Source organism: Tetrao urogallus, assembly GCF_951394365.1.
Source record: "Tetrao urogallus genome assembly, chromosome: 6".
NCBI lineage: Eukaryota > Metazoa > Chordata > Aves > Galliformes > Phasianidae > Tetrao > Tetrao urogallus.
The window spans coordinates 36,135,165-36,242,262 of NC_136819.1; the positions used below are offsets into that span (position 1 = coordinate 36,135,165).

The window sequence follows — 107,098 nt, forward strand, 5'->3', positions numbered from 1 at the left end:
AGCTCTGATCCACATACAGTGAAGACTTCTACTTAATCATGACTACTTTATGTTAGGATGTGCATTTCAGTTGTACAGAATATCCCAGCATGCTGGAGTGATACAGTATCGTATAAAACCCTGCAGCCACAACAGAATTGAATTAAACCAAGACAGTACCTGTGGGACAAGCCTATGGGAGCCTAGGCAGAGCAATGGTCATATTAGTCTACTGGTGATTCATTAGGTGATGCTCTTCCCTTTGTGATGTTTCTGTAGCAATGCCCTAAAGGTGCAGGGGCCCTACTCTGACTTTCACATGAATCATAAAACATCTCAGCTGCCTAAGATATGACTGTGTGTGACACATGTAATCTTTGTGATGAGCTAAGGTAAATAAGATCAAGTAAGTTTCAGTTTGTTCACTAAGGCTCCTTGTTAAATCTATACAACATTGGCAGCTTCAGTCCCCTCCTAGGGCTCTAGCAAATTTAAACCCCCTTCTTTTGGGTCACCTGCTGTTCACATTTAGTTCTGAATCTAAAAAACACCAGCTTTGCCTGAAGTGCTGCCAGCAATTAGTTCATTCTGGGGTACAAGGCTATCACACAGGGCTCTGCAGGAGGATAACTGCATGCCCCAAAGGTGAAGGCTGGCTAAATGATACGTAGAGAATTGGGGAATGTCCACAATAAATTTTATAGTTTAAATGAGAGAAATATGAAAACTATGAAACATTTCTGATACATTGTTTTAAAGTTATTAATGGAATATTAGAAAATTGCCTGATGTGTTCTAATTTTTACATATTTTTATTTTGAATGAAGTGCCAAATATTGGGGCTTAATTTGTTAACAGTAAAAGTGAGATACTACTTGCTTAACATTAAGTTTTAGATATATTCAAGACATTGAACAGGTAAACTAGACAACTGCCAGAAAAACAACATAGGTCTGAGCCAAATAATGGTCCAGATTTTAGTATATATTTTAAAAGAATAAAAGATAAAGAGGGATATAAAAATGGGATAAAAATGTCTACCCATTGATAAATGGTGATAGACTCATTTGATGTGTTCACTTGATAATATACTTTCCTGTTCCGTTCAGAGATAGGTACAATAGAGATAGATCTCATCTTGCCGAGCTTCCTGAATGCAGTTTGTGTGACACCAAGTGAGAAAGTATTAATTAATGTGAAAATCAAGACTAACATTTGAACTGTAAAGTATACGAGAAACTAACTGAAGACTTCTGTCAAGAAAAAGGGAAATTACTAGCAGAGCTTCCTAGATTCACTCTGGGAACATTTTTATTTAATCTTCTCATTAATGACCTTGACATAAAAAATAGAAAGTAAATGAATGAGCATATGAAATTAGCTGACAGCACAAAACTGGAAGATACTACAGATGCAGAGGAGAACTGGAATATCACACAGGAAGATTTGTATGATTTGAAGAACTGCAGGAAGAGAAACAGGGCAGAATTTCAAGGTAAATAATGTTAAGTGATGAACTTAGGACCAAAAGAAATGTATAAATGCATGAGGATAGAGCAAAGGAGGCGAAAGAAGTAGGTATGTCAGTCAATGTATATCAGATGTGAATGGAAGAAGATGGAGGATCCTAAGATGCAGAGAAAGGAATATGTTAGTATCTTTATGACATGTAGTGATAAGACCTGGTCCAACAAGTTCAGGACAGATCAACTCAAAGTGGACAAGCTGCCAAGAGGTGCTGCTAGGACAATTAGAGGAATGAAGAAGGCTGTCTTATAAGATCTTGGTATGAACAAATAAAGTTAAGGGAAAGGCAAAGCTATTCAGATGAAAGAATAATGCATGCACAACATAAGATGTCCAAGAATATATTTAGGCTGCAATTAAAGTAAGGCTTCAAATTATGAAAGCATGGTTCTGGCACACTCTCTCTGTCACAGTAGTAGAAAAATATAACTAATGTTAAGGTGAACTTAATATATTTGGAGGAAAAAAACAACAAGAATGGGCAAGGGAGGCAACATGGCTTGATAGCTGGCAATAGCAGGTGGCTAGAATGTAAGCCACATGGGATGCCATCAGATCCTCCATCTCTTGTCAGCCCAATGCATCACAGAAAACAGATATGCAAACTTTCACTTGCAAACATGGAGTCCTGTGTCATCTCTGATCACTGCAGTTTGGAGGTATGTTGTCAGAGTCTTGCAGACATTTCAGGTGCTAGGGTACAATTTATGGCCAGAATACAGCCAAGGAAGTCTGTCTCCCTTTGTCTGTTTTGGCTTTATGCTTCTGCATTAGGCCAAGGAAACCCTATGTGGGAAGAAGTAAATAAAATAGCTTTGGTCTGTTCAGTAAGTCCGCTCTGCAAGCCCTGGCAACACAGGTGCTGCTGTCTTTGAAGCAGGAATTGGTTTTCATAGGAGTAACTTACTGAGAAATCTCTCTTATTTCCTGGATGTGAGTCTGGGGAAGTGTTTCTTTGACATGTCATCATCAGAACTTAAGGTGATAGAAACACACTTCTGATCAAAGACAATGATGAAAAGGCAATTTCTGGAGGAAGCAAGTTAAAGACATTGTGATATTATGCCATAAAAATAAATAGAGAATTCTTCTGACAACTGAACCTTATTCTTCAAAAAAAAATCCATCAGGCTTATAAGTGAGAAGTACTGCACAAACGAGTTACAAGAATAAGGTATATGTTCAATCTGGTGATGTTTATATTTAGTAAGATCTGAATCTGCAAAGTACAAAGTGAGATGGACACAGTGATGCATCACTACCATGGAGACACCACATCACCACGTCTGAGTTCTAGACAGCTGCTTTGTGATCACTAGTGAGAGACTTCTTCATTTAAAACATTTGTACCGTCCTTGACACAGACGCCAAGCAAACAAGATTCTAATAACCAACTGGTGTCCTTCCAAATGGAAAGTTCTGCTTCTTGAGGTATGAGAGTGATCATGTGTTGAAGAGCTTGAGAGGGTGATCTGTATACCTTAGCAATGCCAGAAAATAAGCCTTAGCCCATCCTTAAGGGCTCAGTCAGGGAGTGCCCAGCTCCAGGCTTACAGGTGGGTCCTGGATTTGGAGCTGTTTTCTGAGCTTACAGTCACAGAAATGAGGCAGCCTTTTGTGCACACGGGCAAAACATCACAATAGGCACAAAGTGGCCATGTGACTGCAGCATTTATTATTGATGTAATGCATTAAAACGCAAGTACTACAAGATTAAATTAATAACATATTCAGAACAACCATTTGCTTAAAATAATTATAGATGTGTGTATTATGTATATGGAAATCATCACATTTCAGGCTGGAATATACTATCTCCATCGCCTAGAACTACAAGGTGTGATGCATGCTCTGAAATGCACATAATGCTGGTACCTTATTAACCTTAATCTGCTGTACATCCAGAGCATTTCACTGCTGCCATTGCATCACAGCAGATACATCTAATGATTCCACACACTGAAGAACTTGGCAACAAGCATTTCTGAAACCTCCACTAATTTTAATGGGAGCTACCCCTAATTATGCCTGGATTACATCAGTCCTGACCAAAAAAAACCAGTATAGTATAGTATAGTATAGTATAGTATAGTATAGCTTAGTATATGTGCACCTTCTGAATTCCACATAATATCAGGTGAGATAATTTACCTACAACTTATTTTCTAAGTAGTCTACAGTAAACCCATTTACTCCTCTACTCAAAACACAGCCAGATAAAATTCACCCAGAATGCCAAAAAAGCTGAAGATGGATGGAGTTTATCTCATTCGAATACTGAATGAACAAAGCAAAAAAACAAGCTGTCAAGAAATGCTGGCCCTTGGACATCAAAAGCTGCATGACACATTCCCCATGCAGAGTGCTTGGGAGGACTGTGGCATGGCAGGAGTCCCAGCCCCCACAGTGCTCCTAGTCAGCACTTCAGAATCTGTGGAATTTGGTTAATTCATATCACTGATCTTCATGGTGAGAGAGTGGCCAAGGCACAGCAAAATGCAGTGAAAGGAGGAAACTAGGGCTGGAGCCAGGCACGTGCAATTTTGACATCACACAACTCCAAGTTTTATGCTTAAATTAAACTTTAAAAGCTTTTAAAGGGTTTATACATCTTCTGCAGCATTATCAGCAGCTGAGATGTGCTGGGCTGAATCTCATCACTTCTCTGTCCAGTCTACAGTACTCAGAGTACTGCAGAATAGGCAGGGTGTATATATATATACTTATATATATATGTATACACACACACATATATAATTTAATATATATAATATAAAATATATAAATATATGAAATTATACAAATATAATATTATATATATATATGCATGCTGAGAAACCAAGACACAAGTGATCACTGGGCAATCAAGGCTCTTACCTGGGATTTGCCAGGCAGATACAGTACGAGGACATCAGAACTATTTGCCTTTTTCCACAGACCCAAACATAACACTGGTCTAAGTTAAGTATATTGGGAATGTACATAAAAGCTGTGTGATATTTGAAAAAGAATGTCCAATTCTTGCTGGAAGAATTGGGTGTACTGTACAAGATGCTTGCAGTACACTGGCCCAGCACTGCCTGGAACTGAGCAGCCTGCAGCAGCTTCCCAGAGCACAAAGTATAGCTCCTCCAGAGTTAACCCTCATACTGTGTCGTGAACTGTACAGTCCAAGGCAAGTCTCAGAAACATCTCAGACATTTCAGGCATTAGTCCTAGCTAAAAAAGCATAAACCTGACCTTTTCTGCAATGAACGAGAGGTGTGAATTCCTGAATTCACTGTGTGGTGCAGTAAGGATAAGAGCCAGGAGAAATGCAGGGGAACGCACAGCCTGGCTTGTGCAGGAAGCCTCTTCTCCTCAGACACGTCATTAACTTGCCTTTGCTGTGTTGTCGAAGAGCACCCTCAGATGGCCTTCCTAAATATAATCCTTTTACCCAAACTTTTCTTTTTAAGATCAGGAAAAGGAAATAAATCCTCTCTGTGTTGCTGCCAGTTTTTCATGCTTATAACTGCACAGAAAAACTTGAGATGAATTAAGCATAATGAAAGTTTTCAAAAAACAAAGCAGATGAAAATATGCTAATATAAGCTCTGGTAACAAAAGGTTACCTCCACAAACATGTATGTGCATACATATATAACCACGTTGGTAATACATTCATAGTAAGCTGGTGATACACTCGTGGCAGTTTTCTATGTATTTTATAAAAGAGATTTTCTTGATATAGCTATGCAGTCTTAACAAATTGCATGCAATTGACTCTCATATTTCTGTGTTGATATACACTGCAAAACACTGTTTCTACACTGTACTTCTATCTGTTTCTACAACTTCAGTATTCAATGGGAGATACATTCCTGCATCCATAGCACCTCTCCATGCTGTGAGCACACAGTGCTTTTGTGAAAGCTAATGGCTGAAAACGTTTTTTTTTAATGATTGAAGAAAAGGATAGTTCAGGCTGAACTGTCTGGCACTGAGAAAAGCATAAAATAACCCAATATAGCAGCTCTCTATCTAAATGGTCAAGCCTGCATTTCAAAGTTAAACCCTGTGACTATAGAGGAACTGTTCAAATATCTTGAGACACTATTCTAAAGTATTTGCCACATTTTGATAAACTGAAGTTAAGTTAGCTCTTTGAACAATTTATAAGGTGACATGCTTTTAACATGAGAAACCAGCCACTGGATCAAAAGTGGGATTTTTTTCCTGTTTACTGTGTGCTTTTAATACACAACAGTAATGCAGGGGAGCAGGAGAGAACCGGAGATAGCAGGGAACAAAATGAGAGGTGATGAACAGGTAAAACTGATGTACCAAGAGAAATGGGAGGAGTGGGGTGAGAAAGCAGGTGAGAAATTTCTGAACATAGGCCAAGGGTGTGGGGGAATGCTCTGGAGAAGAAGGGACACAGGAAGCAGTCAAGGGGAGGAGGAGGGCTCAATTTGATCATTTTCCTCTTTAAATAAATGAAAGACTCAATGGGACATTTGCACGTGTTCAAAGTGGAAACAAAGTGTTATTATCTACCAAAATGACAAATTCTCAATGATTCGAGAATCAAATTGGAGAGACAAATTCAAATGATCCGAGAAAATTTTCTTATTCCTCTTGCAGACAGCATGACTTGTAAGGTTACTATTATTATTTTGGTTTAAACTTCCATGGTCACAGATACTGTAGCATCAGTGTTCTGTGCACTCTTTCACACCACACCTGAGAGATGGGAAAATAAGCCTGACAACACAGCAGTCCCCCAAAATAGAATAAGTGAAATGGCTGCTTCTATAATCAACCTTAGTTTTCAGCTACTTACAAGATGTTGAAGAGCTGTAACTCAACATGTTATAAATCTCTCTCTTCTAAAAAAACAACAACAACAAAAAAGTGAAAACATCAAAATACTCATTACAGATATAAATGCTCTATTCTATGTTTCTCTGGAGAGCTCCAAGTTTACAACAACACAAAATGAACTCAGACTAATATCACAAAGTAATTTGACTAATCGTCTCTCACAGATGCTGGCACCAGATCTGTGAGATGGTCTATCCTTATTTCAGCATTAAACACTACAATAATAATTTCATTCCCACTGAACACTCTTGAATACTCTCAAACCCATGTGTCCTTTTTTTTTTTAATTGTGATTCTATCCCTGTAGAAAGAGGAAGCTCCATAAATCTGAGTCAAACTGTTTGCTCTTTCTTACAGGAGACTGCATAAACTACAATCTTACGTTCAGCTCACATCAAAGATATTCTGTTGAATAGGAACAACAGACACTGGTTTATAGAAGTCTGCAGAAATTGCTCAACTTGAAAAACATAAACCTGAGGCTCATCATACTCTGCTTCTTTATTTATTTCTAACTTCCTGCATATTTATTTCCAACTTGTCCATGGGAAGATATTAAGAAACACAATACTTTGCCTATATATTTTCCTTTATCCCACAGACCAGTGATTTAAATTGACTTTAACAAAAAAAATTGCAATTTATACCCTAAGAATCATTGTTTGTGGCATCTTATATTAAAAGAATGAAAAACCCACAAACACTTCAACTACTATGCCTGCACAAGGAAAAATAAAAAGGATTGCACTCCAGCACACACTCTCTCTGTTGAAATTGGGGTGATGACACACAAATACAGTGACAATTTAAATTAAAAACAAAACAAAAAAAAAGAACAATGGAAAGGGATCAGTACATTTCCTTTAAACAATACAGTGCAGTCTGTATGAGAATGAAACACAATATAGTGTGGGAAACAACAACAAAACCAAGCAACTACAAAAACAGAAAGAATAGATCTTAACGAGCAACTTACAGCATAAAAATACTTGTTAGCAGAGAAAACTATAAGCTTTAAAAAGTGACATCATTCCTTCCCAAATATGTCTTTTGATAATTCAAGATTTGCATTTCCACTCAAAATATCTTCATATTCATAATATAAAATGTGAGTTACAATAATACTGTGTTCTTGTCCATTAACCACTGAATGTGATCCAAGCACTATATTAAGAAGAATCTGAGAGGATTTGTATTTGCACACTATGTAAGATGCTGATGTAAAGAGAAACAATGTCTTTCCACAGTTTACTATTACAGTAGCAAATCTGCTTATTAACACCATTTAAAAAAAAATAAAGCTGTTAAAGTGAAATTCTAAAATGCTATTAGTTTTAAATATACTTTGTATATTTTCATAGTACTGTTATTAATTTGTGCACAAGATGACTGCAGCTAAACACATATACTTCTTGACTCTGGTGTGCATAATTTTTTTTAATATTTATTTAATCATTTATTTTGTTAAATATCTCAGTTTTGCCTTTCAACTATTAGCAGCAGTAGCAACAGAAATCCTACAGTCCTGGAAGATGTACCCAGTTGTCAATTGCTCTGACTTCTAAAGTATAGTAGTACAGCATTGTAAAATACACAAGAAAAAGAAAGCCTAGAATGTACATAGTCCCATGATGTTAGCAAGGTCATTGAATGTTCTAGGTTGGAAGGGACCTTAACGACCACCTTTTTCCAACCCAGTGCCACAGGAAGAGTTGCAGCCACTAGATCAGGCTGCCCAGTATCCCATCCAGCCCGGCCTTGAATGCTGCTAGTGTTGGGGCATCCACAGCTTCTCTAGACAGCCTGTGCCAGTGACTCACCACACTCTCAGTAAACATCCTAACATCTAATGCAATTCCCTCTTTTAGTTTAAAACCATTACCCCTTGTCCTGTCACTATCTGCTCATGCAAGAAGTTTGTCCACTTCCAGTCTGTAAGCTCCCTTCAAGTACTGGAAGGCCACAATGAGATTCCCCTGAGCCTTCTGTTCAGCAAGCTAAGCAAGCCCATCTCCCTCAACCTTTCTTCGTAGGAGAGGTGCTTCAGCCCTCTGACCATCTTCGTGGCCCTCTTCTGGACCTGCTCCAACAGCTCTGCATTTCTCCTGTGCTGGGAGCCCAAGGTTGGACACAGTACTGCAGATGGGACCTCACAAGGGCAGAGTAGAGCGGGACAATCACCACCCTCTCTCTGCTGGCCACCCCCCTTTTGATGCAGCCCAGAGTACCACTGGCCTTCCAAGCTGCAATGGATCTTCTGGGTCATGCCCAGCTTTTTGTCCATCAGGAGCCCCGAGTTCTTCCCCACAGAGTTGATCTCAATGGGTTCTTCTCCCAGTCTGTACTCATGTCTGGGATTGCCCTTATCCAAGTGCAACACCTTGCACTTGGCCTTGTGTGAGGCCTTGTGACATCACTGTATTCTCTTGGGCCCACTCCTTGAGTGTGTCCAGGTTGCTCTGGAAGGCATCCCTTCCTTCTGCCTTATCAACTGCACCGCCTAGCCTCATATAATTAGCAAATTTGTTGAGGATACGCTCAATCCCATTGCCTAGGTCATTGATAAAAGGTGCTGAAAAGCACTGATCCCAAGAAAGGCCCCTGGGGGACATAACTAATGACCAGCCTCTGCCTAGACACAGATCTGCCAACTACAACCCACTGGCTGTGTCCATCCAACCAATTCTTTATCCACCAAATAGCTTTCAAATCCATTTCTTTCCAACTTAGGAATAAGGATGTGGTGTAGAACCATGTCAACAGCCTTGCAGAAGTCCAGGTAGATGACACCAGTTGTTCTTCCTTTGTTCACCAATGCCATCACTCCACTGTAGAAAGCTGCCAGATTGATCAGACATGATCTGTCCTTGGTGAAGCTAAGCTGGCAGTCTCAGATCACCTCCTTGTTTCATCTGTGCCTTAACATAGCTCCATGGTCTTGACATGAGGCTCATCAGCCCGTAGTTCCCTGTGTCTTTTGTTCTCCCTTTCTTGAAAATGGCAGTGATATTTTCCCTTTTCCAGTCACCAGGGATTACACCTGACAGATGTCACAGTGACAGAGCAAAGTGCCAGCTACTCACACTACAGCTCCTTTCCAGAGCCTACCAGAACACATGCACAATTCAAGTTTGACAAGATAACATTCTGTATCTGCTACAACAGCCACAGCAGTTGAAAACTGTGACCACATTTCAGTGCTGTGTTTTAGCCATATGCTGCATAATGCTATGATATTCCCTAACAGTAAAAATGGGAAGAAAAAAAAAATTAATAGCTGAAATGGATGACTATAATACCAGAAGACAAAAGCTGTAATTGCATCCTGTCCATTACGTTCAGAGTGAAAAAGGAGATTAAAGGTTAGACATTTATACCACTGCAAACTCAATGCATCCCAGCACTGATAATATATCCAGCTATGCAAGAAAGCAAACCAACTGCTGTGAACCAGTACTCCAACACATTCCAAACCCACCATGAAGATATGTGGCAGACGCTCAGCTCGGAGCCCACTGAAAGACAGGTTCAAGTTTTAAGTTATTCTCCTTGCAAAACTGGCACCAGGTTATTGCATTAAAATTGTTTTACATTACTACTTATTTCGACAATGTCAACTTCTAAATGCTGTGTGCAATGTTTTGTGAGTACTATGCTGGCAGCAGTGAACTAGGCACTTAAAATCATATCATAGTTGAAGTGATTGAATTAAAATAATAACAATGAGAATAAAGCAACTATGAGAATTATTGAAAGGTTATATATCTAAATATAGCTAGTTCCAAAGATGCTTCAAATTACTTCATCTCTTGAAGTAAATCTATACAAGTGGCTAGAATCAAAGCCAGGTTTTGACAGAACAGGTTAAAAAAAAAAAAAAAAAAAAAGGAGGAAAAAAAATAAAGGAAGTGTTTATCAGTGTGACCATGGTAGCTGTTCCACCCAGCATTACCAGCAAACAAGGCATTCAGCCAGCTGGTAAAGTCTTTACCTAAATAGAAATAAGACATTCTGTTCAGCTTCCACATGCTGTCTGAGCTGGGCTGCTGCACGCCAACCTGAATGGGGTGACACTGCTGCCAGGACCAAGCAGCAGCTAAAGGTGGGCAGGAAGAGACGTAGGAAGAGACACATTTAGTGGCCACGTAGGCTAATGCCATGCATTTGTTTCCTATGGGTGTTCTACAAGATGCCTTTCCACTTTAGTCACACAGAATAAATACTGTTTAGGAATTCTGGTTACTCAGAAGGAAAGTTCTGGGAACTGATTTTCCAGTATGGATGCAGAGAAATAATGCAGCATTACAAAGGGAATTCAGAAATGCAAAAGAATAAAAGCCTTCAAGTGACAGATTCTGCATCAGGGTAGTCAACAAAGAGCTAAAACTTTGCACTTCATTAAAGAAATTTTGCAGGCAACAAATGCTGTGGACTGGGAAGTGTTTCATGGCTAAGTTGTGCTTAAATAACAGGGCTAAGGAGTCTAAAATATGACTGCGAATTATATTTGTCACCTGCAATCACCTAATTAAGAGCTATTTTCATTCTAATGCCCAGTGTCATAGCTTAATTATTGCATTTGGCAGAATCAACAAAATACATGTTTTAAAGGGAATGCTCAAATGCACCATCTATAAATTAGCACAGACCAAAATCTCAATTATGCATGGCCTCATATTTGCAGGGCTAAAATAAATTTTACTTTGATACGGAGTTTATGTTCATATGTCATGGCTTAGAAGCATTGAGGAATCAGTCTATTTCGGCAAAGCAAACAATAACATAAGTCAGCTTTTACAGTTGAAAGCTTATGTTGAAATTAAAAGGAAAAAACAATCCTCTGCTGTAACACACGTGTTTTGTTTTTTTTTTCTTTAGCTATCCATGTCTCTAAGAAAAACTGTTTGTTCTAAATCTTCCTCTGCTTCTCTGTACCTTGTTTGCTACATGCACTTTCAATTTTCTGTTGAAACAGCTAAAATGAAAGAAAAGCTTCGTTCTCGCATCAGCCTTAATAGAAGGTCAGAGATGAAAGCCATGCTGCCAGTAAAAGGAAGCAGACGCAAATAAGGCTCTCTAAACCGGTTCTCAAAATCACATCTCTTTTTCAAGCCCATGTATACCCTGCAGCTGTGCTCGCCAGAGAGTAACTGATGCTTTTAACTTTCTGCATAATAGAAAAGCTTTTGAGCAGCATAATATTACAGCATTTGCTTTTTCTAAATCAGATCTGTACAATCACAGGCAAGTGAGGAAAAATAGGTACTAAAAGGTACAAGCGGAGATTGTTTGTACAGCTTTACAGAAGATGGTGGGCAGATGGCAGGGATTTGCAGTGACACAGCTGTTTTTAAAAATAAAGAAGTGGGAGAGGAGAGGCATGATTGCAGCCACACACGTTCCTGAGCCTGGTCACACAAGAATAAAAAATTAACCTAACACTGGGAAACAGCTTGCGTGGGTTTTTTCCTTATCATTTGAATTGACACTCAGAAACTTTTAAAGACAATTAGCACCTTCAATTCCTTCTCCAATCATTAGTTTTCTAAGAAACTATTAAGCCAATCTGACAGTAGAAATGCTAACCCACAATGGGGCACTGAAAAGGCAGCGTCAAAATTACTTTCAGCACAGTGCAGCAAATTTTTGCTGTAAGTGTTACGATATAGAAAGACAGTTATAACATGAAATAAACACTGTGAGTGATGTTATCAGTTGGAATATTGCAGCTATCAAAGGCTTTGACTTTTCACTGCAGTAATTTTTTAGATAGTATTGGCAGAAGTCAGCAGTACAGTAAACAGCAGTATATGTGAGTTAAATAGAACATCCAACAACAGGTATGAGAATAGGTAAAAAAAAAATCTTCCATTTCTAACTAAGCAGTAATGTATATAAAATTAATTATGAATCTAAGAGAACTTTCACTCACCATTAATGCTTATTTTCATATATATCCCCTAAACAACCACAACAGAAAGCTTGTGTCAGGTAAGTGCTAAAAAAATTGCTAAATCACTGAGTAAAATTAAGTCTTTACCAGGTAATCTCATGAAGCTGCTTCTCAACTAGTTATTGAGATTTGTTCACAAGATTGACTCCTCTCCATTTAAGCTACTCCTAGATATAAGAAAATTTCCATTAACAGTAGAGATACCACTGTCAATTTTCATCACTGTGTGTGTGCTTCACAGTCACCTCTTCTATATTTCAATAACCCACTTTCTCTAAAGTATTAAAACAGACTTGTCAGCACAGAGTTTTTACTAACTTCAAAAACAAACAAAAAAATTTTCTGAAGATACAACCCAAGATCCAATACAGAGGAAAAGGCTATTCAGCATCTATCCACCAAGTATTTCTTTACACTTACGTTTTGCTACAGCTGGTTGCTGTACTGAGTGGGCTGCAGGTGAAATCCGTTACAAAAATGCCTGGTACAACGCATTTACTCCACAATGTGCCCTTCTTCATTGCTTGAATTACTCCCAATCCAAAGACAACAGCTAAACCAATTAGCGTAGCCTAGAACACAAAACTCACTCACATCTGGTGACATTTAAATTAATTTTATTTATACCAGGTTTTCAAAATCAGAAATATTTTAAAGAAATTCAATACTTAAAGACAGGTGCTACATTGATGATCCTTCATCCACCATTAGCGCCATGTTTTCACTCTACAATCGTTAACTCTCCACCACAAACTAAGGGGAACTTACAAGTTTATGAAAATAGGCAGACATGAAAATTTGGTTTATACTGGAATTGGCATAAGAGACTAAAACTTGTTATCAGCTTGTGGCAATTTGACTGCTGCTGTAGTATGCTGCGGGTTCGGAGGGAATTACACAGCAGAGAGAGACTCTTCTGCTCAGAGAAATGGACTCTGGGTTTTTACTGACCATACTCAAAGCCTGCTTAAGGAGCTGACTGGGAATGATTCTTACACTGAAGTCCTTATAAATTTAAATTTTGCATTTCCAAAATAGCCACAATCACAAACATCACCTACTCACCCCAGTTGGGGGCTTGATTTCCTTTGTCAGAGAAATCAGGCCTGTATGTCTATACCTTTTCCAGGATTTACCAAATCAAAACAAAACAACCGCTGGTTTTGAACTATCTCTTAGAAGAAAAATGCCATTTCTGCGCATGCTACGCTCATGAAAATTTTATTTAATGTTTATCAATAAAGTAACTGAAGCCAAGATACCCAAAAGTCATGTCTACATCGAGATACACAGAAGATATTCAACTTGAGAGGATTTTTCTCTACTCCTCGATCACAATGAGGCCCTCACCATTTTGCATAATGACAGAAAACAACAGCTGACAAACCATTTTGGAGCAGATGCCAGCTGTCTCTCATCTGTTTTATAATTCAAGCAGTAACAGTTCTGTAGCACTTTATTGTTTGTTTCTTTTTTTTAAAAAAAAGCAAGCCATGTGAATTGGACCTCGCATCCCTCAGTCATTTCAAGAACTAACTGAAGGCAGGCTGATCCTTTCTGATCCAAAACTTGGTTTGGTAGCTTTGAATCTTACATAAATACAGTTTGTGCTTCAATTTTAGATCTACTTGGACTGAGTGTATATACATATAAGCTAGTTTAAAAAAAATAATAATAATAATATTCAGTTCAGAAGCCACAGACATCTTTCCAGACTGTTTGCAGGAGAGACAAACATTAAATTTAAACACAGTACTGCTTAAAAAAAAAACCAACAAAAAACAAACAACAACAACAAAAAAAACCAACAAAACTTTACTGTCTAGAATGAGATTCAAATTGTTTATTAAAATTTAACATTTTCAGTTTTGGCTTTTTTTTTCTAAAGAAACCACTTACACCTTGTGAAAATCAGTTAAAATGATTATTTCATTATGCTGAACTCAAGTCAAACATAAAGAACGAAGTAGATTTTTACATTAAACTGGGCTTTGCACGCAATGTGAGTAATCAGAAATAAAAGACTAATTTGAGGAATAAAAAGGTGTTGCTTTTTAAGTAGACAACATGCATACCATCAGTTACTTCTCAGCCTTAAAAGATTCCTGAAAGGAGAATTTTGTAGAACAAAACCAAGACTCATTGATACACTTAGTAAGTCAGTGGTTGTCATGCCTTTTTAGTTAAATTCTAGTCGAGTTTAGCCTATGGAGAACAGCCAACACAATGAGGCGTGCAAGTCGTAAGGACAGCCAGAAGCCTGAAATAAAGTCTTAAAGTTCTACAGGACAAGAAAGCCTAAACACAGTATCTTTATTTATTCAAACTTTAAAAAAAAAAAAGAAGTTGATGATTATCTGCTTCTTGTTACAAAAAGGGGGCTATGAATTGAAAGTCAAGGGCCAATATCTAAGAGCTCCTCAGTTCTACTCCACCAACTTTTTAAAATAAGGTAATGATAAAGAGCATTCTTTCTAGCAGCACGTACATTTCAGCTGTGACTGGCTGCCTAACAGAGTGCCTTTACGCATACCAGCAGAATCATGTCCAGTTTTGCCATTTGTGGATAACGATGACAAGATACAAAAGCATGTGTTTGCCATAAATAGCTCTGGCTAGCGGAGGATTGCTCACACAGAGCAGATCAAATTCTCTATAAGGAGAGCATTATCTGGCTCTCAGCCAAAACATGTCCCCAGTGCAAGCCTCAGTAGTGGCAAACACTTTCCAGTTCTATTTACATAGAAGTTAACAAGCAGAACAGTTCATCGAGGATACTTCTTGTACCGAGTCAGTGCTAACTGTAATAACGCTTAAGAAGCAAAAACTTCACCAACCTGTATCCCACATTACACATAACCGTCTTTACATATCATCTGATCAAAACAGAGAGCTGCAAGATACCATGTAAGGTTTTACTCCGACATGTAGAACTTTAAGAGCATTCAGGTACGAAACACACTGCATGGTTAATTCCTCAGTACTTGTAAGTTTCTGACACAAGTGTTTCACGGAATCTAATAGTCTCTAGCAGCAGCAGCTGCTTTTACGGTAAACTAGGAATAGGTCCTTTACCAAACGATCGGAATAGCGCCACGAAGTATTGTAAAGCCGTGCCTAAATCATGATTAGGAATGAAAAACTTGCACTAGTTATGATGAGATTAATGATTGTTTATCTTTACAATACTTTCCACAGAAGTTATTTGAAATATGCTTAAATTAAACATACTTAAAAACTATATTTTCCAATGAAAACAAGGCAACATTCTGTAATAAGCCACAAGTTTTATTGCAACGTGGCCAGTTTTTGATCTCAAAAACAATGTTCCATTTAAGGCTCTTTTTAATACAGAAATTGCCATCGTGACCAATGTTTTACAAAACTTTAGTGTTTCAAGACTCACATGGTAAACAGATAACCTCTACTCCTGTTCAGTAGTGTACATTCAATGGAAAACAAAAGGCATCGTAACAGCTACTTCATTTATAAAGATATGCATGTAACAGGAATGAAACTGAGGTACTACAATAATTTGATGACACAGTTACAGCAACTGAATTGGCATTCCTTTGGGGGGGAGGGGCGGGTCAAACATATTACAAAAAAGTGCTTTAAATGCATAGTGTTGTGTGCTGCCATGTCACAAAAATAGGCTTGTCAAGGCAGGTGAGGTGTATGAATGCACAAGAGCCTCATGGAACTGCAATCAAGTGCAACTGTAAGTAATACTGTATAGAGCCTACCATCCCACCAGTGGACAATACTTTCAAGGCATTCAATTAGCTTACCCTTTGCTGTCTGCTAGACTATTCACATTAACTATCACATTCATTGTACATGTGGCAAGGAATGCATGCAGCGTCAGTTTTGGCTAAGAGTATGACGTGAAAGCATTCCTTGGATCCTACATAAAACTACCAGGATTAAACAGTCTAATGGCAATCACTGGTAGACTGCTTAACAATGACATCTCCTTCAGGGGCAGAAGGGAAGGGACTTATTTTTGAGAAGGGAATGAGAAAGGGAGACTAATACTATTCCAATTGAACGAGCTGCAGAAATGGAAGCTCCTTAGATCCAGATGGCACTTGTCTGTCTTTTTATAAGGGTTTTCCTTCAAGTGAAACTACCACGTTGCCTCCCAGTTTCTCTCCGAGTGTTGAACGGTCCTTAATATCATCCAAACCATTTACTTGCCACTCATGTTTAATACCTGAAAGACAGATGGATAACGGGGTATTTGTGAGAACCTCAGCGTCTGAACAGTATTGGGACTCACAACCAAGACACTTTTAGGTCCATACCTGTAAATTTCTTTTTAATGGCATCTTTAGAGCTTGCGTAGATCATCTTGCTTTTTAAAGGTGCACTTTCAGGAGCCCTTTAAAGGAGGAAAAACAGTTATTCAACCAACCAGTGTTAAGTCATGCATATTTGAATTTAACTGCAAGCTTTGCTTCTACACACCAGAATATAAATACCAGGTCTTCCTTCTTAGATTCCTTTGTCTCATATGTGGCATCGTACAAAGCGTATCGGCAATCATTCAATGGTAGCAACTTCACAAAGGCTGTATAGGGGTCCTCCACAGTATCTCCAATGTCACCGACCAGTATCTGCTTTGCCTCCTCTACAATTATTTGCTTTTTGTCATCACTTAAGCAGAAGAGAACAGCTTTCTTCCTTTTTTTAATCTCTTCTGGGGTTGAAGATTTTCTTACTTTCATGTCATTAAAAACCTTTATGACTTCATCATTCACTGTTACTCCAGAAGCCTGTAAAATGAGATCAAAGGAATAATTTAAACAGCAAAAATTAACATTCGCTAAGCAACACAACAGCCCACAGCAACAGATAAAGAACTCCACCTGCCCCTGTAGCAGTAAAAACACTGTGCTCAATCTGAGCGCACTGCGAGGTTGGTCGTGTTTGCAGGACTGGTGCAGAGGACATAAAGGAGGTGAAAACATTGTCCACACAGCATCGCTTTAATTCCAGGCGGTGCTTCTAGACAACCGCACACCCGCACTGCTCCCACACTTTTCCATTACCTGATTGTGCACCCAGGGGCGGGGAGGGAGCTGGACGCGGGACTTTGTAGATTGGGGCCAGGGTGGGTTTCTGTGATGGAACAAACGCTACGGCGGTGGTTTGCAGCCAGCACTGTCATGACTCTCATTTTGCTGGGTGATGTAAGGCTCCACAAGCAGGAGAGATGCTTTCTGCATTGTGTCAGCCCCGACACCGCGCTTTAACAACTCCCCAATTCTATTTCGCACCGCCAGTGTTCTCCAATCGCTATTTCTTCCCGAGCAAAGCGGGGTTACAACGCGTGCGGCTCCTGTAACGCTACCAAGCCGTCAGACCCTAAACCCATAGCAGTAAGAAAACAAAACGCTGACGGGGCGAGCGGGCAGCTCACGGTGAAAAACAAACCCGCGGAACAGTCACTCCCGAGCCAGAAAGCACATCCGCAGCGTCCTTGCATTCAGAGCAACCCCTGCATCTGGGCCCGAGCACTGGGTGCGGGCAGGTGCACGGGGCGGCGGCTTTGTCCCGAGGAGCCGTGCCCGCCGCCGCGCTTTGTTCGCCGCCCGCCCGGCCGCAGCGCGTCGCATCCCCGCCCGGCCCCGCCACCGCGGCCCCGCCGCGATCCCGCTCGGCCCGGCCAGGCCCCGTCGGCTGCAGCAGCGCCCCGGAGCCGGCGGGACACAGCCCTCCGGGAGCTCCCTCCCCGCGGCCCGCCCGGCCTCGGCGCGCAGGCACACGGACGCACGAACGGACGCCGCCTGGACGGCCGCGGGAAAAGTCGCCCCCGCCGCCGGCCCTCGGTCCCGCCGCCCGCTGCCGCCCCGGGGCCGCTCCCACCGCCCCTTCCCCCCGCACCGGGCTAAAATTAGACTAAAATGGCCGCCGGAGGCCGCGGAGTCTGAGCGCGCTGCGCCGGGCCCGCTCGGCCTCTCGGCCCCGGGGCCGCCTCCCCGCCCGGTCGCGCCGCACCGCCCTTACCATGGCGCCGGGTCCGGGGCGGCGGCGGCTGCCTGCGGTGCGGGGCTGCTGCGCGCAGGAGAGCGCTGCGCTGCGCTGGGGGCGAGGCGGGCGGGGACTCGGGCCGGGCGGGGGATGAGCCGCGGCGGCCGGGGAGGGCCGGTCACATGGGCAGCTCCGCCACCACGTGCCATCGGCCCGGCCCGGCCCGGCCCGCCCCGCCCGGCTCTCGGCGCCCTCAGCCGGGGCCCGCCGGGCCGCCCCCCGCGGGGAAGGGCCCAGAGGCGGCGGGAGGAAGCCGTGCTTCCCCTTCTAGCCCGACTGCCCGCGCCTCCGTTTACTCGCGCGCCTCCGCCCCCGTCCGCAGCCCCGCGCGCTGCCTGGCCGGCCCCCTGTGCTGGCGAGGCCCGGCCGAGTGGGCGGCCCGGTGAGGCAGTCTGGACGCGGCCTTCTCTCGCCGCCTGGCTCCCCCCGGGGCCCGCCCTGCCGCCAGTTCGCTGCCGTAATGTGGACATCAAGTACCGAGGCGTATGGCCGCGCCGCCCGGCAGGGTCACGGTGGCGGCCGGGCTCCTGGAGGCTGAGCGCAGCCGCTGCCCCGCACTGCGGCTCGCTCCGAGCGGCCGCTCTCAGCGCAGGTACTCTGTGCCGCTCGGCAGTCACTGTCCCTCGCATCGTTGCCGTGCCCGACGTGGCCCGCGGTTGGGCTCTGTGCACGCCACGCAAGGGGCATGTGTTACTGATGCCGTTTGCCGTCTCCTTATTCCACTCTGAATGGGAGTTGTGCTGCAGCTGTGGCTGTCGTCTGTCTGTGAGCACAGATCTGGGTGGCCTGGCACGGGGACAGCACCTCCTGGCAGCACAGAGAGGTGTCTGAAAGAACCGCTGATACGGCGGGGCAGGGCGCAGCGTGCAAGGGTGAAGGAGTAGTATTAAAAGATAGGAAGGTGGCTTCTAGGAAAACAAGAAGGAACGGCCCTCCTGGGAGCGTGCCACTTGTCTGTGTTGGGTCAGGCAGGGGTCAGGCATGGCACACCAGACATGGACCTTTGTGTCTCCAGCACAGCAAGGTGAGGGGATGATGCGGCTCTTAACCCATGAGCTGTTGTGTGGCAGCCCAGTGCTCTTGGGCAGGCAGGATCCACCCAGCAGTGCGCATGAGCACCCCGCTCCCCAAAGCACCTGAGCTGCTAATGGTGTCTCAGTGCACCAAACTGGTATATGTATGTGTACAGATGGGTATGTTCATACAATGCTGTGTGATGTGTAGGTTTCCCCCCCCCTTTCTCCACTACCACATGCCATCATGTTGACATGATGTGTCACATCCTGCCCTCTCTGATTTCAGAGTTCAGACCTGAATTGAACTCAGTGAGATCCAAAATGTGGCCCATCAGCCTTAAGGCCACTACCCTAGAGATGCACTATGGCTCCAGCCCCTCACATCCATGCAGTCCCTGCCAACACAGAGCCAAAGACAGCAGCTCTGCTGCCACTTTGTTCCAGCCGACACTCCTTTGTTTGTGCTGCCAGCAGCGTCGGACCCAGGAAGAGGGCTGGTACTGCATAATTGCATTTTGTGTAATCCATAACACAATTCAGTTTTCAAATACAACACATGCATCATACAAGTAATTAGGTAGGATAGGTGAAAATTTATGGGAAATAACAGCACATCTCCTAAAATGGATAATTCTCCAGATGCAGTTTTATGGTTGACTTACAACAATGTAAGTCCAATGAGACCATCTCTTCAGCCCCATTTTAGGATGTCTCCCGCACACCTTTTCAGGCTTTGGTGAACTCCAGCTGCTCAGCATGGCTTGGTGAATCACAAACCCATTTGAGACACCGTAGTGTGTCAGTATTCGTGGCACGTGCCCTTCTGTGTCCTTGCTCCCAATGCCAGGAGGCCACCGGGAAAACAGCAGGAAGGGATTCATAGCATTTGAAAATGGATTTAGTCAGGCACGTATGCAGCACATCCTGCATTGCCACTAAATCCCAACACTGCTGTGGCCTCAGCTGGCCACTCCTACACTTGTACAAACCCACCAAAGTTCCCCAGTCTTATGCCTCCACAGGACACCTTCCCCACTTGAACAGAGCCCCACTATCCCACACTGAGGCACAGACAGCAAGGGGTGGAAGTCACCGGTCCCAAAGCCACACAGCTGGGCTGAGGTTCCAAGGATGACAAGTCAAAATCAGGCATGACTCACCTCCTGCTCACTGCCATGGAAACTGAATAATGAGGCACAGTGCTCATTGTTCTGCTCACCTCATCAGGTGCCTAACTTAGGCCTCCAGGCTGGTGGGTGCTGCCCCAGGGCCCTGACTATACCTGGAAGTCACCAGAGTGCTGAAAGGGATTAAAGAGGGGGTATTCTGCGACTTTATAGAAATCTATGATAAACAAGTTTATGCCTTCATAGAAATCAATGAGAGATAAACAAGTTAACAGTCACAGAGATCAGAAGTAGACAGATGGGCTTCTCATTTTCAAGAAAATGAGTGTTGTACTCCTGATAACAGCCAGCAGAACAGAAACTTGTGATGGAGTCCAGTGGTGACCTTGGGAGGCTACAGAAATGACTGATAACCAGCCAAAAACAATAATAACAAGAAGGAAAAAAACCACGTATTGCAGGAGCACATTGGGACAAAGCTGCTATTCCTCTGGTCCCCATGTCTGGTCTGGCAGCATGCAGGAAGCATCAGGTTTCACTGCCCAGGTGCCACAAGGCCTACATCCCACCAGGCCCCACCGAAATAGCCCTGCAATGCAGTGACATGCTGTGCTGAGCACACGCCTCTGTGGAAACCTCCATGTCCCCCTCACCCTCTGTGGACAGAGGCGGTGACTCATGGTGAAGCAGAAGGCACTGCTCATTTGGGTTCCGCTCCTGGGTGCTCATTGGCATGAAATAATCATAATGAAAAGAGCTGCCTTCTGCATTCAGGCTCTCTTAAATCAGAGCCCTTTGCTTTTGCGCTCTCTGCTCCTCTTGTGTCACTGAGCTCAGCAGTGCCATTCCAGCCAATTTCCTGCAGAGGTGAGGCCAGCACTGGGCCTCGTCCATGTCCCTGCCATCACCTGGGCTGCTCCTTGGCCCCATAACTCAACTTCTGAGCTTGTCTGAGTTAAATCTGGTAGAAGGATAGAGGTCACAAAAGTAATTAAGATCCTTAATTAAGTGATTAAGCTTCATAAAATAATTCATTTGAGATAGAAGAAAGTGGGGCTATATGCCTACAGGTTCAGCTCAGAGACCTGTTGAGTTCTGCTGTCAGACTTCAGATCCCTTCGGATGCTGACAACCCATCTTCATGAAGAGAGCTGTAAACAGAAGGCAGGGAAACTTGTGTGGGTGTTTGCTGAAGTAACAGAAAGTCTCAGCACTCAGTTGAAGTCAGTGCAAAGTTCAGTCCGTTCTGGCGCGCTGGCTGCAGCAGCTGATGGTCTCAGAGGCAGCTGCTCTCTTGGGGCCTAAATCCTGCTGGTGGGTCATGGCCCCAGGCTCCCACTGGCCAGCCAGTGGCCCATAGGCAGGAAAGGACAGATTTAATAAAAATGGGTTGCCCTGTAGTGACATCATTTCATGTCATTACATGTGACAGTGTTTAAATATATCAAAGAAGGAAATGAAAAATCCTCCTTCAAGAGAAACTAATGGCAGAAAAATGGTAAACAAAACCAAAAAAATCACCCAAAATCTAATACAAAGGGAAACTTTGCTCAGCACTATTCATGAATATACACAAGATAAAAAATGATTTCTAAGTAATTACCACATGTTCTACATTCACACAGCCTTGTACATTTACAGTGCTAAGAGAAGTAACTTCTGTTTACCCCAGTAGCCTTCATAAATGCCCACATGCCTGACAAAATGCATTTTTCCCAGGAGTAATTTCTTCCCACATCTCTCTTCCTGCTGCCTCTTGTTCACAGTTGAGACAAATTCACAACACAGTCCCAGGTAAGGAAGGATTTGTTCGATCATTCATTGGCTGTGTATCAATTATTCAACATTGACACCATTACCATCTTTATTTGTTTGTTTGTTTTTAAGAAAACCTTCATTCCGTGGTAAAGATTACTTTTTTTTTTTTTTCCCACTTATACTACTTGTAGCATTTATATTGCAGTGCCTGCAAGCTCTCTATTGCAATTATTAACAAAGTCTCCCCACCCGATGGGCACTGTGTCTCCATTCCCTGAGCTGCTGAGGTCACTCATGAAGCTGTGCCACTCTCAGCAGCAGGGCAGGGGGCTTGGTGCCCCTGCCACACTTTGAGCTGCAGAGTATCCTGCCTCTGTAGCAAGGAAATGCAGCTCGTTGCAACCGTTGCTTATTGAAACTTCAATTTCAAGCAAACAGCGAGGTCAGACTTTCCTTCTCATAGCAACTTCTGATAATACCAGCTCTGGGAAGTTTGCTGCTCTAACAGTGCTGCATTGAATAGGCACATACATATCTGTACACAGAGTGAAGCAGAACCCTGGCTATGTAGTAGACATGGATGTGTGTGCTAAATCCCCTCTAAAGATTGGAAATGTGAAAAGCAGCATCATTTTCTGGAAGACACAGTCAGTGCTGCGCTTCGCAGAATAATGCTTATTGCACTGACATGGCAAGAAAGAGCCAGAGTGACCTTTGGAAAACAAAGTGTATAGATCTGACCCATACGCTGTGTGGTTACACGGGGGAAAAGCTGCCAGACTGCTTTGAAAGTATAGACAGTAATGCGAAGCAAAATATAGATTTTATTTCATTTTTCCTAATCAAATGGAAGTCCAAACGTTCTTCAAGCAGCCAAAAAGCAACAGCGCAATTTGCTGGATGACTGGTCAGCTGGAAAACCTCTTTTGGATAATCCATTCCCTTTCTTGTTCTTGTTTCATATACATAACTTTTTCCTACAAAATGAGCTAATGGCACGGTCACCTAAAATGTTTAAATTTCTCAAGCTGAAAGAATGCCAGCTGTGAAAACTGAAGGAGGAAAAGCCAAATTGTTTTCTGGCACTGCCAGCTCATTTTTGGCTGGAGAACCCTGCTTTGGGTCTGAAGAGCATTGCTCTCTCCCGTTGTGCCAGCAGTAGAAGTGTGCTGCACAGAGAAGTGTAAAGCAAGGGAAGTCCAGGTCTGGAGCCCCCAGAACAAGACAGAGCTGTTGGGGAGGGTCCAGAGGAGAGCCATGAAGATGATCAGGGGACTGGAGCACCTCCCATACAAAGACAGGGAGCTGGGCTTGTTCAGCCTGGAGAAGAGAAGGCTGTGAGGTGACCTCATTGCTGCCTTTCAGTACCTAAAGGGAGCCTACAAACAGGAGGGGAATCAACTCTTTGAAAGGGTAGATAACAGCAGGAAAAGGTGAAATGGTTTGAAGTAGAGGGAGGGAAGATTTCAGTTGGATGTCAGGAGAAAGTTCTTTACAGAGAGAGTGGTGAGGTGCTGGAACACGCTGCCCAGAGAGGTTGTGGATGCCTCGTCCCTAGAGGTGTTTAAGGCCAGATTGGATGGGGCCTTGAGCAGCTTGGTCTGGTATTAAATGGGGATGTTGGTGGCCCTGCCTGTGACAGGGGGTTGGAGATTCATGATCCTTGAGGTCCTTCCAACTCTGGCCATTCTGTGATTCTGTGGAAGTTATGCCGGGATCTGCTCTTTCTGTGCATTTCCCCAGCCCACAGCAGCCATTCTCAGTTGCAGAGGAATCCAGCGGCCCCAGGCTCCTTCCTGTCACTATTCAAGGACACACACATGAGTAACACAGAGGAGATGCCATTAATAATTCTGCTGCTTTCTGTCAGGAGCTTCCAGAGGAGCTGTAAAGTTGGGATGCCTGAGGTTAGCAGGGATGTTAATCAACTCATCGGTCCCAAGAGGTACTTCTCCAGTAGCAATTTCACCCTTCACTAAACTCTTCGGTTTTATGGCTAAAATCCCCCTGCTTTTCCACAACAAGAAAGTTGTCCATCACAACAGGAGCTGTTCAGCAGAATACCGCCATGCGCCTGGCTCATGTGTCTCCTGCTGCTGTAAGGTCTGCCGCCAAGCACATCACTCACTGACATTCTGCAATTTGCACTTCTTCTGCTGTGTCTTACACAGGTCCAGCCCTTATGCTGCCAGTCTTGAACTACTTTTCTCTCCAAGTTTAGGAAATCAAATCCTGCTCTTACACTGGATTTTCTATGGATTTGCCACAGCATGGGAGCAGATTTCTTTTTCATAACAGTGTTCTGTTTTCTTACTTTTCAGTACCGTGGCTCAGCAATTGCTTCTTCACTTGTTTAGCATACAAAACTTAGTATACAAATGTCGTAGTACTTAGACAAAGGAGCTGAAAGGACTTGCTTAGGGTTCTTGTTCAGGACAGACAGAGCAGCTCCTCTCAGCAGAGGAGTTGCTACAACTGGAAGTGGGGGTTTCTTGGCTGGCTTCAGGCTGATTCTTAGAGAACAACTGCCAGCAGCTGGGATGTGGGCAGACATCCCAGCAGATTGCACAGCATAAGCTGGAGCACCTCTGGGAAGAGGCGGCAACAATTTAAGAATCCTTTTTCCTCCCGGACAGAGGCATGCAAACCTTCAAAACATTTGGGCTGGTTAGCACGTAAGGAACACAATGCAAATTTGCTATGCTCCTGTTTACAAAAGGGTCCAAAGGAGGGCCCCAGAGACAACACGGGCTGCTGGTGGGACAGAGGACTCTCTTCCAGTGGCTGGATATGCACAGAGCAGGATGCACACAACCCATACATACTGCAAACACTAATCCCAAGTCTTGCAGCCTGGGCCCAGTTCTGCTGAGCTGAAGATGACATCTCACTTCTGTGTACTTCTCTTCCAGCTGTAGTTGGGGATAAAGCCCTTGAAGTTATCATCACATCCATGACTTGTAGGTTCACCTTAAGGAGACATCATTGCAACACAAAAAACATTCACCAGGAAAGGAATAAATCCAGCCCAGGAGTTGAGGAAGCCATCGCAAAAGTGCCAGGACAGGGGAGATTAAGTTTCATGGCCCGTTGAGATTGGAAGTTGTAAAAGTCCAACAAAAAGCGAGTGATATTTTTCTTCTGTTTTGACATCGTTAAAATTGCTCCAGACCTAGAACTCAGTTTGCAGCATTGCGTCCAGATGTAAGGAAATTATATTGTTTGATGAAAGCTGAATCAAAGGACTGGTTCTTAGGAATCTCTTAAAAACAAAGATGGACACACTATTGAAGCAAGAGAAGCACAAGCTAAGTAACCAAGAGATGCGTGAGGTAACCTACTTGTGTCTGTCCCCAACATTGCAAGACCCCTCACAAAGCATTAAGACCGGTCAATCTTGCATTTGAAAACCAATATGCTTTTGTTTCTCAGAGAGCAATCTAAAAATAAAATATTAACTAAGCATAACATGCTAAATACATGAGCTGAGATCACTTGCTGGTGGATGAGAATGGGCTTTAGGATAGCTGGGGCACAGGAATATTTATAACTGCAGCCGGATCCCTGAACCTGTCGGTCACTGTGAAAGTGTCCTCCTATGACAGCAGGACTCGAGCAGTGCCAGGACTGCAGAGCCCAGCATGTGACTGATGGCAGGATCTAGGCAGGAATGCTCATGAAAAGGAACTATCATGTCCTGATCCCACAGGCAAAGCCACATACAAATTCAGAACCCAAACACCTCAGCATCCTGCATCGCATTTCTGGCGTTTCCCAGGAGCCAAGCCATAGTACGACTGCTCTCTTTAAAGTCCTTTCCTCTCCAGGCTAATTTGTTCTGTAAGGTGCCTGCAGAAGAAAAATAGAAAAACACGTAGGTTATTATTATACGTGCTCTTGTGGGAGTCAATCTAGGAGACAGTTTATAAAGTCTAAATAAACTCGTAAACTAAGAATCGCAAACAACACTCAAGCTTGACTGTATTAAAATCAAGCTATCAAAGTGTGAATACCCTCTGCAACTTTGTTACAAGTCACAAGGGAAATTATACCTCCAGCACCCCATTTTCCATTCCTCCATGTGCTTCAGGCAGTACCCAGCCCTGAGATCCCAGCACTGCACACTGTGGCTGCCGGGCAATTAATGTGTGCTGGCACTGTGCCACTGAGGTTTGAGGATGAAGACAGTACCAGTGCTTCAGAGAACATGCTGTAATGTAATGTCCTCAGAGCAAACTTGGCCCAATTAAACAGCTGGATGCATTCTGCAAACAGTAGGAGGGCAGGGTGCTGTACTCACGGCCGGTAGCACACGTGGCCTTGCTCCAGGCAGCCCTGCTACTCGCTTGCTTGCCTCATAAGTATCAGAAAACCACTTTCTTTCCTTCCACAGAAAAATAATTGCAGAGGTACAAATAAAAAAAAAAAAAAAAAGAAAAAAAAAGAAAAAAAAAAAACCAGCAATTTTCCAGAAAAGAAGCACTACAAAAGCCTAGAGAGAGATATATTAAGGCAGAGAGACAAGCCCAAAGTCAGCATCTGTGTACTTTTTGGAAAGCATAATCTGTCTGTGGCCTTCTGCCACTGAAAACACTTCAGTTACATTTCATGGTGGCATTTAATACTTCAGTGTACTCCAAGTATTACAAAGCATGGGTTTGGAAAAGCATCCATCTGCCAGAACGCGGCTCTGATCATCTACTCACAGGTGCCTCACCCCAAGCAATCAGATTTATCTGAGCACTTACCAAAAGAATAAGAATGGGAAACTTTATTGGTAACTGGAGATTCTCCAAGAGGACTTTTTACTCAGACCTTGTATTGGACATACAATTGAGCACATCAGTAGACATGTGCTGTGGAGGCCCCAGCCCAAGCCCCTGGCAGCAGATTGAGCTACCTTACCTCCATCACAGCCTTCCAGCACTGCTGAAGGTTTCCAGGAGCTCAGCTGCCACCAAATGAATCTGTCAGAGGGCACAGCAGCTGAGGAGATGACTTGCTGACAGAGGCCAAGGCACAACAGCTTTGCTTTGTCGTGCTGCTCACGCACAGCAAAGTATGAGCAGCCAGCATCCGAAGGCAGAGCTCTAAAAACGAGTCTTTTCCTTCTGACCTAGACCTGCTTGTGTGGAAAGGGCAGCTTCCAACAGCAGCAGTAACTGGACACCAGTGATTGTCTCCTGAATCCCTGACCATCTGCAGTGACCAGAAACAGAGAGAGTTACTAAGGAAACACAGAGATTTCCTGGAGGAGACATTATTTGGAGCTGAAACCCAATTCCTCCAAAGGAACTGGTTCCATGGTTATGAAAGATGTACAAAAAGCATCAGAAGAAAGTGCCAAGTGTGGTTACTCACTAATTCCCAGCTCTGTGTTGAAATAAAGGGGCAGGAGGAAGGGAAGAGAGACAGAATCTGCACAGCAGGAAGAGTTGCTGTTAAGTTTTTTGATACCTGCTGGGCTACAATATACTAGTGCTACTGAGAAGGGAAAAGCTTTCACTATGGATTAAGTCAGCATTCCGCTTCTGAAAGCAGCTATAGTTAGGTAAGGCCCCATTTGTTAGAACCTGTAAACCTGAAATGAAGCCATTGAACCTGTTCTTTCCAGCACCTTTGTCAAAATACAGCTTGGAGCTTCTTGCAGGTACTGAATATCCTTTACTAACAGGGTAAAAGCATTGGATGGCAGCCTGAGAAAACATGCTCAGAGCAAGACATGAGTTTGTTCCAGGGGAAAGAAGAGTACAAGGAGCATGAAATTTCAACCCCTCAGTGAAGGAGACGTGAAACAATTCCCCTTTCTCCAAGGAAGCAGGGGGAAATAAACAGTCATAAAAACTTCCTGACAAATCAGAAAAAGTGTAAGCGGAGCATGAAAAAGCAATAACAAAAGCACCATCTGAAGGCAGTCCACTGAGAGAGAAGAGGGATGAACCATACCTGCTTTTCCTGTGTGGCTGAGCACACAGCAGCCACCAGAAGAGGAGTAAGCTCTGTGAGCACCACTGCACCACGGACAGTCAGGTCTGCACTGCACACACAGCACATTCGAATGTTTTATGCACAGCAGCTCAGAGAAGTGGGAATTTTTCCCTGTTTCACCGTAAGTGTAGCAAAGGCCTTAGGTTTGCAAACTCAGGGGAAAATTGCTAACTTTGACTCAAGTATACAAGCAACTCTGACATAAACTGAAGTTATGCTCCCATTCACTTTGCACAAACTCAAAATTCGACTTGTGGTTCTGAGGGGAAGCTATTGATGGAAACAGCCCTGCAGAAAGACCGATAGGAATGAACAGCTGAGAGTAGGTGGGGGACAGTGACAATTTAAATCGCATCTGTCACAGCATGTCCAGCTCCCTGTGCCCCCCAGAGTATTCACATTCAAGTCAAGGGGCACTATTCATGTGGACAAGAACTCACCCAACTGTTTGACCAGCAGGTTGCACAATACCACTGCATCCTCTTGGGACTAGAGGAATGTAGAGACACCCAAGTACAATCACCCAGCCTGTAGACAAGTCTGCTGCTGTTCAGTTCCTTATTGTGTTCAGCTCTTTGGGACAGAAAGGGCCAAAACCTTCATGGAACAAGAAGTGCTTCTTTGATCCAGCAGCAAGAGATACGCCAGCTAGGAAAAAGAAGCAGCTCACGTATGAACTCTAAAGTATTAACAAGCATTTTAAAATGCACTATACTCATACTTCAACCAAACAAAAAACCCCTTCAAATTGGTCAGTCCCCTATCACCATCCATACTGAAGACTCGAGAAAAAGCCTGTTGTTGCCATCTCTAAGGCAAAGTAACCACTACTGGCAGAGAAAACCCAGAAGTGCACAGCAAGTAGTTGTCTACACATACAGGTCTCACTGCTACGAAACAAGTTAGCGCAAACATGGGCAGAAAAGCGGCAGCATCAGCAAACCTCATATTTTGTTCTTTCCCCAACCTCTTCACTCCCACTCCCCAATCTCTGTTCCATACATTTTTCTCTAGCTATGGATGCATGGACTCGAAGTCAAAATTCTGTTAAAAACATTATTACCAAGGATGGTAAGGATGCTTTAAGAGGCTTTACACAATTAGAATAAAGGTTCTAATTAAAGAACCATACAGCTTATATACACTCTTCTTGTATTACTTACACACCAATAAACATTTCAATAGACAGAGACCATGTATCACAGTGGCTGCATCTGCTGAAAATGCTCAGTTGGATACTTGTGCCAAAACCAAGTTCTTTTGCTTTCTTTCCAGCAACCTGTCCAAGTAATTAGCGGTGGCAGAGCAGTTTCCCCCCAAAATAAGTGTCAGAAACTCAAAATACTTTGAAAAATGTGTCATTTTATTTGTACACTTTGAAAGTTGTACATAGAAACTTATAATACAGTCCTGTAAATTTACTCATTGCTAGAAGAACTGCCTGGGAGAGGGAAAGGGATTTATTGATTGATCATCAAGAAGTTAGAGGGGATAAACAAAAAACACAGGCAAAAATTTAAAAAGTTATGGAACTCTTTTGTTGTTGTTGTTGTTGTTTTGTTTTTAATCCCCAGTACAAATTTTATAAATACAAAACAAATTCACAAATTACTTTGAATGCTAAATAAATATCTACTTAATAAACTCGGACTGAATACCTCCAGCCAGCACTGGTACAGTACTTATAAGATATGCTCATTGTACTCATTCATGTGTAGTGTCGAGAAGATATGCTCAAAACAAGTTTTAAACATACACACAGTTTCTTCAACTGCGCTACAGCAGAAGATTTTATCTGAGTTGATAAAGCCCTCAATACCACAGTTCTTACAATATCTAGAGGATGAAAAAAGGTCATTTGGTGCAGGAAAAAAAACCAACGTATTTCTAGAAGATATTTGGACACATGAATGTATTAAAAATGTACAAAACCTCTGTAAACCAGTACTGTATCCAGTACAGCTATCAAAATTATTAGACACTGAATAAAACTGTAGCAAAGGTAATCTTTCCTACGTTCTCCTGAGTGCTTAATATTACATTGAGAATATAGTGCAGGCCACACTTCAAGGTGGTTAAACAGTTGTTATTGCTTTATACAGGTATGATGACTGCATGATTTAACGTTTCATTTCATGAACATAGCAGATTTCCTCAAAATCCTTTGGAAGGCAGAGGTTAGATTCGTGACTTCTTGACCACAGGAGCGGCATGGTCCACATTACCAGATGTGATAGGAAGTCCCAGCTTTTGAGCCTGGATGTGGAAAAAAGCCTGAAGTCTAGTTCCAGCTTTTGCTTCACTTGTGTTACGAGGGTTGTATTCAAAGCAGTTTGAAAACATCAGTTCAATGTCTTCAATAAACTCCGCTAGTAAATAAAAAAGTAAATAAATGAACTTAGTGCATCTCACATCATCAGATAGCAGCATCATTGAGGAGCATGACACCACTCAACAAGTAAAGAGTTCCCAACACAGATGTCTTTACACATGCATCAAGTATGTATCATGTGTTAGCAAAGTGCCATGTAAACATTCTTAAAACTCCATGATAATCCACAGAAAGATTACAAATCTGGCAATAACAAATGAAGCTTTTCCAAATATTTCATTGATGTCACACACTGACATCAAAAGCTTCCGAAATTACCAGCAGTATCTCAGCAGCTCATTTCTTATCCATCGGCACATCACACACTTTGGTAGTTAAAGATGTAACATTTGTTAAATACAGATCAGTAGAAGTTCTTTCAAAAAACCCAAGCAATTTCAGCTTCAAATCCGACACAGCTTTATTTTAGGATGAGAATTCATTTTGCAGAGAGAACAGGGTTCATTACCTCTTTCAATGCGTGATACTTACATGCTAGCTTGTATTCACATTTATTCACCTTTTCACGAATTATATTTAAGGCAATAGGTTTTTTGATGATATCATAATAGTCTGGTACCTTTAAAAAAAAAGTGAAGAATTTTATTCCTACAAAATAAATGGAAGCTTAAATTCTTCTTAATTTGGAAGAAAAAGAAGAAAAAAGTAAATCATGCATTAGCATAAAGCTTTTTGATTTTGAACAAACAGAGGAGTCCAAAGAACCACCTCTCTTTCCTGATCTTAATTTCAGTGTGCAGATATCGCTTTTCCATTTTTTCTGCCATTAAAATTGCAATCACAACAAACATTAGCCAGTAATTCAACACATAAATCTATCCCTCAATACTTTGCAAACAACTGTAAGATCCAAAATTGCATGACCAGATAAAGAGCATGGTATTAATGCTACTCCAATTGGTTGAGAGCAAAAATAATTTCCCGGATTTTAAAACTTTCATTTTCCTGTAACATATTACAATATTAAAAGTCCCTTAACCATGAATAAGGGCCATTTTTGTTCTACTACTGTTTACCTTTTTGCAGTATTCCTCGAAATTTCACTAAGTTATGCTGAAAAAACGGTAGTGAACCTTTCAGTATCAAGCAGGATGCAGTGTGCAAGTACAAGAGATATAGAGTCACTTAGCACAGCAACTGCACGATAAGTGGTAAAGGACAACACGAGCTGCTTAACCCTTAAGGATAGTGATCATTTGGATCACAGATTATGAATGCCAAACAAGCACTGAGGTTAGAGAGCCCTTGATTTTGTTTTACCCACAGAGCACGGGGGGAAGGGGGAGGAACAACAACAGTATCTTCTTAAGAGCACAATATGTTCTGGATTTGACTTTGTTATAAAAACAAATATCCCCCGTGCATCACTGAAAATGTTTTAAAGCCTAGTTCTTTATTACTGCCCAAAACTTCACCATATTGAGTACAACCTACAAATGAACACAAACGGAAGAATCTGTACAGAAACAGAATTAGATGAACAAGTTTTTCATTCCTTTCCCTCTTGGAATGCTGTTTATGTTAAAACAAAAAGAAACGTAATTTTCTCTTTCTGGCTTGCTGGACGCTCATCAGTTGATATACTTTCCACAGTGTCCTAAGCACAGTGAGAAATTAAACCCAATAATTCCAGCATGATGAAGAATATGTAGGACACTCATTAATTTTTCTTCCTGAACTGTCTGAATTATCTTTTAGTGATTTATTCCGGCAAATTAGAAAGCACCAAACTTCAGCATTTTCTTTTCAATATCGGAATTAAATGGAATTCTTCATCCCTCCTTAAGAAGTTTCCTTACATTCACCACTCTTGCACTTCCCAATGCAATTCCACTACTCTAGCAGCCAGACACTTGTCTGGAATTCATTCAAAATCCTCTCCTCTGCTCCTGCATCTTTAATTCACATTTGTAGATCATTCTTTTTGTCCAGATACATTAAGCCTTCCAGCTCCCCACATCTGCAACTCAAGTTTCAATTCTTCATTTACCAGTTACTACTGCTAATTTTAATAAACACTGAGCACTAGCTCCTGCAAAATGACTATAGCTGCTGTCAGCACAGAGTTGCTCCAGAGAGGCTGAAGAGAACTGGCACTTTGTTAAGGTTGAATAGATCCAGCAGTGACAAGAAATTGACAAGCCAGTGCAATCTGCAGAAAAACAGATGTGCTTTGGGAACTTTCATTGAGATACCTTAAGTAAATGCAGCTTTGGAGGCTTGTATCTACTTTACTGTCAAGTCTAAATGAGAAGGAAGTTAAATTAAGAACTCAGCTAAGAAATTACCTTTTTACTGCATTATAATTAATGTCAGAATGAAGTTGTTCCTACCTTGTTATTTTATTGCAGGCCTGTTCTGAAAATATCTTTGCACAAACTGAGCATAAATTAAATTAATAACCATAAAGCTTACCCATAGCAATGCACTGCTTTGTTTGTTTTCTCAAGTCAAACATTTCACTTTTTAAACTCTTGATATCAAGCATACTTAAAATTTAGCACAATATCATGCTATTCCAAAAATTTCTTGCACCAGCTGAGCTGAAGCAAGAGAGTTTTCCTGAACCCCACTGTACTTTCCGCTTGGGCAAAGCTATGAAGTCCAAGTTTTACTGACAGCAAATAAGATTGTCAAATGTTATCATTACTTCTACAGTTCTGTCAGTTACCTGGATTTTGGAAACCAGTTTCATAAAAGGCCAGCTGTCATCATGTCGTACCAGTTCCACAACAAGTTGTTCAAATGCAGAGAGTTCATGGACTCCTCCTTGACGTCCTGAACTTCTCCTGTTCAATGAGGTCTGAGGAGATGATTCTACAGGAAAGAAAAAAACCAAAAACAAACACACCTCGCCAGATGAAAATGAAAGTGTGACAAGTAAAAAATCAAAAGAAAGTGAAACCACATTATCTTGTTGTAAAAAAAAAAAAAAAAAAAAAAAAAAAAGGATTTGGCAGATAAAAAGATGTACTGCAAAACAGAGTTCTCAGTCCCTGCATCACAAGAAATGGAGGTAAGACATACAGATTTTTCCTCTTGCTTGGCTGCCTCATCTTACACCCTACCCACTGTAAGCAGGGGCAGATCCCAAGAACAGCAATGTTACACCAGGAGAGATAAAAAAATATAATCCACATTTAAGTTACAAAATCCTGAAAAGAAATTTAAAGAAAGAAATTTAAATTTAATCCTTAGACTTCTGTCTAGAACAACAGTATACGTTGATTTTCCTTCTGCGCTACTATCGTACTTAGAAAAAAAAAACATTGGTTCTGAAGTGTTCAACAGCAGTTTCTTGTCTGAAAACCTAACAGCTCCTGCTTTGGGACACGTTGGGTACTGAAACCACCAACATAACAGTTCCAGGGCAAAACTTTAACAGTTTGGCTTCAGGAATTAACTAGTTTACAGTCTTGCTATTAACCACTAATGTCTCTTTTTCCTGAATAAAATACTAAGCACCAGGGTGCTTTTCCCGGTTCCTTTTCAATTCATTGCATTAATTTTGAAAGGACTTTTTCCACTGATTTCAATTTTAAAACGATTTGTTAAACACAGAAAAGCCTTCTTACAGGAAAAACAGCGTAAGCCACCTGTTCATAACTTACATTAACAAAAACTCTATTCAGTCAGGTTTTATTTGTTTTCAAGAGTAGTCATGAGGATAGTTACACAGAATAAGCCCAGAAACTCCCAATGGTGAAGGTCAGAAATGGTGTAGAATACAAGGCAGCCACACTGGAGTGCAAGCTGCTTTACACTCTTCAGTCTCACACTACGTCATTTTGGTTTGTAAAAGGTACTGCAGCTTTTCAAGCACTTCTCTGCAATCAAATACCTGGTATTAGCTTAAGAAGCAAGGACACTGTTGGTCCCCTATCAGAAAGATGACATTTGTTATCTTGTAGCAGTTTGTTGTTATATTTGTAAATTCCTAATGTCTGTACCTTACCCACATTTAATAAAAGCATACAAACTCTAAGAAGATATTCACATGGTTTCAGCAATGCATGCAACTTTCAGATTTTCTGTATACCATGCTCGTATTATGTGCAAATATGAAGTTTCAAACATAAGTATCCTCTTGGCAAATGGCATATCTGTTTTTTATATTACCAGACATTTTTTTTAGTGTTCCCCTCTGTCATTGTAAAAGAAGGGAATGTTTTGCTGTGACAAAAATGCCTTCAACCATCATTTCTCACTACCTCTAGTTTTCTTCACTCTATCACACCATTTCAGCAATCAAGTGAACTTTGTTTTCATTCTGGACATTCTAGAGAAAGACATTTCTCTAACCTGTGGATTGTCGTTTCCTGCCTCTTCTCTTGGGCTCACTAACAGGAAGAGAAAGCTTTGGAGGAGCAACTGGGTATTTCCTAACCCGTTCATTAGAGTCTGTAGAATCAACGATTCTAAATCCAAGAGAATCAGGACTATTTTCCAGTGCATTATCAGCATTCTTTCTTCCTCTTCGTCGTCTTCGAGGACTGATTAACTCCACGAATACATCTGCTTGTAATGAACTTTGGCTCTGACGAGTGGTCCGGCTGCTAAGTCTTAAAGTAGGTTTTGTCACTGATGGAGGGGCTGATTTTATTTTCCTTAACCCCCTTCTGGTCACTCTAGAAGATCCTGCTTGCTTAGGTGTATTTTGCTGACTCCTGGAAGCATATCTTCCCTGACGCTGGATGTTCCGACTTGAGAAAGGATTGTTGAGTTTGGCTGCTCTCATTTTTAATGGAAATTTGACCTGTGGTCTTCCATGCTTTGAAGGGCTAAAAAAGAAAAATAAATAAATAAATAATATATTTATCCCAAGACTCCATTCTCCTCTTTTTTCTCAGTTTTCTAATTCAGCATTTAAAAAATTCCCAACAACCCACGGCTAGTACTGAACAGGCTTTCACTAATGCAGTCACCCCACTACCAGTCTTTTAAACACTACTTTGAATTAATTTAATTAAATATTACGTGCAATGCATTAAAGAAATGATCAGAATTTTGATCACCCTTGCAGCTGGTGCGAAGTGAATGTATCACATGGACACTACCTACCATTTTCTTAAACTGGCTATTCATTTCTAACAGTAACTGCAACTACTAGGAGTTTTGAATGTTATTAGCTAGGAAATAAATTGCAGTTCTAAAAAGCTGCAAATACAAGTTAAGCTGTAGTCAGAGTCTGTAACTAATATTCACGCCTTTCCAGCCATTAAAGGAGAACAGAAAGATCTCAGAGACAAATTTAGTTCTCAAGAAGATGCAAGTTGAACTGTATTGAGGTTTTGTTTCAGTCAATTCAAATGACTGTACTGAAGAGACGAAGAGTACTCTTGTATCAAAACTCTCCTTCAGCTTTTTACACCCCTACTGTACATCACATCTATCACATTACAAGAATTAGCACACTGAACTACTTGGGTGCTTTTTAATTTAAAAAAAAAAAAAAAAAAAAAAAAAAAAAAAAAAAAAAAAAAAATTAAAATCAGCTACTGCAGAAATCCTCAGTCCTCTCAATGTGACATTATCTTGGATACTTTGTCTTCCATGATGTTCTCATACCTACTGTATGCATGAAGTCCCCTAAAATTCAAATTGTACTGAAGCACTCCAGATTTTCTCCAGAAAATCTTCAGTTTGAAACTCTCTCCACTGTACATTCAAACAGCAGCCATGCACAACCCCAACTGTGATAGCCATCCCTCACCCACAAAGGTGGAATTTTAATCCAGAAAGTCTCTAAGCCCATTGGAGCTAGGTAGCTTTTTTTTTTTTTTAATTTTTTTTTTTTTTTTTAAACTCCATCAGTAAGGGCCAAATTGACAACTAGCTTCCTTCCTCACTCAGCATTAGATTTTCAAGATTGCTTATTTGAAAAAATTACTTCACCTAACAGTCAAGAGAGTATTCCAGCAGGAAATCACTCTAATGGATGCCTGTTTACCTCATCTCTTCTTCCTCCTGAGATTCATCTTCCTCTTCATGTTCTTCTTCATAATCCTCTTCCTCACTTTGTCTCATTTCATCGTAGCTTGCCTCTTCCTCCCCTTCTATTTGCTCAGCCATCTCTTCATCACTTTCCACAGATGGTCTCTGTCTGGAGGAAAGGCGTCTAGAGCGCTGCTTTGGTCGGCACTCTGGACAAAACCAGTCTCCTTCGGGAATGATCTAGAAACAGAAGAAAAAAGCATTAGCTAGACATCATTAGCTGTAAGAACTATGCCAGTTTTACGTGAAAAGGAAGCACTTATGTTTCCTCCGATACCTTCAGCTTGGGCCTGATACAGTAGGTATGATAGCCTCGATCACAGCCATCACACAGCACCATGCTTTCTGCATCACCTTTCTTTCGACATACTTTACAGCGGGCGTTGAGGATGGACTTTGACCAGATGACACTTCTATCCAGCGTAGACAGGTGAAGGAAGACTTGAGACAAGCTGGTAGAAGAAAGAAGTGACTCTCTCCAGCGATCCAAAACTGTTTTATAGGATCGTCCACCATCACTGGCATCTTCCATTAGAGAAGAAAATAAAACACGTACAGGATCAAGCTTCTTTTTCAAACATTTGGGTTGTTGTAGACTGTGAAGCAAGGCTTAGTATTTCAAACAGATACAGAGTAGTAAATTGAGGTAACAAAACCACCTTTGTCTTATCTTTTCAGTACATAAGTATTTCTTCCTTAGTTTCCCAGCTACCAAAACTCTAGGATTTCACCTTTCAACACCAATTTAACCGTGAACTGCCACTTACATAGGACATAAGACAAAAATCTTTACTTAGATGTCAACCTGGAAACCTAACAATCTGATCCCACTTAAAAGTAAATGGGAAGACACGTCAAATTCCCAAAATGTTTTAATTTAAAGAAACTGCTCAGCATTGAACAGAGACTTTACTGGACAAGAACAAACAAAACAAAAACTCACAAAATACCAACTAACCAACTCCAAAGGCTCTCACACCTTCCCTTGTGGCACAGTCTAGAAGATAGTTTTCAGCCCTCTCCCAGTGCTTCAGTGCCTTTATTCCTATTCTGCACTCTGCCTTCACAGGCATCTGCATGTCAGTATGGTCAGATGCGGTAACTGTTCTGAAGGAAAAATAACTGATTTCTCAGTATTTCATTAGCAATATTACACAAAGGAAGTTGTGATACACACCTAGAGGAAAAACAAGACAGACCTGGGGTCCTATTTAGGTTAGAAATAAATGAGGGGCAGGGGTGAGAAATCAAGTTACTTTTCTTGAAGACGCTTGGTTTTCAATTCAGGCCACTGAAGTGGTCCCACAGAATAGTGAAAGGAGCAGTACAGAACAGTGAAAGGAGCGGTACAGAACAGGAATGAGCAGCTGGGAATTGCAGAAGCAAATAGACTGTTTGAGGAGGTAAAAAAAAAAAAAAAGTATGAATTACACCCCGCAATGCTGCTGCTATGCAGAAAAGAAATTTGAGTATTGAAAGCTATTTCTCATATTCTAAATCAAGAAGAAAAAAGCAGTACTTTTAATTATAGAAATTTCTAAAGATGTCCCTTCTAAAACTGACATTGCAGTTATTACTGTGATCTCCAGCTCATCAACAATGTACTTAAGTAAAAAAAAAAAATGCTACCTTGCCTGCTCTACTAATCACAGTGGGCACAGGAATGGCTTGCAATCTAGCTGTCTGCCAAATGGTTTCTCCTCAGAAACAGGAAAAGAAAAACATCTAGTAACAGATAAAATGAAAGAACAAAAATGAGACTAATTACTTCGCTGGCAAGGCCTTTCTGCCTTCTCGTCTACTGTCTGCCAGGATTTGCCTAATCTTGCATATATTTGCATTAGCAGCAAGCAGCACAAGAGAAACAATGAGCAAAGGCAAAGGATAAACAGGCAGCACAGTTTCATAAATAACATGTAGTCACTTTTGAACTACAAATGCAAATCTGAATTTCTTAGTATTTCTACTTCATCCTCAAGGCTTCCTTTCTCAAATTCATTCTTCCTATACATAGCAGGCAAGCTCCATTTGCAGTAAAGCTCTCAATGTATTATTTAAAATTCAGTAGGAACATTCAAAACTGCTTGTTAGGACACCAGACTAGAATTTGAAACCCAACTCAGTTCTCAATTCTGCCACAGCATGATTCTGGCAAACACAATTCTTCTTGAGTGTATGTACATTTTGGCAAGCACTTCTTTTGCTTCCACTGGCAGCTTGAACATCATCACATCTTCACTGGCAGCTATTTTTAACCTGGATTGGTTCATCAATAGAGTTCATCACACAACACAACAAATACATGCACTGCAAAGCTGCAAAACTTACTACTCTGTTGTATTGCAGAGATCAATTACTGACCACTGCCTGTTTAAACACACCCTGGTGCTGAAAGGAACATGCCAAATGGCACCCACTGCTTCAGTTCCCAACTCGTAAAACACAAGTAACACTTTTTTCTTCCATTTATCATCTTTCTCATTTATATGGCTAACTCAGAGGGAAAAACGGCCTCTTCCTTTGTGTCAGAGCAGCTCTACATTGCTCAGTGGGACACCTCTCAGCAAACTAAGCCGTCCAAGCCTTGCTACAATGCAAATGAAGTTGTTTGACAGATCTATGCATTCATCTATCAATAGCTAATTAAGTTCAGGGAAGGGTTTTCCATCTCAGTATTTTTAGAAAGGATATGCAGTGGCACAATGCTGCAAGGTTTCCAAAAGGGAAGGAAAAAAAAAAGGAAAAATAAGAAGAGGCATTAAAAATGCGGAGGGGGGTGGAAGGATTATGTGAACATAATAAAAAGAAAATACAGTTCCTTATCTCTGGGTGCAGAATTTTGTTTTTTAAACCTTTGATCTGTATTTTAATTACTTTCAATAACATTTATACTTCAGTATTTACATGGCAAGTCCTTCAGTATAAGGAACTGACTACACAAAAGGATGGGAAAAGAAAACTGAAAAATATTCAGTATTTGCTAATTCTTAGCATTACAAGTAAACATTTAAAATTTACCATCTCTCTGACTAGTCTCGTCTTCCACTTTCTTCCTCTTTTTATACCCCCTGTGGCTCCTTTTATTATCTTCTGCTTTACCTAACATTAAAGTCATACAGTTATTTCAAATACTTTTTCTTTTTTTTTAAGTGTGGTCTTTTGTTGTTGGTTTTGTTTTGTTTTTTAATATTAATTCATATTATCCATACTTGCATAATCTAAAAATGTAAATAGAACAGTGGTTACCACATGCATATAAAAGACGACAGAAAGGGTAAAAGAATAATGTGCAAGGAGTAATTGTGTAACTCAGGATTCACTTTGACTCCCACTACTAGCAAATACAGTCTTAAAGCTCTTTAAGTCTATCCCACCTTACCTTTGTGTCCACCTCTGGTAAGAATGGCTATAAAACATCTTACTGCCCAAAAGTTTCTTTCTCAGCAGACAACTTGTCTGGTTTATGCCTTCTAACATCTCAAAAATATAGCTATTTTGTGGCCACGGTTGGCAAAGACCAAGAAAATTAGCTTAACTTGGTCATTTCATTTGGACAGACAAGGTATTTGCATGAAGGCACATTCTTTAGAGCTAAATAATGAAGTTACTCTTCCAAGAAGGGCCATAGTAAGCCCAATCTGATCCAAATGCAAGATATCTTCTTTGACTGTCTTCTCTGAAGAGCAAATAAGACCATTTTCATCAGGAAAAAAAAAAAAAAAAAAAAAAAAAAAAAAAGCTTCCACCTTCTCTGACTCTACACATGACACTCTGCAGGGAAGTAATGAAAGCACAAGAGTAAACATCCATATATACAAATCCTCTTCCAGTTCTTTGCTAGAAGATATCTGATACTGTTATGGTGAGGACAGTTATAAACAGAAAAGGAAACAACTTTGAAAGTAGAGGAAATTAAAATAATCGAACTCTAGAAAAGAATGCAACACGGATGAACAAAAGGAAGCAAAAAGCACAAGTTAAAAAGGACATAAACTGTTCCCAGTATTGATCACCAAGGTGCTTCCATGAATTAGAAATGTATGGAAATCTGTACTGTACATGAAAGATGTTTCAAGCCTGTATTCCTGCACTAGTGCAGAAAGCAGAGGCTTTTCTCTGGATCGCCTCACTGGATGCCAGGGTGACCAAATCACTTTGTTTTTAATTTCAATTTTCACATCTCTGTCACAGGAATGAGACTTCTCTACAAAAAGTATTTTGAAATGTAAGGAAAGGTAACTCATACTAAGAAAAAACAGCAAAATTCAAAACAAAATAACTAATATTTCTTCCCTCAAACATTTTTTTTGAGAAGTGATGTTTCAGAGTTTCCATTAAACAGCTTACATTTCAGGGAAAATAAAAAAGAAATTGCTTTTATTACATTTTTAGTGCATAATTCTGCAGGAGAAGCATATAATGAAACCTGCACTCTCCTCCTTCCCCCCATTTTTCCCCCCCCCCATTATCCCTAAATGCTACCTAGGACTGTACTGAACAAAGAAAACCAAAATTTTCATAGTGTGTAACGAAAGGATTTCTAAATCACCATTCATAATTTAAAAATGATACATTACAATTCAAGTAACGAACTGCTAAGTTTTATCACCAAAGCACAGAAGATTAACAGCTATCTAGCATTTCTGCAAGGCAGAGTGCTGTTTCTGGAGTTTCTAGATCTCCTTTTGCATTGCTATCTTCTGTGTCAGTCTTTTCTCGCTCTTCAACTTGAATATTTGGCATGCACCTCAATTCTAAACTTATCAGAATCAACAGCAAGGCTCTTGGATGCCTGATAAAGACTTAGAACAAAGACAGACCAAAGAGGAGCAGCTGGTCCTTTTATTACTCTGCTGGGTCCCTTTGTCTGCTCTGCACCCTGGAGGCCACCAGGATAAACTTGCCGGTGACAGTGAATTTCACTGCCTGTCTTCAGTATGAGCTGTAAATAGAGTGAAAACTAAAAATTTAAGTAAGGCTTCAATTCCTAATGTAAGCAGAGCAAATCATGTAAAGGGGTGAGGGGCCAGAGAGGAAAAGAAATGACACAGCAAAAGCAATAGCTAAAATAATGAAGACAGAACAAGGTTTGCAGAAATGCAATGGTAATCCTTTCACCAAAAGTGCTCTCCTGCCCTGCTACCAAAGCAGAATTCATGGCACTTGCTTGCCTTGCCATGTTTTTTACTTCAGTAAAAAAAAAACTTAACTTAAAAAAAAAACTTAATTGTTTGCCTAGAAAGATGGCTCTGCGGAGTACTTTGCTGAGTTCCAACTTCTAAAGTTAGAACAACTATTACAAAATGTCCCATTAGAAAAAAAAAAAAAGCATATAGACACTGATCTGCATAAGAGCAAGTAACAAAAAAGCCTACAAAAACCACCTGTTTGTAAACTGAAAATTAATTGCTGTCCTCAGAATACTCCTGGCTACTTCCTAGCCAAGTGCTAGTACTTAGTTCCTAGTACTTTCTATACTAAGAAACAGAACTTGCTCTGGTAACACAAAAAGACATTGTTTCCAAGTAAGGAGTTTAAGCTGAATATAAGAATTTGCAAGTTTTGGTCTACTTTTTCATTTTCCTAAACATATCTGAAATACTGAAAGGTTATATTCAGAAAAGGCAGCATCCAGAATTGATGCCTGACGCTCAGAAATGCCTACATTTGCCAGTCACCTCTCTAGCACAGTTTTCCTTGATCCTTACCAGGTCCACCTTCTAGTCATGTCCAAAATATCTCATTTCACAACATCTTTCATAGAACTGCCTAAAAGTCATAAACTCCATTACGAAATAGTATGTGTTTCAGGTCTCCTTTACTACAGAGCTGTTCAAAGAATCCTCTAAGTAAAGAACTAAAAACTTGCTTCCATTCACACTTATCTCCTATTAGGAGAACATCATTACACAACCAAAAAAATACGAGATGCTTTGCACAAAGGTGAAACAATGAAAAGGGAACCTGACACTGTAGCTTAATGCAAAACTACAAAGCCAGAACAAAGCCTGGGATCCCTTCCTGCTCCCTGAACTACACACGTTATCCCATACATTACAGTTACCTCAAAGCAGAAGAAACCCTCAGGCAGTATGTTAGTATAAACAAATATGAGATTTAAGACATGTAGATGGTGTAAGACTGCTTTCCCTGTATACCTTTTCTACCATACTGTATAAGGTCTCCAAAGGAAAAGAAGATTCCCGAGTTAGAAACAACAGCTGCATCATCCTCATCAAAAGGATGGACAAAAACAACTATCATCATTAGACTACAGCAGAGCTGGAACCCCTGAAAAAAACAATGAGGACTGAAGTAATGGAAGTCTTTAGCAGGGATACTTTTGCCTATTAGTCCTTTCCATTCAACTCAAGATGCTCAATCTATAACCAACAGTCATTTTTTCCCTTCAGTATGGACTGCAGCATATTTGCGGCTATCAGCAAAATGCTATTGCCAAAATACTCAGAGGCAGTTTGGAAACGGAACCCTACAATGCACGACATATTTACAACCCACACACGCAGAGTAAGTGACAAACTCTGGATGTGCTGTAACTAACTGCATCCAGTTCACTCAAAACAAGTTACATCACGTTGGGCTTGAAAAGCCAGGACACACTGAGTTGACCAAGCACTTAATGAAGTAGAAGTAGTCTAATGCTCTACATTTTGATCTCTATCACGCGCGGCATTTTCTTCTTCTGGACACAGTCACACTGAAAACAAAAGTTTGCGGAAGGAAACGCCGTCAGATTTTCTGGCGATAATTCCAGCTCAAACTCACTTTCAGCAGCAACTGATATTAAGACTTGAGGCTCCATGCATGAGCAGCAGAGACACACAAGCAGTTTGGGGTCAGTTTAGATCAACTGTGCCACAGGGCACCAATGTCTAGTGAAAATACAGATTCTGGTGTATGAACATCTTGAACTGTTGCAGCAAAGTCTGTCAGAATCTAAGGACTTTGTATGCAATCACAGCATCTGTGTTACATTGGTAACCCTGCAAAAGCCCTAAAGATGTAAGAACTAAACTAGCTCAGCTGGGGCACAAAGCACAACTCCTCAGTACAACAACAGGAGGCTTGCTGGGATGGCTGCCTCAGGAAGGATGCACATCTCCAAGCAAACCACCAGTCCTGAACTGAAAAAGGATCCAGATAAGGATTCCAAATACTGAAAAACACAGCCACCATACACACTTCATAATCTGTCTTTCACCACTAGAGCACATCAGATGAATTCAAGTCAAGCTACAGTTGCGTTTCGATTTTTCTCCAACTTTTTGTTTCTGAGCATAAATACAGGATTTGAGAATCTGAGAGTTTGTGGTTTGAACTAAGTTTCATAAATATTCTGTTATTGCTAAACCAGGTGCTCTACATAAAACTGGGGCCACGCTGTTTTCACTGAAACAGTATATAAAGGAAGATAGGCTTTTACAACCTAAACACGTAAAATGAACTCATGGTAAAGTTGCATGACATGCTGCTCTCAACAGCAAGGCTGGATTATATCCCCAAAGGAATCTCACTCACTGCTGCCTAAGGGTATGGCTCATCTCCCATACAGCAGTAAGTCAGCTATTTGCATCTTTCACAACACTGCATGTTTCAGAGGGAAGCATTGGGAAAAAACGAAGATGAAAGAACACCTTACACCAAACTGGAGACATAGTTTCAATCCTGAAAGCTTACCAAGAGGTGCTTTGAGAAATCTGCGCTCAATTCCTTGTTCTATCTGAAGCAGTGCAGATGCTAAGCAGTGGACCACATTATTAACTGGCTGAGGAGTACTTGTACTTGTTGATGCAGCACTTGGAGCTTCAGTTTTCAATCCAATGAGCCTAAAATAATAATGTATTAAACACATTTTTAACATACTTTCAACTCAACACCACAGATAGTTGCTTAAGTCTGCATCCACAAGAGATTACATTTTTTTAACCTAATTTGTATGCATAGAATAAGGACATGAATAGATACTGCTCAGATGTGATTAGTCATAACAGTCCTCTGGTTTGCTAATTAGTTTAGCTAATTAAGATAAATCATCCTTATGTAACAAAAATAGCTAAATTTCAAGAAGTGTGGATGCTAAATTTTGTAACAAATCTTTAAGATTTCCAGAGGATTTCATCAGCTATTTTATGATGAACTTCTACAGAGTAGTCTCTCATTTTTTTAAATTTAAGAAAAAGAAATCAGAAATAAAAATCAAAATGCTCAACATCCATAGCAAGTTACTTACACATATTCGTAATATTTTCATTATGCAAAGTATCTTTTTATAAGTTAAGTATGAACAAATGAACTTAGTTTCAATGACAGAGATGAAATCAGAAACTAAGCCTGTATTTCACTTTAAGCATATGCCTTTCCCTCAGGATTTGCAGAAATTTCAGCCTCAGAACACAGAGCACCTAAGATCCTGGCTTCAGCAACTCTGCTGAATGCAACAGAACACAATGCCTTGAAAGGGATGTGCTGTGGATGTAGAGTTCTGCGGGTTTTATTTATAACGCTTTTAATAATAAATAACATTTCTCAATAAGAATAAAGTCATGTTTCCAATAAACAGCCTTCTTTTTTGAAGAAAGACTAAGCAATAATTTCAAAGCATAGTTAATCTTTCCCAGCCACAAGCATTAAGTATAGCGTAGGAGGCCAACTTACACTAATGAAAATAAAACTCAGCTTCTATTTGAGGTTATTAAAAAAAAAAAAAAAAAACACAACTAAACAATAACAGAAAAAACAACCAACTAATAAAGAGCGTCTAGATTGTGCTTTATTCTGACGGATGTGCAATGCTTTTGGTTATCCCTTTTCTTACTTCACACTTAAAAGCTGTTAACTATATTTTGCAGTCACACACATTTAGAGAGCCTGAAAGCAAGCAGAAAAAAGCTGCATACTTATTTGCATTTCACTAGTCATACCCCACAGTCTTAATGAGATGTCACTTGCTCTGGGTGGATTAAAAGCTCAGCATCAAAAGGAATCTGTCGCACGATTCCAGAATCCTGTAGTCTGCATGAATATGCAAGACTTTAACATTAGACTACCAGCAATTCAGAAATTTTGATGGAATCAGTATCAAGTGCCAAAAACAAAGCAACAAGCTTCTGCAGTTGAACAGAGAATCAGCAAATGAAGTAAGTGCCCAGGGTAACTGGGGACAGGCAAATTCCAGTTTCTTGCTGCATTAAAACAGAGGAATATTTCCCCATTGCAATTGTTAGAAAGCAAGCATCTGTAAAATATGCCATTGACACAATGCTGATGACCCTACCTATTTTCTACACAACTGGAGAACTCATTCAAAAGCAGAGTCTTGTTTTAAAATACTATTTCAATTCGCTGGATTAGAACAGGAAAAATCTTAAAGAATCTTAAAACTTAAATTCCAATATTCAATTCCGGATTCAAAATTCTATCCACAAATACTGTTCTCATAAGAAGAACATTTCATTGCAAAATGCACAAGCAAACACTATGTTAGCCTGCATCCAATGAATCTTATTTCCTTGCAATATTTCAATATTTACTTAATAAATATGAAAAAACATCTTAAAGGTTTCTTTAATCTTGATATTAAAGAAATTAATCTTAATTTCTGCAAAGAAAGCAATTTCTGAGACTAAAATATTTACAAATATTCACAGAAAAGTCCTAGCCTCCATTGGTTTACAACAAGCATCAATTCAGTGAAAGTCTCTAATCTTTCCCAGAAGATTGTTTAGAAAAAAAAAAAACATTTTGTAGTTGCAAGACTATGATTTGAGGTTGAAGTTTGTTCTACAGTAGGATTAGCATTATTAACGTTACACGATGATATCACTGTTTTGCTGCAGTGCTAAAGGCAAATTCAGACCATGGCCAGTTGTAATCATGGCTGTATAACTCATGAAGAGGTACACTGTACAGTTCAGCTGACAATCACTACTACCATTGTCCATTTTAAATACTCTAAAGCAGAGTTTTTATTCTGGAAAACAAAACATACTGGCAGAATCGTTTTTCTCTGTATTTTAAGTGATATTGAAATAAATTCATCAGCTGTTGTTAAGAGTTGTCAAAATAAGACACCTGTTAGCAATAGGACAGCATAGTTTACACAACAAAGCAATGCAGAAATAACACACTTTACAACTCAAATCTTAAAATGTATCTGTTGAAAAATACCAAGTTATAGAAATGGAGAGTAAAAAGTCTGAATGTGAAAAATTGGAGTACTGGTAGAAAGATCAAATAGAAGAGCTGTTTAAATTCTAGTTCTTACCGGTCTTTAACAATAAACTTATCTTGGTCATCAGTTTCCATTTCTTCAGATTCTTCATTCACAGTTTTAATTATACCATTTTCTTTATTTTCATCATTTAGAAATTCATACCGCCCATGTTCTAAGGCTGCTCTCCAAGACTGCCTGTCTGTAACCTGAAGCAAACATACAAATCATATGTTTCCAAAGAACAACAAACTTTTAGTGCCAATTACTGTCTACACTTAGTTTAATTACAGTGTCAGTAAAAACCACAGCACACAGGAGTTCTCATTTGAGTTACAGACTTGATGGCACCACTGTGCTCCTAGGTGCTCTACAGTTCAAAAATACCTTAATAGCTCCCAATGTTCCTTGGTAGATCCTGTCTTCAATGTCCAAAAGAAAGTCTCTGAGTCTCATTTCAAGTTGCTTTTCTGCAGATATTTGGGATGCATCATGGGCATTCTGCATCCTTCCCCGTACTGGAGGAGGAGGTCTAATGTCACTTTGAGGTTTGTCTGCAATAATACCAAATAGCTTTCCGTTAGGGGAGTTGGTTCCTTCAAGAAGCCGGCAGTGGAGGGAGCAGAGGCAGCACAAGGCAGAACAAACTCAACGCACAGGCTCAAAACTCCCCTCCTACAGCAACACTTGTCAATGCCAACATCTCCACACTACTCCGGTCAAACAGCATCCTGGTAAGAGAAGATCTAAAAGACCAGCATCTGTGCATCTCAATACATAGGATGAAAAATTATTGCCAAAGACAGAAGAATGACTTTTAAAATTATCTACTGCTTTTGAAAGCACTCAATCATTAACAACTCTGCTAAGAACACAAGAGAAAAAACAAGTCATACTCCCAGTATTTCCTGTATTTGTACTATCCTTACTCCGCTGGATAAGCATAATTCATTTCCTCTTTGTGCATGGATCTTTATCACCACATTTAAAACATACCTGTGCAACTGTCAAGTCACAGAAACTGAGAGAACAAGTTACAGTTCCTTTTAACAAACTAACCTGTAAAATCAAACAGGTAAGATGCCAGGGGAATGGACTATACTGACTGAAAGCACGCAAAGATTCTAAATCAAACTTCATAAATTTGTGTAAGTGGCAAACATCTTTTCAGAGGATTTACCTTAAATTCACTCAATGCAGTGATGAGGAGAAATATGGAAAAACTTTGGGGCATTCGATAAAAAGTGCCTTAAAGCTGCTGTTGAGAAAGTCACAAGGTAAATTTCTACAACACTCAAGTGCACACATCTACACTCTGAAACCCATTACTGTTCTGCTTCCTCTTCTTGTAGTGAGCATTTGCCAAAGGAGAAATGACAAAACAAACAAACAAAATAAAGAACCCCCCACAAAAAAAGAAAACCTCCAGAAAAAAAAAACCACCATCCCATCACAGCATTGATGTTAAACCCACCTAACAACCAATGCAGCTAAAACCACTCTTTCATTATTCCCAAAGGTTTTGGTATGACTCTCAAACATGCTGTTTTTTCCTTGTTCACAATACTCAGGTCAGCACAAGCTTTTTTTATGCATTATCAAAATGTGGAACTGCATATCCCACCTACTCAAAAAAATCAACCAGAAATAATTGCCTCCTTTTGTGAAGTTTTCATCTCCAGTGTCGTATCTCATCTTTCCTTTCACTACACTGGAAATGGGGATATCAGTTGATCAATGCTATGATTTACCTATAATAGATATTAATCTAACCCCAAATTTTAATCTTCTCCCAGTGTTTAAGTCACTAAGCAGACAAAAAAAGAAACCACTGCTTTTTAGCACACATCAATTCTCCATAAGCAAAAAACAAAAAAACAATACAAACATGTTTTCCATAGAGCAAAACAGTGTTGAAAAACAATTTCTGGTTCTCAGGAATTATTTAAAATTAAATAAAACTTAGAAGGTTCTAAAATATTATATAGCAATTCCAACTGTGGAAGTAAGTTAAGACCAGGAACTCTTCCTTTACCTGGAATATGGAATTTTTCCACAGGAAAACTGCTTAGTTGTTCATAAATTCTACTTTTCTCTTGTAAAAGAGTTTCTTTTAAGGCACTCTCCCTATGTCCTCGGGAATTGAGAGCCTCTAGAAGTTGGTCCAGTTGTTCCCGAGAACTGTAAAAGCACCAGCGGTTTGGTTTATATACTGGCCTTGGCACCTCTACAACAACACTGGTGTGTGAATCTTGGTCAACATTGGAGGTAGATTCAGAAGATTTCAAAGACTCTCCAGTTTTACTGAATACCTGAGGTTCGTTTGTGCAAGACTGTACACTATTCTGAAAGGAAGAGGTTCGAGGCAACAACATGTCTTCTGTGAGACCAGAATAGTCCTCTTCTATAAACAATCCAGGAACTGAGGGGAAAATCCAGTAGCGTCGGTACAAACGGTCACGACCTAAGGGAGTAATATTTGTGCAGGCAGTTGCATTCTGTATCTTTTCTAATAGTTCTTTCTCTTTCTTTTGTTGCTCCTGTTTTAAAGCTTCCTCATCTTCAGCAGTAAGAGGTTCACTCTTTCCAGAAGTATCTTCTTGTCTTGTAAATTCTTTAAATCCATTTTGCCCTCTCCTTCCTAAAAGGAAAAGGAAGAGTGATAACCATACCCATAAATTCTTTCTTTAGCTAAAATAAATCAGTGTAGTGTTTTCTTTTGAAATATCTGTTGTTTTTGCAGACTTCTAACAAAAAGAATGAAAACCACATAATAGCCTGTTAGATTAGATTCTTACAAGGTCACTGAGGTATATTACTTGTAACTGTAATTGTTTGTCAGGCAACAACTTCTTGTTTGTTTGGTGGTTGTTTTTTTTTTTGTTATCCAAACAGCAAGCATGGAAGATGAGAAGAAATGGAAGATCACACAGATGACAGATCTATAAGAGGCCAGCTAAGTGCACTATGTTTATGATCTTTTTTTTCTTTATAAATTTACATAAATTCATATTTTCTTAAGTTCATTATAAACAAGAACTTCCCAGTTGCATGTATGCCTGTGTATGAAATGTGCACGCATCCACATAAACGCAGGTCAGAGCATTACCTCTCCTTCCTTTTTTGTTTGGTCCCAGCTCTTCTTCATCCTCGGTCACTGTGTCTATTTCTGGCTCTTTACGTTCAGTTTCCTTGCTCTCTGTACTGGTATCAAGGTCCTCTCGTTCCTCCTCCCTGGTATGATAAAATAATGAAAAAATGTGACCAGCTGACCAACCATATATTAAAAACAGAATGGAAAGAGAATGACACATAGTACAACACTATATCTTCAACATAAATAGTATTTTAATATTAAAAGAACACTCAAAGTAACTCACTGAGTTGAAACTACAAAGCTTCATGTCTGAATACTAAAACCAGCTCTTTGGTATTCACTCTTCCATTTAAAGAGCATTATGGTAATCAGACTCTGACTGAAGATATCTATGTCTGTATGTTACCTCACACAGCACTTTTTACAAAATGTTTATATTTCCCATCATTCAGCAAACAATCAGACTTAGAAAACTACGTAAAGCCACTAGTATGTAACATCTATTATTTACCATCCCCCCATCCCCACAGTTATAGCTTCAGAAACATAGCACAAATCTGACTTTAGCTCATGCTCATCTCTTACAAGCAGATTTATTTAACTATCTTCCTCAAGCCGGTAAAGATACAGTTTTGCATGTATGCTTCCTTGGTTTTCTGCTGTGGTTTCCCCTCCCTCCCCTAGAATCAAATGCAGTTGCATACGCATGAATCTCACCACCTGAAATCATACAAATTTAGTTTCAATATCAGAACAAAAATCTTAGTTTTATGGAAACATATGGGGCAGCGTAGCATTTAAAAGTGCTATTAAATTTGATTCATAAACTGTTATGCAAGGTCAGTATTTTTAGTTCAAATCAAAACAATTATTTTTTTTTTAAATTATAAAAACTACAGTGGCCTCTTAAGAAAGTCTTCATAGTACTGAAATCAGTTAGATACGTAAAAAATACAAATTGGATTTTTTCAAGTTTCTCATCTATAAAGTTGTCAAGCTTTCAACAGACTAATGAGTACAATTAAAGTTAAATTAACTTTATGAAAGCAATTTTATTTTTAATTCTACAATACTAAGTTGAAAAAACATTAGTAATACCACATATCATACCCAACAGATACTTCCACAGCAGGATTTCTTTGCTCTTCTTCCTTCAGCTTTTCTTGTTTCTCTTTCATTTTTAACTCTTGTTCTTTCAACCTCTCTTCCTTCCTCTTACGTATCCTAGCAGTAATAAGAACACAGAAAAATCAATGGCAATTAATCTAGAATCTGATCCTTTACAGACATCATCATCTAAAAATAACATTTACATGGAAAGCATAATACTAAGCATAACATTCACTACTCTCTAGGGTCTCATGAACACAGCCTAAAATATAAGCCGTTTCAGTGCTTCTCATATGCCTTTTGTAACTGTGGAACTAGCCTAATTTGTGTCATAACATTTAGCTTCCTGTATCCTAGTTCTACCTTGCTGCTGCTGCCTCCCGTTCTTTCCGATGCTGTTCTGCCTTCAATTCTCTGAACTCCTGTTTTGCCTGTCGTAGTACATCAACAGAGTCCTCAATGAAATCTCGAGTGGAGACCAAAGTCAGAAGTTTCCCACAGAGAGCATGAAGAATCTTCATCTTTTCTCCTAATAAAATTCAGACAAGCGTTTATATTTCATCACACAACTCATAAACACCCCTCCTCTTTTATAAAGATGCACTGAATTACTTTGACAAAAACTACATGACAAGTAGTCAGATAATCTCTAACATTTATTCTCTTTCATTACCTGGCAACAAATCATACACTGAGGTACTTGAAAGTTTCTTCAAGAGCCCAGGATTACTTAATCGCAGCTCCATGCAAGCATCATCAGTAGCATCAAACCCTCCTCGTTTCTGGTAGCGGTATTTCGCATTGGCTGATGTTACATCAGCACCTGATGCTAGAATGTGAAGTCTGAGAATCTCAGAAAGCGTGCAGCTATCAAGATCCAAGTTTTTCAAATTGCAGCCTACAGTTAAGAAGAACAAACAGTTATTTTACATAGACATTTACACACACATAAATATAAAAAGTATGCTTTAAAATACAGAGTAAAATAAGAACAATAACAAAACAAGAAGTGAAACCCACACATACCCTGATGTAACTGGGGCCATGCAGCTGCCAAAGTTGCAACTGCAGACAGTGCAGATTTTGTGGGGTCTGCATCTTCATCCAAAGCCTCTGTTAAATCTTTAAGAAATAAACACTTTATTCTAGTGCAAGTAAAAACTTGTACTGTGGAAGGGAGGAAAGCAAGCCATTGTTTAAAGTTGCAGACAAAGCGAAGAGGCCCGATATTTACAAATCAATTCCAAATCAGAAGTAATATATCTTTAAATGCAACTAAAAGCTAAGGACATGCATCACATGCTACACGCTGCTCTCCCTATACACGTAAGCTGCTAGAGCAACTGCAATGCACAAGACATGCACAATAGCAACATTAAAAGCAGTGGAAACAAATTAGGATACACACTTGAAAGCAAAAATAGACAATGCAAGAACACCTGTATTTTGCTTCCTCAAATGAACTGTTAATCCCTATTATCATTTAGATAAGACCACCGAAACAAGTCAAACGTTTTGACGCTGGTTATCACTATTCACCCTGCACTTTTAATATGCAACTTAGAGATAAACTGACTGATCTGCACAGATGCCATTACTAAGATATCAACAAGAAACCTACAAGAAGCATCTACACTTAATAAAGAAATAACAAGTTAGCAAACTGACCAAGAAAGCAGGGGAACTGAAAGGCAGAAACAGCAAAGTTCCTGTTTCTTAGAAAAAAGTTTCCTTAGCACTTAGAGGTATTTCTCCAGAGGGTTGACATCTTTCTTTCCAGCACTGCATGCTGTTTGAATAATTTCACTTAATTCACTGTAATCATTAAGCAATTTCAAAATCACCAACTGAACAGAGTCACAATTCCGAACTAAGACTACATAAAAAGCAAATCAAGCAAAACTACTGTGGATTATATCATTTGAGAACTGCCACCTAGACATTACAAAATTAATCTCTTCATTTTCCATTCTCACCTTATCTGTACGCCACCATTTGAAAAAGTACTACACACCAAAGCCCTATACTCTTAGAGTTTCTGCAAAAGAGAGCTAACACTCAGGCTGACTACTACTAGCTTGGTTAGCCAGAATTACAAAGGTGAGAACATCTAATTCTGTTAAAAAAAAGAAGCTGTCTAAGTAGAATTATAAAACTAAAAAAAATAATAAAAATTAAATAATAAAAATTAAATAATAAAAATTAAATAATAAAAATTAAATAATAAAAATTAAATAATAAAAATTAAATAATAAAAATTAAATAATAAAAATTAAATAATAAAAATTAAATAATAAAAATTAAATAATAAAAATTAAATAATAAAAATTAAATAATAAAAATGGCTTTACATTGAAGTAGAATAAACATAACAGACAAACTGCCTTGCCCATAACTCTGCCAAACTAGAAACGAACAACATATTTTTGCAATTGTTACCCTCATGTAGTGAAATTAAAACATGGTAGTTAGATTACTATTTCTAATCAACTAAAGAATCTAATCAGTCATCAACTGTTCTATGATTACCCAATAATGAAACCCCTGATTATATTGCCCTAGCAGTGTTCTCTCTCATTACTTAGACTTGTTAAATTCTTTAAAAGATAACTGCCAAAGTCAACTGTAATTATTATGTAGTCCCAATTTTTAACCCTGCATCTCATCTGTAACTGAATTCAATTAACAACAGCAGCTTCTATTGCTGCAGATAGCATTCCATGTTTTTCAGAAAGATATTTTACAGATCAGACACAAGCAAAAAATACCATGTCTTCACAGGGAGTGCTAAAGGAATCGTCAAATCAAACAGGAAGTGCTCTTCTATTCCCAACTCTAATGACATCACACTAGCAGGAAGGATGAAGTTTCTACTTAATCAAATTTCTCAGTCCACAGAGAAAGGACACAAAGGTAAACAACAGTGTGGCTGTCATCCTTCCCAGCAAGCACTGCATGAAGCCTAAGAATTGCGAGTTGTTTTAGACCTCACAGGAGGTACACATGACAGTTGCATCTTATAATATTTTCAAGGTTCCTAAGTATGACACTTCTTCCTGCCTCCTCATTTACACATTTTTTGAGAGAAGGTCACTAGATAGGGAACAAGCATAACAATGGGGTAGGATCAGCTCCCTAATTCACAGTAAGGCTTTATAAATAGCCAAACTTATACAAATAAGGGAGAAGCACCTTGCAAGGGCATAAACAGAATACTTTCAGTCTGTGTTATTGAAAAACCCCTGGAAAGCACCCTGCGTAGCAACAACAGATCTAAGGCCTATTCTACAGACTGCTGTACTTACAAGAGCATTCACAGACCAGCTGAATCACTGAACAGCCTGAACACAAAAGCAGTCTACTGAAGATGAAGACGTACAAAATGTTGTTCACTGCGTAAGTTTGGAACAAGTTCTGAGGAACTGCATTCGGAGCTCCTGTAGAAACGTGTGCAGCTTCAGCCTTACCCTGAAGCCCAAGGGCAGAGTGACAGTGAGCTTTACTGGAATGCTACAGAAACAAAGTAGCATCTGGTAACTGCAGATATACACTTGTATGACTTGAAGGAGAATGAATATGAAATTCTTCATTACAGTTGTGGTGGAAAGTCTTAGTTTTTAATCTAATTAGGTCCAGATTTTTCTTTCTAGTTGAAGTCCTTCAAAAAGATTTGGGAAAGCATCTCTTTTCCTCACCCTCAGGAGAAACAACGAAGTGCTGAAGGAGAAGGAGAAGGAAAGTAGACAACTTTCCTTCACCTCCTTAACATAAGCAGTGCTGTTAAACGCTTACTATGCTTGGCTGGATACAAAAGCAGTAACAGTAAGCTTGTTTCATCTGAACTTCCCCCAGCACCCACTCTCCATGCTCAAAGTTTTAAATGCAGATAAAAGTGAAAAAACAAGACCATTTGCATACAATATCCATGCACAATAAGACAAAGTTAAGCAAGGAAATGACACAAATCATGCAGTTTAAAGTTAATTCCAGTGCAATCAGTTTTTCAGCAGTAAAATTAAGGATCTGACCTTTGGTCTCAGCATCAGCTATTTGATCTTTGGCCACTTCTTCTTCCTCTTCGGCCATTGCCTGAAAGATGGCAGTCAGGAAGAAAAACAGCAATTCACATAGTGGGCCTTCAGTGTCATTTCCTACAAGAGCTTCCTCTAAAACTTCTGTGAATAAAGTTTAAGAAGTGTCACTTTTGCCACAAAGTTGGAAAACAATTATGTACTGAAGAATTGAAAAAAAATCAAACATTTTTCCTTTAGGTATGATTAAAAAAAAAAGTTACCTTCCTATAATTTACCACAAATATTCATACAGTAATACTGTCAGGAAGCACTGACAAAGCAAAGTTTATTTTTTTCTTGTAGTTACATATCAAGAAAGCACAAGGAGACATTTGTAGCAAACAGATTAACAGCTTTTATACTGATTTTTATAAATATTGCAAAAGTTGTTGAGGAGAAAAACTGATAGATGTGCATGTATAAGCACTGCTATATTGAAGCTGCACAGACAATTCTGTAGCAGCAGTATCATGGTGCATCTAAAATGCTTGTTAGAAGGACATCACAAAAATGAGGCATTTTGCCACATAAATGACAACTTGCCTAAAGTCACTCCTTCAGGAAATTCATCTTGAAGATCAAAGAGTTCCCCAAAAGCATATAAAAACTCCAAAACCATCAAAGCATCACCAAAGATCTCAGGAGGAAGTCTCGTCTTCACTGGCATTGGAACTGGAAGTTCCTACAATCCAAATGCAATACGTTAATATTGTGTTTGGTCCCTGCAGAATACACAGCTGATTAAAAACAGTCTATGATTCTAAGGATCGTATCTGTAGGGCTTTTTGTTGTTGCTGTTTGTATTTCACAGACAAAATCTCTTACCACAACAGCATTTCTGTAGCATCTGTAGCTTAAACAAAACAGCACTTAACCTGGTTATACATCTTTTGAGATACCAAAATATTCTACTTCATAAACATCAACACAACTTTTGACTTCATTTTAAAGGAACTCAATTCCACGACAGGTTAAGAAGGTTGGGTGTCAAGATATTTCTCTTAAGTCAGTATTATTCTACAAGAGTTTTGAATTAAAGTTTTACAGAACTGTCCAGACAAGCAAAAATAAACATTTTCTTAAGAAGTTACTCATCACTGCTTGCAAAGACAAACAAACAAAAACTCAAGACATGCATCTAAAAAGCACAGCCATTTAGCACTAGGATCAGTGCTAGACACAATGTTGTGTCTAATGACAGAGTGTTCAGCATTTGCTTTTTTTACACTGGTTGGGCAGTTACAAGAGCTGAAGACGTTTCAACGGGAATTGATGTAACCATATAATAAGGTTGCTTAGCAGACACAAGCAGGAATTCACAGATGACCATGTCTAACTATCTGACTTTCAAATTAGTATCTTGATGCACATCTTCAAAGATTTGTCTTCACCTATGTTTTTTAGTAGACAGATTCAGTCACCAGAAAGCATGGCTCCTCTCCACAAAGGTGGCAGTTCACAATATGAAGATAACCACGCTTTAAAAAGAATACAGTACTTCACATATCTTGAGAACAGTATTTCTCAAGAAGCAGCATAAAGACAGACCTTTCTTATTATTCCCTCATCTGAACTTTATTCATATTCTTGTCAATTATGATCCTTTCCCAGCTTTCCCCTTGCCTTTTCCAACTTCAACAGCAGAACTGTTTTGCAGTTTCCCTTCATGACAATCCCCTTCACTTTTCTTCAGTTTCTTCTCTTTCTACACAACCTAGGAGTTTCCACTCATCTTCAAGTGCCTATACAGCTCAAACTGCAAATACATTCAGTTCTCATATATTCCTCCCAACGAGTGCTATCACTTCATTTACTACTTTATTATATCTCATTTTTCCTCTTTTCTTCCATCATGCTTCCCAGAAAGTCTCAAATAAACCCCATCGTTGTGTTTCCGACAATTTGGCCTCCTTTTGCTATCTGCTGCCAGAATTGTAACAGCACATATGTTAATGCATAATATAAGACAATACTCTGTTATTACAACCACACTATTATCTTGTTTAGAAAAATCACCTTTGGGAGGTAAATTCTTGTTATTTTCCATAGATCTCCAGTATCATCACAGAAATGGCCAGAGTTGGAAGGGACTTCAAGGATCACGAACCTCCAACCCCCCTGCCACATGCAGGGCCACCAACTTCCCCATTTAATACTAGACCAGGCTGCCCAGGAACCCATCCAACCTGGCCTTGAACACTTCAAGGGACAAGGCATCCACAACCTCTCTGGGAAGCCCGTTCCAGCACCTCACCACTCTCTCTGTAAAGAACTTCCTTCTGACATCCAACCTAAATCTCCCCTCCCTCAACTTAAAGCCATTTCCCTGTGTCCTGCAGTTATCAACCCTTTCAAAGAGTTGATTCCCCTCCTGTTTGTAGCTCCCTTTAGGTACTGAAAGGCTGCAATGAGGTCACCCCGCAGCCTTCTTTTCTCCAGGCTGAACAACCATCCAGAAAGATGCTGAGTTTAAAACAAGAGCATGCCTCAAGGAGTAATGAACTAATACCTTTTCTACCTTCTGCATCTAAAAACATGGTTTCTTCATTATATAAATATTTTAAGTAACTCAGGCTTACAGTAGGCAAACTCATGTTGCATATGTAACAGTCAGGCTTATTCAATACCCACCACTCAGTAAGATAAGCGCTTAAAAATAAAACTATTCCACAGTAACACTCAGAATAGCCTATGAAATCAGCCTATGTAGCATCACCACTGGGACATACACGACTGCAGCTACCTCTGCATTAGGGTTCCCAGGATAGATTCCCTATGAAATACAAGCTTGTGATATATTCCAAAGTCAATCCTACCTTAAGATCATCACACTCCATATCTTCTCTAGGCTTACTCCACTGTTTCAGGTATTCCACATATTTTCTTTTTTCCTCACGCAGCTTCTCTCTTTCCTAAAGGAAGTCAGAATTGTATTGGAGATACAGTGAGATCATTCATTACAATTTAACTCACAGTGGGGAAAATAAATAAATAAATAAACCAGAACATGTTTCAGCAGAATGAAATAATCTGTTTATCATCTTCTTACAGAATGCATTAGGAAAAATGAGTGTGAACTTCAGTAATGCTTTCTTGGATTAGACTTTTGTCTTTGCTTTTTAAATGGAGGTCAGACAAAAAAAAATTAAAATACAAACATTCGTGAAAGTTGCCATAAAAACCACTGTCAAAGTAGGCATTGGATATGGCTTTAGTAGAAGTTAGTGGTCTAAATAACTTCATCCCATATAAAGTGACAAAGTTTGTTTTGTTCTGTTTTTTTAACCAACTTTCATCCAAAGATCAACTACAAGGATATCTACATTTAGTATCAAGTAAGAACAAAATATACATTTTTGTGAATTAACGATATGAAATACAGAAATATCTAGAAACACAGTTCCCAATTATGTCTTACAAATATCTATTCTTCCAAAGCACATTTCTAGGAAATGAAAACAGTTAATGGAAAATGACACAGATAGCAAACAAACTAAATAAGCTAGATAGCCTGTTCCTACATAAAACACATATTTTGCAAATACATTACTTTCTCCTTCTCTATTTTGAGTCTCTCTTTCTCTTCTTTCCTCTTCATCCTTTCCTCTTCCACAATCTTCTTTAGTTCCTCTTTCTTTTTTTCCTTATCTTCTTTCTCTCTTTTTCTGGCTTCTATAGCATTTGCCTTCTCTCGTTTTAATCTAGCTTTTTCAAAAGCTATATAGGAGGGAAAAAACAGAGTTTTTTCTTTCATAAAAAGTTAAAAAAAATTAACAGTATTTAAATAGATTAATCTTTTTTATAATTAACATATGAAAAAGATATTGTCTTGAAGATTGAATTGTTTCTATGCCAACCAGAATTTCTATCACTTGAAAGTTCTTTAGAAAATCAGAATTTTAGGGCTTACATATTATACATGTTTTTTTCCAAGGTTGTAATAAAGTTGCATTTCTCTCCTCTTAATGAGTATACAGACATTACCTTTTTTCCCCTATCAAAAAAAACAAAAGATGACAACTGACACCAAATGCACAGAATAATGCAGCTTAATAAAAGCATACACATGCAATATCTGTTATAGCAAAATCCTTTAAAGAAGTCATCTTTCAGTATTTAAAATAACTATTACTGAAAAGTCAATTCATTTGAAATCCAGTTATCAATTCAGTGGTTTTTGTACAAATTTTACTTGTGTTACACACTTCAAGATGAAAATTAATTGGTAATGAATGTAACTGCTAGATTTCTTTGTAGCTGTATGTAGAATAACAGCAGGACACACACTTCCACTTTCAGTGGACAGACAATATCTGTCAACTGCCACACAAATTAACAAATAAAAGCGATCAATGAGATCACGATTTTAATTGAATAAGCAAGGATAGAAGCAAGTGAATGACAATGAAAAAACCAGACCCTTATTTTTAATACAAAGTGCTTAACAGTGGGGAAAAAAGGTGGGTTTTTTTGGTTTTTTTTTTTTTTTTTTTTTTTTTTTTTAAACATACTTGTGAAATTCTGAGAAAGGGCTAGATAGTTTACACAGCTATGTATCAGACATGCCAGTCATGACTCTCATCCAGAAAATAAAAGCAATTACACTTATTACCCACAGCCTTCTGTGCACCAAGAAGGCTGATTCTCCAACGTTCTTGGAATTTTGCTACCATTTCATATTAAAGTACTATAAGCTCCTCTTTTTAAGAGTATTCATGAATGTTACTAATTACCATTCCAATTAAGTATCATCTACAGGTAAATATGTTTAGCCTAATATTAACTGCATTAACACCGTGCATTTTCAAAATCTAAGCTTCTGCAAAAAATATTCACTTCACCACTCTAAAAGACTAATGTAGTTGGACTGCAAGCCTCATACGTACCCACAATTTAGTGAAATAAGTAAATAAAATCAGGAAACAACAATTCTAACCACTGAAGTGACATTCTGGAATTCAATGAAGTCTCATTACATTTTCCCCTTGAAATATACAACCCCAAAAACACTAATTATGGCCAGCTCTCAAGCCTGTAAGAACAGGTTCTACTAGTCACAAGATCTCAACTTACCCATGGCCTGCATATCTTCTTTTTGCTTCTGAAATCTTGTCTTTTCCTTTGCTACTTTACTTCTGTTTCCTTGGGTATTCTGCTTAGCAGTAATACTGTCCTCCTGAAAGAGAATTGACAGTGGGGGAGTTGAAAGAAAGAAGATAACATCAGCAGTGAAATAATCTGCAACAGATACTTTTGTTTTTGTAACAGTCTTCTGAAACAACCAAAATGGCCTGTAACAGTTTTTCAAACATATGGACTACGCACAGATTCTGCCAACTTGTTGAAGTTCTTCCAGATCTTTTTAAATAACCAAGCTTAGAGCACTAAACTTTTGCTGTGTTTAAATACAGGTAACAGACATAACTGCAACTGAGAGCCAGAATTAAGAATTTTTTAGCTTATTTTTTAACAATTTCCAGAAAAATATATGACTTAACAACATACTGAAAACTTAGGATCTTGCTGGGAGTATAGAGATAAGAAAGACGAGAAGATAAGCTGATAAAAGAGATTAAATCCCATATTTAAATATAAACAACCTATTTCAATAGTGATTACATTATGTTTCCCAAATCATTCCCAAAGAAAACAAAACCAACAAAAAAACCACACCAAATTGAACTCCAACTGCTCTGGAAGTTCAAAGAGTTAAAAATGTTGTCATTACTTACATGACTAATGGATGCCCTCTTTGGAGGTCTCCCTCGTCGTCTGCTTGCAGGACTGAAGACAAATGTGGGTGGGTCATCAGGAAAAAAGTAGGAGAAATTTTGTTCTGCTAGATTATATTTTGCAATTGATGTTGCCTTAGAAAGAAAGATGAAAACATATTCTGTGATTCTGTGATATTCAACATGAGACTCCTACCTTCTCATAAACAGATGTAAATTAATGAATCATTCCCTCAGACAGACTGTAAATACAGAGTCACAATTGGTTAGCTTATTGTACGAAATAAAACTCTGCTGCACTATAAATGCAGAGGTAATCTAGCAGATTACTTAGGCAATACACATCTGAAGACATAATTTGGCCTCATTTGGTAATACTTAAGTACTTTTCAGGAAATAGAGCAGGACACAGGATTCCCAGCAACTTATCAGAATTTGTTTAGAGTCACTTTTGACAGAGAAAGTTGGGAACCATGTAAGCATGGTATGGAATTACACAATTCTTAGTAAATTAGAGGAGAAAAAAAAAATTGGCTTGTCAAAGTTTCAAGTCTGCCTTCTCAACCTGGTGAGGCCAGACATCTACTCTTATCAATGGATACTGCTGAAGAGACAAAGGAGACACTTCAAAGAAAATCACTCCTACACCCCTGTCAGCATTATTTTCCTACACTTCCATTTATTTAGGAGACTGATGTTAAAGTTACAAATCCATTTAGAAAATTAGTTGCTTTTATTAATTTTTCACAACTGCCAGAGGATGCCACTGAGGCTCTCATCCATCAAGGCTTTGCTATACAGGATGAGAAGTTACATCACTGTATGAAGATTCCTCTCAATACACAAAGTGCAAAATGTAATAAAACAACCTTTTAAATAAAAATAAATAATAAAATAATAAAAATAATTAAAATAATAAAATAATAAATAATAATAATAAAAAAAATACTCCTTTCTAAAAGTAATCTGAAAAAGGAGTTCAGATTCCAAGCTGTAATATAAAGTGAAGAATAAAGAGTCCAGTCAAATAAGAATCCAACACTATGCTTATAAAAGAACAAAGTTGATATTGTTGAAAAACAAGCTCTTGGTAATGGTAGAGAAATACAGAAAAGGAGAAAAGAATTAGGTCAATATTCTACTCCACAAACTATTCTTTTTTTTTTTTTTTTTTTTTTACCTTAGTTTTAATGACTCCCTCATGTGGTTCACAGTGTTGTTTCAGAAAAAGTTTAAGTCTATCACGAGAAAATAGGTGTTTCCTCCGACTGTATTAAGAAACAAAAGTGGTATTATCAACTAATGTACTTTAACTATTGTTTAAATGAAGCTGACAATATGTGCAAAAACACACGTAGCAGATCACGATTAAGCTTTTTGCCATCTTCTTAATTATAAATTACATTTAACATTTATGCATCTTTATGTATAAGTATACATTTTTGTGCAACTGTAATTTTTGCTTTGAAAATCCTGTTATGTCCTCTACTATATAGACAACTCCCCAGACTATTCATCTTCATTGTCTTTCACAAACATATCATTCTGTCACAGTGACATTTTAAATATCCAAATAAAAGGAAAACACCATTGCTTCAGGAGAGTGAAAAACAAACTAAAATAGAGACAGCACTAAAGCTGTATCTCTCAGACACAGAGGTAAGGCATCAAAGTCTCCAGTCAACAAGTATGAGAGTGTGTGGGGGTGAATTCTCACGCTGTTTTGTCAAGCCATTTAAACTCCTCCATACTATGCACTCTAAATCTTCTCGACATTCCAGAGAATTTGCACTACTTCATGGAAAAGAAAACAAACCAGGAGCTACTGAGTTATAGAAAACATCTAGTTGGAATAGCTTTATGGTACTTGAGGGTGAGTACATTCTTAAGCAAATGGAAAAATACAGTGTAATTAGCCCTGATTTAAGTAATAATCCAAAAGACTTGCCTATTACACAGGAGTAACTTATAAAAAGAACTAATCAAAATTCATGTTGGAAAATTGTCTTTAAATCACTGGAACTTTTTCCAGAGTATCCAGGGTAGAGAGGTTTAAAAGCCCATCTAAAACACTTACAGAAAATCTTTACAATCTTCTATTATAATAGTAAGGCAGTCAGATTACAATGACTGCTACAACAAAAACATTTCACAATGTGAATAGGCCAGGAACATAATAGAATAGAGTTCTCAAACTGCTTTCAACCAACCTCAGTCAGAGCAGTAGGTATAGGTACTATTAGTAATAGCAGGTCTCATCTGTGTGCCAGTGAAAAAACAGATCTGAATGGATGGTTTATGCATTAAAACTATTAAAGCTTGGAATCAACAATATACAAAGCTTGTGAAACAGCTGCTTGCTCCAGTGCTAATTAATAGTTCTAAATCACTATCATAAAATGCCACTTTTTATCAAAAACATCTTTACTGTGACTGATATAGTCCCCACACAGCTGTTGTAAAGCACAATTTTAACTTTCATATACTAATTTTACCTGAGCTGAGATGCTTTAACAATAACAGATTCATACAATTCTTTTTTAACAGGTTGGACTTTGTACTTGAACAAAGAAGGATCAATTATGGCTTTCTTCTTCCTAGAAAAGGTTAAGAAATAGTTAATAGCAATCACAAAATACCCGTCTTACATTCTACATGCTTTGTTTATATACATATACAGGAGAACTCTTCAGAATCCCCAACCAGACTTAGTCTATAACTTCTATCAGTACCCAATTGGATCTATTCACTTCTGCCAGCTTTTCTGCTACTTGTTTTAAGCTTGCGTTAAAGCCAGTAACATAGCTTGGAATGGGAAAAAAAAAAGACGTGGAGATGCTGGTTTTCTTGTGGCGAAGGAAGGGAACAAACAGGAAGACAAGCATTGATATATGCCCAACGTTCAGAAAAAAATCCTTCTTAATATTCTCAGTATCTGCAGTAGGCACAGGACAAGCAAGACTTACAAAGTATTTAAAAAGAAGACAGACAGTCGTGGAGATAGAATAGCATCTTAAAGTTAATGAAAGGACACAAGAAAATATTGTGCTGACACTGAAAAGCAGAGATTGAGCAATAACATTATACCAAAAGCACAGATTCTCCACTCCAATAATGTCTATAATAGAAAGCAGGATCTAAAGAATAAACAAATGGTTAACTCTTGCACCATTAGCTTTTACATTTTAGTTTGAGTAAGTCCCTCTCTCACTTTCAGTGGATCACACATAGGAGCCCCAGTCTAATCTTCCAAACACACCTGAGTTTCCAATAATTATCCTAAGAAAAGAACATGTTCCTGAATTCCTCATTTGTAAATTGATTTAAAGTCTCATTGCTTAGTGCAGAAGAGGAAGTAGTCATTCAGTATGTACAGAAAACTTTAAATAACAGATGACTGTCTAGTTATTTTGGCATAGAAACTGCAACATTAACTTTTGTTGTATATTATCAAGTCTTATTAAAAAAACATACAGAAATTAACAAAAGCTAGATCCATTTCACAGGACAAACACCCAACAAAGTCAACACAGGGCAGCACAGATGGACTGCCTGTACAACCTAAGCTTTTACCACAGAATGCAACAAAAGTAGCCAGCAAGAGCTTTTCTGCCTTTTTAAAAAAAAAAAAAAAAAAAAAAAAAAAAAACAAAAAAAAAACACAACAACAACAACAGAATACTTGGCTATTTCTGCCCCAAGCATACATAAGTGGGGTCAGAGAAAGGTTGAGATCTCTAATGACATCTATTTCCAGTTAAGATTCTCTAGCCTTATGGATTCTTTAGGAAAAATATTTGCAGATGGCCCATCAATCTGTGCTGTGTGCTCCACCCCCTCACAAACACATCCAGCATCTGCTGTACCATTGTTTAGGGGCACTGCAGCTTTGCCTGAAAGGTGGCTCTAAAATCTGGACACTTATCTGCAGACAGAGGCAGAACGCACCAGCTTAACACAAGTCCCAAGGCTAGTAGTATCCATAACCTATACAAACAGCAAAATACAGTCTCTAAAGGATTAGACGTGTAAAACTAAGTCATCTGTAAAGGCATAAAAAATGTTAGATACTTATACAGAAAATCTGACAACGTTGCTTTATTTTCAAGTAGATTTTACAAATGATAGTTTCAGGGTATATGCAAACTTGGAAAATAGAGTACTACCACATTTGTTACACAAATTCTACATTATGTTATGACATGGAATACTGACAACAAAAAAAAATATCACAGAACTATCACAAAAGACTAGCTCAAAACTTTCAGCAGGCAATTTAAAGCCATAAGAGGTTTACAGTTTCAGTTCATTTAACAGATTTGTTTGGTGTTTTTTTGATTTTGTTTAAGTATACCACGAAACACTGCTTCAAAGTGTATTCATATTTTCTTACAACACTTCTCTTGCTAACAGAAGAAATTACTTTGATAATATAGAGTAGAAAAATAAGTAATCAGCTAAAGAGAACCAAAGACTGAGAGTCTAAGACAGTCTTATTGCTAGTCTGTGTGTGTTTGCACTACTCCAAGAACAGTCTCCTTCCAAATTAATTCCATATGCCTTGGGGAACACAAAATGCCTTAATTTTCTCAAAGACGTAGGACTTCTTCACAAAGAACTTGGGTGATACCTTCAAAGGGCAGCAGATAATTTAAAAAACAAAAATAATAATCCTGCACTACTCCCAGCCAAGCGAGGAGCTCCACCTCACTCATTCAAGGAACATCAGGACATGGAATTCTTAATGCTGCAATCAGTAACATTAACTTCTGCATCCACATGATATCTCAAGGTCAACAGGAGTTCATGTAGAGCCTGTAAGTTGCTAGATTGGGACCTATTTCAAACATTCTTCTTCCATCAACACTGTGCTTGCTGTAAGAAATCTTTCCTCTCATTGTGCTAGAATAAGCAGCGCGCAAACGCTGCTGCAAGTTGGTAAAGAGACAATCCAAATTTAACACCCCATCATAGATCAGAAGCTCTCTTATTCAAAGTTATATATATGCTGCAGTGGCCTAATAATTCCTTAATATAAGACATGCCGATTACCTGCATCTAAATCATAATCAAATCCATGACATACAATGGTATAATATTTACACACACAAAGTGAAGAAATTTTTGCAAATTTTTCTATTTCGGACAATCACATTAAAACTATGTAAAGATTCTTCACAGACTTCCAGTAAGATCATGTCTTTTCATCAGATGGCAATCTCAGTTCTGAGGCCTATTATGGAATATCTGGGGATAAAGTAATGCAAGCAAGCTAAGTAGTACCATACTGTAGGACTGCAAAATGGAAACGCATTTTCTAGAATATAGCAGTACAGGTTCTGTAGAGAGGACTAGTGACAGGCACACAAGGCTCCTCCACCATCTTTCAACACAAACACTGTCATTCCAAAGAGATAAACAGCACATATTCTGTAGGCACTCAGATTCTCATCACGCACAGTTCCCTTAGCTGACTATACATAGTGTAACTATCATGACAGTGTAAGGCACCTGAGAACATTCATCTTGTCGCCCCCAAGCTGGAAGAATACTCACAATCCACACAAATTGAGTAATTTGTTTCAATCAGACCTTGCCATGTTTGTTTCAGTCTCCTTTCCACCCACCCTGAATGCCTTATCCTGTAGAAGCATCATTTACCCATTTTGTGCAGAACTATTGTGCGTTTCTGAATCATCGCTATCACTGATGACAATGGTTTCTCCATCAGCACTGCTGACATGGCCATTTGCCATTCCGTTGTGATGTGCTGGAGGAATGACTTCCAAAATCTGACATTGCAACCTGAAATAAAACACAGACATTTATCACTGTTAAAGACTTTCTCTAACACAGAAAGTATCAGCTGTCATTTCTAAGAACACTCACGTAACAACATTATATTGTCTACAGGATAAGTAAATACCTAAGAGCCTTGCGCTGAAATACGAAATAAAACATTCATTCCACGAGTTCTAAGAAATGAATAAACTCATTAGCTTACACCACATCTGCTTCACTAATCAGAACAACTGTCAAGTCACTGGTAGAATTAGTTTCAATGTTAAGTTTACTCAAGTAAGTTTAAAGTTCGGAAAAAAAAAATACTGAAAGTTAACAATCTGTTGCTTGAAAACAGTCCATCAAACAAATCTGTTATGCTTATTTTCAGAATAATCTAAGGAAAGCAATATTCTCAATTCCAAAGTTTTCGTTTTTTTTTACTTAAAGAGATCATTTTCTACCGTTGTTCATGACCTAAATAAACAAGGCTGAAATGATCATTATGCATCTAATCTTAATAATGGCCCATTTATCTGCTGACACATATTAAGGCTCCATCTGGCATGCACACAATTGACAAAACAAGTCTACCCCTTTATAACTAGCATCCTGAATGCTAGTTATAAAAAAAGACAATTAATTACATATCAGAAACTACAATTCATGTACACTTAACACTATCACACTATCACAGCTGATTTTTAACTGCTAGCTTTCACCCTTTCCTGGAATTCCCTTGTTCATATTTTGTAGTTTAATCTCCTAAAGTCCTGTCTGCTTCACAAAAATTAACTATCACAGTCAATGGATGCTGTCATGTACTACCATTAAAAGCCCAAAGGGGTGGGGGAGGAAGAAAACAATGATTCTCTTCTTCTAGGCACCAAACACTACCACTTGAAATGAGTACGACAGAAAATATATGAAGCACAGGGCTTGAATTAGCCTGGCATTATGCCTAAATTAAGAAACAAACTAAGATAAACTGAAAAAAAGTCTGTGGCAGCCAAATTTGAAGTGTTCCTTATCCAAATTGAACTGAACACTGGCAAAAAGAAAACAATGTCCAAATATTTCTTCAAACAAAACCAAAATATTTCTTCAGTCACCTCTTTTTGAACCTGAGCATGATATAAAAACTCCGCAAGCAGGAAACGGGGACGAGGCACAGAATAGCAAAAAACAAAAAAAAAAAACCAACACACAACAACAAAGAAATCACACAACTGAGGGGCAGAGCACTGACAAATCCCTGTGAGTTTAGCTAGAAGCTACAAAGCAGTCAGTGCCTGCAGCCTCTCCAACACCTCTCTCCAACAGAGAGCAAGCTCTCCAACGCACTCCACAGGGCACGTTACCAAAATAAATAAATATAATCTATTAACATCCTCATGTATTCCTAGAGTAAAGAGGACAATCAATATGCTTAATTATCCATGGGGACACCAGAGCTGTCTTCATGTAGAGCCAGCTTGAGTCCACTGGACTTATTAACCTCAGGCACACTGCCATTCAAACACAGCTGGCCCCGTTTCCACAGCTAGCTGGTTTGGGTCTGGAAGGCACGTTTTCCTGATGAGCAGAGCTCAAGTTAATTAACTGTGCAAATCTAAACAGACTCCATGTAAAGAACCAAGAGCACCCGACTACGTAACAGAGAGACAGATCCTAGTGGCTGTTCACAGCCTCAGCGCAGGTCCAAGGGGGCTTATTAAGGCCTGGCCCAGCACCAGCTCAATCCTGAGAGCAGCCAAGTACATCAGATACGCCGTTGCTGTAAGACCTTGCTTTTCCAGTATTCAAAATATCGCAGGCTCCCACTTCATATTAATAATATGGAGATGAGTGGATGGAAGGATGTGCATTATCTGGTTGTTTTTTTTCTAATACAAAAAATGTACCAGTTTTAATAAAAAAAGAACTTAGCAGAACTTCCTTCCACGTTACTAAATGTATATCATAGAGTTCCGCTCAATTTAATAGCGTTTAAATGGATTTCCAGTGGAAAATAATCAAAAGCATCAATGAACGTTGATAGACAGGGCTACTGACGCCTGCCTAAACTATTTAGCTTCACGACCACTAGAGGGAGCGCACACACACTGAATTTGTAATCACAGTAAAACAGCCACATGAGAGCTGAATCAGTCTACCCTACCCAATGCCACGAGAGGACAAAGAATCTGAAACATAAACGAATCGATCCTCTTGAACAAAGGAGGCTGATTATTTAGCCACCGAGTATTTTACCAACACTTAAATTAACTGCTCATGCACTCTAATTTCACATCACCTTCTCTAAGTGCACAAATTATGTATTCTGTACGCTTTATCCAGTAAGTAGCAAAATCCTCAATAAGCTGCTTTTCATTACCATTGTTATTCTTAACCAAGAAGAATGACTAGTGGAATAAGCAAACATAAAAAGCAAATGATTCTGCATTCTCTATACCTTCATTCAAATCACTATCTAAAACCTTTAGGAAAGAAACCAACTGAAACACGCTGTACCTGGCTCAATAACAGCCATTACATTTCATTGCTTATAATAGACAAGAGATTAAAGAAAATGATGCAATTGTTCCTTCCAGCACTAAAGAATTAATAACCTATGAACGAAGACTTCTTATTAGCCTTGTTACAGTCAAGACATGGCTAGTTTGAGCAAATTCCTTGGGCAGACACTCAGCTTTCAGTGAGAATGAAGGTCTGCTTCTTCTCTAGAAGCTAAGAATTGCAAAAAATGAACTCAAGGAATTTTTATTTTACATCATAAGTCACATAAAAGAACAGAGCTAAAAGCTGAATCAAGACATCCAAATAAAGAACACCAGTTTAAATACTTTCTAAAAAGGATACCGTAAGATCTTTAGTCAGCTTATGTTGAAGTCAAACTGATCAGATTAGGATTCCTCTTACAGAAAAACATGCACAAGAAAAAAAGAAATTATTTAAAAAAAAAAATAAAAATCACAGAAATGGTGTGATTTACTTAGCTCAGTAGTCCCATTTATAAAAACTCCATAATGATAACCTCTAATTCCAGCCACCGAGGCACGGTAACAAATGGAGCTACCCACCATCCCACACGAGCACTTATCTAAGACCATTCACAAATTCATCACGTTAAGAGCTTGTCGTGTATTCCTAAAGTTATTCCAGTGCCTCATGTTATTCTAAGAAAAACCTTTCTCTGACCTCTAGCCTACTTTTCAACACAACCAGTCTTAACTCATTTATTGCTACACAACAATCTTTAGATCAGTCTTATGCTAATTCCAATGTATTTGAGAGAAAAAAAAAAAAAAAAATACTATTACTGGGAGAACACACACCTCTCTAAGTCAAGAACAGCTTTCCTTGAAATAACAGTGAATATCGCAAAAAAGTTTGTTTCCCACACTAAGTGAATTCCAAACATATTCAGAGCATAGTCTCAGATAAACTGAGAATAACTGAGAATAACCATCGCATGTCTTTACAGAAGTCTCAACAACTCTAGCTCAGAAACTGACAGCCCAGAGCTAGAAAAGCTGGAAAATGACCATCCCATCCTCTAACAGTTCTGCATACCTCTTTCTGCATTACAGACTGCTGACAACAGCATGAAACTCCTCTGGCCTGTCCATAAGGCTGACCTTTATGCTAGTCCCAGAAACCAAGATCTGAGGCCTCTTCAGCTGGGCTAAATAGATGTTATGGGAAAGCTTCAAGAAGCACTTTGCCCTTAAGACTAAATTCTTTGGAAGAGCCAGCACCACCTCCACAGTAGCCCAAGAGTTTTAAACACAAAGCAAGAGCAGGGATCACCAATTCTAAAAAATACTGGTTTTCAAATACCAGCACATATCTCAGTTTTGGTTGCGTTGGGTTTTTTTTTTTTTTTTTTTTTTGTTGGTTTGTTTGTTTTTGGTTTTTTTTTTTTTTTCTTCTTCTTCTTCTTCTTCCTAATCAGCAAGAGAGATTTCCTACTGATTTCCATGAACTTCAGGTGGGGATGGACAGCTGCACAAGCAAAAGAACACAACCAACATCAGTAACCTTTACACCTCCATGCTGTATGAACTTACTGTATACAAACAGAGCTAGTAAGAGCTTGTTACAAAACAATTCAAGTTTAAGCATACACTTAAAGGCACAACGTTACAAAGCTATATAAAATTGCAAAAATATAACACAAACTCCTCTGGAGTCAAGATGTTCTGAAGTAGACCTTACGTGCCTGAGGACACACAATAGGCAAGATACACATACGCAATACAGTTGCTTTAGAAGCTCCATATCTATCATTCTCTATGAAGAATAATCTGGGCTGCACTCTGAAGATCAGTTTGGCACAACTAGCAGAAAACCTTCCCAGGAGAATGGTAAAGATGTGGCTGGCTGAAGATGCACAAAAGCAAATTGCACCTGCAGCCTTGGGGTGCTGTTCTGAGAGATGCAGATGATTTAACAGTTTGACACTGCCAGAAGAGGAAAAAAAAAAAAAAATCTTCCCTTACTTCCCTCCTTCCAGCTACATGCCTACAGTGGTGCTTGCTTTTCATAGCTTTGGCACTCAGTATGACTTACTAATTGCCATTAAATTGAATTCACTTATCTGCCAAAAACTAACACAACGTAAGAGCTGGCTAAGTTTCTGTCCTATCAGCTATTTCAGGTGGCTCACTGAAGGATCTGAAGAGAACCAGAGCATGCAGAAGACACAAATACTGGCCAGAGTCAGAGCAGGAAATGAATGAGAAGGAGTTAAGGTTTCTCCCCACTTGGAAACCCTTAGACAATGTAATTCCTGGGGTAGCTAGGGGATCTCAGTAGCCAAACCTTCCAAACCAAACAATCTAGGCACACAAACTCCAGAATGTTATGAGTCTGTTCCATGGAAACCATACACCTATTGAAGATAGCTGGGCAAGTACAATACTTATCTTGGATTACTGGAAAGTTTTAAATAATTTTCCTAAATACAATTTAGGAAAACCCCAAACAAAGGGGTAACATTTTGGTGAGTTGTATTAACTTGTCCTAGTTCTCAGCAGTCAGTTACACATATTATCAAGTATAACCTGGTTGGCAGGTCAAACAACGAAGTTAGAAAGCTAGCTATAATCTTAACTCTGGTAAGGATATTTTCTCCCACCCCAACGTCATTATCAGCCAGGCATTGTAATGGTAGCAACATGCTCCCACGTGTTGCTGTTATGACTTAGAGAAGAAAACAGAAGTTTCTAATTGACCTAAAGCAGTGATTAATCCACTATGAACAGTCCTAAAACATTAGGACATCAGCAGAACAATTGGTGAGTTAAAGAAGTTTTGTTTCCAGACAATTTAATTCCATGATTATCTACATTTTATACAGCTTGGCAGTGGTCAACATTAGATCGTTCAGAGCACAGAAAGGATATTAACCTGTATCTCAGATGAAAGGATATTAACCTGTATCTCAGATGAAAGGATATTAACCTGTATCTCAGATGAAAGGATATTAACCTGTATCTCAGATGAAGCAATCTTCCTCACAGAGAACACTATCTACTGCTTCTGTAAGTCGGTTTCATTTTTACAAACACTACATTCACTTCAAGCATTCTGGTATTGCTTGCTTAGAGATATTGGGCAAGTATTCTTTCGCAGTGGTGTCATCTAGTGGTCAAATTAAATGAAAAGTATATTTCCTTTTTGTATCTGCCATTTCTGTATGCTTTCTTCTTTCTTATTCCCTACATTTTAGAAACCTAGTTCACTTTGCCAGCTGACTACTTTTTTTTTTTTTTTTTTTATTACGCTCCATACTAACCACTGGACTACAATCAGAAGTGCCTTAACATCAGTGAGGATAGGAAGGTAACACCTCATAAGCTCTTTATTAAGAGTGGGAGAGGAAATCAAAGAGCTGGTAAAGTTGTCCAACATAAAACCTCTGATCTTTTTATTGCTCAAGCCAGACTGCAAGCTTACAGATTAATTAATTATCACACTGCTCACTCAGTTACCCAAATAAAGGCAGATGTTATTTCTTTTAATAGCATCCAATCTCAGAATACTGATAAATCACAACTTGTTGTTTATACATGCTAGTTTCCTTTTATTTATTTATTTTTTTTAAAGGCAGCACTGTTAAACTCAAGTTAAAAGTCATAGGTCCTGCTGTTGAGTTAATCACATTGTATTAGCTCTTATTTGGTTGTTATTCAGCCTATTCAGGCATTCATGGATGTTTCAGGTAAGGCTTCCAACACCACAGGTAACTGAATTCAGATTTTTAAGATTTTGTAAAGCACTTCAGCAAGTTTTAAATAATAATAATGCAGCACAGGACTAAGACAGCAAGACAAAAACCTGCAAGATATGCCATTCTTTGCAGAAAAGACAGATTAGTACACACAGGTACTAAACTACACATTATAAAGCACAAATATAGTGATTCCAGTGCTGCAATAAAGTATGAGATAAAGCATTAGCTGCTTATTTAACATCTTAAGTGATGATCAATAACATGAAATATTACTCTCATTCTCCCCTGTAACAAAATCTAGAAAAAGTTTCTATGCCTTTATCAATAAATAGCTTTCCATAAACAGTAATTTGACATTCTAAGTAACAGTATTTATTGACAGCTGTTCTCAATGCCTTAGCAACAAAAGTTTATAATTATTGGAAATTAAAGTTTCTAGTCTATATAATAAGAGTTTCTAAATGATGTTTCAAAAAAAAGTGATTGCGTCTTTTATGCAAGCAGCACTACAAAAACACACAGAGCTCTTACAGTTCTTTAAGTATTAATCTGAGCACCTCCCTTTTTGAAAGCATGGCACAGCTGCCACTTTGGAGGAAGGTCAGCCCAAGTTTAGCCTGAAAAGCGGAACACAAATAAACAAAGGCAGGCTAGCTATTTTTAAACTCTATATCATCTGAAAGAGTTAAAGTGCAAACAGAATTATCTCCTTGCTGCTTCTACTAGACTACCAAATTGCGTGCATCATTTTCACAGACTGCCTGACCAAGCCAGGATTGGAGACTTCTCTGCAAATTCTCATTCTAGCCAATAATGACTGTTACAGCACTAGATATACCAAAGTAACAGGAAGGACAATAACTCCCAAACTGTTTGAGCTCCTCCTACCAGACCTCAGCAACAAAGTGGAAGCCAAAAATTCAAAACTGAGCAGTGCAATGATCTGCTAGAAACAATAAGAGCACAACAGGCACATAATAAGACCAGGAAAAATCACTGAGACACAACATTGTGTAATAACCAGAAAGCACAGGTACAATACAGGAATTCTCAGTCTCAGAAGTCTTTTGCCAAGCCTCTGGACAAAGCACGGCCATTCTTACCCTTCCAGATGACCTGTCCATTCCTCACCAGTGTTACAGAATGCTTCTTACACTCAAGATAAAAGCACATTCTTTAAGACAAAACATTAACTTTTCTAGTGTTTACATTCTCTTCCACTTACTTCACTGAAAATATAGGAAAGTGCATCAAAGTAATCTATCCTACAAACAACTGCATGCACAAAGTTAGGAATGACATCAACGCTTAAATTACTTAAATAACCTTTATTTACCCAGTTTTGTAGTGTAGGCTTCACATTAAAAGATGCAGGGAGCCCAGATAATAAAACAATCCAGCTGATGTTCCATGTGCAGACAGCTTCATATATTAATGCAATTTACAGCAACCCTACACAAATAAGGTTTCATGATCTGCCTAATTCCGTTGGTCTCATGAGATCCTACATCACTAGAGACTGACAGGGAACATTTTTGCTAAAACAGACCATCAAAAACGTAGCTCCATATGGCAAACACACAAATCACTTTGTTGAACAGCAATATTATTAACAAGTAACATGAGTTAGTGTGCATAATCCTCAATGCAGTACTTCAAAATATAAGTCGAAGTCAACTCTCAATTGCACAGCAGAATAACTACAAACCACCTCTTCGATTTATATTATTTAATTATTCTAAGCCTAAAAATGCCATTACAGAAACATTTAATTTGCATGTTTCCTAAACTTAATAAAGACATGAAGCAGCTCCCTGTTATACATTTGTCCAGAATATCAGTGGCATACAGTTAGCTATGGAGAACTCTATGCTTCATTTTAACAAACTATACTCAAGCAGCTTAAAATATAAATTCTTTAGCAGTTTAGGTAAAGATGGAAAGAAATTTTGAATGATTGTCTAACCCACCCCAAAGGCTTAAGAAATTTAGCTTAGGTATTATTAATAAATTTTCTTGTGAAACTGGAACATAAATATAAATTATTGAATATACTGCTTATTCAAAATTATGGAAAGATGCAAGACTGAATCAAAGGCTAGTTAAAAAAAAAAAAAAAAAAAAGCAAGCTATCTTTATGAGATAGAAACATATCACACCTTTACCTGAGCAGAATTCAGCCCACAAGGTAAGCAGAAACCATTTCCTTTGGGAAAACTTAAAAATGGGTTTATGATGTTGTACAAATGAAACTGAAATGGATTCTGAATTTCAAAAGATGTCATACATACAAATCTTTCTCATTTCTTCATACAAGACTATTTTTCATTTCAGCTTTGAAAAGCTAAGATACACATAAATATTTTAGTGAAGAGTTTAGAAAAGCAACAGAAAGATGGGAAAGCTGCTCCTGGGGGAAAAAAAGGAAGTTGATTTTCTAAAGCATTTGTTGAGATAATAATTTGGAAACTGACAGTATGTTCAAAGATTGAAAACAAACACATTTCATTCGGCAAATGAAAATGAACAGGTAAATCACAGTTACAATTCATAATATTCGGGTTCCTGATTAGAAAGGGGAAAAAAAAAAAAAAAAAGAAAAAAAAAAAAGAGAATATAGAGTAAAAATTTATTCCCTAAGCAAGATTACTTTGACACTAAAGATGATGTAGGTCTACTCACTAGACCAGATGGGAAAAACAGAAACAAGCTTTGGATATATATTTTCCATACACAGAACAGCAGCTCTACCAACATTCTTGTGCAGACTTTGCAGACTGAGACTTCGCTGGTTGAAAAGAACAAAAGCTTTCCATGACTTCCCTACTTTTTATTAAGCACAGGTCCACATAAAATACACATCCACAAAAGGTTCCTTGCAAGTTATCTACTGCAGCACATGAACAGATATTCCCTTTTAACAAGGTCTGGATGAGATGCTAAGAAAATATGCTTTTATTCTGCATGGGTTATCTGATGACTATATTGAACCACTCTATTCCTACCACCCAACATACACAATGTTATGAAGCCCATAGGGTGCGCCTCATCTGTTCTGCAGTGTAAACTTGCACCTTTCTCCTGACAGAACAGAAAAGCAAATCACAGATAATCACCTATTACAGGTATTTCACAATTCATTACCTCAGAATACAATTACAATTTTAGTGACTACTTGGAAAATGAAAATCCAGTTCTAATTGATTCTTTAAGCTTTCTTTACTTCAGTATACAAAATATCATTCAATTGACTGTGTCCTGTATGATTTCTTCAACAATTTCACACCATTTTTAACTCACGGTTTCTCCTAGTTTCTAATTGGATCTCATTCTACAAGCACACTACCTTCCTCACACAGGTGTGCCAAGGGACTACAACTTTTCTGCAAACCCATCACTGGAACTGAAAGTCTTCTGCATCAAGACCGGAGAGAACTGTCCTGCCTCGAGAGCTGTTTCTAAGCTAAAGAATGAGATACTAAGCCCAGAAACGCAATTCTACTCCAACATAATTAGAAGCAGTAACAGTGTTGCTAGTTTAAGCATCATCTGACTTCCGGTGAGTTTGACAGAATTTATTATTCTGATTTTTGGCTTAAAAGAAGCACACAAAGAAAAAGCCCACAGACTAAAAAAGAAACGTGTTATTTTAAATAGACTTACCTTTCACCATTACTTCTAATCATTTCCACTGTTTCACCAACAAAATACCGATCCTTGACATATGCGAAGATTTCATCACAGATCTCATGAAGTCGTGAGCGATGGGTAAGGGTGGCCAAGTAGAGAACTGGAATGATGAGCGCCTCTGGAAAACTTTGAAGATTGTGCCTGGCTTTCTTCTCCGATTCCAGTGCTTCCTGATATGTGAGTCCTGGTTTACCTGTGACTGCACAGCTCCATACAAGGCTGTTACACAGAATTGTGCGCTCAAAAAAATCACTGAAAAGAAAGGAAGTCAGAAAGAGAAAAAGAAAATTGTTATCTTCCAACAGTTTCAATTTGATCCCTGTTTATAAAGCAGCATCTTCTGTTGTAAGTCTCAATTTAAAAAACAGTTCTACATCTATGCCGGTTGCAAACACCATCAAGGTTTATTTATCACTTCTTAAGCCTTGGCTTCATAGATTGTTATTGTAAAAACAAGATTTCCTCTCACTACAGATGACATTTTATTTATTTATTATTTACAAGCAAATTTCACATGTAAGCGGCCTTATGCACAAGAATAATCACAGTGGGTTTAGCGTGTCATGTTCTCATTGCATTTCCTGTATTTCCACAAAAACTAGCAGGAGGAGGGTCTAAAACTGTGCAGAGAGAGCAACCTTAAGATCACAGAAACATGCTGAAACTTGAGTATGTTTCAGATTTGGAGTGCCCTAGCTCACATATGAAAACATGTGAGAGGTAAAAAAAAAAAAACAACAACATAATGTCTAGTACTTCTCTAAATAGTTTTTATTCCTTCACTGTTTGCACTGCTCTTAGAGAAACCACCACACTATTTTTTCACAGATCCTTCTCCCCTCCTGTTCCATTAGCAAATACTGATTCTCTTCCTTCCCTGTACTTCCAACTGATGCCAAAAACGCAGTGCTATTATTGCTTACTTACTGGTTATTACACTGGGACCAAGAAACAAAAGCTTTCATTTTCTGAAAGAAGAGCTTTTCAATTTTTGACAGGTATCAAAAAAAAAAAAAAAAAAAAAAAAAAAGTGATTTGTTAAAACACTTTTGAGATCACATAGCTGGCAGAGCTATTCACAAAACCCTGTTAGAATACCATGTGCATCAGTGGTATGACAGCAGAGCATTTTCTCAGTGCGTTCCAGTTCTGATGATTATTTTGATTTGCCTTCTTTTACAACTCTTTACAGATCAGTATTTATAAGAGTGCAACATACAACATGAAAAAAATCTGTTTGTTTCCTTGTGTTAGCTTAACAGAGCTATTTCAAAGCACACACACAACACTTTCAGAGCATTCCACAGCACTTGAGATAGCCACACTGAAGTTCATTCCTTTAAGAAAAATTACAGGGTGTAGTGCTGCTGTTTTTTTTAAGTGATAGGACTGTTCAGATCATTCTCATAACAGGGTTACAGAACTGCACAGCTCTCGCTTGAAGTTCTTTGTTGCAGGCTCCCCACTAACTCACACTGACAAACATGCATCAGCCACACTGATGATGATATTCACTGCAGCTGGACAGATGCAACAATAACACATTGAAAATGAAATGGAAACTCCAGATTAAGGACAATGGAGGGTCCTGGCTCAGATAATCCTTTCTGTAAGAGCAGAGGATTCCTCTGAGCGAGAGAAGGATGCTTGAGGAAGAATATCAGCTGTGACAACAGGAGAATTAGAAGAGAAGAGGAAAAGATGTGGGATGTTATTCATATAACACAAATTATACTTTTTTTTTTTTTAAAAACATTTCTTCTGCCTGCTTAGTATATTTGATAACATACAATCTAAGGCCTGAAATAACTGACAATTTGGTTTTTGCTTCCTCTAAACAAAAAATGGAGAACAAAGAAAGACAGAGAGACGAGATAAATTATTCTCCACTATATGAAGAACAGATGGCTGTTGGCCATACTGTGTATGGAACAGAAAGAATATTCCTTTTCTTCAATCAACCATATTGAATCCAACTGGGTATGAGCAAAATATGAACCATTATTGCTAAAGCTCTAAACAGTAAGACTTTTTTAAGATCAGTTTAGACTTAATAGGTATCTTTAAATTGATTTTTTTTTTTTTTTTAAAAAAAAAAAAGAAAGGGGTGATGGAATACACAACACATCATTCATCTAGGTCTGTTCCTCCCTACATTTCACTACTTCTGTGTGAGAAACACAGCAATTTTAATTAGCCTTACTGACTGCATTGGATAAACGTTTACACAGAATCACAGAATTGTAGGGGTTGGAAGGGACCTCCAGAGATCATCGAGTCCAACCCCCAAAGTCTCCATCATCTCTCTCTACATACACTTCTGCCTCACTTAACAAAGAGGTTCTTGATAATTACCAAGAGTTATTTAGAAACAGATCAGAATATATGTTCCAATAATGACCAAAGAAAGAGCAGAAGCTGAAGCAGGCAGTATCCCTTGAAGGGCTGCTGCTGTTCCCTGTGTGGGGACACTAGGTGCTCCAGCTATTTAAAGCTGCAGTATTGAACTTCTGGGGGGAAACTTTTTTTTTTTTAAACTCATGATTATTACAAGTGCAAAATTCTAAGATTACTTGAATTGAGACATATTGGAGGAAAACCTTTTTTCATTCACATACAGCGCTCTGTGTACCTAGCTTCACTGTAGCTCATTTCCTCTTCTGTTTTGTATGGATTTTTGCCCCAAAAAGTTACAAAGGAGAAAAAAAAAACCACACCAAATAAATGGGTTTTAGTTTTGAAGGCATTATTTGTTGGTAGCCAGTCATTACACATCACACATCAATACCATCTGTGGCTTAGTCTGTTAACACAGTTTTATTGCAATGTTTTAATGATCTCACCATCTCAGTTTGAGAGAAGAGAGAACAATCACAACAGCAGGTTTTATTGGTGGCACTGCTCTCCCCGCCTCTGCACTACACTCCAGCCAACATGAGAGGATTCACAGAGATCATACACAACAGCCACCAAGCAAGCAATTGGTACCAAGCAGTGCTGTACTTCCTCTGCCCGCAAAAAGCAGCAGGGCACTCAGCCATATTTGACATTCAATTTCAACACACACAGCAAGTGCCTCTGCTGCTCATAGTCTTAAATACACCCTTATCAGGGGTATTACAATTTCGGGACTTTTGCGCTGTTTCAGGGCCCGCACAACCCTTGGCAGGGTTTAGGAGGAAGCCCACAGATGGCAACACACTGAGCTCACCCAGGTGCTTCCTGATCAGATCAAGGTGCTGCACCAGGAGAACCCAGCTGTGGGTACAGTAATTCACACTGACTCTCAGATGGACACCTGTTTGCACTAACGTGACAGAATCAGTCCTCCATGCAAGGTAAGCTAAGCAGCAAACCATTTGGTATTTGGTAGTTCCACACTGCTTTGTGAGTACTGGACAGAAGGCAGTTTATTAATTAGTGGAAAGAAATAATTCTGGAAGTAAACTACTTGGAGTTTCTGTGCTGACTGCGCTTGCAATGGATATTAAAATAAAAAAAACAATCAAGCACAGCAGTAAGAGATGGCTCTTGCCTTAGCTAACCAAGAGTTGTCATTATTGAGTCTAAGCTCTGCAGTATTTTTAGTACTTCAAGCACATGCTTGTTTCAAACAATTTTCATTCATTTTTAACATATATTAAAAACAAGTCAGAAGAGAACAAGTTTTGTGGTTTTTTTTTTTTGTTTTTTGTTTTTTAAACAGAAGAATTATACAACAGAGAATGTAGAACAGGAGAAACTTATGCTAAGGGAGATTTAAGAGAGAGGAAAGAGCAGAAAAATTATATGGCATGGCTGATCTGTGAACAAGATTATTTCTAATACTGAAGCCCTTATCCACATCTAACATATAATCTATGTAGTCCATGTTACCAGCATATTCACAGACAAACTCTCCCATCCAGCATCACAGAAGTGCTTATGTACTCAACCTGTTTCCACAAGTGGTCAATAGTACGTACTGCGTAGTGTACAAAAAAAAAAAAAAAAAAAAAAAAAAAAATCGAAACAACTAAAGAGACATCTATTCCCCAACATTGACAGATTAATCACACATTAATCTATTTCAAATTGAGGACTTTTTCTTCAACAAAACAGAAAAACCCATCTAATTAAGCTAGGTATACTCTAAGAAGCCTTTTACACAGACCTCCTTTTGACTTTCACCTGGTGTCCCACAGGCCAACCTATTAAAGCTTTTTTCAGTAAGTTCTAAAGATGCAGAACTCCCTTCACTCACCACATTCCTACCGATGCAGAACTCCCTTCACTCACCACATTCCTACCATTGGTCTCTGTACTATTCCGTTTTTCTCAGCTCCATTGAATTTTCTCTTAAGGTCAACTGCCTCTTCAAACAAAGAAAAGAAAAAAATAAAGAGTTCCTACCTTTCAGACTGTCTTCACAAGCAAGACTTGCCATACTCTGCCAGTAGTTCTCACTGCACATCTCAATTAGCTGTTCACAAAGTGCCAAGACCAGCAACAGCATCTCACTGTGCACCCCCACACACTCCTAACTTGTTTTTCCTACCACCACTCCTGAGACTCTTTGGCTGATTCTCCCCCATACCGACCCCATGGCAGGGACTAGAAGGAAGCATTAAGAACATCAGCTCCCTACGCCTGCTGCTCTTGATAAATACAACTGAACATCACCATCTCACTGCACCTTCTTCTAAAGGATTGCAAAATTGTGTGATGGTATTTCTCATGAAAAAGGAAATGGATTCTTAACAGGAAGGTCACTTTACAGAACAGCAGTCTTGCCAAATTCTGCTTGCATTAGCATAAGGATTTCTTACACAGGAAAGAATAATGCTACGTATGATTTGTACTCATCTCTACTGGTGCTGTTGCGAGCATAGAAATAACTCTTCAATGCCCTAAATTTGTTCAAAAAAAAAAAAAAAAAAAGAAAGAAACAATTATCAGTTCGTAGTAGGTAACTGAAGTGCTCATATACATGAGGTAAATTCAGGTTACCCCATTTATCAATGCAGCCTATGTGAGATAGTCAGATTCTTTTTCTTTTACACTCTCCCTTCAGAAAATTCAAGTTATTATAACAAAAGTAGATTCAGGGAAGATTAATTCAGGCAACAGCTTTCTTTCATGAAACGACTAGCACCATTTTCAAGAAGTGGTCCCTGCATATTGCCATTACCCTAACTGCTGCTGTTTGGCAAGAGGGCAATATTCTCATTTCACAGCAGCCACCTGAGGCACTGCTTTGTAGCGAGATCTGTGGTCCAAGAGAGGGTGGGCGCCTACAGAGCTTGCCGATGTTCCCTGGATCATATCACCACCAACTCACCTTCGTCTGAACACACCCAGCCACAATACAACAACATACCATGTAAAAAGTACTCTGCTTGTTGCTGCAAAGCATCCATTTTATCCAATGCAGAAAAATAATTATTAAAAAAAAAAAAAAAAAAAAAAAAAAAAGCAAAGATTTCTGCAGGAAAGGCAGAAGTACTTCCCCAAACACCATATCCCAGCCCCGACCTCTGGTCAAGCCACACACTGGCACCGCTAGGGATAGCCTGTGTGAACAAGTTTAAATTTATCCCTTCATTCATACGTAGGTTAAATATAGGAATTGGTTCCGCGTTAAACATTCACCACACTGTGCCAAAGCTGAAAGATACCTTTCATGCTAAAATTTACTCTAAACTATAAATACACCAGAAACGTATTAAAGAGCAGTGCCAACAAACGCACGGGAGCCACCCGATTACGTGACGGCCATGCAGGTAACCAGAAGGGCAGTTTCGGACACACGGGGCCGCCGCAGCCGCGCAGCCATCCCCGCAAGCGCCAGGCGGTTACCCAGCCTGGCCCCGGCCCGGCTGTACTCGGCGAGGTGCATTTGAGTAAGAAAAACAAGTCTAAGCATGAAAAAGATCTAGGTGTGCTCTAATTTCGTATGCTGCAAACGAGAAGCATTTCTGATTTAATCTCATTAGTCTGCGCGTCTGTTGTGCAGACAAAAAAGGGAGAGCTCGGCGCTGGGGCCGCCACGCAGGTGGGACGGAGTCGAGCGGCTCCGGTACACGGAGCCCCGCGTCCAGAGGCGCTGAGCACTTTTCCGCCCATTGTTTTGACAGCGCTGACACCAACTTAGGGACGACCCCTCCTGCGCTAACGACAGCTCCTCGACTGCCGCCGGTCATCGCATCGATAGAAAAGAAAAAGAGAACGAACGGGGAGGGAGGGTTGGGGGGGCAGCGAGAGGACCGTAACCAGAAGGAGCGGGGGACAAGAGTCCCCGCCGGACGAGCGCTCCACCACCGCTCCGTGCCCCCGTTCCTTCGCCCCGCCCGGAAGCAGGTGCAGCGCTGCGGGCTCCCGGGGCCGGGCCGCGTCCACCCGGGTCAGGCGGCGGGCCGGCAGCCGGCGGAGGGCGGGGCGAGCGCGGCTATGGGCGGCGCGGCGGCTCTGACACCGGCCCGGGAGAGGGTGCCGGGAACAAGAAGCTCTACGCGGCCCTGCGCCGGCCCGGAGGCTCGGCGCGCTCATACGCACACACACGTACACACACACACACACACACACACACACACACACACGCAGCAACAGTGCGGCGGGCGCGTGCCACGCTCCGCGCGCGGAGCAGCCGCCGGATCCCGGGCCCGGCGCGCGCGCGGCGGCCGTTTGTTGTTGCCGCGTCCCGGCCTAGCGCAGCACCGACACGCGGCGAGATGGGGGGAGGGAGCAGCGGCCCGGGGCTCAGCGCCGCCTCCCACGCGCGCAACTTTCACTTCCCCACGGAAGGAGCCGGGCTGCAGCCGGCCGCCCCCTCCCCGCCTGCCATTCTCTCCCCGCGGAAAGACGGGGCTGCGGGATCCCCCCGCCGAGCGGGGAAGGGATTCCCCCGGCCGGGCCGGGAGATCCGCCCTCTCCCCCCCACCCCGCGGCGGGGCACGGGCTCGGCGCCAGCCGCGACCCCTCCCCGCCGGGCGCCCCGCGGCGCTGCCGGGGAATCCCCTCCCTCCTCCTCCCCGCCCAGGTGTCAGCCGTTGGGGGTAACCGCTCCCGGCCGCGGGGAAAGGGGGGGGTGAAGGGGGGGGAAACGGCTTACTCGTAGTCCCTGAAGATCTCATTGGTGACCCTGCAGTAGAACACGCGCTCGTCCGGCCGCAGGTCGGCGGGGGGCTTCTCCCTCACGAAGGGCTTTCGGTGCAGCAGCGGCATCGCCCCGTTCCGTTCTCTCCTCGCTGCGCCGGGACCCGGAGAGAAAGGAGAAGGAGGGAGGCGGTGAGCGCGGGCCCGGCGCGTCCCTCCCCCACGGGCGCCGGAGAAGGAACGGCAGAGAGCGGCGGCACGGCAAGATCCGGCGGCGGCCTTTTGTGTGCCTGACACGCCGCTGCCTGCCTGGGACTGCGCGGGGAGCGGCGGCGGATCCTTCCTCCCCCGCCTCCTCCCGCCGCTTCACAATGGGGCCATGACGCCGAGCGGCGGGCGGGCGCGGCGCCCCCCCCGTCCGCGCCACACAACGTGCTCGGCGTGGGGACACCCCGTCCGCCGCCGCCGCCGGCTTTGTCTCCGCCGGCCCCCCCCCGGCCCCGGGTCACCCCTTCCCCGCCTCCGAGCCGCGCGTCGCGGCCGGACACAACTTCCACTCCCGGCGGGGCGAGCGCGGCGGCGGCCGATCCGCCCGCTTCCTGCCGCCCCGCCGCCCCGGCGCGCTCCGCAGCCCTTTCCGCCCCGGCCGCTCCCCGGCCGCCGCCTGCCTCCACGGGACGGCGCGGCCCTGGCTCCGGGTGCGGCACGGCGCGGGGGGCTGCCCGGCCCTGGCCCTCCGCCGCCCGCCTCCTACCTGGAGCCGCTGCTCGGGCGTTACGCGACGCGGCCCGCGGCTCTGCCCCGCTTCTCCTCTGCCCCCCAGCTCCTGGGAAGTTTTTGATCTACTTCTTCGAGCCCTCAATCAGGAAGAGCTGCTGGGAGGAGCTTTCCACTTCTCTCCCCTACATCTTTATTGGCCGCTCGGTGCCTTCCAGCGTGTGTCACACAGGAAGACAGAGAGCTACATTATTAATTAATGGCTGAGAGGGCTCATCCTCCATTTTTGAATTATCAGCCTGCGATCTGCCGGGCGAGGGGAGGAAGGCGGTCCTCGCCGCTCGCCCCCCGGCCCCGGGGGTTCCTGCCCCGGCAGCGCTGCGCTGAACAGACAGCCTCGGCCGCGCGGCTCCGTAGCTTTCCCTTCCCGAAGCCAGGGAGAGCCGGCTGCCGACGCACACGGCGGCACAAGGGTGTGCGTGTTCTGCAGGCAAGGTCGTCTGCGCGTCAGATATGCCCCGAGCTGGGCCCCGTTACGTTACCCCCTTTATTTTTCCGCCAGTTCTTTGAAAACGTCCGTACATCGCGTTACCAGTGTACTCGGGTTTTGTTTATTTCACCGTTTTCACTATCTTTAAGGCATTTCCATACATAATTAAAACAGGGGCGTTAGTCTAATTGTGATGTCGTAAGTGACAGCCGGCTTAGAGATGTTTGCACAGAGCCCACCGCAAGCTCCAGCACTTGCACAGTAAGCGTACATAACTATTGCAGAAACCCCCCAGAACCACCCAGGTGGACGGCGTCTGAGGGCTGACATCTAAGCAGGAATCTTCAGCATCAACCCTGCTCAGGCACATAAAGGTGCTGTGCTACTTCCTGCACCTGTGCAGGGGCTGTTTGTCTTCCCTGTAAGGATCGGCGTTGCATTTAGCCCGGATGACTGCAATCTCAAAGAATGTTTACACTCAAAGTCATTAATTGCTTTGTTTAAAAAGTGATCGGGTTTTAATCAAAAGCACTGAGAAATGCCAGTGCTCTCCTCAAGTTTACAAAATATGAAGCTTGAACTACAGCACAGGTTAGCTCCGAGTCCCACCAGCTTATTTTTATTTGCCAGTTGACTTCACTTTCAGTTTTTAATTAATTACTAGCAAATGGCACAAATGCAACTTCAGTTAATGCACTTCTAGCACATCTAACATCTCATAAATTTTAGTTTTGCATCAAAACTCTACAGTATGCCACGGTTGTGACATTTAGTGTTGGCAGCCCTTACGATTATAGTGAGATTTTGCAACACTACGCTTTGTTTTCAGCTCAAACTCCTTGGCAGATGGGATTAAATTGGAACCTCGGCTTGCATAAAAATAATTACATTTCTAAATCTCGAGTTGGAGAGAAGAGCTTGAATATGTGAACCTGAAACTCACAAATTAGAAGGGAATTAAAAGTCTCGAGTTGATCATTTTTGAAAGTATCTTTACTTTTAAGCCAGTATCATGGTATCTGAGAATTGGGCTCATTTTCTCTTATGCCTGGATTGTCAGCACGGCGCTATTTCAGAATTAGTTGGTATCCATGAAAAATGCATGAGTTGATAGAACTGTGACATCAAAAGCAAATCCCCTTTTCCTCTTTGCTCTCCCTTGCCCTCTCTCTTTTCTTCTCACCTTTTCCTCCTCCTCTTGTTCTTCCCCCCTCATTATTCCCGCAGTGACTTCCCAATGAGCAGATCCTCACTAAGTAATAGGGCTGCACTGCTTTCTGATATTCTCAGGATACAGAGGAGCAGTTCACATAGTTTTCACCTCCAATTCCAGCTCCATTATTTAAAGCTCTCTAAGTCAGTCTCTGACTCTGCTCCCAGTGAGGTCAGTGGGAACTAGAACCATTTTCTATAGCACTAGATAATGGCTACTGAGGGGGCAATGAGATTGCAGTGGAAAATAATTCTGAGAAGTCTGAAAAAAATGTCGCTTTGCTTTCATAGGAATATTTATTGCATTTTTGCATTGTATTTGAGTGTTGTAATAATTTGGTGTGTTTTTAATACATCACAGAAAATACAGCTTTGATTATGGACACCTTGATTGATGTGGATTTTGCCACAGAGGGGTAAAAATGCTGCTTTTGTTTTTAGAAGATGTACTCTAGCAGCTATTCTGTGTGGAGTTCCTTTGCCAGTGAGTGAAGTTGCAGTTCTCATTCATAGAACTTTAAAAAATAGCTGAACTAGGAGGATAAAATCTCAGGAAGCACTTTGTGTGCTTTACAGCAGTAGGACAATTTATGAGGGACAGTGCTGACAGGGCTCAGGGCAACTTCCCAGTTGGTCCTTCAAAACTCCTCACAATTCTGCTTATTTTGTTATTTATGTTTTACTTTTCACTTGCCCCCTGCTTATCACAGATTTGTTTTCCATTCTCCTCTGCTATTTCTTCTTGTCCTAAAGCCACTAAGAACTGATTTACACAGAGATACTCCAAAGTACCTGTTTAATTTACATTGACCATTACCAAATAATTCCATATATAACAACTGTTATTCTGGAACAAATGCAATGGTATTATTTTAATGTAGCATTGCCACTTTAAATTCACACTTAACTTTATAGTGGAATAACTAATATTTAGCCAAATCATATCCTTGGAACCATGCAAAAATAAGACTTTGACCCAACCTGTTTTACCTGTAATACCATGCAGCTGGGAAGTTGTTGTTTTTTCTTTTTTTTTTTCTTGGAGTGTGTTTAGCCACATGCTTGCTTGCTTTTTTGCTCGTCTTTTTCCCAAAGGCTGCCAATTTCTTTTTTCAGGCTTTGGCTGAAAAAAAAAAAAAAAAAAGTGCTGTGAGAAGCTTTTTGTTAGAGAACTTCACTGGACTTTGAATAAGTCTGTATAGGTTCTCAACTCTTATAAAAAACATATGGTGGAAAAGATAAACTTGAAAGATGAACATACTTGTTGAAGTGATACATTGCTAGGGAGATGTTCACTCAAATGGCAGTTATAGCACCAATAATCTCTATGTTTTTCTATGTTGTCTGCAGAGTGTAAAAAAAAGAAGAAAACTGTAAGACACATATGAGCATCAACTCAATTGTAATGTGCCAATTAGATTTTCTTAGGACATTATAGCCCCCTTTCTTTCCAAATGTACTTCTGTATTTCCGTGATGCGTACACAAACCTTCACTCCCCTTTAAGCTTGAGGCACCCAGCAGAAACACCCTATTTCTCTGGTGATGCATTTTATAACTTACTGATACAACTTGTTCACCTCTTGCCCTTTCTGCACCACCTTGCTGAGCACTCATTCTTTTGATCGTATATCTTTATTTAGACTTTAAACTATGTGAGGAAATGCAATGTGCTGCTTTTATCAATACACTCCAGCTGTGTGTAACAGCAACATTTGGTCTATTGTCTTTTACTGGCTGCAAGGAACTATACTCAGTTTTTAATAACTTACTTGCTTATGAATAACATGCTTCAGTCAAAAAAGGAGATGTGTATAGGCAATTTTTCACAGCACATTTCATTTTTTCTTTCATTCTAGCTCAGCTGTATTTCAACATGCATTTAGAGCAGTTCTGTAACTACAAGGATAGTAGATTCCTTATTCTGTCACTGGGTACATTCAGCACTTGTTGCTTTCACAAGAGACAAATAAAGGAGGAGGTAAAGAATCAATCCCCACGTTCTATGAATTTTTGACATATTCATATTTATTTGGTAGTTTCTTGATGGTCTTAACCCAGCATCTTAGTTGCTGTAATAGAAGGGAGGGCAGTAAGTCATGCCCAGAGCCTGCTTTGCCTATTGCTGAGTTTTGGTACCATAATAAGTACCAGGGCCCATCTCTCACCAAACCCCCTGGGAGCACTGAAGTGTTTTGCGTAAGAACTACTCTGTTATTCTGTGTTCCTTTTTTTTGTTGTTTTTCCTTTTTTTTTTTCTTTTTTTTTTTTTCCCCTCCACAGCTTGATAGGATTTAGACATCTAGTTCTCCCTGCTTTTAATGCATGCTTAATGCCCTTAAAGCTCCACAAATTAGGGGATACACTCCTTCAAGATTTCCTTTAATCATAACTATTTTTTCTCCTCTCAGAAAGGGTTATTAGAGGTATTTAGGCTGCTAACCTTATACAAGTGAGGAGGAACTCTGACCTCATCTACTGTGCAGCAGTGACCATGTATCATTGACCTCTGACTTGATTACAAAATGATAAAATCACATTGTGAAACCACTTTTCATTTCCTAATAGTGTCTCTGAAACCAGCTTAAATTCAGAAAGGATTGGTACTGCATTTTCTTAGTTACAGTTATAATGCACAGGATACAGAGTATTGATGCTACTGTAATTTCCTGACACTAATGCTGGATTTCTCATTGCCAACCAGTACTTAGAATGACCAATGACTGATTAGTGACTCTGAATGAAAGATGGGTGGACTTGCTACCTTCTACATATGTATGTTCTCCCAGAGCGATGTACGGCACTTTAGAATAAACACTGTGCATCAAACTGTTTGAGACCCAGGTCCAAATCAACAAAATATTCTTCATGTGGTCAAATCTGAGAGTAAGAAATCTAGAACTGCACAATACTAACTTACCATTTACTAAACTTGCATTGACTTTATTGTAATTAATTATATTGAACACCTTTCTGTCAGCTGATGAGTGGATCCTACAGTATGAAGGATGTCGCTATACTTTATGGCTTTTCTATATAACAGCTGCAACATTTTTTTGCAGTAATACTAAGATTAACCAAATCTGTTTGCTTGTGGAAAGAGATCCACGCATTGTAGTTGCTGCTTAGTAGCACTTGAAGAAAGTTGGCCCAGTCCCTAGTCTGGGTCATTTAGTCCAGGATAAAAGGAATGAGTTCTGCCCAAATACACACCATGATGGGTCTTCATTGAGCTGTTTGTTTGACAAATGTAATGACTCATGATCATTACTGATATTCTGACTTATCCATGTGATACAAGGCTGCTTTGGCACCTAACTTATTTTCCTGTCTTGCTGCTCATTTCTCACAGAGGGCTGTAGGAAGGCTGAAGCACAGAGATTAACCATTTAGGCACCATTCTGACCATAGATGCCAAGCAGAAGCGGTGTGAAAGAAGCCAGCAGCTACTTGAGCCTCATCCTGCCTGGTAGTGCCCCTGATGCCTCCCCACATGGCATCACACAGGCTGGTCCTGCCATGGAATGGCCCCAACACAGCACTTATGCACAGGAAGTGCTTCAGCTAAGGTGGATGAGGGCAAACATAAAGCAGTGTCTTGTCCTGGGTGCAAAACAGCCTGCAGTTTGATTTCAGTCTCTTGGTTTCCCCTGAAGGGCTTGTATTAGCAGGGTGCTGGCAGAAGAACCCAGACCTGATGCACTGAGTCCTAACACAGGAGGGGAGGTCACCATCATAAAATATCGTTTGGGGGAACGCTACATGCAAAGGGCATCCTCTGCAAAGGAGAGTTCCTTTGACACAGACCCATAGTGACCTTCCCTCCTCCCATAGCTCTGGGGACAGGCATGTGTTAGATGTACACCACTGTCACACTGCCCCTGCTGGGGCCTCACGCCCTAAGGAAATTGAGATACTGATGGGATTTTTACATTTCTTAAATCCAGGCACTTGAAAGAATGTTTATTTTACACAAAACATGCAGAGAAAACAACTTGAAAGTGATAAATTCAGTGCTTGCTTTGGTCTTGCTGGCTGTGGAAGGCTCAGGATTCACAGCAATTTAGTAAGACTGTTACTGTGCCATTATACTGATGAGCATAAACAACAAGAAAGAAAATACACATTTTCTTTTGTTGTTAGTACCAATTCAGCACAAGCACTGATAGAATGAAATTGCTAAAGATTCAGTAATCTGGGAGTTAGGAATTAAAAATTATTTCAGTCACAGTTTTCAGTCATCCAGAAAGTTCCTATACAAAAAGCAAAGACGATTTCATGATCCTAAACCATGTTCAGAGATGAAAGTTATAGGAGCTGAGATCTCATTTAGTACAACTCCACAGTGTGGACACAGGTATAATGTAAAAATGATTCTATCTGAAAAGTTTCTTTTCTATAAGAATACCTTCTAGGGGTTCAACATATCTTTATGCATCTGTAGATGGACCCAAGTGTAAGGCCGAATTGAGGTAGTTGTGAGATGCTGTGAGTTGGTGCACTGCACATCTGTGACAAAACTAAAGGCTCAGGGAGAGAACTTCCTGCTCTGGAGGTACAGTTATACAAATGCAAGGCATACGTATGACCTCAACTCTCAATGTCTTGCCTGTTATGCAACTGGGAATTTATCCAGTATGCGTGCACATCGCAGGTATGCATGCTTGGGTAAAAACACCTCACAGCTGGCATTAGTTGAAATAAAACAATTTTTTTTTTCTTTTATTTTTCTCTTTACCAGCGATACTTCACAGTATTAAGGAAGCTTCTGGCAGAAGGACAACTTGTAAAAATCAGGAAGATTGAAAAAGGTACACCAGGAAACAACGCTCCGTTTTATGTCAGTGGTGACGTTCTCAGTGAGATGTACAACCGCAGAGCTCATAACCGATTTTTGAAGCCAAGAGATATGCAATATTTAGTGCTCAAATAAAACGTCGTTATGAAAGTTGTAACTTTTTACAGAGTTTGCAAAAGCGAATAGGAACGGCGCTGTCCCAGCCCGCAGCACCACCGAACCGGGAACCGCATGGCAGCGCTGCCTCCGAGCGGCCCCCGCCCCGCGCTGCCGGTCCCGCAGCTGCGGGATGGGGAAAGCAGCGACGCGCGAGAACTCCTCTACTTGCCTCCGCGGCCACGAGCAGCTCGGCATCGCTACTAACCAGCGGGACTTTAACACCCGAGGTGTCACCGCGGTGCCTACATTCCGGCGGCTCCCTCCCGGCGGGACAGGGACGGACATTTTCTCGCCCCCGCTGCCGCCCTGCTCTGCCGGGGGAACGGACGTACATCCACCAGACCGAAAGAACTCCCCCGTCAGCCCCCGAGCCGCCAGCCCGACGCAGCGCCCGCCTTCGTTCCGCACCCCCCGGCGGCAACCCGGGTCCCGCGGGGTCAGTGCCCGCTCCGGCCCGCCGGCTGCGGAGCTGCGCGGGGCAGGCGGGCGGCCTGACTGCGGCGCCCCCTGGCGGCAGCGGCGGCATGGGAGCGCCGGGCGGACCCAGGCGAGGAGGGGATCGCGGCGTGCTGCTGCCGCGCACCCCAGGGCATCGCCGTCCCTCCGTGCAGGAGGAAAAGGATTCGCAGCCAGCCTGAGGAGCGGCCCCCCCTCCGGCTGCGCGCTGCCTCCGACTGGCAGCGTGCGTGGTCCGTATCGATAAGGCTTGGTTAAAGCTTAACCCGGGCAGGCCGAGGGGCGAGCGCCGGCGGCGGGCAGGAAGCGTTTCGCAGCAGTACCCCGCCGGGAGCTGCGCCCGGGGCAGAACCGCCTTCGCTTCGTCCTCGGGGTCCGCTTCGCTCCCCTCCAAATGGCGGCGTGGCGCCGCACGTTTGCCGTCCGACCCGGCTTTCTCTCGCGTTCTGCTGCACCCGCCTCGCAACGGGCCTCCCGGCGCCCAGGCACGGCACACCAACCGCGCGGTGCTGCTGGGGGATTGGAGGTGTGGGTCTCCATTACACCGGAGCTGAGATTCTGTACGCTGCCCGACTGCCCTGTATATCGCATAGGTCCGCCTGTCCTGTCTTACTCTCGATTTTATGGTCCTTCACTTCTAAGCATTCGGAGTAGGATACAAGCTCCTGCAAACTGTTTTGGTTTTGCAGCAGTAGGGAATGCAGAAGGGAAGTTTTCCAACTCCTCTTTAACATAACCTTCCCAGATCCCACTCTTGGTCCTGCTGTGAGCTCTGAAAACAGCCATCAGCCACACAGTTCAACACACGTATGTTTTACCCTTACACAAGCATGTTCCAGAGCCTTTGCAAAAACCCTTGTAGAAGAGAAACTCATTTTGAACTTTTAAAGAACACAAAGGTATAGCAAACAATAAGCAAAAAGTACAAGTAGGGAATATCACACTTGTAAGTTCAAGCCTATTAAATTACTTTTTGGTTCATGATGAAACCTGGGTGATTTTGTACTAAAAAAATATTATGGGCTAAGGTCAGAGGTTTTACATCGGGGTGAATATAATCTACAGTTTCTCAAAAGGAGAAGGTGAATATCACCCCAACCTCTGCAAGCAAGGCTCTGCAGACTGTAGAGGTCAGAGTCCCAGCTGTAAGGCCAGGCCCAAAAGCCTACAGGTGAGGATGCAGATTCTAAGGAGAGCATTTAAGGTAAGGTGACAAATACCGACATAGGTCCCTGTAGCTGCTATGTAGGTAATCCTATCTGAACTTAACAACTGTACTAAAAAAATAAGAATAATAATAATCGAGCCTTGCAGGTTACTTCTGCTTATGCAACTTGAAAACAAAATCTATCAGTTGAGCCAGATCCTTGGCACAGCTCCAGCAGCTCAAAACAGCTCCAGAGCCAGCAGCTTAACTGCCCCAGCCATAAACGTGTTCCCATCACCAGGAACAACTCAACAGGGCACAGACCCACTGAAACAGCCCACACTTGTCCATTTCTCAGCTCTGATGCCCAGAACAAATGGCACAGGGTGTATGTACCCATTCTGCTGTGGGTCTGCCTCAGGAGCACCCCAGAGCTAAGGGTCATGAAGTAATTCTCCAAACTGCAGAATGATACAAAACTTGCAACCCTTCAAACAAAACAACAACAACAACAAAACCAACAACAACAAAAAAACAAAACCAACAACAACAAAAAAACAAAACCAACAACAACAAAAAAACAAAACCAACAACAACAAAAAAACAAAAACAACAACACAACTGTCTTTGATTTTAAAGTCATCTTTGGATGAGGAAGGATCAGCTCAGCAATAAGAAACTATTACTTTTCATGCCAACCAATAGGATTCAGTACTTTTACTTTTCTTTGGTCTCCAGTGAATCAGCCCAGGTACTGTTTTTTTGACTCCCTGTTGCTTACTTTATGCAATCTTGCTCTCAAGCTTCTGGTGAGAAAATGATGAAGTTTGATGCAGTAATAAAAAAGTCAACGTTTTACAATGCTGAAAACTATTTATAGCAACATCAACAGGTTGTAATCCATTGACAGTCATACGTTTGATTTATTAGCTTGGGCTAAGTGTGGGGTGCCCTGGGACTCATGCATCTTTGGACAGCGATAGCTCTGGAAGCAGCAGCTATCCAAGGCAATGGGTTGAATATGAAGACCTGAGCAAGAAGTAACCCTATGTGATTTTCCCAGACAGATGAGAATGCATTAAGAGCAAAGGAACTACCTCCTTCGGGAAAAAAGCCTAAACAAGACAGAACAAAAACCCAACCTTCTGTCTAGCAGTTGCCTGGAGCAAAGGCACAGAATTTTTTTTGTGTGTGTTCCTGTTGCCTAGAGTCATGTGGAACCTTTGCCCTTTTAGAATTAGCTACAAATCTTGGGCCTGACTGGATATTGCACTTTGTGAGAAGGAACAAGAAAGAAAAGAAGGAAATAGTCATTGAATGGATCCGAGCCAAGCACAGGATTTAAGAAAAATGAATTGCTTACTGCCTATTTACGTGGACTACAGAGAAAGGGATGGAGTTGGTATTATCCCTTTGTCCTTCCAATAGATGTGCTAATTCAAAGACTCAAATAATTACTTCTTAAGAAAAAAAGAAAAAACATTATTTGCAAATTTTACAACAATCAGATGTTTAGTTGGAGCAACTCTCAGTGTACATCTAAGAGACAGGCAGTGCCAGTTACCAGGAAAAGGGAACACTGCACCTCAAACTAAGCTAGCTACCTTGCTGCTGCAATGAAGCAGCCTACAGAGAGCAGTTTATAATTGCTTGAAGTGAAGTAGGTAACACACCACAAAATCTAGAAATAGCATAAACTTACTGGGTTTCCTTAGGGAAATAAAATAGCAGCAAAAATTTTCCAAACACAGGCTCTTCCATGTTTAACTGAGAAAAGAACAAAGACACCTGAAAGAGATGCTGATTTTAAACGGTTTACAGCTGCTTCACTGGTGTAAGTGATGATGATGCCCCCTGTTCTTGCAGGTGCATGAAACCCTGTTTGCAAAGATTTTTGTTCGTACCATGTTTTGAATGGCAAGGCTGTAACAAAGATGAAAATATGACAGCCAAAAACTTAGAAGGCAGCAGAGATTCCTGACTGAAAGTACTCTTTTGATAATTTCAGAACTCACCTTCTGATTTGCTCTATCTCTTTATCTCTCTGTGTGAACTTTGTCTCATGGAAAGATAATAAAAAGGTTGTGCAAATGATTCAGCTGAGTCTCTCTTCTGACAGTCTGCAAGGAAAGTGAGTGGTATATAAATATTAACTATACAGGGAGAAATTCACCTTGTTTGTCAAAGCCCAACTTTAAAAACATAGAATAAAAAATATAGAATATTCTACAAGATACTCTATGCTAGATTTATAACATCTGTTAGCAATTTCCTTTACAGTTTTCTCTTCTTTTTAATATTTATTTACATCTTTGAACACATCAGTTTCTTAGAATTCCTAGTTCTGGAATAATTCAGAATTTAGATTATTACAAGAAAAAAAATTGCTGTATTACTTAAAGTGCATTCTTATCAATCAGAAACACAACTGAGCACTGGACTGTCATATCCAGTTTTACAGCAGTAGCGTACATCAAAAGTTAGCTTGCTCTGATGTTATAAAAACTTTTCAAGAGAGACAGAAGTCAGAGTTCACTGCAATATTTATAGTATTTAAGAATGCTTTCAAGTATCTTGTAATGGCAGATGTCATCAAGTACTGTCATAAGTGGTTTTCTTGTTCTAAACATTATGGTGCATTATGGTACGTTTCAAGCAAGGCACACATTATCATGTTGGGAAAAACAAAGATCATATCTGTATTACTTTATGAATTCTGTTTGGATTCTGTTAATGACACATTGTATTTTGCTTTTTGTTTTGAATACAGCTCTCTTGTGTTTTTAGCCTTCAATTTGGTAGTCTAAGGTATGATGGATTTAATAGCCCATGTCTAAGAAAATCCAACACAAGTATCGAAGGTACACAGAATGGTGTTACTTTGAGGTGGAAAGCAGATTTTTTTTACAATAGGACTAACCTTTGAAAGGCTTGGACAAGAAGTCCATGAAATGAGATTCCTGCTCTTGCAAATGTTGGCCACTTTATCCTCCCACCTCTGTTATTCAGCCTGTCCCCAGGAGTGTTTTCTCCTCTCCCAGGGTGTGTTCTTATGCCGTTCTGCCTCAGCAAATGGGGAGATGCTACAGGCTATCCTGCCTTGGGTTAGAGCAGCAAGAGAGAACTGGAGGACTGCTAGGAGTGCTGGGAGACCAGCTGTAGGATCTAATCAAATTGTGCTGTACAGTACCACGACTCCAGAAGGATCCCAGATGTAGAGCAAACAGCTGGCATGACACGGTAAAGACAGTGAAGAGTTACCAATCTTTAAGTGATAAGATCAAACATAACACAATGAGCCTTCCTAGAATAGAGATCAAGCCACAATCTAACAAAGAATTCCAAATATGACCAGACTTAAAGTTTCACTCCTGTTTCTCCAAGCTAGAAAGCTCCACTCCCTTGGGAATTATGGTGGATCAATACTATGTGCACAAGGCTCCCAGCACTCCAAGAAGCTTGTACCTTCTTTTAGACGAGACATTTCGGTATGCTTTTCGGTATGACATTTTGGTCCCACTCACTGTCTCTGGCCTTACCTTTGCTGCCAGTCTTGATCCCTTCCAACGGCTGTTCTTAATCATCCAGTCATAAACATCCCTTTTAACACATAGTCACAGCTACCAACTTGTTTTTCTTCTTCCAGAGTGGCTGTGGTCACTGATTATCCAAAGTTAAACTGTAATTGGCAAGTAACAAGTGATTTCACAGCTGTTTAAAAATATCCAAGATAATACAGTCAGAACTTAGGGGGCATGTAGAAGAAAATAGTTTAAATAGGTTAGAAAGTAGGTCATTCTTCTGTTATTATTATTAATTTCTTCTTTTTCCTCTGCAATTTAATGTAACATGTAGGGATTTTCCTTTTGTAAGTCTTAATCTGCTCTTCTCACCCTTGTCATAAAAACCAAAGAAACTGCACTGGGAACTTCTGACACGCTCTTAGTTCAAGCCTATGGTCCAAATTCCATCTTGAGCACTGTTAGTATGAGTTCCACTGGAAAGATTTCCTTGTTTTTCTTTTTGTTTGAATGCTTTCATGTAGAACTATATATTTATTTTTAACTGGAAAACATCTATATAAACAAGCCAAGTACACTTAAAAATGTTATTTAAAATGAATAAATGAAAGGTAAGTCTCCACGTGGTGTGCCTTGATAGGCTGCTTGAGTCACTCTGCCTACGTGGAAGGTCTGAATTAACAGCACCCCGGCTCACTGTTCCCACCCCGGCTGCCCTAGCACAGTGCTCCCACAGCCTCTGAGCTCAGCAGTCTGTCCCTTTGCCTGTCAACAGCATTTCTGTAAAGAGTGCTGTTGAATAAATACGTACCTGTAGAGAGCATGAGACTACAATTCCATGTGAATCTTCTTAAAAAGTCAATCATTATCTAAGGTATTGAGAATTTGAGGAATTCTGCATTATAAATACTCAGATGTTTACAGTACATATATGGCTGACCTGTAGACAAATCCAACACCCAGAAGACTTCAACATATAGAGAGAAATATAAACAGGGAATGTTTAATTCTGTCTTAGTGAATTATGTACCAGGCACAGAGACTGTGGATTGTTAGGATTATTTCTGAAAAGTCAAGTGTTCAAATCCCATAGCATTCTTGAATGTTCTAAGCAAAGGACGGGCTGAACAAAAGAAATGCCGGGTTCTGGAGGCAAACTAAATCTTTACATTGCTGGTAGTCTACAGTTTTTAGTTATTGTCTGTAGTTATTCCTGAATTGTATCATGCTAGGAATAGCTTCTTCAGGTGCTTCTCAAGGGCGGTGGGTGTTTGAGCAAAATTGTAAGGATTATTGAAAGAGTGGCTTCCAGCAAGTAATACTTCAGTACAGAAACATAGATTTCATTCAGAGGAAACTATTTTTTAGATGTGTCATCACAGACAAAGCAGACTTTGGTTGGCATAAGCTAGTTATTAATGGCTTTCTGATGTTAGGCATGGTATAGGTCTGAATGTGATTAAGTTAGCAGGAATTCTGCCACCCTTCAGTGACAATGACGTTGAGCCCTGAATTGGAAAACAGGAACATCTTTAACAAGGGAGTAGCTGTTCTGGATAATTCAGCTAAAACATTAGAAAATTTCAGAGTAAATGGAAAGAGCTGACCTCGGCATTAGTGATTAAAAAGAACTATTGTTGTTAAAACCTAATTATTATGCAAAGAATGGGAAGCTCAAAAAATCCTTATATTGCATTTACCACTATCAGCTTTTTGAGTACCTTACTTCTAGATGGTGGCATGATTAACATCTGACTATGAAGGCAGATCTAATCCCTGGCAGTACTGCATTGGATGTTAGTAGCACTATCAGCCATAGTAGAATCCTAAACCTAGTTTTCAGCACATTAATACAGGAATAATTTGTTACTCAACGACTATTTTGAAACATATTGATTTTTCAGCCTACACATGTTTTTACTTGTTTGTGATCTTATCTTACTCACATTTCAGAGCCACACAATTCACCGCGAAGACATAAAATGCAAAATTCTCCACCCAGCTTGGCTTCAAACAAACAAACGCAACTCCATACAAACAAAGAAAGCTGTATCTAAGCATTATTTGCCTGTGTTCTTAATATTTCAGCACTCTGTGAAAGAAAGCAAGTTGGGTAACAAGCTGTTTTGACTTCATATCCAGTACACTTTCAGGTTTCCCTAATCTGTAAGGCCAACAATCCAGTCCAAAGATGCCACAAAGCTCCAGCATACTTAAGGCAAGGCAGTGGGGCAGTGCCATGCTTTTTTTTTTTTTTCAATCTTTGTTGCCATACTTAGGAAAAATATAAAAGTTTTGCTACAGATAAAAACAAAGACAAGTCTGAGACATTACCTAAATCTTTTGTGCCTATTCTATATGACTTGGAGGAAGGAAGGTGGGGTTGTAGCTGGTTAGATTTTCATTTTGTGCTGAAACAAGTTCAGAGCTGGAAGCATTTCATTGGAACACCCTGCTTTGATGAGCTTTTGGCAGTCAATGCCGAAGCAAGGCTCTGTGGAACAGGGCACCGCATTGATCTGGGCTCCCATCTCCAACCTGCAGGCAAATGGTTTGTGGGGACTCAGCCTCCAACTCATCCATCTCGATAGTGGCTGACATCACTTCCTCAAAGAACAACTGGTGACTTCCTCAGGAAAAGCTCAAGCCCTACGATCGTGGGCACTGCCATATTGCTATTGCTCTTGCTGTCATGCAGGAAAGGGGATCAGCTTTGTAGAGGGCTTTCCTGGGCTATTAAACTCGCAGCTTGAAAGCAAGCCTCCTCCAGACCCTGACATCTCCTCCTGAGAGTCAGCAAGCTTCAACCACTGCCCTGTCAATGACTGCACTTCCTAGGGAAGCAAAACTCTGCTCGATTCCTTGTGCAGCTTCAATTGGGAAGGACTTGTTTGCCCCTATCAGCACCAGGGAGGACAGAACCTGGCATTTCAAATAACTTTTGTTTGTCCGCAGCAGGACTTGATGCTTCTTGCCCAAGTTATGCAAGGTTGTCATACCCTATGTGTGACAGAACTACTTGGCAAGATCTACCATTGTCTTCCTTTACAGACTGGGCTACTCTTTTAGTCCTGACTGACGGGAAAGTGTTTGCCAGTTTGTATGTGCTTTATTTTACTTTCCTCTGCCCAGATCTGGAGAGTGGATGCCTATAAATATCTGCTTTAGGGTTACTTGGGGAACTACTCTTTTCTCCAGAGACTAGATTGTATTTTCAAGTCCTATCTTGCCATGGAAACAGACGGCTAATGAAGAATCTGAATTGGATTTTTCTGCATCCATACATCCATGTCTTCGTCATTCATTCAACCAGGTGACAAATCCTCACTACAAAAAAGAGGTTACAGTAAAAGTAGGACCCCAAAAGCAGAGGTCTCCCAGGTTAATAGAAATAAGCAATCTGTGATATCTTTTCCAAATCAAAACAATATCAAAATAGTTCAGTGGTGCCTTACAAATGTGATAAGGAAATTTTCAAGTCTTACCACAAGAAGCTTTACGATCAAATCTGAATGCATTTCAGACTTGCCTATGAATTAAAAATTGTATACTAAAACAGGGACCAGAATATACAACTAAATTCTGAATCAATCTTTGCAACTAAATTTCAAACATTATAGAATGATTTTGAAGATGTTATGCAAAGCAATGGAATGTGCATTTTAAAGTGAGCTTTACCTTGTCCAGATTTTGCACAAATTGTTTGGAAATATACACTCCTGCAATTTTTTATTGCACCTTAACATGTTAAAGTACACAATAAAGCTGTTGGAAATTACAGGCTACAAACCTACAAAGAAACAGCATCATTAACTTTCACAGAACTACCAACATGCTATTAGCTGCTGATAATTACCAAGGATTAATCAATGTAAGTTTTATTAATATTATATAAATAATAAATATAATAATAAACATTAATAAATAATTATATATTATATAAAGGCCATTGCTGAACGAAGACAAAACTATGTTGACATTAACAATAAATGTTCAGATTTTTCAGGATGCTTTTGAAATTGTCGTGAACTGCTGAACATACAAATCAATCAAAACAATCAGTCAAAAAGTTGACAGTTTTGAGAAAGACCACACTGCAATGCATACAGCTCCCACAACGGATGTAAAAGATTTGCCATAGAGCATCTCTATAACTTATACTCTTGATCAGAAGAAGAGACAGAGCGTTCCCAAAAGATCCACGATGTGTTTAACAGCTTGCAGTGAAGACTGAAGAGAGATTTTAGAAACCTCATGTTGTCCAAGCAGAGCATGCAGTTTCTATCAGCTGCAGTAAACCTTGTATATCTTGTATATTTTAAAGATGACTTAAAGGAAGTTAATCTATAATAGTAGTTTACAACACTGTCATTCCTGGATAATACTAATTGCTTGGTAATGCTAATATATGTCAGCTAGCTAGAGAATGTTGTGGGGACCAGAGAGAAAGCCAATAGAGAAAACAATTGTCTTATCTTTTGCTTTACTTACCTCTTTTCCCTCTTCTGTGTGAAAGAATAGTGGCAGAATGTCATTTCTTCTCCTCGTTACTCTGTAAAAATACTAATTTGTGTCTGACTCTCATTGAGCATAGTTTGCACTTCTCTGATGATGCTGTCCCAGTAAAAGTGCGATGGGAGCATTGTGGCAGAAGGTGGGGGAAAATATCTGTTGGACTATCTAAGTGAAAATGTTTGAAAGTTGAGGGCACACGTTGAGTTCACAAAAGGAAATGCTGGTTTCTGTTGCAATGTTGGTTACACAATCACGTAAGGTTTTATTTTTAAAAGCAAGTAAAAAATTACAGTGCATCAACTCCTCAACTGGTGTAAATCAGCGTGGTTTTATTGACTTTGATGGGGCTATGTCGATTTATACCAGATGAGGATTTGGCCCACTGTATGGAGATATTTTTATTTCTCTTCTCACCCTATCAGTTAAGGAAAGGGTAATAATCAGAAAGCTGGAAGCAATTACGTGTGTGTGAGGAGGGGGTAGTTTCATAATAGCTAACTTGATATTATTTCCTGTAAAATGCATCAGGAGAATAGAGCCTGGAGCCTGCTGACCAGTTTGTTTTGTAAAGAAATATTTGTTCAAATCTGTTTATAATAATTTGTCAGCGATGGAAAGGCTGGGCTCAAGCACTTGCCTTCCACCAGCGGCAGTGGCGGCAGCACTGCAGCTTGCAGGGCAGTGAGGGGCAGCTGAGAACAGACCAGGCAAAATTTGGGTTTCATTCGCACCCGTGTAAAATCCAGAGGGATCCTACGCAGATCGGTGGAAATACTCGCTATTTACAACAGCATGCCTAAAAACAAAATTTGGCAGAGATTTCAAGTAAGCATTTATAAGCTGTTTCTGGCAGCAAATAAGAATGGGGGAGGGGAAGATTATTCATTGCAGATGCTTTGCAAGATTAGCAGAGGCTTTCTGGTGACAATAATGTCTGCTAACATAGTTACTTGTGGAAAATGCTTTTTAAAATGTGATTCAAGTGAGTTTTCTGGTGTGCCTTAATTTCTGAAGCATTTCATGGCAAAAAGCACTAACCAAGAGCTGGAGCTCAGTGACCTAAATCATCCCTCTTTATGCCGGCTGGGCAGATTGGCCCCCAGCTGCGGTACCAGGAGGGTAATATATTCTGTGGAGGAGAAAATTTCTAGGGAACCATTTTGGATAAATGCATTTTGTAAGGGTTAGTTTTAATTACGGTAAAGCAACCTCTCATGGACAGCAGAGATGAAGGGAAACTAAAGCACAACTGAAATGGAAAGCTGTATCAAGTATTTTAAATAAAATATTTAGAATACATGTAAATACAGTGCAGATTATTCTGTAAAACAACCTGAATAATTTAGTACCTATGCCAATGCTGTTAACGCTAAGGAATTCCAACTAGCTGTTGGAATGGAGCTAATTCATCTGTTATCTTACCGCTCGGGAGGATTTAAACATTTTTTGCATATCTTTAACTTACAAACGTCATGAAACTACAGGCCCTACACCACATAGCCTGCAGCCTCCACTTAGGCAGCCACTGCCATGGTGCACTGGCCCTCCATGCCAACTGTTTCCCACAGCAGTGAAAAACAGCTCTATGGGGAAGGGCTGGTTTGGTTTATTTTGGGATCCCCTTTGTGGTAGCTTCAGTAAAACCTCCCTATATAGCCAATATACATAACGCACTGGTTCAGCTGGGGCAGATGACAGAGTGCTGTCACTACTCTTTCTGGTAGTAAATATATATAACCCTTGGTATAAGCCACTAGCTTTTTCTTCTGTATGTTGTCAAAGTGCATCTTTCACTGGCTTCTTTAGTCAGCTCTCCAGTCACTCCTGGAAAGTTATGGGTTGTTCCTGCCCAGTATTTCATATCTGTGTGCTGTCCTGCACTGGAAGAGACAACAGCAGGGTCATTATCGTCATTTCTGGTTAGCACAGAGAACTGAAAAGCAAGTGCAGTATTGTAACCTGGACTGCCTCCTGACAGCAATGAATTTCTGCTGTTACGTAGATTACATAAAGAATAGTTCTGTTTTTGTTTTGTTTTGTTTTTAATTAATGCACCCAGATCCTTTTTGTTATTTAATATATTGCTCAAAGTTACAGACAGTTTTCCAAGAATCAATACCACAGAATCAATTCAGACTAAGAGTGTTTAGAAAGGATGAGAAAACTTAGAGCGTGACACAACAGTGAAATGAAGGTAGGCTTTTCTCATTGCTTTTCTGCTTAGCTTTCAGACCTTTACAGAGAAAAAAAAAGACAAAAAGATCATTTTCAATTTTGATGTTCTGAAGATGATGTCCCCGCTAATTGTGATGCAGTCAGAGATTATGATTGAACTCAGCAACCCACAGAAGATTAAATCCTAAACCATAACCCTGTTTTCATTTTAAAAAAAAAGAAAGAAAGAAAAAAAAAAAAGTATTAAGGGAACAAAATTGAATGACATACCTAAACCAGAGCAGTTCCAAATAAGGCACCTGTCAGATTTTTCCATGAGACGTAGGCAGTTTAAGATTTGCTATGACAGAATTTGAGACTGTTGCATTTCAGTTTTGTTCAGCTTCCAGGGTAAAGGTGGTCCAAAGCCTGAAGATGAATTTCAGGGATAAGCTAAGCAGTAGCCAGGAAAATGATTAATACTGCAGTAACTCCCAGTTCAGATGCGTCAGCTAATCTTCAACGTGAGAAAATGTGGCGCAGGGTCATCATTAATTTAAAGTGAAGCTTACGTGTATAAACGAATTTGAGCTTGGTGTCCAGCTACACACAGGATTAGATATTAATGTAATATCTGATCTGCACACACTACTGGATTTAGTGCTTAGCACAGCATGAACTTCAGGCTGCAAGCACAATTTCTCATAGGAAATATCTGTGGGTGTAGTGCATCACTGTTTGGTCTTGATCAGGGACTGAGATAATCCTATCACCAGACAGAGCTGAACTCGGCTCACAGATCACCAAGAGGAATCTCATGGGGCCCACTGGTCCCAGTGCTCATCATTCACTGCATTATTCACCTACTGTACGTGGGCATGGGAAGGAAGGAACCCAACCCTGCCCTGTACCAACTGCAGCTCCAGTCAGATAGATCTCGGGTAAAAACTGACAAATGGTGACAAGTTCCCTTCCACACACTCCAGCCTGATCTGAGAAGAAATATTAATCTTGGCTCTAGTATCTAAAGCAAAGCTCTGAGGTACATACTTGACAGTCCTCAGGCTTTTGTTTGTTTGTTTTTATTTGATATGTTTACACATACAGTTAATCAGTTTACCAACTGAAAATAAATCTGCATAAGCAGGAGTCAACCATCTCTTTTATGGTCACCGTGTTCCCATACATATTATAAAGACTGGAGAAAAAAGGGCTGGAAGGGCTCTCTGAAGGCCATCTAATCCATTCTTTGTCCCAAGGCAGGTTGGAGCAGCCCACATCAGATTGCTGGGATATGTTCACTCATATATCTTCACAGTTGCCAGCACACAGCCTGTACCTAACCCTGCTGCAAGGTTTTACAAAAGACTGAGCATGGTACTCACAGGGAAGAAATATAAAGAGAAACAGAAGTAACAGAATGACTTTTAAAATGCTACTATTCAGCTCGGCCTTTGATTTAGTATCAGATTAGTGGATTAAAAACGAAACAAAAAAAAACACAAAAAAAACCCCACAAAAAATAAACTTAATTTGATTATTGTGAGTAGTCCTGAAATTTAAGAAGCTAGTGTGAGCCCATGGAGTCTGAGACAGGCTACAGTCTAATTACTTATTACAGGCTGGATTCTTTAATTACTGCAGATAAGAGCATTGGGTGAAAACTGTCACGATTCAGACTTCAGAAGCCACATCCTCCTTATTTTCTTGCCATCCCACTCAGCCATTGAGAGGGAGTGCTGAGAGTGCAGCAAGTGGAGGCAGATAACCACATCCCCAAACTGCTGTCATCCTCCAACAGCAGAATTTCCAGTGTGCCTTAACAAAGAGAAGCAGTGAAAATGAAGAGGATGTAAGTAACCTCACTGTTAACAGGTGCCTCCACAATCATTTGTCAGAGTTGTCGTGGGCTGACAGGCAAAATTTCCCTTGTTTTTTTAGCAAAATTTTGCCATGTTGCCCCTTGAGAGATTTAAGATGAATCGCTCTGAAGGCATGAAGACAACACAACTTATAACATCTTGAGCCCTACGCAGGTGCTCTCACTAGGGAGCTGAGTGTCTGCAGAGCTCTGTTGATGCTCCTCTGCTGATGTCACCTTTGCTGAAAACAGTCAAAGATATCTCAATCATAGAAAGTTGCTGTCTTTTGCCAGGTGGCTGAGCTGAATTCACACATGTGAGGGCCATCTTCATTTACACTTGGATGTCATTGCACAGGTCTGCCTTTATTACTTGCTTAAAGCACTGGGCTGTGATCTGAAGAATGGGAGGTGTGGTATCTAGTGTGGTCTGCTGCAGGGACCTCTGCAAAGGGGGAGGAGGTGAGAGTTGGGTAATGCAAAGCTATCAGTGCTGAATCCAACAGTTTGACAGTGGTATCTCATACCCAGTTCCTTTCCAGAGCCTTCATGCAGCAATTTCTTCATAAAACAACTTCATAGCAGTGTGACCACTGAGAAAGTTTTGCTTACAGCAAAGCAGTGCATGCAGCAAGCAGAATAGCTTTATAACTCCTTTCACAGCTTTGATCTGAGGCTGCCTCTGTATTGGTGTAACTCCATCTCCCTTGGCCATCAGCCTTGCTACAGAGAGATGAGCGTGGGCTCCATCTTCTCTCAGTTGCAGCACCCCCCTTACTTCTGGGTCTCCCTGCCCAGTTTTGTGCACCTCTGTGTCTGGCACCTATGCAAATTAATAAATCTGTATCTTATTTAGATGCATCCATAAATAAGACTTCTGAGAACACAGGCTGTAGGAGCGTGTTGAGTCCAGGGCTCTCGGAGAAAGCAGCTGTAAGTGCTGGGAGAGTGTATGACAGTGGGGAGGGGAAGGAGGACTTCTGGTCTGCCAGCCCAGAAAGAATGATTTTATGTGAAAAAACTCAAGTACCAAGTACTGGGCCATGAGTACAGCAGTGGAAGGGTGAAGTGGAAGGAGGGCTGTTCTTGGTGGCAGGACTGGCATTAGCAGTCATCCAATGCTGCTTCCACAGTGGTCACTGACAGGCCCTGAAGTGCTCTTAGCAGAACCCTTCTTCTGCCAACTATCTCCTGCTCATCCCTCATCCCTCTAACCCACCTCTCTTTCCCTGGGGGATTCCCAGAGCCTTTACACTGCACTGCGGAGGACATGCGGGCTGCCTGCCCACTGTGCATCACCCTGGTCCTCTGAACAGGAGCAGAAGCCACAACCCACACCAGCATGCCTGCCTGCAGCAATTTTTCCCCATTTTTTTTCAGAACAAGTCTTGCTGCTGTTGCTTTCTCCTGTTTTTAATTTTTACTTTGCCCCTCTCATAGTTCCTGGGAGCTGGCTGGGAACCAGCGGCACAGTGGGAGCTGGCAGCCACATCCAGGTGAACCAGTCTGGCAGAAAATGGTACTAGGCTGTGACCTCTGTATTGCAGCTCCCCTTGCTGAGGTGAGGGGCAACAAGATGCACATGCTGTTCTGAAAACTCCACAGGAAGAGTTACAGTGAGAGCACAAATGGGAGAGATGTGAAGGTTCATCAAGATGAAAGGGAGAAAGCTGGCTAGGTCATGTGAGAAGCAAAGTAGAAACTTGCCTGTGGGGAGAAGACCTGGCTTAGTAAATCCAGGGGCTGCAGAACAAAGATGGGATGTTTAGGGATGAGCTTATCCTGGTTCAGGTCATTATTAGGGTTGTAGAACTTATCTCTTCTTCCTGAGGCCTGAGCAGTGTCCTTTCTGCTTCCCTGCCAGAGATGAGCCTCATGGAATGGAGCTAGTCTAGGTTGTGAGCAGAGATTTCATGCACATACTCAAGGTGCTTTCCTGTTCTCCCCTATGCTAGCATAATTCCCTATGATTAAGGCCTGCAAAAGTGAGTAATTATCCTCTGACCAGCTGCATGCTCTCTCCCTCACACACCTGCAGCCACTTACAGGAAAGACAAAGAAATCAGCCAAGGGCTGGGTACCCTAAGACTGCAGTCACAGGACAAGAACCATCCACACACAACTGATGGCTGGTAGCCTTGGGTTGGTGTGCCTGTGAGTTTCAGTGAAATGCCCCCATCCAGTTACTAAATAAAAACTCATCCCTGTTGTTAGAGCTGAACTATATGTACAGTCATGATGAAATGTGGGTAGTGCAGCTAACTTCTGTTAATTCAGAGCATGAATATCAATTCCAACCGATGAGTGGTAGGAGAAAAAATAGGAAAACATGTAAGAACATCCCTCTGTTACCAGACGGCTTTCAGGATGGCATCAGTTGTTCCAGACACTCAAGTTGGGCAAA

General features: G+C 40.3%; 2 protein-coding genes across 2 annotated transcripts; both read right to left on the reverse strand.

Moving 5' to 3' along the window:
• Window positions 1-16,428: 16,428 nt before the first annotated feature.
• CFL2 (cofilin 2) lies at window positions 16,429-17,097 on the reverse strand (the record flags this gene model as incomplete). Its single annotated transcript, XM_079537925.1, has 3 exons — window positions 16,796-17,097; window positions 16,633-16,709; window positions 16,429-16,541 (listed from the first exon to the last, which is right to left on the reverse strand). Exons 1-3 carry the CDS (start codon window positions 17,053-17,055, stop codon window positions 16,429-16,431), a joined length of 450 nt encoding a protein of 149 aa, XP_079394051.1. The 5' UTR covers window positions 17,056-17,097.
• A 13,331-nt stretch (window positions 17,098-30,428) lies between these two features.
• BAZ1A (bromodomain adjacent to zinc finger domain 1A) lies at window positions 30,429-83,794 on the reverse strand (the record flags this gene model as incomplete). The annotated part of the gene is made up of 26 exons (XM_079536908.1): window positions 30,429-30,619; window positions 31,114-31,201; window positions 33,314-33,459; window positions 34,945-35,423; window positions 36,593-36,816; window positions 36,914-37,161; window positions 44,335-44,483; window positions 46,922-47,076; window positions 47,255-47,421; window positions 48,903-49,508; window positions 49,977-50,101; window positions 51,075-51,188; window positions 51,438-51,603; window positions 51,748-51,972; window positions 52,101-52,196; window positions 55,103-55,249; window positions 55,691-55,829; window positions 57,964-58,059; window positions 58,698-58,864; window positions 60,221-60,323; window positions 60,880-61,014; window positions 62,060-62,147; window positions 63,375-63,476; window positions 66,541-66,684; window positions 76,565-76,843; window positions 83,682-83,794. 26 exons carry the CDS (start codon window positions 83,792-83,794, stop codon window positions 30,429-30,431), a joined length of 4,692 nt encoding a protein of 1,563 aa, XP_079393034.1.
• Window positions 83,795-107,098: the final 23,304 nt, after the last annotated feature.